This window comes from Podarcis bocagei, assembly GCF_964188305.1.
Source record: "Podarcis bocagei genome assembly, chromosome: 5".
Classification (NCBI taxonomy): Eukaryota; Metazoa; Chordata; class Lepidosauria; order Squamata; family Lacertidae; genus Podarcis; species Podarcis bocagei.
This window is the reverse complement of record NC_138129.1, coordinates 37,873,682-37,987,087: the sequence shown is the minus strand read 5'-3', so window position 1 is coordinate 37,987,087 and position 113,406 is coordinate 37,873,682. Positions and strand designations below refer to the sequence as shown.

At 43.2% G+C, this 113,406-nt stretch overlaps 3 protein-coding genes and 2 long non-coding RNA genes across 6 annotated transcripts; 3 read left to right on the top strand and 2 right to left on the bottom strand.

Annotated features, from left to right (window-relative positions):
• Positions 1 to 6,642: 6,642 nt before the first annotated feature.
• ST7L (suppression of tumorigenicity 7 like) lies at positions 6,643 to 49,139 on the bottom strand. Its single transcript, XM_081195189.1, has 15 exons — positions 48,846 to 49,139; positions 44,080 to 44,162; positions 41,959 to 42,124; positions 41,004 to 41,058; positions 40,606 to 40,721; positions 37,883 to 37,961; positions 35,792 to 35,946; positions 34,601 to 34,698; positions 33,188 to 33,302; positions 30,978 to 31,050; positions 30,634 to 30,736; positions 20,245 to 20,395; positions 19,265 to 19,357; positions 16,041 to 16,180; positions 6,643 to 7,052 (listed from the first exon to the last, which is right to left on the bottom strand). The coding sequence occupies exons 1-15, from the start codon at positions 49,057 to 49,059 to the stop codon at positions 6,957 to 6,959; spliced, it is 1,737 nt and encodes a 578-aa protein (XP_081051315.1). The 5' UTR covers positions 49,060 to 49,139; the 3' UTR covers positions 6,643 to 6,956.
• An 843-nt stretch (positions 49,140 to 49,982) lies between these two features.
• Positions 49,983 to 71,267, top strand: CAPZA1 (capping actin protein of muscle Z-line subunit alpha 1). The gene is made up of 10 exons (XM_081195204.1): positions 49,983 to 50,121; positions 55,278 to 55,341; positions 56,495 to 56,546; positions 56,853 to 56,916; positions 58,352 to 58,558; positions 61,575 to 61,654; positions 62,574 to 62,652; positions 63,264 to 63,335; positions 65,544 to 65,606; positions 70,201 to 71,267. The coding sequence occupies exons 1-10, from the start codon at positions 49,987 to 49,989 to the stop codon at positions 70,339 to 70,341; spliced, it is 957 nt and encodes a 318-aa protein (XP_081051330.1). The 5' UTR covers positions 49,983 to 49,986; the 3' UTR covers positions 70,342 to 71,267.
• On the bottom strand, positions 68,767 to 70,194 carry LOC308587560. Its single transcript, XR_014008451.1, has 2 exons — positions 69,748 to 70,194; positions 68,767 to 69,459 (listed from the first exon to the last, which is right to left on the bottom strand). It is a non-coding gene; the product is annotated as an uncharacterized lncRNA (long non-coding RNA).
• A 1,010-nt stretch (positions 71,268 to 72,277) lies between the features above and the next one.
• Positions 72,278 to 73,753, top strand: LOC308587238. The gene is made up of 2 exons (XR_014008302.1): positions 72,278 to 72,470; positions 73,634 to 73,753. It is a non-coding gene; the product is annotated as an uncharacterized lncRNA (long non-coding RNA).
• A 3,012-nt stretch (positions 73,754 to 76,765) lies between these two features.
• MOV10 (Mov10 RNA helicase) lies at positions 76,766 to 108,348 on the top strand. Of its 2 annotated transcripts, none has more exons than XM_081195170.1 (22): positions 76,766 to 77,182; positions 82,913 to 83,009; positions 84,066 to 84,190; positions 85,486 to 85,712; positions 87,189 to 87,429; positions 89,423 to 89,560; positions 89,867 to 90,026; positions 90,607 to 90,761; positions 92,765 to 92,941; positions 93,129 to 93,276; positions 95,166 to 95,327; positions 95,497 to 95,600; positions 96,749 to 96,846; positions 97,315 to 97,434; positions 100,153 to 100,255; positions 101,015 to 101,132; positions 101,208 to 101,402; positions 102,066 to 102,131; positions 102,848 to 102,973; positions 103,209 to 103,297; positions 106,680 to 106,801; positions 107,656 to 108,348. In XM_081195170.1, the coding sequence occupies exons 1-22, from the start codon at positions 77,049 to 77,051 to the stop codon at positions 107,718 to 107,720; spliced, it is 2,970 nt and encodes a 989-aa protein (XP_081051296.1). In that variant the 5' UTR covers positions 76,766 to 77,048; the 3' UTR covers positions 107,721 to 108,348. The 2 variants fall into 2 exon arrangements, with proteins under 2 accessions (XP_081051296.1, XP_081051297.1); XM_081195171.1 differs by lacking the exon at positions 76,766 to 77,182 and adding an exon at positions 81,429 to 81,521.
• Positions 108,349 to 113,406: the final 5,058 nt, after the last annotated feature.

Sequence of the window (113,406 nt, the reverse complement as noted above, 5' to 3'; positions counted from 1 at the left end):
TTCTCCTGTGCCATAAATTTAGCAATGAAGTGTTACCCGCCTGTTTAATCTGTGCCAGCAAAAAAGTTTAACCTACAAAAATTCTCTGTGCTAGAATGCTTGCAGAAGTACAGGATCAAATGGAAGAGAGGGATGAGAAATTCTCAGCAAAGTTTAAAGGCTCACACCTGGATATATTCAAGATTAAAATTACAAAAGGAGGAGGGGAATAAAATCCACGTTAAGAACATTTGATGCTGCTAATTTTTATTTCTCGTAGTAATTTACTGTAGCAATGACAAACTGCCATCCTTTTTTAGTTTTAAAACAGGAAGTTGTTTAGTGCCTTTGGCATCATGCAGTCCATTTAACTGTTTACAGCCATTCAACTTAGTGAGCTGTCAACATACAGTGTTTGAGGAATAGTCAGAAGTAGAAACTACAAAAAAAAGTTGCAGCATGGAGGGCTCTTGCCCATGGCTCTGACCAGCCATGCCTTCTAGGAATCTCCATTCCATTTGCCTATTCTTCCCCGATTTTTGCCTCCGCACTCCAGTCAGCATTCCATGGCCACTTATAAGCTCTGTCATTATTGGGCTAGACTTTTTTTGGGAGGGTGCCATCTTTTCCCACCCCGATTTTTTTATTTCTGCGAACCCTGGGGCTTTACCAATCACTTTGCTACCTCCCTTTTCTTTTTCAGTGTGCCTGTTTTAGCTACAATCCTGTTGGCGTTCACCCTCTGATTTAGTCACTATTAGAGGGAGACGGTGACTGTGTGTGTGTGTGTGTGTAGAGGGAATCTCTTGAGTAAAAATAAAACAATCCTACTGGAATTTTCTTAACATGTGTCCATTGCTACTGGAATGTGCACATAAGCCCTTGGGTCCTTGTTCAAATAATAATTTTAAAAAGTGACTAAAATAAGTCTCTGCCTTTGCGAGGGTTGCTACTACTAAATCACCACATCAGTGCGGTGTACATATTAACAGCCCGCTCTCTTAAGCATTTCTTAACAGCTTTCCACCCACAGCAGGAATTCTGCTTCGCACATGCTAATAGTTGCTAATTTTCCCCTTGAGGGGGGTTAGATCTGTGCAATGAAAAGGGATGGCTGCTGGTCCAGCCCCTTGGGGACAATTTATGGGACATTTGAACTAATATTTGTCTAACCTGCCATGACCTGTGTGGGAGAGGATTTTTTAGACACAGCCTTCAAGTGCATTATTACTGCACAGGAGACAGGCCAGACTGACCCAGCCAGCAGCAGCCAGGGGCGGTGACTGCTGTGGAAAGAGGGGGATGGAATTGTTGTCTTAAAATCTTGGCTGATGATTCAAGGCAGGGAAATGTGACAGTCCCCCAGTTGGCTGCAGCAAGACTGAAAGGGGGTGGGGGAAACAGTCAATGCAGACATCAAACCTGTAGACAGTAAACCAGCACTTAATTTGTTAATCAGCAATAGCTTCAGGTAAGCTAGCATGATTTTTTTTATATATGCAGTTAACTTGTATTCATTTATAAATAGCCTATGAGAGAAAACAGATTGCATAAGCAGAGTCTACAGATTCAGGAATTTCAATTTGGACACATCGGCTGGTGCTGGCAAATGCATGAGGATACTATTACACGCAGAAATATCCATGAGGCCTCTGTGTGAGAAACCTTTTGCATTCTCACGAAGAAATGCAAGAGAATACAGTATTGGTATCGACTATTTTTCAAAGGGCAGTACAGTACAATTCCTAGTGTGACTGGCAAGTCCCACAGAAGAATGTAAGTGGGAGAGTGTCCTCTAGAAGTTTTGAACGACAACTCCCATCAGTGGGTGTTTGTGAGGTAAATTAATGCTAGCTTGTTTCTTTCTTGAAGTACCGCTGGGCAAGGTAGTGGAATATTTTTTGAAAAAGAGAGCAGAGTATGAGAAAACTATTTCACCTCTTTAATTCAGGTTTGGTGCAATGGACAACTTACACCAGGGCCACTGCTGCCTGTGTTGAGAAATTGCCAGCAGCTGAATTCTTCCAAGGTGCTTTCTTGAGGCAAGCTGAGTTTTGGTGCTACTTTGAGAAAACGAGTAAAGCAGCAGGCCTAGTCCCACTATTATGCAGACTGAGGCAGCAGCTTCAGGTGGCAGTAGTGGGGAGCAGGAAGTGATAGCAAGGTGTTTGGAGGACAGAGCTGTATTTGCCATATGGCTCTGTTCTTCCAAGTTAGCCTGATACCTTCTGGTGCAGTGGAGGATGTGAGATTTCCAAATTGATCGCCTACCAACATTGATGCAAGGCCCACTGAGCACATGCCCAAGACTCTCACTCCATGTAGAACCTACAATGCAGGACCCATTGCAATACTGTTGTCATATTATGTGTACAGTGATACCTCTGGTTACAAACTTAATTCGTTCTGGAGGTCTGTTCTTAAGCTGAAACCATTCTTATCCTAATGGGGTCTCCCGCTGCACGTGAGGCCTCCACCGCGCAATTTCCGTTCGCATCCTGGGCCAAAGTTCGCAACCAGGAGCAGCTACTTCCAGGTTAGCAGAGCTCGTAACCTGAAGCATTTGTAACCAGAAGCGTTCGTAAGCAGAGGTACCACTGTTCTGCCTGATAGATGATGCTTCAGAAAACATACAGCTTACCTGCAGTGGGAACGTGCAAACCTGATGCTCACCCCTGTACTCCACTGTATGTACAGCATACAATGAAGCTCTGTGAACACAGTGGTTACAATTCTTTTTCTATCAGCAAATCACAGTCTACAACTCCTTGATTCCATCCCATCCTTGAAATGATGAGTAATGTTTATTGATAGTCATGAGAACCATGTAAATATCTCATCACTGGTGGGCACTCTACTAATTTGAGTTCTTCAGGCTTCCCAGCTAAAGGCCTGCTATCCTCCATATGAAAGGCGGACATGTAAAACACCCCTTCCAGCTTGCAATTCTGTGGATTCAACAATTGCTTCTTAAGTGAAGAATAACCTTCAGGCTCAGCACATATGTAATAAGCAGAGACAAATAAGTTCAGCTACCACCGCAGAATTACAACACTAGAGAACAATTTGCTGCATTCCTTCAAAGGCCTGTATGAACCCAATCTCCTAAATAAGTACCAGACACCAAGTGCTCCGTAAGCAAACAGAGCCCCCGAAGTGCATAAATGAAATAAGTAAAAAGCTTCACATTACATATAAACCAGCCGTTTGCACCTTGTTATTAATGGTCTTGACTGTGACCTCTGAACCCAGCCTTGCTTGGAGTCACGAATCCGCAAGTCTTGGCACCTTTGCAATAATTCCTAAATGCAGGAGAAGAATAAATAAAACTGTCCAACTTTAAATTAGATCCAATAAAACAGAATTTAGTTTCAAGCAAAACTGCATCATGAAGCTCTTTCATGGAGGAACTCCATCCAGAGATGACTGGCTGCCTGAAAACACTGCAAAAAAACAGGCCAGTTGGCTTGGATTATTTGGTTATCAATTTATTTTAAAAGAAAGAACATTCTTGGTATTATCTGAATTGGCCACTATACTGAGTGGGGTAAGGGAAGAATACTATGAGTTAAGAGTAATCAGCAGAGAACAACCTGATCCCCATTTTCCGATTGCTGTTCACGGTATGGGAGCTGCATGGCCCATTAGATCCTTTAGCAACCCTTTGTATCTTTGACCCTGAGTGTGCTGATAAAACCACCTGGCAGGCATTCAAATAGGGTTGCTGAGAACTAATGGCATCAGTGTTGTGGCATTAACCATGGTTCCCTATGATCTTCCAGGCATTATACAGGGTGCTGTTTTAAACTTACAAGTCCTAAACTTCTGAACCCTGCATACTTACAGGCTGCTTTACCCCCTTATATTTCTTAGCTACTTCCAGTGTCAACCCAAAGTATGCCTTTGCCTTTATGGTGTGCTAAGTCTGATTATCAAAGTGAAGCGGAGAGGCACTTTCAGAAGCTGTCCCGCAAAACAGTGGAACTCTTTTTCCTTACATATATTGCCAACTCAGAGCTTCAGCATCTTCACCAGAAGAACAACAAGAATCAAGGTAAACACTTGTACAGTAACACACATCACCAGGAAGTAAATCTTAAGCATGTGTGTTTATGTAGGTAGCATGTGCCACTTGAAACACATCATGGCAAAGCACCTTGCCAAATGCTAGAATTTACTGGTGAAGGTTAGGAGAAACTTACATATCAAAAAGCAAGGACTGCAAAATTAAGCAAAGACTTTTTTTAAAAAAGCCAATTCTACTCTCAGTGAGGAGCACAATGTGAATGCTATGCATACATTTCTAAGCTGCAATTGAAAGGCATTGCCAAAGCAACATGAAATGCTAGAAGGAACTAAAACTCCATTAAGAAGAAAAGTTACCATTCTGTGCACACTTAACTGGGGGCAAGTCACATCAAACTTTTGGGGGTTTAATTCCAAGTAAATATATGTAAGATCAAGCAGTTGAGAGCTAAAAGCTACCCCAGGGCACAGAGAATTGCATTGGAACTGGAATGCACACACTGGAATGCAGTTTTGGAACATTCATAAAGAAGGCTTACACATTGGTTAAAATGATCTCTGGCTTTTTAGCACCATTCTTTTTAGCTGGGCCAGTTGCTCCACATTTCAGTGTGCACAACTGAGTATGTCATGGAACAATGTGGATAAACATGGCAATGCGTTTTACCAGATAGCAGAAGAGTAACACACACACACACACACACACACACACACACACACACACACAATGTCTTATGGGAGCCACATAGGCTAAGAATTGCTGCCAGGACTACATTCACCACAAGCTCATCCTACTCTAGTACACTCATGTCAAAGAAGAGACAGTGAGAAAAACCAGCTCTAGGGAGTGATACATGGGAGGCTGTGCTTCATTTATAACCCCACACATATGCTGGAAAAGGTTCAACTTTAAAAAGCATTATATCGCTTACCTTATGGGCCCCTGTGGATGGTGAAGTGAAACTGCATGAGCACAACATGTCTATTAATCATCACAGCGATACCAGCGTGAGAAACAGCCCCTGTGGCTTACGTTCACTTGGAAGAAAACGTAGAGAGTTACCTCCTGGTAGCTGAATAGTTCCAGCAATTTGTATCTCTTGCTTTCCTGTGTTGTCATATATGAACGCAAGTATCAGTATAGATGGGGTGGTGGGTGATAAGGTTGCCATGTGCCTTCTATTGAAAATATATGTATCTCTAAAATGAGGGAAAGCACAAAATGTACCGTAACTGAGAATGGGCTCCCGGATTTTGAGCTGTTCCCGGCCTTTCAAAATTAATATATGGAATGGGGTGAGACCATAAGTGTTGGCAACATTTAAAATCAATGTCTCAACAGGCAGGGGACCCATGATCTATAAATCATCTGGGAAGTGGTACTATCTTATGCTTCAAGATCAACAGCCAACCTCTGTGCAAGGACTCACTGAAGACAGATATACATGTTTCTTTCTATTTTGGGGGCAATGCATCTTTTGCTGAAGCATTGTTCCCTCATTAGAATAGATGGGGGTGTCCTTTGACAATACCTCTAATTGCAAACTGAGAAACGCATGTGCCATCCAAAGTCACAGTGCCATCATTTAAAAGTTTAGGTTTCACAGTTTACCCCCACAAAGCTGCCATTTGGAACAAAGTCAGAACAGGGGGTTGGAATATCAGATCTGAGCTGTGTTAATGCTTCTGTATGATCATAGGTCAAGGCAAGCATCAATTTTGTCTGCTGCAATTAGAATAAATTCCTCCCAAGGTATCAGTCTCCATCAAGCACTACAAAGTTAAGCAATCCCAGAAACAGTTGAAAGCACAAGTGACAAAGCCCACTTGTTAAGCTCTGATTTATGACTCACTGAATGGTAAATGTGAAACAAAACAATTCAGCTAATTTAATCCCTTAGAAGAGGGAGGACCTGGACCAGTTGCTGGGGTGGACATGTTTGTAATAGAATATAATTTGGCTTGAAGGACATGTAAGTGACCACAGCAATGTGATGATCATGAATTTCTACCTTGCCCCATCTTGAAGGGTGAGGTAGCATCATGGGCCATGAATCCATGTACTCTGCAAGGTAGCTGTAAGCTCGTTAAAAATCAGTATCACAAGAATGTGGGGACCAATCTGAGAGGTCATATACTCAGGGTGTTTTAGATCAGGGGGCGGAACCCAGTAATTTGTTCCACCAGCACAGGGATTTCTACTTGTGGTACTGAACTCCCACTTTCCCTGTGCGTATCTTGTGCCCTCCTCCAATCTGCTCCAGAGGTTTGGGGAAAGCCTCAGAATAGATTTAGGGGGCAGACAGGAGGAGGAAAGCAGGGAGATTTTGTTGCATGAGCAGATATCCTCTGTGCTGCTATCCATTCACCTGCTTTCTTGCTTTGGGCCTAACCTGCACAGTTAGGGCAATAATAGGAGAATGACAAGGTGAATGGCTGCTCCTGTAATTTATCATTTGCTCAGGAGAGGACAGGTGAACAAGCAGCGACAGCAAGAAGCAGGAGCAGCAGAACTAGGATTCTCTGGCTGTTGTCTGTGGGCTACTTGGGTGTGGGCCTCAGCAAATGCCCAGTGATTCCAACACCACTCCTGCAGGTTTTATTTTTTGTTAAAAAACATTTACGCGCAGAAGGCAATTTCAACACACAGTCTATCAGATTTATTGCTTTCTGGAATTTCTGGAAAGAAAGCAGTAATCTCAAATTGTACAGCTAAAGTGAGCACAACACTCTTGCCCTCCCCGTCCCACCAAACATGGTGTTCTTAAATCGTTATAGATTCTAAGGCTTAAAAGGGGGTACAGCAATTTTAAGCACCAGTAACAGGATGCAAAACAAAACTAAGTCACAGAGTTTGTCTTCCTTGACACCCGCAGCTGCAGGTGCTTTTGTGCTAGAGAGGGTGTTGGTGGTGGAGTTCCTGAGAACACTGACCCAAGGACTGAGTTCACTCAGATTTGGGTCAGCTGATGCCAAAGACCAGTAGGCATGAGACGCTCAATCTTCTCCATCATGAAGCTCAAGGGTGACAAAAGAGTTCCAAAGAACTGAAAGAAAAGAAAAAGCTACAATTAAGCTTAATGCTAAAGTTAACACAGTCATTCAAGATGTATTTTGCTGACATATTTGACTGGCCTTCATTGAACATAAGTGGAATAATTTAGGAATCAAAACAGATTAGGCTTGGCAGGGAAAAAACAGGTGTACAATATAGTTCTTTTTATTGTTAAACTTTCTAAATAAATTTCTAAATGCTTTTTTTCTCAAAAGAAGAGAAACTCTGAACTTTAAATATGCAAAAAAGTATACATAGTGACAATGGGGGGGGGGGGGCGGAATCTGACTTCTCCAGAAAGAGGCAGATGCTTTAAAAATAAAAGATTGTGACGAGAAATTGCTGGATTCACCAAAATATGCCTAGAAGAAAAATTCAGCTGAGAAGCTGATGGGGGAAAGGTACACAAAGAAATACATTTCTATGAAACACTGGCTTGTTAAGAATGCTAGCATTTTTACCGTTTTGTCTTTAAACAGTTCAGTCAGTCTTAGGCATTCTGTACTTCAGGACTATGCTTATTAGAGATAGGCAAATTATGGAATAAGGCTTCAATGACAGCAAAAATAACTAACTTAAATATGGAAGCGAGGCAGAGCTAATGCAGAAACAAAGGTTTTCAAGCCATTAGCTATATTCACTTAATAGTGCCTTAATCTTTGCTTCGACTTTACAAGAAAAAAATTGTAGGCCCTGGTGACCCCGTCCAACCCTCTCATATTCAGCACAGATACTATTTTACACAATGGACCATCCTTTCCCCTAATTGCCTTCTATAATCCACTGGGACCTTTTGCCATTCTTCACATCAGAAAATACAGTCTAGAAAGTTGCCATTTGAAACAGTATTTTAGCTATGCAAATGGATTAATGTTGAGGGAGACAGCCATGCTATCTTCAATTGCCTTGACATAGAACAGTTTGACTCAGCTAACTCTAAAGTTAGCTCTCATTCCAAGTAACTTCACAGCTCCACTACTATATTAATGATACTTTTAATCAAAGGCTCATTCGTCATATCCAGGAATTACACACAGAAGCTAACCTGTAAATTACAAGTGTCGTCTCTCAAATTAATATTACAGATTAAGATGTAGGTTAGTAAGGCAAGAAAACAGTACCTTTCATCCCTGCACATCCAGCTTGTGGGAGACTATTTCACATAGTTCAAATGTAGGCTATTATTCATTACACATCTCCAAGCCATATACATTTTCTCACAGATAAGAAGAAGCTTCTAGTGTTTATAAATTTGAGATGCTCAGCAGCTGTGTATTAATTTAATTCTTGTGTAACTTAATGAGCCTTCCACAAAACAGTAAAGGGATTTATTCCTGTTACAAAAGCAGTTGTCATGCAATTATGTGAATTCATTTGTTGGAATTCAGAGGTCTAGCTGCCCCACCGGTATAGTCTCCAAATGAACCCAGTGCTTCAAAATAAATATGCAAGAACACATGGAGTAGCTGATGATAGGATGACAATTTGTTACACTGGTATTTTGTGATATGTGAATTAGAGCTGCCACCTAAGGTGATTGCTTTGTATTGTTTCATATCTAAGGATCTTTGTATTGTTACTTCAGATCTAAGGAAGTGCCATCAGCAAGACTCCATCATATGAACATTGGAGGGATGGAGACACAGATGGTACATTCCTCTTGCTTCCTGTTTATGTTGGCAGTGAAAAGGGGAACAGAAATGAGAATAGGGCACCCAATTCTACACAGGCTCTTTTCCTTGCATATTGCTAATGACCTCTTGTTTTTGCGAAAAAAATCTAAGATTGTCATTCAACTGGCTTCTATCTCTTCAGGTTAAGCAACCACATAAACAAGCTCAAATAATAGTAATCCTGTTTCTCACTGGGACATTCAAAGCTTCTGGAAAGCAGGCCCTGTAACCCATTCCAGCTGCTAACAAAAGCCAATCAAGATCACTGTGCCCCACTGGACCCAATGGAAAGCTTCCATTCACTTCAATTTAGCAGCTATGAGCCAATTTTGAGCTTTCGCTGTTGGCATATTCCTTTGTGTATACGATGCAGCTATTAAAAGACTGGCTGTGGTTTTTGGCCTCTCAACAATTTTTGTTGTAGCTTGGCAAGAGGCTTGTCTGGCGATTTGATTGTAGAGGAAACAAATGAAATATTATCCAGTGAAAATGCATAAGTCAATGTTATTCTGTTAAATAAAAGATATTAAGTTTTGTTCTTTTACAGAAGTACATAGCTGACAGAACAGATTAGACAGCTGAGCACATCCAATACCTCCTCTGTGAAATACACGGAAGAGTTGGGGGATATGAAGGAAGGCTGTATTTTAAAAGCATAAAAACTGCTCAGATATAACCTCACGTAGTCCAAATTTTAAACCTGAAAATAGGGAACAAATCTTATGTGCTTCTACCACCAGGTGTTATTACTGATCTACTTTCATAGCTAAAAAGAGCAAGAGCTTTGGTGGGGGCAGGGTTAAGGCCAAGGACTTACCAATTTGTTGCAGGACATGTTAATAATAAGATTTTTTTTAAAAAAAATCCTCTAACTTACTAGAGCATGAAGCTCTGTGTTTTATCTCGTAAATGTAGAAAATGAATTAGCTACACTCACTTTCTTGAAATCTGAATGCAATCTATTTAGTAAACAAGGCAAATAATGTAATCTAAATACAGTGGTACCTCGCAAGACGAATGCCTCGCAAGACGAAAAACGCGCAAGACGAAAGAGTTTTCCGTTTTTTGAGTCGTTCCGCAAGACGAATTTCCCTATGGGCTTGCTTCGCAAGACGAAACGTCTTGCGAGTTCTTGCAAGTTTGTTTCCTTTTTCTTAAAGCCGCTAAGCCGTTAATAGCCGCTAAGCCGTTAATAGCTGTGCTCCGCAAGACGAAAAAACCGCAAGACGAAGAGACTCACGGAAGAGGCACCACTGTAAAAGAGTCATTCAAATGAGAGCCTAAGTGCTGTTTTTTAACCTATAAAGTGCTTAGCTTGAGCCCTACATCCCTGAGACCAACTTCCTTTCTTTGTGCTGTCATAAGCATTAATTTCAATTGACCATGGCCTTCAAGGCTGTATAAATCCACATGCCAAGTTTACACTGCCACGACATAGAGAGGTGTTCCGTGGCTGTCCTCATAATTGAAGGTCTCACTTCACCTGGAGGTCTATCAAATTCAGAACCTGAATGTAAAACATTCAAAGCTTAAGGAAACGTAGGGTAATTATAATTTAGGAAAGACTGCACATATGTGCATGTTTTAATTGCTACCTGCCCCAAGTCCTCAGGAAAGAGAAGGATATAAATTTAAATAAATAACCAAATAGTCCAATAATTAATTTAGTAGGAGCAAACTGGCTACAGTAGTGAAAATGGGTTAAGGAATGAGTGACTCAGTGATTTGCGAATAAAGCTTACAGCTGTCAGCAGAAAAAAGGAACTCTCTCAATCTTCAGAAGGAATGTTGTATTATAACTTGGTATCAGTTGAGTCAAGAAGACACAGAAACATGACTATTAGCAAGAAACAAGTAGGACAAACAACAAGGCGTTGTAGTGCAGAGTGTTTGTTTACTGTTCCAATCATTCATCCTTTTTTGAAGGGCTCTTTAATTCCCACCCACTTGCTCCCCCCCCCAATATTCAGGGTTCCCCCAATATTTCCTGTGTGCTATTGTTGTTGTTTTGTGTGTGTCTAGTGTTTTGGCTATATACATAATATTCTGCAAGTCTGAACACTGAAAGAAGGAATGGTGATGGGCTCCAGGGTCATGTTTATGACAGAAGAATTCCGTATACTTTAAATAATTATGGTCCCAAAATTAGGGGGGGGGGGAGAACTGGAATAAAGCCAGGCTCTTTCAGCATTGTTCACGGGCAGTTCAAATGACCACTTTCTGTTAGATTTAATATTTATATCTTGTCTTCTGTTACAATAATACTAAAAGCAGATATTTGGTGGAGGCTTGTTAACTTTATTGGGTCACAGTGAAGTGGCAATTAAAATCACAGCCTCAGATTATACATGGCAGCAATCCTATGCCTGGAAGTAAGTCTCACTGAAATTAATGGGACTGAAAGGGCATGCACAGGATTGCACTGTTAGTATCATTGCTTTCATTAAGTTTGAAACCTTTCAAAATTTGCATTGAAAGAAAAAAACGTTGAGTTAACCATTAAAAATTAAGAACAAATGCATTATAGACATGTAACAAGAGGACTAAATGTAGGTATTCGTTTTTTACTATGATAGAATGATATTCTGGGTATATCAGCAAATTAGAAAATACAGGGATTACAATGTTTATCTTTTTAGATTTGTTCATATTGAAGCACATAATTGCTTCCAGATATAACATTTTACAAGACTAAGCATGTTTCAGATGCAATTCAAAGTAAATTTGTAATGTTTGTAAAGACCAAACTGAAATTTGGTCTCCAAATAAAATTGAGGCCAATGTTACTATGCAAGAAAATCCTGCACTAACAAGATTTTGTGCTATCACTATAGTGGACAAACAGTGGCGATGTTTGCAAGTCACATTAAACCATAGTTTTAAATGGTTTGTTTCCCAGCAGTATGGCAGCAGTAGCACCAGAGGAAAAGTGAAGTGTCTAAGACAGGCATGTCCAAAGTCTGTTGGGGGGGGGCTGCTGGTCAATTTAATCTGGCCTTCATTGCAGTATATGTCCTAGGGTAAAATCCTAAAAAAAGGTCAACAACCTTGGGTTAAATCCTAAGCTCACCAACCCTCATGCATGTTCACTTCATCAAATCTGGCCCTCTTTGAAAAAAGTTTGGGCACCCCGGTCTAGGATTTCAAATTAAGCCATTGTTTATTGTAACTATAGTTTGATGTGACATATGAACCAGTTCACTATAAAAAAAACACTGATTTGAACACTGTCAGCTTATTAAAAATTACTTTTAAGGAAACAAATCATTTTGGAAAAAGATAGTTTCTAACTTAGTATATGGCATGAACAAAAACCCTGCTATTCCCATTTAACTGCTCACTAAGGATGAAATGTTCAGTTACAGACCTGTCCTTGTTTAACTGGGCAGATTTAGTAAGTACTTACAAAAACAGTGAGGGGCAGGTATTTTAGAAGGGGGTTCTACCTTTTTCTCACACAGTGCCTCCAAGACTATGCCTGCTGAGACATGTATGAATATTATCTAAAAATAAAAAGTATTCACTTTGTTCATACGAGAAGATCTGCAGATTCCATCTATCAATGAAGACTTCCTTAACTGTGATAGAGATGCTCCATTCATAAAGTGTTTTCTAGTATTACAGAGCAAGATTCGCATCGTAGTAAAAGAATCAACAAGGCAATAGTTTGCGCATTAATGGAGGAACCATATTTCTTTATGGGCTTGCTGTTAGTGCATGAATGAAGGGTGGAGTGGGAACCCTGTCCTTCTTCCCAATAATTCAAGCACTGATGATCAACTTTACCGGAGAAGTCTTTTTTGATGTTCTGGAGTGGTACTCATCCAGACAAAATGACAAAGTCCAAAAGCATACACAAGTCAGTGCAAGCTCCCTCTGTTTAAGGAAACTCGTAAGAACAGAGCTAGTAATGACCATGTTGTTTGACATATTTGAAACTATATACAGTGGTACCTCGGGTTAAGTACTTAATTCGTTCCGGAGGTCCGTACTTAACCTGAAACTGTTCTTAACCTGAAGCACCACTTTAGCTAATGGGGCCTCTTGCTGCTGCCGTGCTGCCGGAGCACGATTTCTGTTCTCATCCTGAAGCAAAGTTCTTAACCTGAAGCACTATTTCTGGGTTAGCGGAGTCTGTAACCTGAAGAGTATGTAACCTGAAGCATATGTAACCTGAAGCGTATGTAACCCAAGGTACCACTGTACAGTACTTCCCATCAAGCATTATTTCAAAAGAAAGTTTTATATGTGTGCATGCTAGAACTGTTTTCAGGTTTAACACTGCAATTGTTCTATATGTAAATTAGGAAGCAACAATGAAGAAATTCAGCATAGAACTTCACTGAGCTATTCTTTGCTAGTGTAACATTTGACCTTGTATCTTGTTGGAAATCATACAATTTTGCTAGCGCAGTCCTTGAATTAATCAAGCAGATAGTTATATTCCATTCCTTAAAAGTTAGCCAATTATGAACCACACACAAAAGTGTTACTGGCATGTCCAGCAACATTTTCCCACATAATGAGTAACTAAATTTGGTAGAAATGAGGCCCCTGTTATCAGACCTACATATTTTGAACACTGCTTAATGAAAAGAAACTAGAATATGGATTTCATGCAACTTTGACATTCAAAAATTAGTAACTATGCTCTATTTCTGATCTCCGCTTGTTGTAATACACATATTCAGCACACACTCTCCATCCTAGGCTATACAATAGCAAAATCAATGATCTGGTGTATGCCCGGTTCAAAAGTTCAAGGGTAGGTACTCCGAATCACAGTACTAAACAATGTTTCATAGGAGCTAAAATTGAGGGCAATTTGGTATTTTACAGAGAGGTTGTTGCTGTTATCTTCTAATACCACAGTAGGTCAAACTACATAGATCAGCATTTTGTTTTGGGTAATACACACAATACAAAAGGGGGATTGGGGGTCATGTTGTCCTCATGACCCGATTTCTTAAAAGTCAATAATTAAGACCACTTTCAGCCTAGATCTGCACTACCTTAACCATAGAAGCTACAAGAGACATCTGAAACAGCTGCTCGTGTGAAGAAACTCCACCTCGTGGTACCACCAGGTGTTGTTGAACAGCAGCTCACATCATCCCTGCCCACTGGCCATGTTGTCTGGGGCTGATGGAAGACTCCCTACAAAATCTGGAGGGCTCCACACTGGCTGCCCCTGGACTAACATCAGGCTGCTCTGACAACTGTTTCCTGGCCAAGGTCATTTCTTCTGAGATATGCTGTGAGCTGGAGATCCAGAAGGACAGTAGCAACTGAAATACCTGAGGACTGGGAAAAACCTGTATACACATCCTGCACCTCCCTTGTAACTCTTGCCTATTTAAATATATTACAAGCATCTTCAAGATGTTTAGAATAGGTGGTATAAATACTCAAAGTAAGCAACTAAAATAAAATAGTGATGAAGTGGAAGACCCTTAACAGGCATGTAGTACATCAGAAAAGAAAACAAATGACAGTTCAGCAGATGGTACATGTGACATCATCTGTTTACATGTGTGGTTCAATGGACCTTCAAAACAATTCTGAAAAGAGGTAGGATGCTTGCTTCGAAAAGGAGGGTAAATTGAAGATCTACCAGACAATGCTGGTGCCCTGTGAATATGGAATGCATGGTGTATTTACTGTACAGTATTCATTAGGATCCTGGAAGCATCTTCCTACCCTTCTCTGGCCTTAGAAGTATGTTTTGTGCTGATGTGTTAGTTGTTTCAGTGCCAAGGACGGATATGTTTATTTGCTCATGCAATTTTAAGGGGTTGAGCGGAGTAGTAGTTAGTCTGCTTTGTGGTCTTAATAATGGTTTTAGTTGTTCCTGTTGTTTTAATGTATTTGAACCAAGTCTATGCAACATTTTGTGACACTGTATCTAAGTGTATGCATTTTAGCTGGTATCCTGCCCTGGAAGCCTTTGGGATGAATGATGGACAAGAAATAGCCAGTAAGTAAATAAATAACATTTGCATAATTCAGGCTATTAATCAAAGCAGTCAGCTTGAAGAAGAGTTCATTCAAACGTCTACCTGATCCCTTTTCAGAATACCAGTTTAGGTAACTAAAGCCCTCATGACTCAAGCTTCTAAACATATTAGAATGATTACTATCAAGAAAACATGTTGAATATTGAACTCTATCTCTACAAAATGTTAGCCAATCGTCCTGATCTTCTGATATAACCACTGAAAACTGGCCAAAGATAGCACTTTCTTTACCTTTACAACCCTCTTTAAGAATTCTTGTCAATGAGAGCATTTGTTATTGAAGTTGTATTTGTAATGGGTCCCATTTTGCCACTCCCATGTGACATATCTCAAATTATTTTTATTTTACCATATAATTTTATTCTGCAGTTTGAACAATGCTACTTGTACTTCTTGTTGTTATAAAGTCCACTTATCTCTTTGATAATTGTGTTTGCCTTGTGCTATCAATACAAAGAGCAAATCACATAGTGAAAATTGACCGCCTTCCTGCCAGAGTAAGCTATCTACATAATCAAAAAAGCTTACAGAAACATAGTGTTTTAAAAGCATAAAGTAAAATCCTTTTAGGCTCCAGAGACTTAACTTGCCATATTTACCATACATGGAATGGAAACTAAACAGTATTAGGGTAAATAGACAAGCAATGCTTCTATTCAGACCATATAAAAGAAGTTTTCTTTGGTTAGCCACTAGCTCCCAATTAGCTCCCAGGGTACAGAAAGAAAGAATGCAACCGTTTGTTTATTATTTATTATTTGTATATGTACTTAATATGTAACAGGATACTGGGAGATAGTCTCAATATTTTCATGCTAATAATTCAAACGCTGTAAGTTAGGGTTGCCATATTTCAAACAGTGAAAATCTGGACAAAAAATTTTCCAGCTTTTTTTGGCAAAGGTTTTTTGCCCAAAGTAGTTGAGATTTTTGGGCAAAAAACAGTATTCCGGAAGTATGGCAACCCTACTGTAATTATTAGCAAATCCTTACAGTCAAAGAAAAACTGCATGTGGTTTGAAATGGCTTAAGAGCCCCCATGTCCTGCTTTAAAACTGGAAATTGTGGTACATCAGATGTTTCCCCATAATGAGATACAGTCCAGCTGCCGAAAGAAAACCAAGATCGTCATGTATCACCTCTGAAAAATCCCCTCTTGAAAAAAGAGGAACACTGAGCTATGCTGAATCAGGTTTTTAGATGCCCATTGTTCTGAATTAGTTTATAATGTTCCAGAGATGGTTTCTGCATGTCATATAAATATATTAAGTAAGTTGAGTCAATACTTACAGCTTTAGCAAAAATGACCATAAGTTCCGGGAACTGGTGTGTGAGGAGCGCTAACATTGCTGTGAAAGAGCACAGCCCTGCAGTAAAGTGGATGAAAAAAGGAAGTTCCTTCTGCGGGTACACAGACACATCATGAAATGCTGGAAGGAAGGGGGGAAATGGCAATAGTTATTTGATATTCCAGATATTTTAGGGATGGTTAGATAAAGGTCGTGATTTTGCAAAGAAGAAAGACCTATCTGAGATGAACTATGATCTAACTTTAAATAGAGGGGAGGAATCTGCAACACTGATTCAATTAAGAATTATTTTAAAATACACCCTTTGCAGTTAAGATATACATCAGTGAAAGCCTCAATGGAGTAAAACGTTCTTCCCTTTTAAGAATTGACCAAAGCAACAGAATTTTTAAAATTTGAAACCTGCTGGGGAGTAGCAGCATAAAAAGCGTTAAGATGATTTTATTTATGGATAGTTTTGTATTTAAAAACTTAACAGGAATGCGTGAGTGATTGTGCTGAAATGTCTTCATGCACTGGAGTTTAATTATACCGGGAAGCCGATGGCTTAGGGTTCGTCACTAGCAGAGGCATTCCTTGAGCAATATCCTGCATGAGTGAGAAATGAGTAATTTAGAGCAGTCTGGGGGCAGATTTTAATTAGTTTTTAAACAGAGCTTTTCAAGATTTAATTTTTTTATTGAATTGCAAAAATATGCAAGTGCACTTGTGGCAGATGTGCCCCTTGGCTGCTTTAGTTATAAGTATGCCATATACTTTATAAAACAAAGTTCTCCCAAGATGGAGAAGTTAACACTTATCAGAATCTCACCAGCACCTAGCATGAAACAAAACCCTCATTATAAAATAAAGGGGCACCAAAATTCTCGCACTTAGCAACTGAGAAGTATATTTTCAAATCACTTTACAAAGGATCGTTCATGGGCTACTATCAAGAGCCTAACTCAAGGTTAGAATTTACCAGTGTGGCAAAGAACCTCTATTTTTGCATAGATTCTAGTACAAGTCAACTACATGTGATTAGGAAACTCTAGTGGTTAGGAAGCTCTATGGCTGTCTGGTATGAGTAAGGCAGGTTTGCCATTTTATAAGGGCTGGTTGCTGGTTAAGTGTTTTGACCACTTTCTGGTTAAATCAATTGTGACAGCCATGCCTCCTAAGGGTTTGACATTCAGAAGGCCAAAACAACCTCACTTTTATTAGGGCTTTATACCAAAGTATTTCAAAACTCATGTTTTTTAATTGCAATTGTTTATCATACCAGACTTGAAACGTCTTAGCAATCCTTTGAAGACCATGCACATTTCTTGTAGGAAGTGCTTATGCATGAAAAAATAATTTTTGAAAAGGGGGGATCACCACAAGCAAGAGTTGCACATGGATCTATTTCACTCCCCATTCTGTAATATTCCTATAGAACAATCTATGTCATTAACATATTTTTTCCCTACAGAAAATATTGAACATATGAAACATTCCTGATCTGACTACAGGATTCGGTTGTTTAAGTGAATGGCACCCTTCCTAGCACGCCAGGAATTTCTCTGTGAGTGTAACTCATTTTTACCTATCTAACAGAACATAGTTTCGAGTAAGGTTTTTCATTGCCTAACTTTCATGTTCACCTATCTTTAAAATTCAGTTTGAGCAACTCTCGCAACATACAGAAAAATACAAAAGTACACAGCATGCCAAGCTATGTGCTTGTGTCATGGCAATAGATGTGCTTAAAACAGCCATACTAGCTGGAATCTTTAGGTATGGCACATTTCCAGCATGGGTCTGTGCTGAACCAGTTGACCTTGGGCCAGTTTCTCTCCTCATTTGAGTATAGCCATTTAGATGCCAGAAAGAAAATAGCCTTTTTTTATTTAAAACATTGAGTTAAAGCTCCAAAGTGTTATCTGAAACTGCAGGTTAAGCAAATGTATGCAAGTCTAATTATTAAATATTTATATCATGCCTTTTTATAGTACAGTCTCCAAGGTGACCAACATAAATATACAAGACAATTCAGATAAAGACCTCTATACCACCCACAAATGTAGGTCTTCAATCAAGCCGTGCAGGTTGCTTACTGAAGGAGTGCAGCAGTTTCTCGCTGATGTGATGATGTCTAAAATGGCACGATGACCATTCTGAAACCTAGATATTGAGCATTTTCTTCACAGTGGAAATGTCCACAAAAGTACTGATCAAACTGACGTTCCCACAAGGGAAGCACTCATTCAATATATTTTCCCACCAGAGAGAAATTGTCATTCTGGCCTGGGGTGTGTGGAGGAGAACACAGGCCATTTAAAATGCTCTTCCCTTTTGATAGAACTAACCTAGAGTGCAGAGAATGCTGCTGCAGTCAAACAAGTAGAGAAAGAAACTCAACAACCACAAAGCCGAGAGGCAGTATTGTCAAGTAACAGAGACTGGCTAAAGACACAAAAGGGGACAATGATATTTTAACGTCACTCCTTTTGGAAACATTCCCCTCCTCAGGTTATCTTCATAGCACAGAACTCACCACAGCACAACTCCATTCCATACCAGTCATCTTTATGATTATTTCGTATTATTTTTATGGTATTTTGTGTTCTATTGTATCTATATATATATTGCTGTATACAGCAAGGTATTTTATATGTGTGTGTGTGTGTGTGTGTGTAATAAATACGAATGCCATAGGAACAAGCCACAGCTCTTCCCCACACCAGTGTCTCACCTCCTGGCCACCAGAGGCAATTCTGCTGTGGGGAGAAGTCATACTGAGGTGGTCTCTCCCAAAGTGTGAGGTGTTGACATTTCCTTTGCAGAATGGGAAGGAGTTGGACCACAATCCCTCCACCACTTCAAATATAAGCTACAAAAGGGGGCCCCCACCGTGGCTCCCGGTTGGATGGCCACCGAGGGGGCGTGAGCGCCAGCCAGGTGAGTGGGCAGCAGGGGGCCACGCCCCCTGCTAGCCGGAGCTCGAGCCCCGACCACAACCCCTCCCCTCCCCTTCGGGGAGGAGAGTCTTTGTTGGATAGCTGCTTCATTTATTTAAAAGCTAACTGCATTCAGTGTACAAGTGTATGGAATATTTATTGTATGCATGTATAGACACACAGGTATTCCAGTTGAGCACAATGCCACACAGAAAGAGAACAGACTTTTGTGATTAACTGTAGATGGAAAAAATAAAATGTGAGAAATGGAACATTTTCTTACTTGGTAATAACTCTCTGTCTGCTGTCTCTGTGCAGCTGGGATAAGGATAAAATAGATGGCCCTTTTCTAATGGATATGGGATCATTCTAAAGGCTGAGGAAGTAAAAAAAAATCATCAACATCAGACCCATGCAAAATTCACTTTACTAGAGTCGCCTGGAAACAAAGTCATATCTGTGTTCTTTATACCACTTGTGATCATTTTCCTTTTATTAAATTAGTACCATTCTAGCTACCCTCAGACTCACTGACAATCACCTCCCAAGCCATCCAGTCTTCTTTCACAAATCAAATAGGATAGGAATTCAATATTCACATGGCATGTTGCATACATCTTGTTGGCATCAAAGAACAAGACGAGATGATCCATAGAGTCCCTTCCAACTCTATGATTCTAAGACAATATGAATACGATCCAAGATACTTCTTGACATTTTTAGTTTGAAACACCCCATCTACCTTAGAAAACTGGCAAAGTGGTGCAACAGTGGTTTCTTTCATAAGAGTGGAATATTAGCACCACATGCTCTTCTACATATCAGCTATTTTGTTTTTTTAGTGAAGTACTCTGGCTCTGCATTCAGTTACACTGAAGTAACTCCATGAACTGGCTTTTGGAAGGAAGAGGTGGGGTGGACAAGGAAAAGAAATATGCATGCACAATAGATCTTTTAGTGTTCACACTGCAGAAGAGAACACCTACATGCATGCATTTTTAAAACCTTGGAGCAGAAAGAGAGCACAAGCTGAACACCTGTGTCATCTTAATTGCACCTTAAATGTGACTGAAATCTGGACAAGAACTAATACCAAAACTAACTAAAGTGCAGAGGGAACCTCAATAATGAGTCAGGACAGCCTCACAGTTGAGCTCCAGGTGCACATTTAAAAATAATGTTCCAAAAGAGAGAGAGAGAGAGAGAGAGAGAGAGAGAGAGAGAGAGAAATATTAGCTCATGCCACTAGCAAAGAATACTTACTGCCTTCCCATGTGCAGTGCAACAGATTAAGCGCCCCTTCAATTCGCTTCCAGTGCTGAAGATGGAAGAAAGCATATGCCACTGCTTCACTGTCTCCACGTTTCAGGATATGCTCCGGAGGCAAAATTAAGCTTTTCATTTCTAGTAAGTACTGGAAGAAAACGTGTGAAGTGACGTGAAGCTACACAGACTATTGAGGCTAGTTTTTCATATACACAGACTTTCAGATATTTCGAAATTACTTTCAGCTTGATCTATATATTACATTAGAAATAAAAGTTGCTGACTGGAACAAAATGTGGATTATTTGGCAAATGCAAATTTGAGAAGCGCCTTATGTACAGGCATATACAGACACCACTCAATGGGGAAAGACTAAATCAGATAAGTGTCAATATTTTACAAACACATTCAGACTTCAGATTGCAGTACGCAAAGTGGTTCCAGGAACATACATGTAATTGCCTTTGTAGACAGACTAGGAGACAGAATATCAGTGAAAATCTTCAGTCCACGTGATGCAATCATTATATTAGGTGCTAATACTAATCCCCAGTTCTTGGAGAATTTATCAAACAGAAGACACCCTTCAGCAACAGACAGCACTGGCTGAACACAAATCATAATGAAAACTGAAGTGGTAGCCAGGGATTAGGCAACTCCGCAGTCCAGTAAAAGCCATTAAAAGCACCATGTGTACTCCAAAGCCCCCTTCCCAACCCCTTCAATCACAGGCACTCTTTTCTCCATTGAAGAAGGCCCACTATCTAGATGCAGACAATGAATCTGGAAAAGCAACATGCTACTACTAACATGGGTGGTTTTTGTTTGCTGCTTTCTTCAAAAATGCAACTTAGTTTGCATTGCTAAATGTGCCAAAGGGGGGGGGGGGAATAGTGCGTGTTCCTTTTACATAGCAATGCACTTCCACATTTACATGCAAGAACAACAAGATTAGGACAGCAGAAACAAGTAACCACAATCAACGCGATTTATAAGGAAATGACTCCCAAGAAGTAGAAGAGGATACAACAGTAAATTATAGAAGTAATAAGGGTGGTGATATGCTCAACTGCCAGCAGGGCCTGTTGAAAACAAAATTTTGAGGAGCCCAGGGAGTTTGTCTTTGTTAGGGTTTCACACTGATAGGTAGGTCCCAAACAGCGACACACAAGAAACTCCATTAATAGGTCTCTTAAAATAAATAAATAAGTCTGGCAATTGTTACGGTATAGCTCTGGTTCAGTACTCTGCCTTCACTGCTTTGTTTCCCAAAGGGGATGGAGGCTATTCGCCTTACCAAATTGACTTGTGTCCTCAAGCAGACAGAGAACTGTATTCACGTGCCATTCACAAAGCAATCTACTGAGTCTATTCCATACCAGTGATGGGATGATGATAATAATTTTATTTATACTCCGCCCATCTGGCTGGGTTTCCCCAGCCACTCTGGGCGGCTTACAGCATGTATAAAACATAGTAAGACATCAAACATTACAAACTTCCCAATACAAGGCTGCCTTCAGATGTCTTCTAAAAGTTATGTAGTTCTTTATCTCCTTGACATCTGAAGGCAGGGCATTCCACAGGGATAGGTGTGGCTCTCAAGTTGCTATTGGAGTATACTCCCATCATCCATGATCCTTGGCCATGCTGGCAGGGGCTTATGTGAGTTGGGTTCTACGGAATCTGGAGAGCCACAGGTTCACCATTCCTGTTCTACAGGTATACTCTTCCACAAAATGCAAATGGTTACTTTAAATGCTCTTGCTAGTGTATAATTACTTGAGTACCCCCCCCCTTTTAGAAATTCTTTTTGAAAAAGAGAAATATTTTCAGAGTAAAGTACTAACAATTGCAGGTTTAAAATTTCATTGAGGAAAACAAATCGGAGAACGTTTAGAGAACATTAAATGAATGACTTTGATGAAGTCACTTATGAACTGGCCTGATCCACACAATAATGGCCAAAGCTAATCACATCCTTGATCACTGCAGTCAATAACACTGTCAGTTCTCCCCAAAACTGTAAGAATGCAGTGAACTTAATGATTTTTCAGCAGATGCCACAAACCATGAGATTATTTACTAATCCAGTTTAGAGGACTTAACTTTTCCCATTCAGATTCTTGAAGGAATGTAGCCAAGGTTGTGCCCTGGTCAAATACAGTGCATTTACTGCTTCACTAGGTTCTTCATTTTGTGTCTTGGGGCTACTTCTGGGAGGGTAATATTCTTACTAATCCCATTTAATCCTCTTTGACAATTTTTTTTTAACACAGTAAGGGATCACTTCTGGAGAGCCATTGTGGGAAAATGGTCTCAAATATCTGACCTCTGACATGACCCCTGATGGTCTTCAGTAACTAGTTTGGTGTTGAGATAGATTTCTTAAATAAGGCAGGGGGAAAGTTGCAACAATGGTCAAGCTTCAACTATATTAGCCTCTCAATCACTAATTGTGAACTCTCCAGCTCAGGGGGTTAAATCTGCCTGTCTTTCTACATTATGCCATGCAGACGCATAAGATAAATAAGTGGAAACTGCAGAAAAATAGCTAGTTCTAAAGCACTTGTTTAGCTATTTGCTTTCGTATGGGGGGGAGGGGGAGATGGCATGCTGAAAGTATTTTAGTTGCAAATTTGGCATGCAGAACCTGTTTCTCTCTCTCTCTCTCTCTCTCTCTCACACACACACACACACAGAGAGAGAGAGAGAGAGAGAGAGAGAGAGAGAGAGAGAGAGAGTTGTGTTGCTGTCATTTCCAAAAAAAGACACCCATTTCCCCAAAAAAACAAGTGTACTTGGGTGCCAGTTTGGAGGGTTTGTACTGCCAGAGAAACTGAACAGTGATCGTGCTGGTGTACCACCTACTGCTCAACAGCCTTTCTGTCAAAGATGGTTGAGGTAATCTTAAGTGTGGTAGATGCCTCCTTGTAGCAGGGAGTGTTCCTTGTCATATTGAATGGAAGGGGTACATCATCACACCTAGATCATGAGGATCTAAACCACTACTCAGTCACTAACATCCCTTTCTGAGCAAGATGCTCAAGAGACTTGTGGCCATGCAATTTCAGACATACTAAAAGGAAAAGCAATTATCTCGTCCCATTTAATTCAGCACCAGGGCTGAATCTAGACACATCGAAAAAGTGTTTCAGTCAAACTTGTTGTAAACTTCATACAAGGGAATCCCATTGGCGAAAGACAGGACTCCACATTGCCATCTGGTGTCACAGTGTTATAATGCATATAAAGTGCTTTATCTTTACAAATGTAGCTGAGTCCCAGGTCTGGTTTTGGCACAGAGACGGCTGTGGCTGATAACTTGCTTTAGGAGAGAAATGGAAGTGTTACCCTGTTGCTTCTCCTTGAACTCTTAGTGGATTTTGATACCATCAACCATGTTATACTCCTGGAGTAACTTGGTGGGTTGGGATCACAGTGTTACAGTGATCCCAGACCTACCTATAGGGCTGCTTCCAAAGAGCTGAGTTTGGCTTAGCCCCAAGTTCTGCAATCCTTATTTTTGTTCCCAATGCTATTTAAATATCTATATGAAGTCATTAGGTCACATCAACAGAGAGTTTGGAACTCAGTGCCATCAACATGCAGATGACATTCAGCAATGTATTTCAGTACTGTCTAAACTAGATATAGCCATGTCTGTGCTGAACCAGTGTCTGAAGGTAGTAATTAGCTGGATGAAGGCCAATAAACTGAACCCTGACGTCGTGAAAACACTGTTGGTGGGTGGTCCTTGTGCTGGGAAAATGTGTATTTTGCCTCTTCTAGATTCCTGGATCAAAATATCCCAGCTAGTTTTACATGTTCTAGTAATCTCCCAGTTGGATTACTGTAATACACTCTACATACAGCTGCATCTAAAGTTTTAACAGGTGCTCCAAGGCTTATTACACCTATTCTGCAGGAGCTTCACTGGCTACTACAATTTAAAGTGTTATTAGTATGTTAAAGCCCTGAATGACTTGAAGTGCCTCTCTCCATATTAACCAGCTTGGGCTCCAAAATCAGTTGAGAGTGCCTTATTTGCAGTCCCACCTATGAGTCTTGTGGGCCTTCTCTGTGATTGTACCTTGACTCTGAAACCTTGCTCAACGGTATGGACAGAATAATCACTTACGGTTTTCCACTGTACAGTTCAAACTTGCACCTCTCCCAAATCTTTGGAATTTTACAACACTCTAGTGTTGTAATATTTGCTTTGCTTTAATTGTATTTCATTTTAATAACTGTAGCTTTCAGTACTGTTGGAAAACACTTTGAGAGCGTCTGGTGAAAAGTGCTATACAAATTTTATAAGGCAACTAAGGTTTGATAAAAGAAGTTTTGGAATTCCAGAAGATCCATTTGAATCAATGAGATTTATTTATGAGTAGATATGCACAGGACCACTCATCTTGAAACTTTAGTTTTGACCAAGAAAAAATGCACATCTAAAACAAGCATTTGTTATTTCAGATTCATGCTTAACTATAAGATTGAAAATACATTCCCTGGAAACTCAGGTAGCAGGGGTGGGAATGCACACACACACACACACACACACACACACACACACACAAACCAAGCAGTCAAGCAAGCCTGTTATTGCTTAAATTGAAAACCATAGACACAATATATTCCAGAACTTGACTCTTCCTTAATCTAAAGAAGCTGTGCCTGTATCTAACACTGCTGGCACACCATTCTCCCCAGCTCCTTGTCAGCTGGAAGTTGCACCAATACAAATAATGAAATCTGAAAGAAAGCATGACCAGAAAGGAAGATAGAATTATGGATAACACGAAGCGCTAATTTTCTTGACAACACACAGAGCTAGTCAGGACAACACAAAAAGATGGTACAGACATATTAAACTCCTTAAGGATACAGCAGTTCTGAGGCAATTGAAGAGACACCTAACTCTTAGATAATGATAAGACATCATAATCTTCTCCCCCTAAAGGCAGAGGATGAAGCAAAATCTGTCTGAGACTGTCTGAAATGAACTTGCTGTGCTCTTGATCAGTCATGCAGGCAAGCAGCAAATTCTCTCAGCAATTAGCTCTCTCAGTGCACATTCTATCAGACTGGACAGGCAGACAGAAGACTGGATGGATAAATTCAGACCTTCAAGGAAAGAACCATTTGGACGTCCCGATTATCAGAGGAGGATTAGGTCTGGGGATAAGCCATCCTTCCACTATCAAGACTGCAAGGGCCATATATCATCAGTGTCAGGAATGTATAGAGCTGGTTGAAATTCCAACTGTATACACTCATTTAGGAGAAAGTTGGGCCGGGGGGGGGGAGTCTCCCATCTAGGCTCATCCCATTGGGTGATATACACTTTACGAGTGTGGTAGGAAGGCTTTAATTGTTCCATATGACACGAAAATAAAATGCTTTTAAAATCTGTCTTGGAAACAGAATTTGGTCGGGATAAGAAATTAGTCAATTACATCAGCTTAAACATTTATGTTTCAGGTTATCTGAATTAACCTCATGGATGTTTTAATTTTCTTTTTAAGTCACTATTTTACCTAGCACTTGTGTAGCTACACAAGCAAATTAAACATAATCATTGTAAGTTTCTAATATTAGAAATATTAGACAACATAGCTAAGAGATAATATTTATGTAGCGACTTCCAGATGCTGTGAACTAGAACTCTCATCATTGCTAACCACCGGTCATATTGGCTGTGAGTGATGGGAGGTGGAGTACAATATATGGAGGGGACCATGCTGGTCATCCCAGTCTCAGATATTGAGAACACTTAAAATTTGTTATAATGAACAGTTCAATTGAAATAAACAAATTGCACTATCTAGAACAGTGAAGCATTTGTACAATATTATATTAAAGTTTATATTTTGCCAGCAGAACAAATTCAAAGCATAATCCCTTAACACTGATCAGCACCAATGTGCCCAGTAAGCCACATGTTCTGCAAAAGAATATGTTCATAAATGTCATGTATATTGTCTGCAAAAAGACTAAGGGCAAAAATCAGTCCTCAGTGTTGCATGAAGAGGCACTTATGGAAGCTCAGAAAGGCATGACAAAAAGCTCTTTTTCAGTTTATGAGGTTCAATTTTGCTGTCAGGATTTACAATTATCCTGCCAAGTTTACAGTAAAATGAGCTGGTAGTGAGCTGGTAGTGCATGCAACTGTAAGACAGTCTTACATTTCATTAACAGTACAGTAAGCACTACGTTCCAGGGCACTCATGTGAGAACTACATTCTACACAGCACATACACAAAATCGCACACAGAGAAAAAGCTGCCTGCTGGAAGTGGGGGAAATCCTGTGCAGAAGACCCTGCACTGGCTCCCTAGGCTGCAAGAAAGGTGGGGGGAAGCTTGGTTCCTTCAGATGCGAAAAGGGAGAGAAAAGCAGACAGGGAGAGAGGCAGGCAGAAATGTGGCTCAGTTCCAATTTTAGGGGTTTGTTTTGCCTGCAGCTCTGTCAGCCTCTCTCTGTCCAGCCAGCAGCTCAACATTTCTTCTTCTTCTTCTCCCATCTGCCTCTACAGCTTCCCCACTCATTTCACTCATTTTGGAGCTGTCACCTCTGCTGCAACCATGGTTGGGAAGGCTGCTGCTTCCTCAAAAGCCAAGAGTGCATAATTGAATTTGCGCAAGTAAAATGTGTGTGTGCCGCAACTGCACTATACAAAGTCCAGACCACATGGGAAAATAGTTCCACTCTTTGCTAGTCCGGTCAAATCTGGAGTAGTGGGTTCAGTTCTGGGTGCCACATTTAAGAAGGACTGGTGAATGTCCAGCCAGCATGGTGAGGCGGTCTGAAAACCAAGCTCTATGAAGAGCAGTTGAAAGATCTGAATACTAAAAGTGAGATGTAATAAAAGTCTGGAAACTGCTGGGAAGCGCATTTCAGCAAAACATTAGAAGAAGCTTCCTAACTGTTACGAGCCATTTGACAGTGGAATAGGCTGTCTGGGGAGCTGGTAGGCACTAGCTTCACTGGAGGCATCTGGTCAGAAGCTGGTCAACCATCTGTCAAGAGAAGCTGTAATTCAGGAGTGAGAACAACTTTGGCTCAGCAGGCCAGATTCTAAAGTGGCCACCCCTTTGTGGGCCACTTTTGACAGGAGGGTGGATCCCCAGGGATGTGTGAGGAGCAAGGTTCGGGGATGAAAACAAGGTATCTGGAGGAGCAGCAAGATATCCTTCCAGTCTCCTCCAATTAGTTTGCACAAGACCAAAGAAATGCCTTCCATAGGAACAGTTTCAAGCCCCAATAGGCCCTGCTTCTAAGAAAAAATGGTCCCCATTAAAGGACAACATCTTTCTTCAAAGCAGAAACCATCCTTATCCTATGGGTATTCCTGCATGGGAAAGCACTATATTCAAACGGAGAAGGATCAAACCCACTGTATGTAGAATGGTTTACAGGTTCATTTAGAGCTAGCAATAGTCACAAACAAAAGGATGGAACTAAAACACTTACTCAAATATCTTTCTGAGAACCCATCTGTTTCTTATTGTCTCACTTATCTGATACATCTAGTTTTCAACTGGACAAAATCCTAAATTTCAGCCATTTAGAAAAAGCTTTCACTTCCTATTAGACAAAGAAAGTGGTCCATTAACAATTGACTCTTTGGAAAAAACAAATAAAAGCATGCAAAAAACACGTTCTTCCCTAGAGGAGTTATTTTTAACTTAGTTCTAGTACAATATGCTATAGTTCTGACTGTCTACAGATGAAATTGTCCCAAAAAATCCTGATATGATCATTATTTCCTGAATAGTTGTTCTGTTCCCATGGTTCTCAAAGTGGTAGGTGAATCTCCCTAAGGAGGCTTGCAATCTCTGGGATTATTTGTGGTCCTGTTTACCCTACACTTTCATCGATTTTCTTCTTATTTTTACTAATCTATAAGGTGTCAACTTGTGCAATGTTTGCTTGGAAATCAAAGTAATAGGGATATATATTAACACATTTGTATGGGCTGTGTGAATTCAAGAATAAACAGAGGGGTCCACTGTGTTCTATTTTTCTGGAATCCATATCTAAACAGGGACCTTAAATGACCCTTTGAGCTCATATTAAATCATGCCTTGACAACAAGCGGCACCAACTCATTGCTTTTTCTTAGTTATGTTTAAACAAGCTCAAACATTGTCTCTTATCTTAGGACAGAGGTAGCCAACATGGTGCTTCTTAGATGTTTTTGAACTACAACTCCCATCAGCCCCAGCCAGCATGGTCAATTGTCTGGAATGATGAGAGTTGTAGTCCAACAATATATGGAGGGCACCACATTCACTACCCTACTTAGAAGGGAATTATATTAGGTTGGAAATTTAGTCAACATGCTTCTACCAATCAGAAAACAAAATCATGCTCTAGGACAGCATACTATTTCATGGTCTTTGAATGTTTCATTAAGGTAAACAAGTGCCCACCCTAAGGAGGTTAAAATATATTATCTCCCTCTGTATGGAAAATTATGGCTGGGGAAGCAAGTAGAGTCTGTTTAGCAGGAGATCCTAAGGACTACCTTGATCAGCCAACATATTTATCAACTCAGGAGCTCAAAAGCAGCCAGCAGAAACACAGAGGTGAATGCTTGGTATTACAGAAGCTGAAATGGTTTATATATTTCTATTTAGATTTATGGTACCTTTCAAAACAGAACACAAAGTGGTTTTACAAACAGAACAATTAAATCAGATAACAATTTCCATACATCTTTAAAACAAATAAAATTGAAAATAAATAATAGCAGGGGGGTGAAAAGACACTGAACTAGAAAGACAGTGAGCTCAGAACCGTGAAATCCTTTTTTAAAAGGGCTAGAGGAAAACATGAGATTCCTAGTCTCCCTAGATCAGAGGTGGTGAACTTTATTTTCAATCTGAGGGCCATACTGCCTCAGCACGGTCAAAACCAAATCAGGCATAGCTATCCCACACTCACTCTTTCTTGTACATACACCTAGCTCAGCCACACATCCTTAACTCAAGACAACTCTACAGAAACACACATACCACACTTTACACACCATTGTTTATCTCTTTGCCAGCAGTGCAATACAACTGCTCCCTCTTCTGTTACCCCCTTCTCTGATTCCCCCACTCTCCCTGCCAGTCTTGTGACATTACACCCTCCCCATGTGTTCTTCCTAACCCTACCATCCCCAAGGGCTCCATGATTCACTTCAGGACAGACTGATTAGGATCCTCCTGCTAGTATTAACAGCATTTGCAGAACTTTACCAGCAACTGTGATTTCAGAAAATCAACAAGAACAGCTGAGATCTGAACACACAAGTCAAGAAGTGCAGTGTGAGTGAGGCCGAGGACCTCAGAAGTGCTATGAGAGACCAATAAAAAACAGAGTCCTTCTCAGTGATGGCTAAAGTAAAGAATTCATTGAATGGTGAAGGAAGGATTAGGACAGGCATAGGCAAACTCGGCCCTCCAGATGTTTTGGGACTACAACTCCCATCATCCCTACCTAACAGGACCAGTGGTCAGGGATGTAGTCTCAAAACATCTGGAGGGCCGAGTTTGCCTATGCCTGGATTAGGAAATAAGTCTGCTTTTGTCAAATATAAACAAATAATCCAAATGGGATGGCTCTAGTTAGGAGACACATAGGAGAGGGAGAATATTGTGGCAGGCTGGAGGTTGCAGTGCCTATCTTAAAACAAAAACAGGCAATAGAGAGCATTTGACAGCACCAGAACCACCAATGAATGGAAAATGCACTGTTCCTATTTGAAGATAACAATCAAATAGTAGCACCAGGAACAACAAATTTGCCAACAAACATACAAACTACATAATCTCTCAGCATGAAACCAATTATAAGGACACTAATCTCTCTGAAACTCTGTCATGCAAAAATGCTTTTGGGCTGCAAGCATTTGAGATTAACAATTATGAATTGTTAGGTGTTGCAGAAAACATGGTGTCAATGTGTGACAGAACTCTGAAGAGCTAAAAACAACAACCCTGTACTTCTGTCTTATGATATTTTAGCAAATGTATGCTCTCAAACCTATGTGTGCCCGAGAAAATGTGAATGCTAGAGATGCGGGTGGAAATCAGTGCAGGAAGTGCCTCCATGAAGACACTCCCACTCCAGAGATCACTATTCTCCCAACTGAGTTTACCCCTTGTTTCAGAGCCCATGTGTTTAAAAGTGATTTTACCCAAGTGCCTGCTATATCTGCCTCATAAGACAGAATGCTGGTCATACTGTGTAGTTCTACACTGAATATGGTGTATGTAGAGAAGTTCTTAAAATAATCACCTGTTTTAGTTGGCTTGCCTTTTGCTTTGTGTGTGTGTGTGTGTGTGTGTGTGTGTGTGTGTGTATGCATGCACGCGGACAAACACTTACCTTTGGAACATGAGGATTAAATTCAACTGCTCTGTGAATTGCCTCTACAGCATTAATCTCTGCTGTACTAAGTCCTCTTCTAGAGGCTGTTTCTGGAGAGAATCTGCAGCAACATTCAAAAGTTTGTCAAGTTACTCAAACTGAGGCAAAGGATAATCTAGCTTTTTTTTTAAGCTGTGCTGATTGAAAATAAAAATTTTAAGCAAAAGCTCAAATTAGCTGGGCCAGAGCTTAATCCAGCAAAGCAAAAGCACTACTTGCAGTTGCCAGATGCAAAATTATTTGCTTGCAGGAAGAATGAAGAGTTTATCACTTTACATCTGAATCTGAAATATTTCACTTACCTATCTGAAACTGCTCTGGCCTTTAAGAGTGCTGCTGTGTAACATATCGCTGCTGATTTTGGAAGGCTGATGTCTATGAAACAATAAATTGTTGTATTTACATTCTAAAGTGAGAAACATTTCAAAACCACACCCTTCAAGAAGAGGGAGGTACTTTAAAGCTACCACAAAGGAAAAGGCAATGTTTCAGACTAAGTTTACTTGCCTTGTGTGAGAGCTCAGGGGAGGAAACTACAGAGAAAGACACGGCTATGCATCTTACTCTCTTGTACATGTGTCAAATGTCTGCTGCTTTGGATCATGGCTCCAAAGTGTCTGTAGCTTCTTATTTCTGAGAATTCCAAGATGACTAAAGGACCATGGCCATTGATGTGGCTCATAAAAACATATGCCCCCAACACCCATGTGCCCACAGCAACAGAATGTGGGATAACCTCTTCTGTTCCATATATTCTCTGTCACTCATCTTTCTTTCCTGTACAATCTCAACCCTAGGTCCCATTCCTTCCTCTTTTCTCCTAATCACCTCTTTCCTTACTGTCATCACCACAAATTCCCACGAAGTTACTCTTCCTAGCTACTACTTCTCTTCCTCCTTTTCCCAAATGAGAGGATCAAAATTTTGGGCTGGTTGCCACACAGCAATGTTCAGAATCATGTATTGTTTCTGGCAAGTCTTCAACATCACTAATGTCATAAAACCAGGTTAAAGCAATCTATTAACACATTCTAAAATGCCTCCCGCCACCTTCAAATCCCCCGCCCCCCAATTCCATGTTAATGGGCAGTTTTAGCCACTATCTACTTTTTAACTTTTTAAAAAATACTTAGCTATCAAGTGTAAGAATCTGCAATATATTCTGAGTTAAAGCAATGGCTCCATCTAGCTCCAGCATTGCATCTGAATCACAGCAGCTTTTCAGCATCTTGAATCTTGAACACCCATTGCTGGAGGGGACAAGGAGTGAATCTGACACCCACTGAACTGTGTTCCCACCCTTAACTTCATCAGAAACATGATAATTAGTTTTAATATCACTGTTCAGAGTTTACATGAAACTCTTCTTACATTTTATGTATGTGTTCCATGGTATGCTGAAAAGCAACTAAGCACTATGCAGTCCTAGAGGAAGAACTGTTAGGAAAAACTCCTTTAGAGCACCTCTCACAGAAAATGTGGCAAATCTGGCACTGAAGTTGAAGGGCATTATAGTTTTTTGACCTGAAATCCTTTGCAGAGAGATGCACCACAGAAAAAGTGGTGTAGCTTTGAGAACATAAAGAAGTAATTAGTCTCTTCTGCTAACTGATATATATATATATAAACATCAATATAACATACTAGTGACAGGATATATTACTCAATTATAATGTAAAAAGTTAACATAAAAAGGTAAAGGTAAAGGGACCCCTGACCATTAGGTCCAGTCACGGACGACTCTGGGGTTGCGGCGCTCATCTCGCTTTATTGGGAGCCGAGGGAGCCGGGGTACAGCTTCCAGGTCATGTGGCCAACATGGCTAAACCACTTCTGGCAAACCAGAGCAGTGCACAGAAATGCCGTTTACCTTCCCACCAGAGCGGTACCTATTTATCTACTTGCACTTTGACGTGCTTTCGAACTGCTAGGTTGGCAGGAGCAGGGACTGAGCAATGGGAGCTCACCCCATCTTGGGGATTCGAACCGCTGACCTTCTGATCAGCAAGCCCTAGGCTCTCTGGAGTGAAAAGAGCAACTAGAAAAAAATAATATGTCTTGCTTAAATGATATCTTCTTTAAATATTTGGGGAAGTGTTACTATTTTTTAAATGAATTATATAGATAAATAGCCTTTCACCAGCTGGATTACAACCTAACTAGCATAATAAAATCCAAACAACGCAATAAGTTAAAAAAAATAGTATTTTGCAAACACCCCTGGGATTTTGATTGGATAAATGGCAATTTAAAAGTTTAACAAATAAAATAATTTCATCCAATTTATATCAACTGCCCAAGGTCCAAGATAAGATACAAATCAAGGTGAGCAGATGTCTGTGTTGATTTTCAGGCACCACCCATCTACTCTGCTGAGTTATTTGAAAAATGACTGCTAATCATGGGAGGCCTTGGACCCCAAGAGGGAAGGGGCCTAGTGATTCATGAATATTTTATTCAAGCACACACTGCAACATGCATCTAGCACACAGTGACATTTATATATTCTTACCATCATACTTTGCTAGAACTGCCTGGACATCAGCATAAGCCTGTAGTTCCAGAAGTGATTCTAGGAGGTTTTCATGTATATTCAATACACTTAGGAGAGGAAACTCTTTCATTAACTGTAAATAGGAGCCGGGAGGAGAGAATAAATTAGGCTACACAAGTTTCTACCTTGCAGCCAAGTCTTATGCATGTTTACTCCACTAAGTAAAAATGCATTAAATTTGACTTTACGAATTAAAATGAATTACACACACTAACCCAATGAACTCATTGAGATCTAAAAAGGTAAAGGTAAAGAACCCCTAACAGTTAAGTCCAGTCGCAGACGACTCTGGGGTTGCGGCGCTCATCTCACTTTACAGGCTGAGGGAGCAAGCATTTGTCCGCAGACAGTTTTTCTGGGTCATGTGGCCAGCATGACCAAGCCGCTTCTGGCGAAACCAGAGCAGCACATGGAAACACCATTTACCTTCCCGCCAGAGCTGTACCTATTTATCTACTTGCACTTTTTGGTGTGCTTTCGAACTGCTAGGCTGGCAGGAGCTGGGACCGAGAAACGGGAACTCACCCCGTCGTGGGGGTTCGAACCACCGACCTTCCGATTGGCAAGCCCAAGAGGCTCAGTGGTTTAGACCACAGCGCCACCTGCGTCCCTCAATGAGATCTACCACCAAGTAAATGTACCTAAGTTTACAATCTAGGTTAACAGACTTGGTAGTAAACTCATGGTTTCCAAAACCAAACACAAAGGATTGTACATTCCACTCATATCTTGAAATCACAGGTGCTGCTTTTCCTATACAAAGTGAAACTGACCCATTTTTCCTTTGCAGCACAGATTGAACTCAAGCCATTCTGCAAAGGAATTGCTAAGTTGACCCAAACAGCCAAAGAGCACTGATTTCAAACCTCACTTTGAAAAGAGTTTAGCTCCATTCAGTAGCTTCCAAGTGGAACCAATCCCAGTGGGACTTTCATCTGGTGCCAAATTTAACAGGCACTGAAAACAAGTCATGGGACAATCAGCACCCCTTTTAAGACTCCTGATCATTCCTGCTCTGGACCTGACATCATAAATGATATGCGGGGGGGGGGGGGCAGATGGCATGACATGTTCCTCATCACTGCTATACACATCTACTCAGAAGTAAGTGCTGTTGACTTAAATTCAGCCACTAGCCATGATGAGCTACAACTGGAAGCAGCAATACTGATTCTGAGTACTAGCTACTGGAAACTACAGGATGAGAGAATGCTCTTGTGCTCAAATCCTGCCTGCCAGTTTCCCAGAGGCATCTGGCTGGCCACTGTGAGAAGAAGTTACTGGACTAGTTGGGCCATTGGCCTGATCCAGCAAGTTCTTCTTATGTCCTCCCAGGTAAGTGGGTATAGGATTGAAGTCTGGATAACTTACATCTCTCATCATTTTTACTGCTTCTTTAATTCTTCCAAGCTTCCTTGCACACATAGCTAGTCTCCTTTTCACATAAACCAGTACATTGGTGTCTCTTCCTAGGGAAAAAGAGAGACTACATCAAATACGTAAAAACTAAATTATCACACATTTTCTAACCCAGGCATTCATTTCTGCATATGTTGTAGGAGATCCGTCCTGCTCTCCCTGTCCACAAATATATTGAGAAGGTTGAGGGTTAAACCACAGAACACACCCATAAAATCACAAAGTGACTTTTTTTGAAAACACACATGAGTCAATCAACATTTATCCATCTGAGTCTGCAAAATGGAGGGAACATTATATCCTGAGAAAATAGAAAGGGAGGGGCACAGACAATGTGATGTGCCAAACACTGACTTAATATGAAGCACAAGGAATCCAACTATTTCCTCAAGCCACCACATCCAAGGATGTGGGACAAGAAACCCTCTAACACCCTTTCATCCAAACAACATATTCATAGCTTCAGCACATATTTGCTGTTCCATTGTAATAATAAACTGAAGTTTGACAACTTGTTTGTGGCCTCAAAATTAAGACACCACATTCCATGGCACAAGGCAGCAAGAGAGAGAAATATAAAGAGAGAGAATGATATTGTAACCTTGAGCTATTGACAGAGACTTGCTAGAAAAAGCAAAAAGGATGAGCTGTTGGTAGAAGGATGAACCCACCAAAGGTAAAATACCAAAGGTAAAACATTATTTCCCACAGCCCTGCTAACTTCAATGTAGTTAATATAGAACTGTATCGTGTTGCTGATCTGTGAATAGAATGACCTCTTTCCTAGAGTGCAAATCTCCTTCTGTGACCAGAATATTTAAAAATATTCTCATAATATTTTAAAATAAGGCTAAAGCCTTATCCTTTACACACTTAACTGAAAGTGAGTCCCATTGTATTCAGTTCAGCTTACTTCTGTTTAGACACATATAGAATTGCAGTGCAAAACATTCAGCACTTTCTGAAATTAAAATGTAGCTTGTACAACTGCTGCCTGTACTTACAGTATGTGTACTTTTAATTTTTGTGTTCATGTAGATTTTAATCCTGCAGCATTAAAGTTTTCTAGTGCTTCTGTAGATTCATGCATGACCAAGCACAGCACTAGTGACCATTTTGAATGATTTGTGAAAGGATACTTACTAAACTGTGCTTCATGCTGTGGGCTCTGGGAACTGCAGTGTTGAGACTTTCTATAAATGGTTTCTCCTGCTTTCAGAGCCTGCTTAAAATATTTCTCAGCATCCACAATAGTAGTTGCTTCTTCCTCGGCCAAAAGAACATATGCTGTGGCACAACTGAGAAAGAGAAAAAATGAAACCAGGTATTCAAAAGATGTATGTTGACACAGTGACATGATTAACAATGTATACAGTAGCTGAACATACTTGCATATAAACTCCGATCAAAGATGTGGAAGAAAACTATTTTCATCCAAACAATACATGTAAAATGTTTCAATACACATTAAAAGGAAAACAGGCTCTGTGAGACTGACCCCAGGCAGGAGAGGGACTACTAATTTTCATTGAGGGTGGCTATTTTACGATCAAGATGACTACAAAATGCACTAAGTAAAAGGTAAATTTCAATATCTGTTAAACTACAAAAATGAAGTTTTTTTAAAAAAGGACTGCAGTTCATTCTATGTAGAAGCTCAAAATATTGGGTGGAATTTAATGGTGTGTTATTATGAACTACTCATCTGTGTGAGCATTACAGCTTGCCACATGGAATGATGTCCCCCGCCCCACATTGTTCTTGGGATTGTCCCAACCCCAAGCTCATTTTGAGGGGCACATGAGGAGAGTAGAAGGAGGGAAAGCTCCATTGCACAAGCGGATGTCCTTGTGAAGGGCTTCTGCTGACGGGGAGTATTAGGTGCATCCCACCCATTACTTTTGACCTTGAAATTAATAAACTGGGGGAGCAGGGGCTTAAAATGGAAATACTGGTAGTTTCATAAACAACAACTGTGCTCAAATATTCTGAATTTCTATAAAGTAGTGGTTCAGATATCCATGATGAGTCATATAAAAATACCTGCCCCCACATATAAAAGTGCACTTGGATAGTCAAATGTACAAAATAGATTTGCAAAGTGGTGTATAGTTTAAAAAGGTATGGAAACTTTTGCTCTGCTTTCTCTCTCTTAACTGGAACATTTTGTGAGATACAGAAGGGAAAAATGTTAGAAAAGAAAAAGAAAAAGAGAAAATTCCCAGAACATTTTTTTAATGACTTAACTATGAAGATTTTTATAACAATTGTGTTTATTTTGAGCTGAAAAATACCCCTGCCACTTGAAGATCTCATTTTCTAAAAGTTGCATGCTAATTTTGGACACAACTGAGCCAAACATAAGAATTTTGAATCATATTAAAATGAATCCTTAATTCAGTTGCACTGAAAAAGATGAGATTCTTTACTTCATTCCTATGGTTCGGCATCAATTCAAACTTGTGTGAAGTATCCACTTCAGACTGCAGGTTGGAAAAATTGTAACATCTCAATGTCCAACAATTACAAAAATGTCTTACATGTTAGCTTTATATGTCAAGGGTTAAAAACTTAATATGGGATAGTGTTACAGCCCACCAAAGGTCACATCACTTGAACGTGTTAATCATATTGTTACAAAAACCCAGTGCTCGCCCCTCTTTTCGCCAAGCAGTGGCACAGGCACACACACACAGGGTCTGGGTCCCTTTGGAGAACAGAAGAAACATCGGAGACTGTCATGCTTTGAGAAATAGGGTTTATTCGCCTATTTACACATTCAGTTTGCATGGAGGAAGTCCAGATCTTACAGCTTGGCCCAAACCATTGCAGGCAACCTTTCCTTCTCCCCCACCAAGATGTATCTCAGCCTTATTTTCTTCTTCTTCTACCCAGAAACCCTTGCTTCAAACCTCCCTTTTCCTGTCCCCTCAAACACAGTTGCCCTGGGCAAGCTTAGTGACATCTGACTCTCCAGGCCAAAGGATCCTTCTATGGCCCATCAGCACCTTTTTGTAATGCTAACAGATCTGCTCTCCCCGCCCCAGCCAGTCAGAAATTCTTTTGCAGCTTGTATCTCCGACCCCCAAATAATCACAATCCTAGAATTTATTAATTTCTATGTTTATCCTAAGTCTACAACAGTATGAATAGGCTCTAAGAAATTACTTAACAATGCTGTATAGCTTTAATTTTAGTTCATAAAATTAGGGTGAGACTTGTTACCAAACTTACTCATTATTTAATTCTAAAGCTTGATATGCTGCTTTTATTCGGGCCTGAGGGTTCCTCTCCCGCCATGCCTTCTGCATAACTGTTGGGGGAAAATAGGATTTATTTACAGGCAAGTCATGACTGTAAGTATTCATGGAGAAACAAACAAACATCTCTCTTTCTAAGAATAAAGCCACTACCAAACTGACCACCAGCCCCTATCACAGGGGTTGGCAACCTAAGGCCCATGGGCCACAAGCGACCCATGGGGGTCATTTAATTGACCCATGAGCTGCCCCCAAACTGAGCCGCCTGCTCGCGAGTCCCCATGCGCTGTGATAAACCGGCGCAGCACAGCACAAGGACTCATTTCCGCGGCACCAGAAATCACGTCTGCACAGACGCTGGAAATCGCGCGTGCGCATGATCTGACCCACGGAGGGATCTCTGCTGGAGTGAACCGGCCCAGGCAAGTTAATCCTTGCCAACCCCTACCTTATCATAAATGTATGTTGTCAGGGGCTCAGGAACAGAGGCACAGGGGAGAGAGGAAATGGAGAGCGAAGGGGAAGAATCTGAGGGCAGCGTAGGGGAGTATGGCAGTGACCCGAGAGATTCCATGAGCTTCTCCAGCGAATCAGAAGATTCCCAGAAGGAGGCGCCGATGGTCAGGGCGAGGGGGGTCCCAGGGGGGACACACCAGAAACAAAGGGCCAGCGGGGACTCCCAAAGCAGCAGCTGGAAATCAGGACCAGCTTCCCCACCAGAGCGGAGTGGGGGGGAAGAGTCCCAGGTGTCAGGGCCAGCGTCTCATCCAGCAGGGAGAGAAGATGAGTCAGGGCTGACCACGCCTCTGTCGGAGAGTGGGGGAACGGAGGGGAGGTCAGGTCCAGCTAGCCTCCCCGAAGGGGGAAGCAGTGACAGGAGCAGTGTAACGGTCAGGAGGAAGGTGGGCGGCTGGGCGCGCGCGCCAAGTTCAAATGTACAGGCGCGTGGGACAGCAGAAAACCCGGATTGGGAACCAGGTCCTAAAGCCCGCCGGAGGCAGGGGGAAGACTCAGGGGACTCAGCGTCAGAAGAGTCTAGGAAGGGCGAGACCCCAGCTGACAGGCGGAGCCAGAGGAGGAAAGAGCAAAGGAAGAGGTGGAGCAAGGCTAGAGTCTTAAACTGGTGTCTGGGGGGAGGAGATTCAGACGGAGCTTCAGCGGTCTAGAGTTTCAGACGTAGAGCTGCACGCTGCGGCTATGTAATTGAAACTGAACTTCAATAAAGACTTTTGTATATAACGACGGACTGGCGTTGGTCCTTTGTGAGCTGGGACCTCGGGCAGCTCTGACATATGTTATTGTTCATCTTTATTTTTAAAAGAGAGAAAAATTCATAAGGTGACCGACAGAAGTGGGGGGGGGGGGGGGCAGAGCTTGTGGCAATTGGCCCCAGGCGGCTCATGAAAAGTTTGTTGTTTTCCCTCCTGCTGGCTGCAAGGTAGGTTTGGTCACTGATAGTCTCTGGGTGGAATGAGTGTGGCTACATGGAGAACAGTGCCAAAGCTGGTGGGATTGGCCTGGCTGTTGCTTCCTCCTCTTCTGTCTGGCTGTTGCTTCCTCCTCTTCTGCCAGATGCTATTCATTTTAAGTGAATAAAATTCTCATCATTGGCACTCACTTGGCTGGGTTCAATTTTTTGGAAATGAAACCTTAATCCCGACAAAGGTTAAAAAGTGAACATTCATGAACTGATTGCACAATCCTATTCATTTCTACTCAGAAGTAAGTCCAACTGATTTCAGTTGAGCTTACTCCCAGGTGAGGAAGTACAGGATTGCAGTTTGAATATATCTGATGGTCCTCAGTTTTCATAAGAAAGGGAGAGAACCTATATATGTTTCTTTTGGAACTAAACCTGCAACTGTCCAGCAAGAATAATGTGGAAAATGTTGGAGCATTTTTCTGAAAACATAATGTTAGTTTTGGCTCTGATAATGAAACAATATACGATGTTTATAAAACAAAAACTACAGTTCTCATATCATTAAACATCTTATCAGATTAATGTGTAGACAGCTAACTCTTGCCGATTTAGATGAACTAGTAAGAATTAACACATAAGCTGACAAAGGCCAGATATGACAAATGCCATTGCTTTAAAGATAGAATAGACAATATGTAACCCTCCATACAATTTGGTGCAATCAAAAGCAAAGAAATATAATAATCTCGGGGCATGGCGGGGTTTTTTTTTTGTAGTAATTCAATATTCAGAAGTACATAACATTTGCAAGTCTTACTATTGAGAGTAACAAAATCAAGAGGGGTAGCTGTATCTATCTGGCTGTAGCAAGAACAGTGAGGGTCTTGAACTGTCACAAAAATTCTCCTGAATGCATCCGGTGAGGTCCATGAACACATATGGCATGGTAAACATTTTAGTCTTTAAGGTGCCACAATACACCTTTCTTTCCTACTATGTAGACTTGGACAGGACTCTCAGGTGAGCAGAGGACATAATGTAAAAATGTTATCACAGACATGCAAAGTTCTGGCAATAATAATGACTTAAGGTTTGTTTTTCTCATCCTGGCTTCTCTATCCCAAGAGATCAGAAAAATTAGGAAAAATGGCATAAATTATCCATCAAATATAAAAGAGACTTAGAAAAGACATTTAGAACAAGCATTTCCAACATTAAAAATTATTCATGGCCAGCCATCTTTCTATCTTTCACACAAGAGATACGGTTGATACCTGCATCTGAAGGTCGAACTGAGTCCGTTTCACATGTGAAAAAGGTCTGGTGATCCTGAGCAGATAAGTTCATGTCATAATATGTAAGTGGCTCCTTTCCTGTCACCCATGTATATCTTTAAAAAAAGAAAGAGAAAGAAAAGAGGCTCCATTAACAGCCCAATTCTTTGCATATGTACTCAAAAGAAAGCCAGTGGGATACGCTCCCATTTAAGTATCTACATGCCAACCTAAAGGATGCATTTAGAAATGAATCATCTATCCAAACAGATTCATCTTTGTCTTTATACATGGAATTTACAGGAAAGAGTAAGATTGCAACATTCTGACAAACCAGAAGCTCGTGTTCTATTTTAATTTATTTTACAAAAATGGCTATATCACAAAGATAAAAATACCTGCTATATTCTGCTCCTCTAAAGAGATTGAGGGGATTTCGCCATACTTTGCACTCTGTAAAAAGAAACAGTTTAATCTCAAAATTAAGCAAGAACTGTAGATTTCTAACCTATATGCTTTGTGTGTTGAGGCCTGGTTCACCATAAGAATCTTGGTTCAATAAATATGAAACCATTACTTCTGAACTGGCCCAAATATTTAAAAAAAAATGAGAATCCACAGAATCAGAAATAATAATGGGCTCACATTCTGGTTTCTCCCTTTTCTGGTCTGCAGCAGCCGTAATTTACCATGACATGCAAATCTGAAATGATGGCTAGCACTTGCTTTCAAAACTAGATTCATAAACAATCGTTTGAAGCAGGCATGGCAAGCCCTAACCATAGTATTAAAATGTGGATGGCATGTTAATGGTGTTAAACAGAAAATTTAAAAAGGGAAAGCCCCAAGTAAGAAGAGAGGAGACAGAGGAAACCCTGGTTTGTTTCTGACAAATTACAGTTTGTTTCTAGCCCAAATTACAGTTTGGATGAATGTCTAAATTGAGATACCACTTCAAGAAAACAGTTTTTCTATCACATGTAGGTGCAAAGCAAGCAATTTTCCAAAAAACAAAAACAAAAGCCACTTGTCACATTGATCTATATAGCAAAATATATAAAGGCAAAATATCTATTATAAAAAAACTAAAAATCATATTGATTTGGAAATTGCAAGGGGTTGTGGAAAATAAAATACTAAACTCAACAACTCACCTGCCCCCACTAAAAAAGGCTTTGCCCAATCTGATTTACTTTGTTATTTCCCTTGTTTTTCCTAAGCAAGACAAAGGGATTACCTGATGCAAAGCTAAGCCCATTTACAAAAATAAACATAAATTTTATTTACAGGCTTTGGCCAAGGCCAACTATCATGAAGTACATTTTCACAAAGCCAGATGTTAGAAGCAATCACCTGACAAACTCTGCCTGCTTGTCTCATTTTCTCCACTAGTGGCAGAGAAAGTTGCCTGTGGAGAATTAGTATTCTCTGCTCCTCCAATAAGTGGTCGTAAATGGCTCACGGATACCTGCTCAATGAAAGATGTGCCGTATTTCCTGAAATACCACCATTCAAATATCTGCAGTGAGAAACAGTAAAACATACAATAAACCATTGGGTCAAGAATCTCAAGTCACGTCACTTGCTCACAAAACAATAGGCTGCCCACAATTATATTTATGGTTCCTTTCAGCAAAGGTTGACAGTTTGCCCACAGATAATATGACAGAAAAGAATTGTTTCTAAACAAAGCCCTTTTAGGGCACAGGCACCAGCAAAGTAGTAAGCAATGCTCCCAAATTTCAGCCACTTCCTGTTTCTCTGTAAACAAAAGTGTAATGGAGATATAAGATAGCCCAAGAAATCTATTGGTTCTTACCACAGGGCTACTCCCCCCCTTCCAATGGAAAATATTGGCTTAAAAATAGTATCCTACGTTTTTCAGATTAAAACTAATGCAGGGAAGCAGACTTAACCGTCTTTCTTCTAATGCTATGCACTTGATTTTGGTCATTTTACTACCCTGTGATAGCGCACCCCTCCTACAACCACTTGTGTACATTTATTTGTGGCACTGCATGAGGGTTAGGAATAGATAGACAGGTTTCATCTTACCTTTTGAGCACAGTGCTACACAGGGGACTCAGAACTGGCATGTCCTATGTCAGAGATTTGGCCCCAACAAGTAGGATCCAGACAAAAACTAAATGCTACTCTGGGCAATTCTGGTAAAACATGGGGTGCCTTAAATCATATGCTGGTGGACTCAAGATGAACAAGAACTGCCTGAAGGCAAATGATAATATTTTCATCATCTTTTTGGTTTGTACACTGCTCCTAATATGCATATTTTCTGTTCAATGGAATGGCATTATAGTGCAACTATGGCTACGCATAAGGCCCCCTCATACAGCCATGATAATGAGGCAATGCAGGTAGAGTTCCACAAATGACTTGGCAGCCTAAGCAATGTGCTTCAGAATACAGCCAGAGAAGGCTCAACACTATTGTCACATTTGCCCCTTACAATGCTATAAACCATTTCATTTTTTACTTGGAAGGCTGTGGTTACCAGCAAGGAATCACATCAAAATGAATAAAAATGTTGGTTTCTTTTTCTGTATAGGAGCGCCACCTAGAGTTCAGCTGGCATATAAAAGGTACCGGTAACTTTCATCTTCAGACTGGCACAGTTTACAAAAGTCTAATTTTAAAAATTAATCTGTAACACTGTAAACACAGATGCATCACATTTCACAACAACTATTCCTCATCTTCCAAAAATCCCAAAAAGGTACTGTGGATGCAGACATGACCTATTCTTAGTTGCTGTAGATACTTTCCTGGACATTTTAAAAACAGTCTTAAAAGCAGGCCAAAATTTAGGGTCGAGTATGCATTAATCTCTTACTTCTTTGTCCTAAGCAGCAGAAGGGACTAAATAGCCATCTCAGCAATTAAAAAATATATATTTTAATCTTCTAAACATCTAAAATCTGAAGAGTTCTATACAATACTTGTGTGCAGCATTTTAAATACTAGCCTATGTAGTAGTATAAGTTCACTTTTACCCTACAGTGCAATTGCATCCTAATGTGTGAAATTTTAACCTTGTGTAGTTGAAAGCTGGCCAGCTGAAATCCCACAAATTAATTGCATGCAAAGCAGAGCCTAAAAGCTCCTTTTGCACTTGGTTTTCCTGGTGTGGAAAGCACTTTTAAGCTCTCAGACTTGCTTACCTTTGGGAGGCTCTTGTTAGATACTGCAAGGAACTTGAGTGGCCACATGAAATATCATGAGAGCCTCCCAGAGCCTGGTAAGCAAGATGGAGAGCTTAATAGGTCTCTGCCTTGCTTGGAAGGTCAGGATGGCCCTGTGAGGGTGGTTCGAAGGGGGTGGTTCAAGTATATGCATTTTTGCATGCATGTGCCATCCCTGGAATGCAATCCCTGCACAAGACACAATCATACTATATTTCTGGTTCTGTAGGATCAACAAAAATTCCAGCATGAGTAAATAGAGAAAATTACTTACAAATATCAGACCGGATATCAGAGAAGATGTCCCAGTAAGTGCAACATAGAATTTTGGAGTCAATGTGCTCAAGAAAATGGTCACTGTCAAAGAAAAAGGGAAGCTTTGTCAATCAATACATTTGCCTCTCAGTGTCTGAGATGACATTACTTAAGCAACGCACACACACACCCCTACACACACACCCCTACACACACAGTGTCAATTCCTCCGTTGGTTGTGGATACTTTTTGGAAAGTCTGAATCCGGAAATGATGTAGCTCAGGTAAGCTATGCTTTGAATGTTAGGAGAACCATTAATGTTAAAGTAGACTTTTTAGCTAAAAGTGCTGGACAGGACTCAAACACAACAACACTCTTCCCACCTGTGATTCCCAGAAACTGCTATTCAAAGACATACTGTACTGCTTCCAACAGTAGAGCTAGAACCTAGCTACTGTGGCTTGTCCACTGAAAGCCATCCAACATGGTAGAGAATACCATAATTACACTACGTGCTGTGTTAAGTACTTTTTGTTTGTTTCTTTGTTCAATGTTTAGCTTCATAAGAAGTCCATGAGTTTGAGTTCAAACAGCTAACCCTAAATGTTTTAACTGCTATTTTAGCTTCCTCTTAACCTAGATACAAACACAAGGATCCAAAACAGCAAACCACAGTTTTAACACAAGTTTAATAGCTTTAACTTAAATCTGTAAAGAGTAAAATATGGGGAATTATGGATATTTGATCAATTTTAAATACTTCTGAAAACACATATTGGTGTGTTGTACCTTGCCTTGTGACCATATGGTGAAGAGCAGTATAGATATATTTAAATAAGGACCGAGATTACTACAATGCATTATATGTGGGGCAGCCTCTGAAAACAGGAAACTTCAACTGGTGCAGAAGTCAGCGGTCAGGTTGCTCATCGGAGCAAGAAAGTTTGAGCATATAATGCCAATCCTGGTCTAACTGTAATGGCTGCCAATCAATTCCTGAGACAAATTCAAAGTGCTGGTTTTTACCCATAAAGCCTTAAACAGTTCAGGACCGCAATACCTCAAGGATTGTCTGTTCCTATATGAACAGACTCAGAACCTGTGATCATCATCTGAGCCACTTCTTTGTGTACCCACTGCATGAGAGGTCCAGAAGATGGCAACACAAGAATGGGCTTTTTTTGCAGTGGCTCCCCATTTGTGGAATGCTCTCCATAGGGAGGCTTGCCTGGCACCTTCATTACATATATTTAGGCACCAGGTGAAAACGTTCCTTTTCTCGTAAGCCTTTGGCTAATTAAGCCATCTGCAGCCTTTAAAACTGTGAGGGAGGGTAACTGTTTGTGTTTGTTACTATGTTATCCATTTTTGTGTTCTTACATTGTAAACTGCCCTGTGATTCTAGGATGAAGGGTGGTGTAGAAATTTAATAAACAACATTAGACACTAGTTTCATTATTTTTATTAGAATGGGCACAAGCATTTCTTTTAGCATGGAGCAAAGAATGTGCTGCTTGTAACAAGGGTTCAACGTATTCAAAATAATTAAGCCGTAATCTTCCAAGAAGTGTCAACACTTAAGGGTTCCTTGTAATTGTGAGAAATTTGAATACAGATCATTGCAAACATTATTTCCATGTAGGAACAACATATCTGAAGCAGCTCAAAGGTAAACTAACACTGCTGCATGCTAACAGGAAGTAAATCTCATTGTACTCTTTAAGATTTACTTTTGAATATGAATGTTTAGGACTGATTCATAAAATCCAGACAGATACTACCTGAGGCATTTTATTAACCAACCTACAACACTGAATCTTGTTTGTGGGTTAGGCCTACTGATTGTTATTTAGCAAGAGATTAGTAGATAAAAAGTGTAAAGAAAATGAATATGGTATGTTGACGATGAGAAATTGACAGCTCTTATATTAGTGTCAGTCTCACAATTTAACCAGTATAGCTAGTTTTGTCTGAACAAGTCTACCTTCCTGGGCTTTTGAAACCACAGCATGCAAGAGACAAAATCTTAAACACACAAAATAAGACCAAGTTAAAAGCAGGGCATGTACATTAAGCCCTGAGGGGGATCGTAAGGTAAAAGTCAAGGTTACTCCATTACTTACTTGATGTAGTGCTTCATGTGTAGAGTATGGCAAAACTCAGTAGGCCCACCAGGCAAATAAATAAGCAGACTCTCCTTCATTCCCTAGCAACTTTAACCCATGAACACATTGTTCTAAAGTTATGCATGTATTGAGGACACGGGTGGCGCTGTGGTCTAAACCACTGAGCCTAGGGCTTGCTGATCAGAAGGTCGGCGGTTCGAATCCCCGTGACGGGGTGAGCTCCCGTTGTTCAGTCCCAGCTCCTGCCCATCTAGCAGTTTGAAAGCATGTCAAAGTGCAAGTAGTTACCGTATTTTTCGCACTATAGGACGCACTTTTTCCCCTCCAAAAATGAAGGGGAAATGTGTGTGTGTCCTATGGTGCGAATGCAGGCTTTTGCTGAAGCCTGGAGAGCGAGAGGGGTCCGTGCGCACAGACCCCTCTCGCTCTCCAGGCTTCAGGAAGCTATCCCAAGTCTTGCAAGCCCGGCGGGATGTCCCGCGGGCTCGCAAGGCTTGCGGGCAGCAGCCTGCACCCAAAAGCTGGGGACAGCGGGGAGGCGCAGAGCCGCCATCCCGCTATTCCCCGACCTGATCTGGAGGCTGGGGGTGGGAGAAGCAAGCCTGCTTCTCCCCCCCCATCCCCACAACCTCCAGATCAGGTCGGGGAATAGCGGGATGGCAGCGCTCCGCCATCCCGCTATTCCCCGACCTGATCTGGAGGCTGGGGGTGGGAGAAGCAAGCATGCTTCTCCCCCCCCCACCAGCCCCACAACCTCCAGATCAGGTCGGGGAATAGCGGGATGGCGGCGCTCCTGCTTCTCCCCCCCACCAGCCCCACAACCTCCAGGCTTCAGCGCGCCCTTCCCGCTGTCCCCTGACTTGGTTAGAAGGCTGGGGGGGGGGAGCCTGCTCCTCCCCGTCGCCAGCCCCGCAAACTCGGGAGACAGCAGGAGAGGCGCAGCGCGCCTTTGCCGCTGTCCCCCGACTTGGCTAGAAGGCTGGCGGGGGGAGAAGCCTGCTCCTCCCCGTCGCCAGCCCCGCAAACTCGGGAGACAGCGGCAGGGGCGCAGCGCGCCCTTCCCGCTGTCCCCCGACTTGGTTAGAAGGCTGGCCCAGCCCCGCAAACTCGGGGGACAGCGGGAGAGGCGCAGCGCGCCATCCCGCTGTCTCCCGACATGGTTTGGAGGCTGGCGGAAGGCTTCCTCCTCCCCCAGCCCCGCAAGCTCCCAGAGCGATGCCAAAGCTGCACGCAGCTTCGGCATGGCTCTGGGTCCCGTTCTGGGGGAGGGGGAAGCTCGGGCTTCCTCGCCCCAGCCCCGCACCTGGCGGGGGGGGGGATAATTTTTTTTTGCCTTTATTCCCCCCCCCCCAAATCTAGGTGCGTCCTATGGACCGGTGCGTCCAATAGTCCGAAAAATACGGTAAATAGGTACTGCTCCGGCAGGACGGTAAACGGCGTTTCCGTGTGCTGTTCTGGTTTCGCCAGAAGTGGCTTAGTCATGCTGGCCACATGACCCGGAAGCTGTCTGCAGACAAACGCCGGCTCCCTCGGCCAGTAAAGCGAGATGAGCGCGCAACCCGAGTCATCTGCGACTGGACTTAACGGCCCAGGGTCCCTTTACCTTTCACTTTACCTATGCATGTATCATCATGCTTTGGAATGTTTTATTAAAATACCTGATACTAAGGATGTAACCATATGACATAAGTCCCATTGAATATAATGGCACTTACTTTTAAATAAACATGGGACAGGTTTGAGCTGTAAGTCATGCTGTATGCTGGCCTGCAGACTTAAGAGTGTGTTTTTAACTCCCCAACCATTAACTTTAGACCAACAAAATATTATGAGACTTAGCATCTATGCAAGGCCTGCAATTTAAAAAGCAACAAAAGGGGAGTATGGAGCTCACTGCTCTAATAAAAGAATAGTGACTGTGTGTAAATTGCAGCATTCAAACAACAGGTCTAGTTTCTTTCTGTTTTGATGACACAGAGGATCTGACAGCTGGTAGTATAGATGCTGTCATCATTCAGGGCTTGCAGACAGCAACAGATGATAGAAAGCTTTTTTTAAAAAAAAAAGCTGACAAAGGGAAGACATCACGGACTACAGACTGCCTTGCAATCTTTAAAATAAACAGACACAAAGAAAAAGATTTAAAACCAACTTGGCTTACAAATAACCTGACAAAAAATAACGAGGCCCCTAAAGGACAGAAGCACTTAAATACACACCAAAACACAAAGGAGAACAGAGCCCAGGAGCCCTGCAAGAACCAATCCTTTCTGATAACACCCTGTATTTGTATGCAACCAACCCCAAGGTAAGCACACCCCAGATTTTAGTGTGAGGCAAAGTCATAGCTCTAGAGAAGCGTTTTCACCAGCAGGGCTCAGCCCAGAAAAAAATGGCGTAAAGCCAGTTTCACGGAGCACGTGCAGAGTTCTTTCCACAAACGGCACCTCAAGCACCTGAGATTAGGGCTGAAGAGCTGTGGGGCAGCGAGTAGCCCAAACAGCCCCCTAACCGGCCGCCCCAAAGCCCCCCACCCCTCACGTCCATAGCAGCGGAGGGAGAGGAGGCGGGCCAGCCCGCGCCCCTCCCCGGCGGCGGAGTCCCCTCAGCGCCCACAGAGCTGCTCTCCCCTCCCGCTCCCCCCGAGCAGCCCCTCACCTGCCGCCAAGTTATCCCGCAGCCGGAGCGGGCCTCGCAAGAAATAAAGGAGCCCGAGCGCAGCCAGCAGGGCCAGCGTCCGCGCCCAGGGTCCTCCCGCCAGTCTCAGCCTCTCCCACCGCCGAGGGCAGTGGCTGGGCAGCTGGGAGGAAGAGGAGGAGGAGGAGGAAGGCGCCGCATCCCCATCCACAGAAGGAGGACCACTCTCCGCCATGACTCCCGCCCTTCGCTCGCTCAGGCCTGGCTGGCTGGAGGAACGGAGGGAGGGAGGGACCAGCCGGGCGCGCCGCCGCCGCCTGACTCTGAGAGAAGCGGGAGCGCGCCCGCTGCTCCGTCTCTTGTCCTCCGCGCACGTGTCTGTTAGCCGCCTTAGAGGGAACCCCTCGGAGATACACCCCCACCACCGGCCTGTTTTAAAAGGGGCGCTTTTGTTCTTTCCCTTTTTTTTAGGGCTGCCATCCCGTGCAGTTTTTTTCGTTAATAGGGACGCGGCTCCGATTTGTGATTCCCACCCCCGCGGGAATTGTTTTTTTTATTTTATTATTGCTTTTCCGCTTGGAATTGTAAAGTGGTCTTTAAGGGGTGTTTTTTTTAACAAACGGGATATACATTTTTAATAACTAAGAGCGCTCCACTGAATGCATGCTGTACATGTGAGATGCACAGCACGCAGATACAAGAAAGTAGCCTGACATTCCCTGTTTTTAACCATTAGGAATTTGGGCGAATGGCGTTCTCCCACATTCCTTTCTTTGCAGGATGATGGGTGTTTTGGGGGGGCAGACAGAGAGACAATTTTTAGCACGCCTTGCGAAATCCACATGCTGTTCGGCTAACAGAACTAGGCTGCTGAAAGTATTGCGGTGCGCTGTGTCCGCCTCCGATATAATCTGAGCGCTGGGCAGGGTTGCGCCTTGGGGCATTAAATGGGCGTGGCCGGACGACTCCTTCCACGTTAGAGTAGCTCTGCCCTTATCCATCATGGCGAGCGTAAACGTCACCCAGCTGTGCACAGCGAGTAGCGGCCGCCTAGTTGCATTGCTTTGCCTTAAAAGGGCAGGCTTGCCCATACCTAAGATGGCGCCTGTCCGCTTCAATAAGATCCCCTGAAAAGCAAAGAAGCGCATCGCTCACCATTGACATGTGGGCTGGGTGGTGCCTCGCCTCCAGCCACGCCCCCATTCCCAGCGCGCTTTGCGCGGGGCTGACAGGTGGGGCTGGGTTTAGAGAACCCAAAATGGCGGACTTTGAGGATCGGGTGTCGGATGAAGAGAAGGTAATAAGTTGTCCGGGGAAGAGCAGAGGGCTGTTTCTGTGTTCTTCGGGCACAAAACGATTATTTTGTGCACATAGCGAAGCAGTATCCTCCTCCTCGGTTCTTCTTGCTGGTGTTTCTAAGGCTCCTGAAAGTGTGAAGCCTCGTGAGCTGAAGGTTCCTTTTACTTCCTCGATTTCGAGAGACTCGTTTTCTCTGCTTTCCCCCCCCACCCGCCGTGTCTCTTTTAATAAGTTCAACTGCAAGAACATTCTCCAGTGCCTCTTTCGACTTGTGGGGGACTAAATTGTATGACAGGCTGTCCCCGATTGCCCGTTTTATTGACATCTTCCTTTGCTTTATGGGAAAATGCATACGCTCATCTACGATGCCGCTCTGATCGCCTGATATTTAGTTACCGGTTTATTTGTTTTACCGGTCCGGTATTTATTTACTACATCTTAATCTTGACTTTTATCGTCACGACAACCTGTGGCGGGGATTGTGCTGTTCCTGTGAAGTGACAACCATTATGAACGTTATTTTGCGCTTCTGCTGTTGTAGTGCCCCTTGAAGGAATTCCCCAGTGTAGGAGAAATGCCAACATTGTTAGCCTAACAAAATAACATTCCTTGCTAAGAAATGTAGTATTGAACCCACAGTACTCATTTTGTTCTCTCAAGGGCACAGGTGAGCGATTTTTGTGGAGAGCTGAGGAGCAGTTTGAAAGGATTGTTATCCCCTATGTATAAATTTCATCGTTGATCCTGGAGAAACAGGTTTTACACGTTTCAAAGCAATTCGCCAGTGTCGGCATTGGGGCAGAAGAAATGTGTGTGCCATATAGGAAGCTATATTTCTCAATCACTTTCAGCTATCCTATTGCCTGTCCAGTCTACAAACACGTCTCTTGATCTTTAATGGAATATGCTTTTGACTCAGGGAATTTTTTCTTATGCATTTCTGCTATGCCATCAGAGCACCTCTTGCATGGGAAGGAATACAAAGGAGTGCTACATCCAGGCTATGGAATTTGTTTGATCAAATAATAGTAGGTGTGCTTATACATGAATTATAAAAATGTAAGGAAATAATTGGCCTGTGCTTGAGGCAGGATGTGGAAGCAGTTGAGTGACAGGAACAGTGTCATACAGTTCAGTGTAGTTACGTTAGTTTTTTCGCCTTACCTGTGGCTCCTAGACACTTTCTGAGGAAATACAACCATCAAACCTTCTAGTGTTCTAATAAAGGTACTGTAATCTTATTTGCTTTCCACCAAAATGTTTAGCTAGTGACTTGGAAGCAAATGTTTGTTTGATCTGCAACATAGCTGAGAGAACCATGCCAGGGAAAGAATGGCATGGGTGTATGTGTGTGAGAGCGCATACATATTACTGCAGCTAATACAGGGCATATACCTACCTTTCTGTTTCTAATCAGTTTTCTTCTAACTAAGCCACTTGCAAGGAAGTGGAAATGCAAAGTGCTGATCACTTTACAGATAGATTTGATGGACTCTTTTGCTCCTGGAGCTTTTGCTCCTGGAGCTGATCACTTTACAGATAGATTTGATGGACTCTTTTGCTCCTATAGTGTTCAATTTGAGGGGGGTGGAATATCCATGATTATGACATCTTGACAGCAGGATATGAGAAACAAGGTGTGTGAATACTTGTCTGAGATCAAATATGGTAACTAGGCAGTTTCTTGTCTCTTATTTTCAGTTGCACATAAGCAAATCATCTAAGTATGCACATCATTTTTGTAGCTCTTCTCTGGTCATGGGCAAGCATCTTAAAGCTAGTCAGAAAGATAGGGAAACAGACATCCACTCCATTCAGTGATTGCTGCTAATCTGCAGAAGTTGCATTTTTGCGTACTTTAGCTTACTTTGGCTACTATGGAAATGAGACCTTGTTTTTATACTGTAGGCCCAGTCTTGGCATTTAATGACCTATAGAGTTCTGCTAATTTCTCCACTGTCCAAATGCTATTCCTTTCAGTTTATACTACTTAATTTAAATCTGAGTGAAAACAGTTCACAAAGTGCACAGCAAAGAGTTCTTTATGCAAAATTACGGTATTCGGAGAGTAAGGTAAAGCGACCCTTATAGGTCCAGTTGTGGACGACTCTGGGGTTGCAGCACTCATCTCGCTTTACTGGCCAAGGGAGCCGGCGTACAGCTTCCGGGTCATGTGGCCAACATGACTAAGGCACTTCTCGCGAACCAGAGCAGCGCACAGAAACGCTGTTTACCTTCCTGCCGGAGCGGTACCTATTTATCTACTTGCACTTTGACGTGCTTTTGAACTGCTAGGTTAGCCAGAGCAGGGACTGAGCAACGGGAGCTCACCCTGTCGCAGTGATTCCGCCGACCTTCTGATCGGCAAGCCCTAGGCTCTGTGGTTTAGACCACAGCGCCACCCACGTCTCTTATTCGCATAGTAAAGAGATGCAAAAAAAATTGGGCTAAGGGCACCATGAAACCTAGAATCTGTATAGTAAGAAGTTACAAGGAAGTGTTGATTTGGATACATTGCATAGTTTAAAACCTGCAGGTTATGTATTGGGAATTTCAGCTTTAAATTTAGTAAGATTGCTGTAGGACATGGCAATGAATTGCTAATTCAGCAAAGGCTAGAATTACTGTAGTCACAATATTCGATTGCAGTCTGTCTGAATATGTAGAGTCTGCATGTACCCATGACAACCCAAATACAGTAACCTTTATTTTGGTGCATTTTCTGCTCCAGAGAAGGGAAATCAATTTCTTCCAGCTTTGTTTTCATGTGAAATTGAAGCAGATGGGGACCTTTCTGCATTAGTAAGCTAAGAAAACAGAAGTCAAAATTGCAAGTTGTTGATAAGTTTGAAAATAGTGCTTACCATACCAAATAACTAGAACTTTGCTCAGTTTAACAAAGGCAAATGCATTATTTTTTAGCTTAGCCATAGCTGCTATGCCTTTATTTTTCTAAAGAAATAATATAAGGCTGTGTGATTTAATGTATATGTTTGTTTTTCCCTTGCTGCTTGGACACATTCATTGCTTGATATAGGTATCTTGTCAGAGAGAATGGAAATGAAAATAGATTTCAGCACACTGATGAACACACACTTTTTGATTAGTTGAGTTTGGATCTGAAATCTGAAAACAATCAAAAAAGTTTTAGTACCCGTGATGAATTTGATAGGACTGTGTCCACAATAGATTTGTGTTTTAATAAGTTGCTATTAGTTGGATTATAAAAGACTGCAAAAGGGTTGTATTCCTCCTCCTCCCACCCTGCTTTCAGTTTCTCACTTTGTCTGCTTGTTATTTTTTGGGTACCCCTGAGAGATAATTGTAGGTGAAGATGGTCAAATGAGGGGAAATGGATCCGATACTCTCCATTGAAATGAATCCTGGTGCTTGTTAGACAAAGTAATATGTTCTTTGAGCACAGTATTTGTAGGAGTGCTTTAATGCAACCAGAGCGTCATGCTTACTGCTTACAGATGCACTTTCTAATAAAAGCACATGCTATAGTTTGAAGGAGACTTTCAGCCATCTAGGGCAGTGCTCGGGAAAGTCTTGGGGGAAATTATTTCTAGACGTTGCTTTTCAGTAATTTTCACCAGGGAATTATTAATGCCCCCCCCCCCCAATTGACAGCAGTGGCAGCTTGGTAGTGGTGGGAGGATATACTCCATTCCTTGTTCTTCTTTTATACAGATTCATGTTTCAGAATCAAAATATAGCAGTCCCTTTTCTTCCTTGGCATTATGATATGATAGACACTGTGTTCCAGTTCTGTTACGTACACCAAAAGGCGGAGGAGGCTTTGTTCCCAGCTATGTGCCTCTCAGGGCTACATCTATGTGGGTGGAGTTTGGGGGGGGGGAGGAGGATAGGAGCAGGTTTCTTTTGGATAATATGGTGCTGCAGTATGTATTAGGCCAACTTGTGTAGTGCTCTTAGAATCATGACAGTACAGCTGTGCATCTGTTTCAGGTCCAATGATGCTTACATGGGGGGTTGGGAGAGGGGAAGTACCTCTAGTGGGGGGACACGTTATGCTCCTTCTGGGGGTAGTCTTTCCACCTTTGGTCCCAGCCCTGCACTCAGCTCTCAGCTAGAAGCTGTCAGCATGAGACAGCGGCCACATTCCAAGAAACAGCTTCAAATGGCCGGCCAAACCAGGTGAGGGTGTACTCATTTCTAGTCTAGATATCCCTAATATCTCTTTAGATTGCTATCCTTTGTACTTTAGGAGGAATTTGAAGTCCCTCAGTCACCTCATAACTGTTCTGATTTAATGCTGACCTGGAGCATTTGCTTTCCTAACCAGGCATTCTCAGCAAATGAATTGCATCACAGGCAACTGGTGACTGTGGGAGATATGCAGTAAGCACATAGATGTCTGAATCCCATTAAAAAAAAACAAAAACCTTTGAGGCAATCTGACAGAACTTCAGATATTCCTGAAGTCAACAGGAGAGTATTATTATTACTTCTGCCAAAGTCTGTCATCTTATGATCAATAGTAAAAGAACTATTACTTGAAAATATTTTTTTTCACTTTGAGTGCCATTTGACTCGATTTACTTGGATGTTCATTTGATGTGAAAACTAGGCCTGTTGATATAAAATGTGGACCTTAGGATCTCGATCACAAATTTTGCGGATGTTAAATTTATACATTGTGTGCATTTATATGGAAGAGAGGACATGGCAACAGATAGTAGATCATAAGAAATTTGTTTTATTACCAGAAGGGACAATCTCTTCTTTAGGGTATCTATACCAGTAGCAGTTGTGTTGATGAGGAAGTTTCAACATCATAATCCTGCATAAAATGGAAAATCTGAACCTTGTGTACATGACTGGGAAAGGTACAGAAGCTCTAACTTAGATTGTACCATGTGGTACAATCTTTCAGTGACCCATTTTATGCATATTGCAGTTTGCTGTTGCCCACCCCCAAAAGAGGAACATAATTAATTAGTTCGGGGTTTCTCAAATGGGATAACCAGGGACTTTCAAGGGCACCAGTTTGCACTGTTAACTGGATTGCAATATGACTCTACTGTGGCTGCACCTGTTGTAACCATGCATGTTGTGTGGCTTCAACTGCAGCCACTGCTAAATATCTGTTTAAGAGCACAGACTGAAGCCCATCTGATTTATTTGCAGGTGCGTATAGCTGCAAAATTCATCACTCATGCACCTCCTGGGGAATTCAATGAAGTGTTTAATGGTAAGTTAAAAAAACAAAATGATTCATATAAGTTCTCCATTTTATCAGTTAACAAAATAATCATTGAATGCCTATGAGGCGATATTTAAGACCAAAGTTCTTGCTGTTGGGGTTACTGTCATTCAGAAATAGGGAATTTGGTGCTTTTAATAAATAAACTCGCCTTTAAAATGTCTTCTGTACCAAAAATTGCGGATTGCTTGTGAGTGTCTTGGCTTTTGGTGGTCTTGCATTTTATATACGTAGGTCTGTCCCCAACATCTTATTTTTTGTGTGACAGGGCAATTGGGGCTATGCAAACAAATAGCTGCTATGCTGCTGCCTGATTCAAGTAGCTGGGAAGGAAGATAAAACAACATATGCTGCTTCCTGCTGAGTGAACATGAATGCTTTTGTGGTGCCAATATACATGTAAAGTGGGAACTTCAGTTGTTACTTATTATTTACTAAATTTTTATACCGCACTTCACCCATAGATCTCAGGGCAGTTCACAGCATAAAGTTACCTCCGGTAGTTCATAAAGAAAAGGTGTTCAGGAGCAGCACTTGAACTGTCCAAGTAGCACTTGTATTTTTGTCAACTGCCTCCTTAGTAACTTTCAAGATTATGGGTCTTCTCTGGAGCCATTCATAGAAATGCAAAATTTCGCACACAAAACTTATCTGTCCTCCAGTGTGCTCCTTTTTAGTATCCAGTATCATTGTAGTAGAGAATTCCAGCCTGGTTTTTGTTTAAGAAATAAAGGGGGTGGGGTTGTGATTCCCACCCAGCCAGTCAGCTGTTTGCTTAGGCTCCATCTAAAAATGGGTGTATAATTGATTTCCCTCCACTCCAGTCTGAATAGTTCTTTAACTCTTTGAAACCTAATCCTTTGACATATACTATACTAAGAAAAATACTGCCTCAAAAGGAAATACCTTTCAGAAGTACTCACTATATCAGAGGATATTCTAAATGCAACACACTTTCTTCATTTTTCTGTTAGAAGCTCTCACATTCCTAAAAAATGAGAACTATCTTTTGTGAACAATTTTTTTGGTATCCAATCCAAACAATTTGTTGTTCAAACATTTATCAGTGTGCTAGTAAACATTATATTGAAGCAGTGCAATTGTTGCTCATCTGTATGAATGTTTTCTTCTTCTTTTTTAGATGTCCGGTTGCTGCTTAACAATGACAATCTTCTTAGGGAAGGGGCAGCCCAGTAAGTACTCCTTATTTTATGTTAGGATCTGTGTTAGCCCAAGCTATGCAATTTGTTCATAAACCACTTCAGTAAAGCTTGAAATAGGAAGGATGGAGGGATTGTTGTATATAATTGTTTTCAATACTGATGTGAGTTTGTTCACTATAAACCTGCCAACTATAGAAATTGTATGCTTTCTGCAGTGGTGAAATATTAATAGAGGGCCATAATTTGCAAATATGTTTGAACACAGCAGGGCTATGTGTGTTTCTTTCTGCAGAGTCAGGATCTAATATTTTCTTACTTGTTTTCTGTCTCTTACAGTGCATTTGCCCAGTACAACATGGATCAGTTCACTCCTGTGAAGATAGAAGGATATGATGATCAGGTAAATTATTCTCCTTTCGATTCTCCATGGTGTTTGGATATTGAACTTCATGGGTAACTAGATATTAAGACCTCTTCTGTGCCTGGTCTCCCCCACCCCCCTTTATGCTTCCAAAATGCTTGTTCTTGTGGGAATGATTAAAGGTTGGAGATCTTGGGATGTCATTCAGGTTGCATATATTGGCACTGGACATCACGTGTGTTGAAAGAAAGAGAGAATTTTGAGCATGCCTGTATTTCAATGCACTATAAAAAAGTGTAGTTTTTAATATGTGGCGCAGTACTGCTTTAAAGTATTGAATCTGGTGAGAAGCTGGAAAGATTATGGCTGGCTTCACTGCTTGCTGCCCAAAACCTCCTCCAACTCCCCCTGCAGGAACAGGAAGTTCTATAGCCTCAGGATGTGTGGAATAGGGTGAAGGCAAGACTACACCCCAGCTAAGGGGAGTGTGACTTCTGGCTACATGTTGGGGAAAGCAAGCCGGTGATCCTTCATGTGCACAAGCTTTCCTTAAATGTGCTTCAACCATATGTTCCCTCCCCCCCACCATACCTCTTGCCATCTCTTTACTCCCCCAGAGGATTGAATCGTCAAGCAGCAACTAAGCATGGCTGGCTTTAATGCCTTTAAGGCAGTATCATCTTGAACAAACTGTAGGTATCCAGCACAGCCTCGAAACTACTTCAGGTTTGAAGGTGGACTTGATACCAGCAAGGTAGTGAAGCAAGAAGAGGGCAGCTGGAGCAAAGGGAGAAAATGCTTCATCAAGGGCATTGAGGTGGGGTGACAATGATGGGAGGGGGAGAGCTTACCAAGTTTTATGAAGAATATACTAATTAATGTTGAGTTTGAAAAGAGATATAAGGCTTCCTGTTCAGCAAAGCTGTTGAGTAGTCTCTTCCTTGAGGAAGATGCTTGCCTCATAGGGGTTTTCCACCTTCCCAGGAAGCTAGTGGTGGTGCAGGGTTATACATCAGCCACCGATATGATCCAGTTTTGTGCTTCTGCCTTTTCTTAACTTGGCCCTTTCAGAATTGGGTTACTTAATATTTCTCAAGGGTCCCTCTTGCAAACAGAGAAGGATCTGTTTTGTTTTGTTTTTTTAATGTACAGTGGTACCTCGGTTTAAGAACAGCCCTGTTTACGAACTCTGCAAAACCGGAAATAGTGTCCCAGTTTGCGAACTTTACCTTGGTCTAAGAATGGAATCCAAACAGTGGAAGGGCACCGGTGGCGGGAGGCCTCATTAGGGAAAGTGTGCCTCAGTTTAAGAATGATTTCGGTTTAAGAATGGATTTCCGGAATGGATTAGGTTCGTAAACTGAGATGCCACTGTACCTGAAACAAGAGCCAAGGAAGCCTGTAAGAAGGTGCACTCACAATTGCTTGCCAGTGTTCTAACTATAATAGTTTTTTGTTGTTGTTGTTTTTTAAGGTTTTAATTACGGAACATGGTGATCTTGGTAATGGTCGATTTCTAGACCCAAGGAACAAGCTTTCCTTTAAATTTGATCATTTAAGGAAAGAAGCAAGTGATCCCCAGCCAGAGGACACAGATGCAGCGCTTAAGACCTGGAGGGATGCCTGTGATGGTGCACTAAGGGCCTATGTGAAAGATCACTATCCACATGGCTTCTGTACTGTTAAGTATCCAATGTTCTTCTCTGGGGACTCATTGTTCTTATGTTGACTAATGTAAATACAGTGGTACCTCGCAAGACGAATGCCTCGCAAGACGAAAAACGTGCAAGATGAAAGAGTTTTCCGTTTTTTGTCATTCCGCAAGACGAATTTCCCTGTGGGCTTGCTTCGCAAGACGAAACGTCTTGCGAGTTCTTGCGAGTTTGTTTCCTTTTTCTTAAAGCCGCTAAGCCGTTAATAGCCGCTAAGCCGCTAATAGCCGTGCTTCGCAAGACGAAAAAACCGCAAGACGAAGAGACTCGCGGAATGGATTAATTTTGTCTTGCGACTTCCGGGTTGGCGCCATCGCCGAATGGCGGACTCCCTCCGAGCTCCAGAGGGAGTCTGCTCGGCAGGGACTGGGTCCTACCGCGCCGGCGACGCGGGGACCCTCAAAAACCACGGGCACGGAGCCCGTGGACATGGTGACTCGGCTGGCACCGATAGCGCCCTCCCGACCCGTGAAGGAGCCTTTTTAAAGGCTTCCGATCGGGTGCCGGGGACTGGCGTGGTGCTTTGAGTCCTCCGCTTCCCCTGCCGAGCGCAGCCGCATTCCATTCGACGGAGAGCGCTGGCTTCTTCCATTGGAAATTCGGACTTTTAACAACAACCCGTGAGTAATTGGGAAACCGGGTACAAAAGGAGAAAAAAAGAAATTTTTTTCGGATTCGGCACGAGCGGGGGCGATCTAAAAAGGAAGTCAGTCCCCCCCTGATTGTAAACATGCTAAAACAAGGACTGGGTAACCAAGATCGATCCAGAAGTTTACTGCTGACAAAAATTATAAATTCCACGATGGGAAACTACAAGAATTGTGCTGGAGGAGAGGGTGAGAGGGAAAAGGCAACCCCCCCTGGGAACCGGGGCGATTCGTAGAACCTGGCGAAGAGAGACAGCTGTCAAAGTAGCTGTCAAATCTTGAGAATATAAAGAGGACTTTGTTATAAGTATTTTGCTGGTTAATTCTGTTATAATTTGATATAATATGGATACAAACTGTCGGGGGGGAAAAGAAACAACTATTTGACTTTTGGATTAGAGGATACAAAGTTACTGCAATCCCCCTAGAGGGGTTTCGGGACATTACAAGTGGTCGTATGTGGAAAATTACTCTGGGATGTGTACAGGTCTTATCCTCTGGGAAAGCTGCAAAACTGAAACAGTATTTTGTCTACAGAGGTGTTTACATTAAAAGGAGACAATAGAATTTTCTATTGAAGAAAGGAAGGGACTGGACGCAAGTTTTTGTTCCTGAATAACAAACCTCTGTAGAGATACCAGATCTCAGAATAAGAACGTTTTAGCAGCCGAACAAGACAAGAAACCTGAGAAAGTAAGGAATAAAAAGAACAAAGGACCAACTATGACACTGAAAGAACAATGGGAGGAGTAACAAAGACCAAGGAAACTAAAGGCCTCTATTAGACTGGATTTTTGAAGGTAAACATCATTAAAACAAACAAATTAAAAGAAAAAAGAAAAAAATTCCTTCCAGTAGCACCTTAAAGACCAACTAAGTGTGCATGCACACGAAAGCTCATACCAAGAACTAACTTAGTTGGTCTTTAAGGTGCTACTGGAAGGAATTTTTTTATTTTGACTATGGCAGACCAACACGGCTACCTATCTACTAAATTAAAAGAAAACCGGCAAGGTGGAATGGGAAAATTTTGGCTATGGACTTGAGACCTCCAGGCTAACAACATACAGACTGATGGACATGGGGAATTCAAACCGGGGAAGGAAGGGGGAATCTTGGAATCCAAAGGCTATGTAACCAACTTTTTGAATCTTCTTATATCTTTTGTCTTCTATTTCTTTATATAACTTTTGTATTTTGATTTAACATGGTTTTTTTTAAAAAAGGGGAACTCGTGGAAGGAAATTGGGGCAGATCTTGGGGGGAAAATCTTTTTACTTTCTCTGTTAAAGATGAGGAGTGATGGTAAGATTGTATAAATTTTGGTTAATGGGTTAAGCATATTGGTTTTAAATTGGGAATGAGAGCTTGTGGAACCAACTTAAGGAAAGGGGAATACAGTTGGGAGGGGAAGGAGGGAGTCCTAGAAAGAAGGATATGAAAGTAAGGATTTAAACTTCTCTTTCTTTTTCTTTCTTTCTCTATCTTTTCTATCTTTCTTATTCTGTTATTATTGGAAATTTTAATAAATATGATTATAAAAATAAAAAATTCGTCTTGCAAGGCACCACTGTAACAGAAAAAGTTTGACTCTACCAGTGACATAGATGTCGTTAGCTAACATTATTAGCACTTTGTTTTTTCTGTGTTGCAATGGGAGGTTAAAAAAGTGTGTGTGCTACTTACACATGGCCTAGAAATATGAAAGCTGAATTAAATAACTTTGAAATGTATTTTATAGGCTTCAACCAACTCCAGCATCTTCCCTATTCTGGCTACAAAATGGAACCAAAATATTCCCTCCCTTTCCCCCTTGACGGAAGGACAAGTGTAAAATGGTGTTGTGCTTAAATGACATACAGTGTATGTCTGACATTTAAACAAAATGGAAGAGAAATCCATTTGGATATGCAGGCAAAAAGGGAGTATGGGATAACAAATTAGCACCCAAGTAACACATCCTTAGTCAGGAAGGCAGGCTGTTGTGTTTCAGCCTGATGCTCTTTAGAACTGGTGTTCCCAAGAAATTGGGTGCCCTTTGGACGTTACAGCTGTTGCATGGGAGCTGTTTTTCCATGGGTTTATTACATGGTATTGATGCACTATTTACAAGTCTGCCAGCACATGGACAGGACCATTTACATAACTCTTGGTGCACAATTGTCATCTGACTGAAATTGAGATGACAGTTGGGTGGCAATTTGTCTGCTGCTCGTGGTGGGCCATGTCTGGAATAAACCTACAGAAAAGTGTATCCCACTCTGCTGCTATAATATCTAAAGCCAGGTGAGTGTGAAGTTTTTGTGTTCTCTTATGTAAGTTTCTCTTCTGGAAATAGGTTTACAGTAAGACAATAGATGGGCAGCCAACAGTCATTGCTTGCATTGAGAGTCACCAGTTTCAGCCCAAAAACTTCTGGTAAGCATGCCTCTGATACATAATCTTTATTCAGCACAAATTAATCCACACTGGTCCATCTTATCCTTCATGGCTTGAAAAAGGGAACTATCTGCTGTCACTTAATGGACCACCTTCTCTGGAAGTTTAAATTCCTCAGGGCCAGACCTGCTCTTCTTTGGACCAAACTATGTGGACATTAAAAATGCAAATAACATCAGGTGGGGGCTGATAATCTTAATCGTAGCAGGTGTAGAGGGGGTATTTAACCCTTCCATCCTTTGAAGATGCCATTTGCATTTGTGTGAAATCACCCATTGGCATTAATAGGGGATTTCCACCCAGAGCAAGTCTCACCTTAAAAGGAAGGATTTTCCTCAAAACCAAAGCACATGATGAAAAGCTTTCTTTGTCGCCTGTGATCCTGATAATCAGGTCCCATCTATGGACTCAGATTTATTTTTTTTAAACCAACCTGCATGTGAAATACAAGGAGGCATTTAATATCTAATTTAGCTGAATCAGAAGAGAGGCAGTAGCCTGCCTTGTTTCAAAGCCCAAAGGCCTTAACTTAACTGTTGCTTTAATCTACTGTCAGAATAAATTACCACAGGCAAATCATTTGTGTTTTGGACTAAGAGCACACTCCTAGTGCTCTTTTGAATACCTCAATTTTGCCTATTTTGTTATAATTAATAAAAACAGTAGTTCAATAGAAGCTCTGCTTTCAGAATGTGGATAGAGTTCATCTGTGAAGTAGTGTTCATCTGCATAGGAGTTGTCAGCTATATAAATTCCAAGCAAATCTGCCTGAACAAGTGAGACCAGTAAACAATTAGCCTGCTTCGATAAACCTGTGGTGGAGGGAGGACTTGTCCAGTTCACTTTTGCTCTAAGGAGCTGTTTGGTCACTGCAAGTGTCTGCTCTGTTTCTGTGTAGGAATGGGCGCTGGAGGTCAGAATGGAAGTTTACCATCACACCACCTACAGCTCAGGTGGTTGCAGTGCTCAAGATCCAGGTCAGTTATTACAGAAGCAATGCCAGCAAATGCAATGAGCCTTCCTTCAGCAGTTTCTACATGTCTTGGCTTAAAGAAAACCTTTCGGTTTAGTCTAGAATGATGAAATTAGTGCTTTGTTGGTTGGTACCTTCCCAGAGTAGAACTTTCGAAGCTATAAGTTAACATGCCTGACTGCATAAAAAGGCTCTCACTGATTTGCATAGCCAAGATGAAATGTGCTGGAGCATGATGCAGCCCCACTTTGATGTTTAAGGCAACAAAGCCCTGTATTCTGCTTTATCTACAATACAATTGAAATTGAGACTAACTGAGCCTTTTTAAAAGCTTATCGGCGGCAAAGTCTTCGTCTAGTTGGCCATTGTGATTCTTCATGATACAATGGCTGTTCAAAAAGAAAGATATTAGTTGGATCATTTTTTAAAAGACTTTTGGGAAATGATGTGTATTATGAGAAGAAGCTAAACTGCTGTTGAGATGTTTAGCTTTGGGGTTGGGAGGTGGAGCTTTCCCTTCTTCTTGTACAGTACTTAGCACAACATAGTCCCCCAGGCAGTGTTAGAGGCTTAAATACTACTTAAAACTATAGGTGTTTTTTTTTTTTAATCTAGGTGCATTACTATGAAGATGGTAATGTGCAGCTGGTGAGTCACAAAGACATACAGGATTCTGTAGCAGTGTCGGTGAGTGCAGCAAGTTTCCATTGTACTACATATAATTTTGCTTTCAAACCTGCGGGGGAAGAGAGGGAAGGCTTTTACTGAAGTGAGTACCATTCTCAAGTAGAAAAGGAGTACCATGAACTGCTTATTTAGAAGGAGCTGATGGGACGTTTTCCTTCTGCACATTCTTTCCTCACTCACCCTAGAATGTTTAGTTCACATTGAGTTCATGGAACATCGTACCCTGACCTGTTCTTAATGCATGGCTGATCACATCTACGGAATGTGATAGTTATGTTCTTTTAAGTCTTGCTATATCAATCACTAGTAATTGTTTAATAAGGAGGTTTTCACGCCTGTCCAATTCTGTGTTCCCTTTCCCAACCTTTAATCTATTGATGATTAATGCCTATATACAACCCTTGCATTGTATTTGTGTTAACCAATCAGCAACAAGCACATATGTGGCAATGCTGTAATATTCAATAAAAGGGACTCCCCGAGACATGCTCGAGAGATGCCTCGCATATGACACTTGTCATTCGTCCGTCGTTTATTTCAACCCAACAAGGAGCAATGCAGGAAGGCATGCTCTATAGATGAATTCCTATGTCCAAAACCACTCTATGCTTGAGGGGGTGTTTCTCTGAGGGAGCTCTGCCATTAAGGGGCTGCAGGACTATGCTGCTTTCTCTGGTCTCATCCCTGGCATCTGCAGGGGGGAGCCTACATGTGTATGCTTTCTTAGGACGACATTTTCAGTTCCCTTAGAAATTTACATGCATAGCCCCCGCAGATATTCATGCCTAACACATGGATATTGGGGAGAACTGTGTGACCTTGGGAGTGGGACTGTTTCTATCACTAAGGCCAAACTCAAATATCCAAGCTGATGAATGTTTGTGGGCAGCAGGGCATTTGTAAGAAACACTCCAGGCTTCAGGAAGTATTCTTTCTCCAGGCTTAATGTCAGGAACAACAGCTTTATCTATATGCTGTACCACATGCATACAGTGGTGCCCCGCAAGACGAATGCCTCGCAAGACGGAAAACCCGCTAGACGAAAGGGTTTTCCGTTTTTGAGCTGCTTCGCAAGACGAGTTTCCCTATGGGCTTGCTTTGCAAGACGAAAACGTCTTGCGAGTGTTCCGCTTTTTTCCACTCCCCCCCCCCTTTTCTAAGCCGCTAATAGCCTTTTAGCCGCTAATCCGCTAAGCCTTTAATAGCCGCTAAGCCTTTAATAGCCGCTAAGCCTTTAATAGCGCTAAGCCGCTAATAGGGTTGCTTCGCAAGATGAAAAAACCGCTAGACGAAGAGACTCACGGAACGGATTAATTTCGTCTTGCGAGGCACCACTGTACTTTCCCTCAATATATTTTATCACAATCCCAGAATTGCAAAGAAACCATGTTTTTATTGGAACAGTGCTGACGCATACTTGTCCAATTTGCACAATAATTTCCAGAATACATTAAAAAATAAAAAAAATGTCCAGCAGCACCTTAGAGACCAAGTTTGTTCTTGGTATAAGCTTTCGTGTGCATGCACCCTTCTTCAGATACACTGAAACAGAAGTCATCAGACCATTATATATAGTGGGAGGGTGGGGTGGGGTTTTTCTCAGAAGGGTCGTAGGAGATGGGTGATCTGATATAATGGTCTGGTGACTTCTGTTTCAGTGTTTCTGAAGTACATGCACACGAAAGCTTATACCCAGAACAAACTTAGTTAGTCTCTAAGGTGCTACTGGACAATTTTTTTATTTATTTAGACTTTGTCAGACCAACACAGCTACCTACCTGAATCTAGTTCCAGATTACATATCATCGTTCCCTGTTCCCAAAATTTTAATCTTCAGTGTATTGCTGGGGGAGGTGGAGAGAGAGATCAGGTCACATGTTTGATCTCTTAAGTTGTGTTTTCCTACAAAGGACAGCAGTCTCTGCCTAAAACTTGCTGATTTTTTAAACTATGTAGCAAAGGAATTTTAAAACATTCACTGTAGTGGTTTTCAAAACACTAACAGGTACACTAACCAATTCCATTAGCCAGTAATCCGTTTAAAAATAAATCAAAATATAATGTCTATAATTGACTATATCTTGAGGGATTGGGAGCTGTGGTACTCATGTTCACTCCAAAGCTTGGGTGGGAATGTGAGTTCCCCATGGAACTTTAAGATGTTGACCATGTGTTGATATGCTAATTGTTGCCTGTTCATCTTTATAGAATGATGTCCAAACAGCCAAGGAGTTTATTAAAATCATTGAGCATGCAGAAAATGAGTACCAGGTAAGAGTATTGCTCTTTATCAATATTTATTTTAAATTAACACCTTTAGATTACAGGAAGAACATTTTCTATCCTAAGCTGCATCCATTTATTGCATTTATATCCCAACTTTGTTCTGTAATAGAATTCAATAGCGGCTTTCATTGGATTCCCATGCAGTCTGTCGTCCAGGCACTGCCTGGACCTGCCAAACTTCAGCAAGGTTCCCATGTTCAATGCCCTTCATGCAATGCCCTCTGATAATCTGTGTATTATCTCCCCATTTATGTATTTATTTAGTTACTGGATGCACCATAACTGACAAGGAATGTACCGTATTTTTCGCCCCATAAGACGCACTTTTTCCCCTCCAAAAATGAAGGGGAAATGTGCCTGCGTCTTATGGGGCGAATGCAGGCTTTCGCTGAAGCCTGGAGAGCGAGGGGGGTCGGTGCGCACCGACCCCTCTCGCTCTCCAGGCTTCAGGAAGCTCTGCGCAACCCTCGGGAGACCGGCTCCGAGGGTTGTGCAGAGCTGCCTGCAATCCCGGGTCTACGCCGCCATCCCGAGCGGTGCGCTAAGTCCTGCCCCGCTCGGGATGGCGGGGCAGAGCTGCCTGCCGTCGCGGGACTGCAGGCGGGTCTACGCCGCCATCCCGAGCGGTGCGCTAAGTCCTGCCCCGCTCGGGATGGCGGCACAGAGCTGCCTGCCGTCGCGGGACTGCAGGCGGGTCTACACCGCCATCCCGAGCGGTGCGCTAAGTCCCGCCCCGCTCGGGATGGCGGCACAGAGCTGCCTGCCGTCGCGGAACTGCAGGCGGGTCTACGCCGCCATCCCGAGCGGTGCGCTAAGTCCTGCCCCGCTCGGGATGGCGGCACAGAGCTGCCTGCCCTCCCGGGACTGCAGGCGGGTCTACGCCGCCATCCCGAGCGGTGCGCTAAGTCCTGCCCCGCTCGGGATGGCGGCACAGAGCTGCCTGCCGTCGCGGGACTGCAGGCGGGTCTAAACCGCCATCCCGAGCGGTGCGCTAAGTCCCGCCCCGCTCGGGATGGCGGCACAGAGCTGCCTGCCGTCGCGGGACTGCAGGCGGGTCTACGCCGCCATCCCGAGCGGTGCGCTATGTCCTGCCCCGCTCGGGATGGCGGCACAGGGCTGCCTGCCCTCCCGGGACTGCAGGCGGGTCTACGCCGCCATCCCGAGCGGTGCGCTAAGTCCTGCCCCGCTCGGGAAGGCGGCACAGAGCTGCCTGCCTTCGCGGGACTGCAGGCGGGTCTACGCCGCCATCCCGAGCGGTGCGCTAAGTCCTGCCCCGCTCGGGATGGCGGCACAGAGCTGCCTGCCTTCGCGGGACTGCAGGCGGGTCTACGCCGCCATCCCGAGCGGTGCGCTAAGTCCTGCCCCGCTCGGGATGGCGGCACAGAGCTGCCTGCCTTCGCGGGACTGCAGGCGGGTCTACGCCGCCATCCCGAGCGGTGCGCTAAGTCCTGCCCCGCTCGGGATGGCGGCACAGAGCTGCCTGCCTTCGCGGGACTGCAGGCGGGTCTACGCCGCCATCCCGAGCGGTGCGCTAAGTCCTGCCCCGCTCGGGATGGCGGGGCAGAGCTGCCTGCCCTCCCGGGACTGCAGGCGGGTCTACGCCGCCATCCCGAGCGGTGCGCTAAGTCCTGCCCCGCTCGGGATGGCAGGGCAGAGCTGCCTGCCCTCCCGGGACTGGTGCACTTCTCCCCATCGCCAGCCCCACAAGCTCGGGGGACAGCGGGGAGGCAGAGCGTGCCTTCCCTCTGTTCCCCGACCTGGTTTTTCCAGCCCCGCACCTGGGGGGGGGGGAAATAAAATTTTTTTTCTTTATTTCCCCCCCAAAAAACTAGGTGCGTCTTATGGGCCGGAGCGTCTTATGGGGCGCAAAATACGGTAGTTTTTCTTCTCTATACAGTCATACATGTGGCTGGTGCCCATTGGGTCTAGTAGGACAAAGGCAAAGAAGCCAACAGGAGGTGGAGCCAGAGGCAATGACAGGCAGAGCCAACTGATCTTAGTTTTGTTCCCCATCCACCTCCTTGCTAAGTTCTGCAAAGGCAACACTGAGACTGAGTGGTAAGAAGCCAACAGCTTCTGGACTGGTTGTAAGATGGGAGGGGGGTGGCTAAGGAGGAAATGTTAGTTAGTTGGACAGTGCCTCAATTGTCCTAATGGACCAGCCTCCACTGCAAGCATAATTACAGGGCTTATATAATTATACAAATTGCCTAATAAAGAAAGATCTGCGGCAGGATTTAAAAGTGAATATAATGATAGAATAGAACTATAAAGAGTAGACTTGAGAACAGAAACTCATGAGCAACAATTCTTTTCCCCATTCCCATCCTTAATTATTTGACTCATAACTCCAGGAAATGGATACTTTCCCCATCATGGTACTGTACACTAGGGGCCTGGTTTCTGACCTGGCTCCCTCCCCACCCCCAATGAAGTAGACAGTAGGGCATGACTATGTTGGTAAGTTATTTCAGAATAATGCACAATTGCAAATGTCTATATTTCCAGAACATAAGCCCGTAGGCTAGGCACTGGGAACCTCCAGCCTGCCAGGCTTCTAAATCTTGCCCCTAGTGCTCGCACTATACCGCACCTTCTATATATAGTGGTACAAATTCAGACACTTACCTTACATGTCTACTGGATACATCTATAATTTCCAGGGGCATCATACAGTTGTAAGTGTATTTATATCATGATCAAGAAAGTTATAAGCTACTTATCTCTGGTTTGCAGAGAAACACAGATTTGGAGAGCCAGCTTTCAGCTGTTACAATGGGCAGCGAAACTTCTTCCTGTGGACTTTGTGCCCATGTCTGCAGTCATGAGCAGTGTGAGCTATAGGAATTTCAGTGATCTCATATATGACATTCAAAGGTTGCTGCATTGGTGCAGTCAGCGTTTCATATGCAGGAGGAGAAGGGGAAAGTATCATAGCAGAACTGGAGGAAACAATACACTTGTCATTCAGAATTAGAGTGGCTCCAAATACACAGTAGAGTGTTGAAGCCCTGTCCAGATCAGTATGTGGCAATAGTATTGACAGTCTTTAGACCGTGTTAAGTAGGGTGTGGCAGCAGATCCGTTGTGTAGGAAGAGGCTATTTCTTGCTTTTGAAATCCAATCACTCCCATCCTTTTTTCCCCTACATGATTGCAACAAGTCTGGATTTAAGCACATGGATCTTCTGTTACCACTAGTCTGGCTCTTGGTTGTCATTGTTAACCATGCCGCTCACCCTAAGGTTCCAGGTGGATTGCAACACTTTAAACTACAACATGAAAAACAGTTTTAAAATTTACAATTACAAAAATTACCATCGTAAGAAATAGTGTGGGTCCTGAAAATATACGTTTCATGTGGGGTTCTTTTTAAAGGAACAAAGGAAGCTGCCTTGTACAGAGTCAAATCATTGGTTCATCTAACTCTGCACTGTCTATACTGACTAGCAGGGTTTCAGGCAGGATACTTTCCCAGCCCTACCTTGAAGTGCTTGACATTGAACCTGAAACCTGTATGCAGATACACTACTAATGCAGTGTGGCCTTTCCCCAAAGAAAGGAGTCCTAATGTTTCTTTCTTTGATGTAAGGTAAAGGTAAAGGTAAAGGGACCCCTGACCATTAGGTCCAGTCGTGACCGACTCTGGGGTTGCGGCGCTCATCTCGCTTTATTGGCCAAGGGAGCTGGCGTACAGCTTCCGGGTCATGTGGCCAGCACGACTAAGCCGCTTCTGGCGAACCAGAGCAGCGCACGGAAACGCCGTTTACCTTCCCGCCGGAGCGGTACCTATTTATCTACTTGCACTTTGACGTGCTTTCAAACTGCACTTTGACGTGCTTTCAAACTGCTAGGTGTACAGTGTACAGTGGTGCCCCGCAAGACGAAAAACTCGCTAGACGAAAGAGTTTTCCGTTTTTTGAGTTGTTCCGCAAGACGAATTTCCCTATGGGCTTGCTTCGCAAGACGAAACGTCTTGCGAGTTCTTGCGAGTTTGTTTCCTTTTTCTTAAAGCCGCTAAGCCGTTAATAGCCGCTAAGCCGCTAATAGCCATGCTTCGCAAGATGAAAAAACCGCAAGACGAAGAGACTCGCGGAACGGATTATTTTTGTCTTGCGAGGCACCACTGTACTAATTTCATGGGTAAGCCTTCACTCAGAAGCTTGCATTGAGGTGACATAGAAAGGCTATACTGTACAGTCGTACCTTCTCCTGAATGCCTTGGGAGTTGAACATGTCAGCTCCCAAACGATTGAAAACCGGAAGTAAGTGTTCTGGTTTTCGAACGTTCTTTCAAAAGCCGAACATCCAATGGAGCTTCCACAGCTTCCAATTGGCTGCAGGAGCTTTGTATCAATCAGAAGCTGCGTATTGGAAGTCGAATATTTCAGAAGTGGAACAGACTTCCAGAACAGATTCTGTTCGACTTCCAAGGTACGACTGTACTTCTACCATTTGTTTGGCCATGTTGGCTGAGTGTACCAAGGGGTAGCTAAAACATGTCAAGAGATAACCAGTCTTAAGGGAACTTGTTTATGTCGCATCAAGCTCTAACCTCTAGCTCACTAACTTGTTTACAGACAGCAATCAGTGAAAATTATCAGACAATGTCAGATACCACGTTCAAAGCCTTACGTCGCCAACTGCCTGTCACCCGCACCAAGATTGACTGGAACAAAATCCTCAGCTACAAGATCGGCAAGGAAATGCAGAATGCTTAAGGACGGAGCAGAGGTGGTGTAGGCAATGTTAGCATGCAAAGAAAGCAAAGCAAAGGTGGTCCTATGCCAAGTAGGTGGGTTCTCTAGTATGTTGGCACTTGTCTAGGGCTTTCAGACTTAACAGGTTTTCTAGCCTTATGGAGGACTGTCAACACATAGCATTGTCTTGTTTTCCGTTTCCCTGCCATGTAAACCTAAATTTCTTTTGTAAAAGTAATCATGCATTTCCTAGTAGGATTTCTTCATTTGGTCACTTTGGGATCAGCACGATCTGTCCTTATATTGGTTGGTAAACTTCTTTGCTGAGGAAGTCCTTCTAGAAATGCAGGCTGGGTAGTGCTGGAAATATTGTTTCCTTGCCACCAGTCCAGGTATTGTATTCCGCTTAATGGGACTGCTGGCACCTTTAAGGTGTTGCCCTGCACCAGATACAACTTGTCATGACCTTTCCCTCCCCCCCCAAAAAAAAAATACTGCCAATCACCACCTAGCAATATCCTCTAGGCTTAGCTTTTCATGTTTGCAGGTTGTTTACAAGATTTCTCCCAGAAATCCCAAGAAGGCCAGGTCCTCTGGAAAGGTGTTTTTTGGGAGGAGTTGTTTTTGTTTTTTAAATCCAAAGACTTGAGCCACATTCTCTTCAAGTGAACTACTTTTTCGTTGTTCTTTCCTGGAAGTACGGTTAATTTAGACGCTTGCATTTTTACAGGATCGGTTCTCCATTTTCCTTTTTTAATACTTGTCTGATTGCTGCAGAGATGTTTTGTTTAGATGGAGGAAGAAATTACAGAAATGAAAAACTGTAAATGTTTAATGAACTTGGGGTTTCTTGTGCTTTAATGCTTTGTGGCAAGTTCATTGCATTTGTACCAGAGATGTATGAATGGACGTGTCTAAATGGTCAATAAAAGATTTGCACCAATGCATTTCTTCGTGTCACCATTCTTTTGACATGCTCAGAAAACACTGCTTGGTTAACTATTTGTTGAGATTTTAAATCCTTAAAAACTTTGGAGATACTGGGAATTGAAAATGTTTGCTAAATTGGACCAAAGGCCATTTAGTCCTGAATGCCAATTCTGATGCCGGATCTCCAACCATCCTTTGTTTTATTCCCAACACATTTTCTCTGATTGCAGTATTTGTCAGGGGTAATCATTATTGCTGAATCTTTATAGCAAGCTTTCTACGAAGATCCCATTATTTATATCCTGGGTCACTAAAAACAAATTAGGCCCTGTCATTCCACATAGTATATTTCTGAAAACTTTTTTTTTCTTTATTAATTTTTGTTCATCACTGCTTGCAGGAGGGGGAGCAGGAATCCTGTACAGTTCATGGCAGTGAACAGTATAAAATAAAATACAATGCATCAGTAGATCAGAATCAGTAGATCAGATGGCTATATCAACATAGCAAGATGACCCTCTGGGTGAAAAGGTACATTTTAAGCAGGCACCTAAATACCAATACTGTGGTGTCTGCCTGTTTTTCATTGGAATCACATTCAAAAGTGCAAGACTAACAATTTTGATATTGGCAGACATAAGACTAACCTCAGGAGTCTATACTAAGAATGTGTATCCTGATGTGGGAAAACCGCACCTGAGGTCAGTTGTCCAGCCCAGTCCTTTACTCATTAACTGTGATGAGTGACGCCCAAGAATTATCTAAAAGCAAAACCTTTATTTCTTGCTTGAGCAGGAAAGGTTATAGCAGTGATCAGGAAATTAATCAGAGGATGAACCCTGATCTGTTTACACAACAGTTTTTATGGTCATATAGGTTGCACATTCGAGACATCCTGAAATAGTCTTACTGCCAGCTTGACCACAAAGACAGAAGTTTCCACTAGCTATGTAGTTCCTGTTTATACCCTTGTTTTAAATGTCATGCCCTTGCACACTCTTAAACCTTTAATTTACACACACACACCCTTATGGTTTGCACTTTCTCTGTTCCTCTTTTAAGTTTGCATTTCAGCGTGATCACAGTGCGAATACATGATTATGTTGTAAGCCTGCAACAAGCTGGCATTTGTCTTGCTTCAATTATGACGAAGATGGAGGTGGTCTTGCTTCAGTTGCAACGCTCCCAAAGATCAAAATGACAAGGCAATGGTATACAAAGTAAGGCATTCCTGGAAGTAACCTGGTCCCAACTTATTCTGGCCAGTACAGTATATGCCAACAGCAAGACAATAAACTTGGCCTGGTAGCATATTGGCAACCAATGCAGCAGCAATTTCAGCACAGGTATTATATGCTGTTACTAGAGCATCGCCTACAGTCTTTCTGGAGCATTCTACAACAGCTGCAGCTTCCGAGTAGACCTTGGGGCACATAGAGTGCATTGCAGTGATATAATCTGGAGGTTATTGATGTCTGGACTATTGCAGTTAAGTTATCCTATCCAGGCAAGGCTGCAGCTATTGCACAAGCCAAATATGGCCACCTTCAACTCCAATGACAGATGGATTTGAGGGCAGCTCAAGGCTACACACTGAATTTTCTGATTGAAGGAAATGTGCTACCGTAAGCCCAGACTTGACCAGTGATGCCACTTGGACCAAATACCAAGTTGAGGGTATGCCTCACTCTGTGCATTTGGCTGACAATTTGGGACAACCCCATGGTTATCATGGAGGCCATGAAATCTCAAGCTGGCCTCCCTGTGAATGTTGAAGTCTCCTGGGTTCTTCCAACAACTCATTGGAAGCCATCTGCACCAGCTGTGTTGGAGAAGCTGCTGGTTAGTGAAATGAGCAATGTACCACTAACAATCTGCAACCTGTCTCTATGGCCCAACTCTAGATCAAGATCCTCAAGCCCATTTCCAAGCCACCATGTTTTCCTGATAATGGAGATAGACATCCTATGAATATAGCAACACACACGGTCACATGCTCCCCCTATCTAACCTTCCCCCAGTTTAGATAATCCACTAGAGCAATACGTACCAAAATCAGTCCGGAATCTAAATTGGAATGGAACCATATAATCAGTTTCATCTAAAACCTCTGGAGTGTCATTGCTACAACTTGCTCATGTACCCTGTCCATTCTCACTTTTGAAGATCCCCTTTATTCAGTTTGAAATGTTTCACATAATTCAACGTGGCATTTTACCTTCTCAAATAATCTGGTGACTGCAACTGGCTACCTTGACGTTCACCCGATTCCCAAACTTTCATGCCTAAATTAATAGCAATGCCAATATTGATACAATAGTACTTCCAACTGTCATGAAAAATGTGCATTAATTATTATTCTCTGATGCCTGTTTTCAACCAGCTACCATCTTGTTACCAATCATGGGATAAATGAAGGCACTTCACTGGAAAATGATGATCTGGCCACAGCTTTTCATAGTTCATTATGTCTACTTAGTTTGAATGAAGTTGCTAAAGACTGCCTTTAAGTAACTGTCTTTGGTTTGGGCTACTTGGTGTTCTAAGGTTTTCTGGGCTAAAGCTAGGCTATTTTCCCTGTATTTTAGTCAGTTACTTAAAAGATTTATATTTTGCCTTTTGGATTCAGGAGCCTCTGAGGAATATCACATTTAATTGAAATTGTTAGAATGCTGGGGTATGGTGTGTCACCCCCCCCCCCAAAGTTATTACTTGCTGTAAATATTAACATACCATATGATGTGGGTGAAAGCACATCCGAGGTTCAGACATGGCTGAGTCACTTTGTCCCAGCAATGATGAGAGTGTCCAGGAAGTGCTTCTTTCAAACAGGCAGAATCAGATTTTATTTCAAGCTACAGGCAAGAAAGGTAACAGCTTGACAAGCAAACAGCAAAGCTTGTTCAGAGCTGGAAAACCTCAGATGGGTTTCCAAATCCTTTTATACATACAAGTAAATGAGATAATATTTCCACAATAGGTAACCACCAGAAATTCTCTGTATATGTCTACTTAACCACATCCTACAGAATTAGGGCTGTGTGGACAGTTTCCCCCCGCAGGGCACCAAACCTCCTCACAACACCATATTATGAAACACATGCAACAGCAATCTGGGTTCATGCCTTTTTTGCAAGGATTTTTAAAGTACATGTGGCCCACTCAAATTGTGTCCAAGAATTGACAGACGCAATGGAGAAAAAGAAAGTGGTATTTTATTGCTGAGCAATAATGACCCAGTGGAATGATTTCCAAAACTGGGCGCCACCGAAGCTCTAGCGCCCTAAGGCTTTATACCTGAGTACATACATCATAAAACATGACATAATCGTATATAATCGCATATGGCAGCAAAAATCAAACCAATGAGCGCATGCATAAACCTTGCCCCTGACCATGTAAAGAATTCTCCCCAACTTCTGCTTTCCTCAGACGGTACATCAGCCTGACCTTTCCCCTGATTTATAGTAAGAAAGGAGAAAAGAAACTTATTTGCCCATTACAATGTTGGTAACCCTCCTACACACCATCTGTTATAAACAGGGACACGGTGGTTAGCGTTTTCCTGTTTTTAGCCGCTGAGGAGCTTGCCTGGACGGAGGAAAGTACCAGCACATCAGATTTATTGCTTCCTACTATGTTGGCGAACCATTGAGTGCATTAGAAGAACGGGGGGGGGGGGGAGAAATGGGGCAGAGGTCATTTTGGATTTCTAAAATCTAAGCATTTAGCTCTGCAGAAGCCTTCATGATTCAAACACCCTTCGTATACATGGATATATAGAAATCATCATAAAGATATATGGTTATATATGGATATATGATTATATAGAAATCATAAGGGTAAAATTCATCCAGGTAGTCCTGCTTCACCTTAAGCTTTTGATGCTAGCAAGCATAACTGAGATGGAGATGGCTACACAAGATGGAATCGGTCTTGCTCACGCATATAAAAATGGATCTTGCATTGGCCCATCTCACATATATGCAGCCTTTTCAATAATTATAAAAATGTAGGTATAAAGTTTAAGATTAAAATAGCTTACACATAAGTTTAAAAATCTGCAATGAAGTACATAATAAAAAGTCTGCTATCCACTTGATTTTAAGTTCATCTGAGAAATCAAGAAAATCCATGCTTCCTAACTGATGGTGGATGGGGAGAGAAATGGGAAAATGGCATGGGAGTGTATGTTGGAAGAGGTCTTACTTTTTTTTTTTACAGGTCTTGCTTTTAAGATTAAACAATGCAGTTTTGAGATCTAAAGCAAATGCCAAAGTCTGTATCAGTATATTGGCATGCCTCAATCACAATGGAGATAATTTTGGAAGGATATTTGACTTTGGAGAAATGCTGATAAGGAGGAATTGTCCGACTACGTATTTGTTTAGCTACTGCTGATCATCCTCTGAGACACAGGAACAAAACTTTCTTAATTATCAAGGGAGGGTCTGCATAAACTGACAAAGCCATCTAAAAGGACTCAGGTTACTGAATCAACATTAGATACACTTTGGACCTACTAGTGTCTGTTCTAAACCTGGTTTTGAGAACACTTGTGGGCCACCCTGAGTTATTGGGCATATTTAATGAAAATTCAACTCTACCCCTATTTACTGGCGCTGTGGGTTAAACCAGAGCCTAGGACTTGCTGATCAGAAGGTTGGCGGTTCGAATCCCCGTGACGGGGTGAGCTCCCGTTGCTTGGTCCCTGCTCCTGCCAACCTAGCAGTTCGAAAGCACGTCAAAGTGCAAGTAGATAAATAGGTACCGCTCTGGCGGGATGGTAAACGGCGTTTTCGTGCGCTGCTCTGGTTCGCCAGAAGCGGCTTAGTCATGCTGGCCACGTGACCCGGAAGCTGTACGCCGGCTCCCTCGGCCAATAAAGCAAGATGAGCACCGCAACCTCAGAGTCGGCCACAACTGAACCTAATGGTCAGGGGTCTCTTTACCTTTTACCTTTTAACCTGCATTGAAATACATGAGGCTTACTTGTGAGTAGAAATGCACAGAATTGCAATGTAATGCACTTTTAATCTGAAAATGCACCCATCTGTGAGCTAAGTCGCTATTGTATGGATAAATTTCTAAAATGGGAGTTGGTGAAAGTCAGCTTGCTGAGAGAGCCAAACTTTCTGCCTCCAAGTTAGAGAATGCCCCAAGGCATTTTGATACCTGAGGCAGAAATTTAAAATCTGCCTCCTCTGATGGCAGTGAAAAATATATTAAAATAACTGAATGTTTGGTGCCTTTTAATAGTACCTAAAATCTGCTGCTTCGCAGTGCAATCCTATCCTTACTTACTCAAGCCCCACTGAATGAATAGAGGTTTGCAGCCGTAGCCTGCCTAACAAGAGGAACAGTCATAATCCTCGTTATTAAAGACTTAGCAAAAGTTATTTTGTACATACTCACAGTTCTTACTTATTTCTTCACCTGTTTGACATCTAAGCGTTCGACTATTGAGCTCAGGTTATAGAATTGTGCTTTCCTCTCCTTCCTTATTTCTTTCCCCACCCATGGGTGGACTGATTTTTTAAAAAAGGAAAACCATCAGCAAGCCTGAATCCTTGGATTGGCAGGGGAAGAGGCGATTGGTGTGTCTCCACCCTTCCCAGGCCGACAAACAGCCTGAGTCAGCCTGGCCATTAGCTTTCAGTTTCGTTTCTTCCGGTTCAGAGCCGATAGTCTTGCAAGCAGATAAGCTGCAGGCTGGATCATTTCACAAGCGGAGGGAAGCCGGGCAGGCGGATTTGCTGGAGCTTGTTGGTGGGAGCGGAGGCGAGGAAACGACCACCATGCCTAAACGCACCGTAAGGGAGAATAAGGAGATCGGAGAGCGGTTCCTGCAGTTCCTAAAGGAATCTGGCAAGGAAAAAGTGAGCAACAAAAAAGAGCTGGCGGCAATCTACAATCAGGAGTTTCGGTACAGGTTAGTAGACGAGAGCGATGAGGGGCGGGAGAGGTTCAAGGATGGCGGAGCGGCCAGCATCTCTGCAGCGCAGGAGGCTTTTCCTCTCGGCTTCCTGGCTTTGGAATGAAGGGGAAAGCGCTGGAATCCCTACTGAGCAGCAAGCCCAGGCTTGCCCAGAGTGGGATCCCCCCCCCCGGGCCTCTCGCTTCATTCAAACTCGCCTCTGGGTCTCCTCGGTGGAGCGGAACTTCGCGCGCCCCGACGCCTTTCCTTTTTGAGTTTGGCAAGCATCAGCGGCTGCGTTCTCGGCGCAGCGCAAAGGCGCATCCGTGGCGCAAAATGCGGCACGTCGGTGTACTACAGACGGCCGTGTTCGAGGGGAGGGAAAAGGCTGGGGTGGCTTCTCTCAGTTCAGCCTTACCTATTAGCGCTCGAGAAGGAGGGTCTGAGGAGAAACACAAGAAAAATGGAGCAAGGATGTGGGGTCGAAGGGAGGGAGTCAGACAGTGCTCAGAGGAAGGGTAGTAGGCGAAGGAAAGGAAGGGCCCGGAGGAGAAGATTGGATGGGTTGGCCTCCAGGATAAGTAGACCGGTTTCAGAATGGTTTGGTTGAAACATGCAAGTTGGACGGCGAGCTTTTCCTGTTGATCTTTAAACATCGCCTTCTCTGGTGGGTTCAGAGCAGCCTACAGCCATGTTTTCTGTAAAGTACCAGACCTTCAAAGCACATTCCCTTCCCCACCCAAAATAATAAAAAAGGGAACTATGGGAACTGTAGTTTGCCCATCCCAGGCCTGTAATTCACAACACCTTAAACGACAGTTCCCAGGATTCTCATGGTCTGACGTGGCTACGGTTGGGTAGGTTGAGGTTAGGAAGGTGGGTAAAATAAATTCTTCCCATATTCCCAAAATAAAGCTCTCAATACATAGCTTTGTTCTGTTCACCTCAGTCTCCCAGTTCTCAGGCTCTAAATTACGCAACTGAAATGAACACAAGTGCTCAAACAAACCCGGCAACACCCAGGACTCCCTATGAAAATTGTGCATTTGTGGTTTAGCGGTGCAGTCTAGCTGGTGGAGTTATTGGACACTTGCAGATAGTCACTTTTTGGGGATGGGAGCCAATAAAGTACTTGCAAATTCAGGCTTTGACACTTGCGTGTGACCAGAGTCCTTACCCCACCAAAACAGGACATTTTGCAATGAGGAAACTGACAGGAAAATGCACTGGAAAGTGTGGGGTTAACAATTTTCTGATGCAACAGCCCGATTCATTGGCATCATCTAACCTCCCCACAAACTTTATTCAAAGAAATTGGGGTAAATTCTCAATAAATAGGCCATCGGGAAATGACCAAAATAGGAAGTGGAAATGGCAACACAAGAGTTATCTGTAACAATGAGGCCCAGTCTCGGATGGTGAAAAGGCAGAAGACGCTAAAGGTTGTTCAAAGATTTTATAGATGAGTTAGGTGGGATGGGGAAGCTGCATAGTTTGGCTCATTGGATACAAGCCAATTTCTTCCTCTTTGAAGCTGCTTACAGTGACTGTTGTGTAGATATGCATCAGATAGAAGTGGACTATTGCTCATAGGCTGACAACTGCTTTAAAAAAAGCAATTTCCCCTCTTTGGGACAATTTTCTTAAATGACCATTTTGGATGTTGGAAAGGAATTTCTCTACTGCGCTCACATTTGTAATTTTGAAAAAAAAAATGGAATGAGAAGAATGCTTTAAAAGATAGTGTAGGCATCCCCTGAGAGGGTGTTTTTAAGAATCTGGGAGCACAAGAATGTGGCTGGAGAATTAGAGTTTGGTTTGGAAATTGGAGAACTTGTTGGAGGAGAACCAAAGGGTCACTTTCAGATGTTGTAATTTCTAAAAGGTGGAATTTATTGTAGAAAAAGAGCAAAAGGGACCAAGCTGTGCCATGCCTTAAAAAGATTAATGATTAGTGTTCCTCAGAACAGAACCCTATCTGTGCAAATAACATTGTTTGTCTTACTGGTAGGAAGGCTGTTATAAATGGTCAAGGTTTAAGCTGCTAAAAGTATGTGACCATTCTAGTCTGAGGTAACTGGGCCTAGGACAGCAATGTTATTGTGACCTCCCTTCTCCTTTTCAGCAATGTGGAAATGAAAAGGAGTGGGGTATCCACAGACAAGATAGGTGTTTCTGTATGTTTGGAGGGCTCTTCATGGGGGGATGGGACGACTTACATTGAGCATTGTGTATGCGCAAAATCCTCCCCTATAAGCAGAGCATTAGAAAAATCGAAAGTAAATCTCCAGAGCAACAACCTAGTTCTAAGGTAAGAAGAGAAAAGCTAGACAGCCTGCTCACCACCTCCAGCTGAGGTAGCCTTTTAATCCCCAAACTGCCATCACAGGCTAGTGAAAAGCCATTTTACCCTGAAGAGAGGACAGAGAAACCTGTCAGTTAACCTGATTGAAGAGAGCAGCGTGAAAATATCAGGTAACAACAAGGAACCAAGCTGCTGCTTAGCAAACAGTTTATTGTTTGTTCTGTTTATTGTATGCTCACAGTGGAAAGGTGTGAGGGCAAATTTTCTCTTCCTCCCAAGAGCTTTCCCAGGCAGCACATGGAGGAGATGCTCTGCAAGGAGTTTCTTGCTCTATTTCGTGGGCTGTCCCAGAAATATTTCTCGTCTGTAGCTTTCTGATGTCAAGGAAATACCGTAAACAACTATCTGGCTTTTAGAAGACATCTGAAGGCAGCCCTGTTTAGGGAAGTTTTTAATATTTGAAGTTTTATTCTGTTTTGAATGTTCTGTTGAAAGCCGCCTGGAGTGGCTGGGGTAGAAATAATCTATTATTTATTTATTTATTTATTTATTTGCTGTCTGCACAACCTGCACCTCACTTTTGAATACAGAGTGCATGTTAATCTTCCCTCCCTGCACTCTTTCACTCAAGATGGGGACCAGCTGGCTCACCAAGCCCTGAAATCTCCCCCCTTCCCACCTCAGTGTTACAGGTACTTTAGCACTCAAATTCAGGGCTGGTGATGTAGCATGGGAAGCGGAGCTTCTAAGAAACAACAACAAAATTTTCTCATACTGTACTGCTCAGGTTGAGGACTACAGCTACCAGGGCCGCCTTACCCATAGGCGCTAGGGGTGTGGGGTGCTGGGCTCTCAAGGGCGCCAGGCTGAGAGTCTGGGGTCCGAGAGTTGAGTCCGAGGAAGAGCCCGCCCATTGGTTGGAGCGCCGCGGCAGGCTCTTCTGCTGCGGACGGCTCTGCGTCACGAGTTTGGGGGCGACTGAGCCAGCAAGACACTGAGGCGGGCGGGCGGCTCCTCCCTCCTGCATGCCTGGGACTGGGCAATGGGGGGGCGCCAGTTGGATCTTTGCACCCCGGCGACGCATATGCTTCAGACAGCCCTGACAGCCACTGAGCTAGCCTTCCCCATATATTTTAATGGCTTGAAGCAGCTTCTCCTAATTTACCTGAACTGTTCTGTGCCAAATGAAATACACTTCAAAGAAACACAGTGGACGCTCGGGTTGCGAATGTGCTCCGTGCGGGTTGCGATTCAGCGCTTCTGCGCATGCGCGACCGCCGAAACCCGGAAGTAACCCGTTCCGGTACTTCTGGGCTTCGGCGGTCCGTAACTTGAAAAAACGCAACCTGAAGCATCTGTAACCCCAGGTATGACTGTACTTTGGTTAGCTCCTGGCAAGACTTGTATGCACAGGATTTTCAGTGAGTAGCTAAGTTCAGATTCCTGGAATGTTAAAAAAAAGTGGGGGGGGGGTAGGGAGTCGCAGCACAGTAAAGGAATCACATAATGGCACAAGATTGCTTTTTTGTTTTGGCTGCTCCTTTGGAATTTTTCTGATAGGAAAAGGCTCGTTTTTCAAGGTCATTTGCAAGGGAGTTCTGTCTAGGCTCAGTGAACAAGGAGAGGGAAAAGTCACATTGAACTTTCCCAGGTTTTTATTCTGAGGAGCCTGGGAAGCGACTCTTACATTTCTGAACATTTGCCTGATTTGTTTGGTTCATGTTCTCCAGGCCTGTTAGCTCCTCTCTTCCCACCCTGTCTTTTAAAAAAGAAATCCTAACTTTTTTAATTATCCAAAATGTAACAGTACAACAAAATCGGCATTCTAAAACCGTTGGTTAATCCTGTCTTTCTTTCCCAGGAAGGCCCAAGTATGTAAGACACAATTGTCTAAATTTACAAGTAGGACATGAGGCAAAGGAGATGAGTAAACAAAACAATAATGGTTCTCTTCTACCCTCAGTTTATATGAAAACTGCCCAAGCTGCTGCTACGAACTTTTAAGTGGTTATTGAAATCCTAATGGAGAGCAGAAAGTAGTTTAACCAGGTATATGTAGACAGTCATCCCAGAAAATATAAACTGTATACCAGGATGCATATGCTGTTTACCAATTTGTGGTTTTAGTTCATTGATTTGAATGTCATGCATTTAATGTATAAACTTCTCAACCAAACAGGATAAATAAACAGATTCAGAGAATAAGCCAAATACTGTACTCAGAAGTTGCACAGAAACTCAACAATTGCACAATGATTTCTGCAACAATTTAGCTGTGGAGAAATTGTTTCTGGAAGTGTGGAGCTTCCCTGGAACTTTTACAATTCATTTAAGCTTCTTGATGTACATTATATTTTAATGTACAGTACATATAATATAATGGAGTAGGGGGTTAATGCATGTAGGGTATTTACTAATTTCTGCCCCCTCTTTGTTCTGTACCTTTTGGGGGGAATGCACTTCCTCCTTTTTATGTCTGTATAATATTTTCATGTAGATCTCCAAAGACTGTAGGCAATTAAGGCATTCACAAATCAGTTGTATTTACCATATTTTTCCATGTATAAGACTAGGTTTCCTCCCCTAAAAATGTCAAAAATTAGGGAACATCTTATACACAGATACATCTCCCTCTTTTTCTTAAATCTGACTCCCCAAAAATAGGGGGCATCTTACATTGGGGGACCCCTGCTTACAATAGGGGGCATCTTACATAAAGGGACCCCTGCTTACATTGGGGCGTCTTATAAATGGAAAAATATGGTATACAGATCTACATATACTTCACTCTTTTGAGCTGTTAGAACAGAATTGGGGAAGGATTGTAGCGTCAATTGAGTCTAGGATTGCTGAGAAAAGATGGCTACTCAGGGGCCACTTCTCTGATAAATTCCAGAGGGGTAGCTGTGTTGGTCTCTTCGGCAAAATTACAGACATACAAAGAGGAACATATTTATGATCCCATTAATTGTGGATTAGAGTCCCCTTCATCAGGAAAGTTCACAAAAGCTTACTCTACAAAAAAATTAGCTGGACTTTTAGTTTACCACAGTACTCTCTCTGCTTCGATAACAAAGGAACTTTATTAAGAGGAACTTTAAAAGGGGACAAAAAGCAGTTGGATGAACCCTGAAAGACAAACAGTTTCGCACAGAAATACACAGCAGATGTATTTGGCCAGCAGATTTGTGTCTGCCTGCACATTCAGGGCAAGGCAAGGCTCTTGTGCCTTTAAAATACAATGAAGGCAGAAGATTTGTAGTTTATTCCTGCTGCAGTGATGCAAGAACTTACTAGGAAAAAAATTCCTTCTATCAACTGTGTTGGAAAAGGGGAGTCCCTATGTGTACTGAATTAGCTGTTAATCCATCAGAATGGTCCTGCTCAATTTAGCTTCCTTTGTTGAATAACGGTCTTCTTTCTGTTTCTTGTGTTGGCAGACATGATGTTAAAGGACCTAACTTCTCAGCTGTTCTCTATGCACTCTGGCGCTTTGGCCTTGCCGGGTACCGTGGGGACTCTGTGATGTTTGGAAGGGTGAGAGATGATTATCTTATTGATTTTTGACTCCTCATCTGATACATTGTGTTGAGCAGCTACGAGTCCTGATGGAGACTAAAACATATGTCTCTTGAGGCCTGTTAAAGTGGGAGGTGGTATGGAGGCCCAGTACTGTATATCTTTAGGGTCTACCCTCTCCCACTCTCTCTTTTGCTTTGCACATTTTTAAAAATGTAAATCTTTCTCAGTTTACTTGAACAATAACAGTGGTGTCCCCATATATTATTAATTCACCCATTTCAGCTCTTTAGACAGCAAAATCAACTTGTTTGACTGTACCATGTCAAAAAATTATGGTTCCTTTTTGCATTCTTGGGAAGGAAGAAACCAAGCCACCCTTGTACCCAGATTTTCTGTGAGAGGGAAGCCTCAGAAGCCACAAGCCCACAAAAACTAAGGGAACACAGAATTCACGCAGTTAATTTACTGGCACCTGTCATTGACACATTTCATGGCTGTTAATTGGAAAGAGCCTCTGATTGAGACTCCATGAAGCAGCTACCAAATAGTGTAGACAGGGCTGAGTCGAATGCACTGTTGTTCTCACTTGGCATCCGGCAATTCCTTCTATACAGGACACAGGCTGGCTGGCCCAACAACTTTTTCCATTCTCGAGTCTGCTTCTCCCTTAATTGCTGTGCTAAACTCTTTTCCATTGAGCAAGAAGCTGCCAAAAGCAGAACAAAGAAAATATATGCAAATCAGTAATTTATACAAGTAGCTGTACTTAGATTATTTGACACGGAATCAGAGTTAATCTTGCTGCAAGTCTTGGATTTGTTCTTGTTTGTTTTAAACCAGAGAGGATACACAGCCCTGAACACAAGTTTCCATCTAGTATGTAGAGATGGGTTCTACTGAAAATATCCCCCAATTGTGGGGCACTTTGAGAAGGCTCCTTCTGAAGTTGGATTGTATTGAATCCAAAGTATGTTTTTTGACCCATTGTGAACTCCCTGCTTCCTGCTATGAACTTTATTCTCAGAGTCTTCCAGTTGTTCATGGTCACTACACTTTGTTCCTCTTGTGTAGGTAAAGAAAAAAGTAAAGTTTACTGATCAGTACTGGAGACCAAGCTATGATGCTGGAGATCAGCCTAACCAGGACCAAAGCCCAGGTGCTGCCCCACCTCCTCGCAGGTCACGTGCTAAGGACAGGTAACGAAGGAGATGATGAAGACTTAAAAGACTGGGATTGTGTGTGAGCACAACTTTCTAGTACTCTGCATTTCAGAGATAGGTCTTTGCATTCCCCAGTCCCCAGTCCTACCACATAACTGAAAATCGGGCTGGGGTTGGCCCTTGTTTTCAGAAACTTTGGAATCTTCATCGTTATTTAATAAAAAGTTTTCGGACCTCTTTGCTGTGGAAATAAACTTGAAAACATAAACTGTGAGCTCACTCTGACTAGCTCACTAGGGGTAGATAATCAGAATCCATTTAGCCCCTTATTCCTCGCTTATGGCTAGAGCAAGTGCAATAAATTATGGGAAATGCAAATGTCCTTAATTTACATAATGCAGGGTAAGTTGTTTATATTTGCACGGAATTTGGATTTGTGTATGTGTGTCATAGTATACATGCAGCCTTGGGGATGTGGAAAAAGAATTCTGGTCTTTACCTTAACTCTCACAAAAGCTGGGCAGAGCAGGGAGCTCAATACAGTCTTACAAGAAAATAAAATTTGAAAGCAACATTTTAAATCCAAGATTCTCAAGAAGCCAGTGACATTGCCAATAGCAGGGACATTTCCAGGGGCCCCTCAGCTGAAGGTCTTCTGAAGACAGAAGGGTCTTCACAAGTATCCTGTCCTAAACTTCCAAGGCCTTTGAATGTAAAAAGCCAATAATGACTCAGTACTTCAAATTGGATCCACTGTGCTGTAGAGGCAAAATATGATAATAATATCCAGTCCCGCTTAGTGCTGGATGAAGTTGTTAGATTACTAACTGTACTTTCGAGCAGCCTTCAGAGACATGCACAACACTCTACCATAGTCTAACCTGGAGAAAACTTTGGCATGGATAAGTGATGTCAGACTATCTGCTGCTATTTATTTATTTGTTTGTTTGTTTATTATATTTTTATCCCACTCTTCCCGCAAGGAGCTCAAGGTGGTATACATAGTGCTCTTCCCCATTTTGTCCTCACAACAATCTTGTGAGGGTCGCTAAGGCTGAGAGCCAGTGACTGGCCTGAGGTCACTCAGTGAGCTTCAGGGCTGAGTTCAGATTTGGTTGGCATTAAAAAGTGTTGCTGTAATGCGTTCAGTTCCTCTTTTTGATACTGGGTCATTATACCTACTTCCTGCTGTACAATAATGTTAGAATATCATTGATACCCTCTGAATAACTCCACATCAGAACATGGGGCATTATCTCGGAGCAATTGCAGATGTGTATATAGGATAGAATATTTTAGGAGCTTGTTACTCTGCTGTTTCAATTCCCTAGAGCCGAATTGGTCTCCAAGAAGCATGGAGTGGACATTGTTTCGAGTTGTGATGGGGAGAATGGTAAAATCAGTTTGCATGTGTCTCAAAATGAAGTAAAGAATATTGTAATAGAGGTACAAAATAATGGAGAAAATGAAGTGACGCTGTCGAGTTTCAGAAAACTACGTGGACATCGTGAATTTACCTTTGAAATTACAGCCAGGCTACCTGTGAAATTACAGCCAGGTAACTTATGTGCTTATTTGTTGAAATGTATTGGTTAACCCATTGAAGGGGATTAAATTGGGTAACCATGAGATATGTAAAATATCTCACTACCATCCAATTAAATAGTTGCAAAAATATTGTTGAAACCCCTTAAAACCCCAAAAGTCAGCTCAAAAAGTTTTTCCATTCATGTGGAATATGCTCAAACTTGGACTTTAGTGAGCCTCCAAGAGAAAGTAGTGCCAGTGCAGAGACAACCAACTTACAAATTATTCAAGCAACTTCTCACCCAAACTGAAAGGACTGTGAAAGGACTTCTCTAGCGCAAAAAGCATATAAGCCTTTTATATTTATTATTTTACTAGAAATCCGGAATTGTCATTGATATATATTAACAGTATTGTTGTTGATATATATTTCCTTGGAAATTTGAGAGTATGTCACTAAATGGGTGCTGGTGGGTGTGGGGCAGTGTCTGAAATGTCATTGAAGATGAATTGAGGGTCAGTTTGAGTTAGACCCTGATTCAGTTTGCTCTGGTCTGTGGTTTGGCTTGGGGTCCAAGGCAAAATCTACTTCAGAAAAACTAAGCTTAATTCTTCCCCCTTTTCACTATATGGATTTCACCCTTTTTTACCTTTTGACAGAAGTGGATGAAATTTGCAGGCATAGTAACCCTTCTGAGTGGATAAAGCCTACCAGATAATAGAGATATAGATTATGGGGGTTTTGTGCTGGGCATATTTTAAAATTTATATATTTTTCTCCCTCCTGAGGGGATGAATCCTGCCAAATTACAGAAGGATAAGGGCAGCCTTTACTGTTTGGAAGAGTTACTCTCTCCTAACATTATTTGGGCAGTTGTTATGAAAATTAACAGATATGAGAGGTATCCCTAGGTAAGAAACCTGCCAAATTGCAGCCAAATAGGTTGAAGGTTTTTGCTATGCACTTTTTAAAGTTGGTGGGGGGGTGCTTTTTTAAAATTGGTGGGGAAAACAAAAAGGATCCTGTTCTTTTTTGGAAACAATTTTCTCCTCAGTTTCATGGAATTGAAACCACCATGGTAGTGAAAAGGAAAATCTGATCAAAACTACGTGGAGAAACCCTATTGGCTGCCCCTCATCCTCCTCCAGATTTTTTTTTTAAATTAAATTGTTTCCTATCACTACCTTTAAGATGACAAATAAAAGCACACACAAAAAATTCCTAGCATGTTTTGTGTGTGTTCAAGAAGCAAATATTTTATATTCTGCTAGATGAAATATAAAATAAGTTACCACAAACCATTAACATTTTATGTTTACTTGATACATTTTTAAACCAGATGATCTGTTAACAGTTAATAAATTGCATTACATATTCTGGAGGGGCATGTATCTCAGTCCCCTGATTTCAGATATTGTTGTTAGGAATTACACTAGAAAGACTGAGAAACAGGCACCCTCCTCCCTCCTCATAGCTTGTACTGTTAAGAGGCTTTGTTACTTTCAGGAGAAACGTATAGGATCCGAGTGCGCTGTGAGACAAAGGACTACGGATACTTTCCTGTCACCATGATGTTTGATTTTGATAGTGCGCAGACTGGACGCTTCACCATTGGACGTTTCATGTCTGCTGTTGCTCACAGTAAATTAGAAGAAGAGCTGGCTCCCTCAGCACCTTACAAGCCATACCAAGCCAAACTGCACAAGCCACAGGAAGTTGAGATAGTGGAAGGCATTGCACCAAAAAAGTACGTGGGGATTCTCTGTTAGTGTTATGTTCTCTCTTGCTTCCTTCTTTGTCAAACCACTTCTCAAATTTATACTCTTTAAGAACTCTGTCCTTAACCAGTCTTGCTGTCTCCTAGCTGTTTTTCTCCTGCCATCCAACTCTTCCTTCCTTCCTTCCTTCCTTCCTTCCTTCCTTCCTTCCTTCCTTTGAATTACTCAGTCTCTTAAGTGTTTTCCTTTCTGATGTCTTTCCCAGCTGATGTAGATACTTAAAACTCTCAACTTGACGCTGCACAGCACCTAGCTTTCTATCAGTGCTAAATAAATACACTGGAAGTCGAACAGAATCCGTTCTGGAAGTCTGTCTGACTTCCAAAACATTCGGAAACCAAAGTGCAGCTTCTGATTGACTACAGGAAGCTCCTGCAGCCAATCAGAAGCCGCATCAGACCTTTGGGTTCCAAAGAACGTTCACAAACCGGAACACTCAATTCTGGGTTTGGGAGCCAAAACGTATGAGTACCAAGGCATTCAGGAGCCAAAGTATGACTGTAATAGGCAACATCTGAGTTGTTGCGTGGAGCTGGACTTCAGATAGCGTTAGACCTCTTGCTTGTTTATGTCCTTCCATAAGCATTCCGAAGTCTTCACCTCATTCTTCCTCCTAAATCTTCTTTGAGATAAGTCATTCATGAACTATCTAGGTGGGGGATTGATTGATTGATTGATTGATTCATGCATGTGTATGTAGCTCAGAGCTTTCCAAACTTTTCATGTTGGTGACACAATTTTTAGACATGCATCATTCGCGATACAGTAATTCAGTTTTACTAGCAAACCAGAGGTTAAACTAACTTCTTTCCAGCCCCGGGAGGAGTGCAGGGAGTGTTCACGTGACACACCTACACACTGCAGCCGACACATTAATGTGCTGCAACACAGAGTTTGGAAAGCTCTGCCTCAGCCACTTCTCATCCAGTGAGACTCAAACATGTAGATGGCATCCGCAGAAAGGGATAATATTGTGTCTGAAGTGTCAGGTGAAATTTTAACTTGTGTATTGATACATTTTTTTTACCAATATTTGCTCTCAAAGCAGCTTACAATAAAAATGCACAGAAAGGTACATTTATAATACAGATAAATTTTTATGGCTATCTCTTCTAGTCTCTGTCAGTTGATGGCATTGTCCATATTCCAGGCTCTTCCTACAATGGGAGGGAGTCGAAGGAGCTGCTGCTTGTAAATATACCACCTCACATCCAATTATCTGCATCACTGCATATCAAAGCACTGTCTGTAGTGTTTGATCTATGGTTATTGTTCCACAAATGCTAGGAACCACTTGGTATAATCATCAAGAGGTTGACATGCTTCTGTGAATTTGGCCATCCATGTAGAGCTTTGAGAGTTTCCTGGATCTTCCTTGCAATTGCCCATTCTGGGAATTTGTGGGGCATTGTTGAACTTGCAAGTAAAGGATGCAGACTGCCTACAGGGAGACTGTGCAGAACCTAATGTTCTATACCAGGGATCAGCAACCTTTGGGGCCCCGTGAGCACATCTGCAAATTGAGGAAACTGTCACAGCCGCTGCTCATGCCACAAGCACTGCAGCTGCACACATGTACTTACTGGTTGCTCTAGCAGTCAGGAGACTCCTGAGGAGTAGACAAGTACAAACGGATGCAATTAATTGACTTGCCTCCCAGCCCACAGACTAGATAAGAGGGCTTCTGCAGGACAGCAGGCCAAACATATAAGGGTCAACACCAAAGGGAGGTGGTGGGTCACCAGAGGGTGAGAGTGCCACGCCCTTTGACTTTGTATCGTTGAATTAATTCTCCTGTGAGAGAAAGTGAAGTATTGCCCGGGGGTAACTGGAATTGTTTTCTTGCTGCTGGAATTGTATAGCTTACATGCTATACGGGACTTAGCATTGCTACAACTGGGGGTTGTCCTGTTACACGTGACAGTAATCAATAAACCCTTGCACTGCTTTTTACCCCTCTAGCACTTTGAACTATGACCTTAAGCAAAACAAACCTCTGCAGCACTACAACTACCCACGAGACCTGAAGTATCAGGTAGAATGCATGAATAAAGGTCACGCACCCAAAGATGGCACCCATGAGAAGGTTGCACAGCTCCGGTAAGACCGCCCCCCCCCCCAATGTTTCTTCCCTTATTAAGCGCATCTTGCTATATTTTTACAAACTGTTAAGCAGTGGAACAAACTCCCTTGGAAGGTGGTGGACTCACCTTCCTTAGAGGTTTATAAGCAGAAGTTGGATGGCTACCTGTTGGGAGTTCAGTGCATTTCCTGGTTTGGGATGCTGCTACAGTAGTTGATTTCCTGTATTGACAGGAAGTTGGACCAGGTAACCGGTGAGGTTCCTTCCAACTTCATGAATTGAGAAGGTTAAATTTGATTTGATACTATGATTCATTTCCATAGGAGCGACCTGAAAGCTGCCTTGCAGTTTGACAACTACAGTAAGAAGTTTCATCTGCTCCTTTACCTAGAGGAGATCCAGATGGAGGTGGACATTCATCGATACGACCAGTCCGATGTTTGCATGGAAGCAGTCAAGAATAGTCAGTTTCTTGTCCTGACGGTAAGCAGCAGACAAAGAGTTCTCTTTGAGAAGAGAGTTTCTCATATTGTGTGAATCATATGTAGCAGTTAGATCAGGGATGTGGATTGAGCTTTGGGTTGCATGTAGTGTGGGTTGGGGCACTTGCTGGCAGGCCTGGGCTCCCCTCTCCTGCCATCTACACAAAAACACACACAACCTTCCCCCTCCCAGCACATTAAGATCCCAGCGCCTCTCCTATGCTCCTTTGCTGATGGATACTAGGAGCAACTGAGGAATACCCTAATGTGCACTCCTCAGCTGTTTCCAGTATCTGGGGAGGTGAGAGGAGATCTCAAGGACTTCATAGTGCCCCTTTCCTTTGGTGCTGAGGAGGAACATGCCAATTCAGTGCTGAGCAGTGAAGAGAGTGGTGGAGGTGAACCAGTTGGAGAGCAGGAAGGGGGCAAGCAAGTCAATGTAGAAGTCAGCTGAGGAGGCACCAATGGAAAGGACCAGATTGTGTGCAAGATGCCGCCTTCCCCTCTTCAGGTAGTTATTCAGAGCATGAAGTTAAAAGGGCATGGTTGCCTCTCAGACTGGGTTCTGTTTTCTGCTCTAGGCACCTGGTGTGGCCGAGAACCGCCCATCAGTCCTGAGAGGTGATCATATTTTAGTAACATTGGCTGAAGAGCGCGATCGGCACCCGATTGTCCAATACAAGGGCTATGTCCATGCTGTGGAATGGGATAAACTCAAGCTGGGCTTCTCTGAAAGGTGAGTCCTCCAGCCTGAGGCTTTGTTTAGACCTCCTTCCATTGAAAATGGAATTAAGATTTCCAACTCAGGTGTGGTTACTTGTAATTTTATGTTTGTGGACATGTAGCAGATGTAATTCACAACATTGCAGAACCTGCTCTGCCTTTCTTCATCACTTGGCTGTTAAAAGCAAAGGGATATCCTTTGGGTCAGGAGCTGTCAAACCTAGATTTTCACTTGCTAGAGACACCATCAGATGGACAAAACTCACGAGATGCAATATTGTAGGCAGGCAAAAGAAAGAAGGGGAAGCAAAGTCCAGGAGGTTGGTAGACAGTATTGGAAAGCAAATTACCATATTTTTCGCTCTATAACATGCAGATTTTTTCTCCTGAAAAGGAAGGGGAAATGTCTGTGCGTGTTATGGAGCGAATGTGTGGTCCCTGGAGCCGAAAAATCAGACAAAAATCAAATCGGGCTTCACGATTGCTGAAACGGAACAAAGAGCAGGGAAAGCCCCTCCCCTCCAGGCAAGCAGAGGGGAAAAGAGGAAGTGGCTGCTTTCCTGCATTCTGCCTCAGGGTCTTACTGCCCACCCTTTTCTGTTTCGTTGCTGTGTTTGCTGAAACGGAACAAAGAGCAGGGAAAGCCCCTCCCCTCCAGGCAAGCAGAGTGTCTGCTTTCCTCTCTGTGCTCCGGAGGGAACAATGTTTGTGAAGGGAAGAGAGATTACAGGTTCAGCTTAAAATTCTGATTTGACTTCCTGCTTTTTGTTTTTGGGGACACACAGCATTCAAATATGCTTTCTTCAATTTAAAAGGATGAAATCCTTAAACAGTGTTTTGCCTGTAAATTCATGCGATCTGGAAGATTACAGTGTCTGTACCCCTTAAGGGATGGCAAAGCTTAGGTTTCGCTGCTAAATAGTTCTTAATGCAGTTAAAATGCTTTCTTCTGTCAAGGCAATTTAAAAAAATAAATATCAGGCAGCCGGAAAACATGCAGATGGGAGGGAGAGAGAGAGAGAGAGAGAGCACGCTGGCTGGCTTGTGTGGGTGGGTGGGTGGGAACTTTTGCCTTCCTTTCCTCACATTATAGCCCTCTCCTGCATTCTTAGCCTTCTGTGTTTTTCCTTCCCTCCCCACTTAAAATGTGGTTACAAAGCATGGATCCACATGGATCCTCAGGATCTTTGCATTGGGTCACCCCAAATTCACCATCAGAGCACACAGCATGTCCATGCCCCCCCAAAATCACGCACCCACTGTTGCCTGGGGCTGCAATGGTGCAAAAACGTGGTTACAAAGCATGGATCCACATGGATCCTCAGGATCTTTGCATTGGGTCAGCCAAAATTCACCATCAGAGCACATAGCATGTCCATGGCTACAGCCTGCCCCCCAAAAATCATGCACCCACTGTTGCCTGGGGCTGCAGTGGTGCAAAAACGTGGTTACAAAGCATGGATCCACAGGGATTCTCAGGATCTTTGCATTGGGTCACCCCAAATTCACCATCAGATCACATGTCTGTGGCCACAGCATGAAGCACAAAAATGATACGTCCACTGTTTCATTCAGAATATTTTTTCCCTTGTTTTCCTCTAAAAACGATGTGTGTGTTATGGTCAGGTGCGTGTTATAGAGCGAAAAATACGGTAATTAGTTCCAGCAGGTCAGGTGGGACCAGCAGATGAAGTGGAGCAGTTTTGGTCTGTGGCCTTTTGAAGAATGGCTGAAGCGGGTTGGGGGTGGGATTGCCCTGAAGGTTAAGGGGGAAATGGAAGTAGTTGAAAGGGAAAGAGAAGCAGTGTAGTTGGATAGTTTGACTTTATGATTGGCCTGAATTGGCAGCAGGTGGCTCTCAAGCAGATGGATTCAGCAGGTGGTATTGTGTGGGGGAAGGGTATGCAAGTTGGAGCTAGAAAGGTTGGTGGAAATTGGTAGCCTGCGTAAGTGACCTGAGATCAGCGATGCCCAGAGCTTGTTGGTAATTTATTCAGCACCCTTTCCTTTTCCCAGGTTGACATCTCGCTTCATCAATAAAATGAAGTTTGATGTGAACTTCACCTTCTGTCGTCTGCCATTACGAGTCCAGCATCGTGCCGTTGACCTTGCCCAAGAGAGGAAACTTCAGAACCTGCTATTCCCATCTTTCTCACTGGGATATTCTCTACTCACTGTCGGTCAGCTGCTCAGGTGAGTGTATGGAAAGGAAGCAGGGAGAGATTGGAAGTGGACAAAGGTCCCTTTCTGCCATGGAAATGCCCTAACTGTATGGAGGTCTTAGAGCTGAGGGTTCATATGAGTATGTGGTATGAACGTGCCATTTTACTTTCTCTTTGGTACCACCTCTTCTTTCTCACTCACTCTTCCCACCTTTCAGATTACATGACCGGAATCTGGAGAGCAACCAAGAGCAGGTGAAAGCTGTCCATCAGGTGGTAGCAGGCATTTCCAGACCAGCCCCGTACCTTATATTTGGGCCACCAGGTACGGGCAAGACAGTCACTATGGTGGAAGCCATTAAGCAGGTGAGGAGAGAACTTGATCACTGTGATTAGATCAGGGGTGTCAAACTCAAAATCATCGGGGGCCGCATCAGCAGTTTGGCCACCCTCAAAGGGCTGGTTCGAGTTCGAGTGTCTTCAAAGCCCATGACACCTTTAACAGCTGGATTAAGTAATGCAGAGCTTCTGGCTCATGGAACACTACACCTTGATTTCATTTGAATACATATATGAATATAAAAATTGTTTCCTGTTTGGCTTGGTGTTTAAGTTACACAAGATGTGCAGGTTTTAATTTTTCTCATTCCCCAAATTTTAATTGAGCATTTGTTTGGATTTTTTCCCCTTTGCTACCTACCCTAAACCTTTGAGGAGGGTGGGAACTGATGGCCGGACCCTGTAATAACATTGAGGAAAAAATTGCATGATGTGTAAATACCCTAAAAAATAAACCAATTCCTTATCAGCTTTTTTCCCATATATAATTTTTTGCAACGCGCACCCTGCGGAAGCCGCGCCTGATGTTATTTACAAAACATGCACTTGCGTATCGAATTTGCTTTTGAATCATGAATCCCTAGAGGCGGAGGGTGCTGTTCATTGGGCAGCGCGGAAACGCGCCTAAAGAAATAAATAAAGAAAAGCAAAGCAAAAGCACGCCGCCCCGAGTATTCACAGGGCGCGCTCCCGAAACACAAGCGCACTCTCGGTCTCCCTCTCTCCAACACGTGCGAAGCTGGCTCTGCCCTTCTCCGCGTTCCACCTCGCGCAGGTGCGCTGCGCTCCCCCCGGGACTTATTTCACCCCGGTGAGCCCGAAAAGAAGTTGAGAGCAGCAGCAGCGGCCTCCCATATCCAACCCCACCCTCGCCGTGTCAAATAAGTCTCGGCTAGGTAGCTGGAGGAGGGGGAGGCCTGCGCCTGCGCAGAAGGGACCTGAGGCGCCCTGCGCGCATGCCACAGCCCAAGCTTCCCTCACAGATATATATAGACCAGACTACACGGGCCACATGACGAGGTCTGGCGGGCCGGATTCGGCCTGCGGGCCTTGTGTTTGACACACATGGATTAAATTATTATTGAGTATACAGTGGTACCTCGGGTTACAGATGCTTCAGGTTACAGACTCCGCTAACCCAGAAATAGTACCTTGGGTTAAGAACTTTCCTTCAGGATGAGAACAGAAATCATGCTCCGGCAGCGTGGCAGCAGCAGGAGGCCCCATTAGCTAAAGTGGTGCTTCAAGTTAAGAACAGTTTCAGGTTAAGAACGGACCTCCAGAATGAATTAAGTACTTAACCCGAGGTAAAGGGTAAAGGTACCCCTGCCCGAAGGCCAGTCTTGCCAGACTCTAGGGTTGTGCGCTCATCTCACTCTAGAGGCCAGGAGCCGGCGCCGTCCGCAGACACTTCTGGGTCACGTGGCCAGTGTGACATTGCTGCTCTGGCGAGCCTGCACCAGAGCAGCACACGGAACACCGTTTACTTTCCCGCTATAAAGCGGTACCTGTTTATCTACTTGCACTTTTAAGGGTGCTTTCGAACTGCTAGGTGGGCAGGAGCTGGGCCCGAAGACGGGAGCTCACCCCGCCGCGGGGATTCGAACCGCCGACCATACGATCGGCAAGTCCTATGCACTGTGGTTTTACCCACAGCGCCACCCGCGTCCCTAACCCGAGGTACCACTGTACTATTAAATGCGGGAGAGAAATAGACTTGATTAAGAGTATTGAAATGATGGAACCAGGATACTCACCTAACTGGTTTGTTATCCTCCACATCTTGCATCCTGTAAGTCTGGACCAGTCTCAGGGTAACTCTTGAGCCCTCTGAATGCTACCGTTCCTTATAAGCCTGGAAGTGTTTTCTTTGGCTGGTCACCAGTCCCCCAGTATTATTTCCCTATTCTACTCAGGTACTAAAGCATGTTGAGGGTTCCCACGTGCTTGCCTGCGCCCCCTCCAACAGTGCCTCTGACCTGCTCTGTCAGCTCCTCCTGAAACATGTGGACAGCAGGAAGATCTACAGGATGAATGCTAGCAGCAGGGATTACCGCACCATCCCTGAGGATATCAAGGTATATACTAGTTCCATGTGTCCAAGCTAAATGTTCTGTCCTACCTAGGGTTCTTTATTCACACCTCTCAGGGTAGTAAGCTTGTAGTACCCTCTTCCTCCTTGGATACAAGGTGAACAAGGATGTTCCTAGAGCCCAGTTTATGTCTAATACCTGTTTTTGCTTCTAGCATGTCTGTAACTGGGACAAGAAACTGGATTCTCCTGTCTTTCCTAGCAGGGAGATTCTAGAAAACTACGGAGTGATCATCACCACCCTGATAACAGCAGGAAGGTAAGAAAGCTCAGATATCATTCAAAAATGACAAATGAGAATAGGTGAGAAGTGAAAAACTATGTGTATTTGCATATGTAGTGGGGAAGACATAATATGTTTAGATGGAAAACTGTTTTGTTACCATTGTTGCCACAAAATTTTAAATAAACCCTTTCACATTCTCTTTGCCAGTCACCACTGAAGGAGATGGAATACATAAACAAAATGCATCATTTTATCTGTGTTCTGCCTTTCCTTAGTTAAAACCATGCTTAAGGCCGCGTACAACATAAAAAAGTTACATAATTACAAGCATAAAGTAGTCCTAAGCAATAAATAAAACATTGAAAAATACACAACCACGTTTCCACATGAATCATAATAAGATCTAAAATAATGATAGAAAAAATAATCAATAGCAGCCCTCAGATATTGCAGCTGGTGTAAGTCAGGACTTTGCCCTCCCAGGCCAGGTGGAAATGGTCTGCAAGGAAGGGAGCAGGTATTCCAGGACTCTCAGCCAAGATGGTCTTTATTAGCTATTTTTGAGAGAAAATGTTTTAGTTGTCAGTTGATGCAATTCACCAAGACACCAATCTGAAGCACAGTCCTTTCTTCTGGGCATGTTACATTGCTATCTGTGAAACCTAAAACAAGAGTTAAGACCTTAGTGACACAGCTGCTACTGAAGGCCCTGGTTTAGTACTCAGGACGCCATATAACTGCTGTTTGCCACCATGTGAATGGAATCCAGACCAAAACAGAAATGGCGTTTTTGGTGGCAGCCATGTTACATAGAATCACAGACTTGGAAGGGGCACCAAGGGTCATCTAGTCCGCCCTGCAGTGCAGGGATCACAGCTAAAGAATCGGTGGCAGATGGCCATCCAACCTCTTCTTAACAACCTCCAATGAAGGAGAGTCCACTTTCCAAGGCAATCCATTCCACTGGCTCCTGCCATCAGAAAGTTCTTCCTAATGTTTATTCGGAATCTCCTTTCAATTTGAATCCACTGATTCTGTTCCTACCCTCTGGGACATCAGAAAACAAGCTTCTTCCTCCATCTTTCATGTGACTCCTCTGTTAAATGGCCACTTGATGTGGTTGTCCTCTAGCTGGGTAGTCAGATATCCTCCCTGTGCTCACTTTTGTTTCTCCTGGCTAGGGTGGTCCATGCTCAGTTCCCTCCGGGACACTTTACTCACGTCTTCATCGATGAGAGTGGTCATGCGGAGGAACCTCAGAGCCTGATTGCCATTGCAGGTGCATTTTCTACCCTGGAAAGGATTGTCATTTCTGTGGGAAACGTTTTTTTTTTTTTTTTAACATGCTGGTTTTTAATAGAACAGAATGCAAACTTTCATTTTATTCACTAAACTGGCAGGGTTCATTGTGGGGCAGTTGCCTTGTCATGTATGCTCTCGCTAGCATGTTTCACTATGTTCAGCCCCCAGAGTTCCGGAAGGCCCTGAATCGAAATGTTTCTCCCTAAAACGTCCTTCACTCATTTTAAACAGTATTTAGCTTATCTTGTTTGCTTTCTGTATTTGCTTCCGCTGTTGATGATCAGGCTGCCTTTCCCAAAACACATTCCAGGTCTAGTCAGTTCTGTAGTTCTAAGCTTTATTCTGCTTTAGGGGAAAGCAGATTAAAGTTCAAGCCCCAGGACTCTGCTTATGGACCAGACTGAGCAACTGGCTAGAGCCCTGTCTTTTTCTCCTCTTCCTTTAGGCATCCTAGCCATGATGGACCCAAGGACTAATGCTAAAGGAGGTCAGCTGGTTTTGGCAGGTGATCCCCAGCAACTGGGACCAATCCTGAGGTCTCCTCTGGCTAAGGATCATGGCTTAGGTGAGTAAGGAGCAGGTAGCAATTTTTTAAAAACCCACTGATATGTACAGTGGTGCCTCGCAAGACGAAATTAATTCGTTCCGCAAGTCTCTTCGTCTTGCGGTTTTTTCGTCTTGCGATGCACGGTTTCCCATAGGAATGCATTGAAAATCAATTAATGCGTTCCTAGGGAAACCGCCTTCGGACCAGGTCCGGGGACAGTTTGCCCCCGGACCTCTTCTGAAGGCTGGGGGTGGGAAGAAAAGCCCTTGTCCCCCCCCCAGCCTTCAGAAGAGGTCCGGGGGCAGACTGTCCCCGGACCTGGTCCGAAGGCGGTTTCCCTAGGAACGCATTAAAAAACCCTGGGACAACGGAGGACTTCTCCGCTGTCCGGGGCGATTTAAAAGCCCCTGGGAAGGCAGGCAGGGGGGACAAAGACTTTCGCCCCCTGCCCGCCTTCAGAAGGTGTTCCCGCCCCCCGCCCCACTTCGGAACAGCTTTCCGAAGTGGGGCGGCTGGGGCAGGTGTCCCCACCCCCCTCCCCACTTCGGAACAGCTTTCCGAAGTGGGGCGGCGGGGGCAGGTGTCCCCGCCCCCCCTCCCCACTTCGGAACAGCTTTCCGAAGTGGGGCGGCGGGGGCAGGTGTCCCCGCCCCCCCTCCCCACTTCGGAACAGCTTTCCGAAGTGGGGCGGCGGGGGCAGGTGTCCCCACCCCCCCTTCGGAACAGCATTTTAAAATCTCCCCGTGTCCCGGGAAGATTTTAAAATGCTGGGGGTCGGGCTGCCGACCCCCAGCATTTTAAAACCTTCCCGGGACACGGGGAGATTTTAAAATGCTGGGGGTCGGCAGCGCTTCGCTCCCGACCCCCAGCATTTTAAAACCTTCCCGGGACACGGGGAGATTTTAAAATGCTGGGGGTCGGCAGCTAACGCTTCGCTCCCGACCCCCAGCATTTTAAAATCTCCCCGGGACAGAGACTTCTCTGCTGTCCCTTGGAGATTTTAAAATGCTGGTGGTCGGCAGCGAACGCTTCGCTCCCGCCCGCCAGCATTTTAAGATCGCCCGGGGCAGGCGGGGGGGAAGGCAGGACACGGGGAGATTTTAAAATGCTGGGGGTCGGCAGCGCTTCGCTCCCGACCCCCAGCATTTTAAAACCTTCCCGGGACAGGGGGAGATTTTAAAATGCTGGGGGTTGGCAGCGCTTCGCTCCCGACCCCCAGCATTTTAAAATCTCCCCGGGACAGGGGGAGATTTTAAAATGCTGGGGGTCGGCAGCTAACACTTCGCTCCCGACCCCCAGCATTTTAAAATCTCCCCGGGACAGATACTTCTCTGCTGTCCCTTGGAGATTTTAAAATGCTGGGGGTCGGCAGCGAACGCTTCGCTCCCGCCCGCCAGCATTTTAAGATCGCCCGGGGCAGGCGGGGGGGGGGGAAGGCAGGCGGGGGGGAGCAAAGACTTTTGCCCCCCGCCGGCCTTCAGAAGAGGTCCTCTTCTGAAGGCCGGCTGTGTGCGAAAGTCTTTGCTCCCGACCGCCAGCATTTCCCTATGGGCTTTCGTCTTGCGATGCAAGCCCATAGGGAAATTCGTCTTGCGAAGCGCCTCCAAAACAGAAAACCCTTTCGTCTTGCGGGTTTTCCGTCTTGCGAGGCATTCGTCTTGCGGGGTACCACTGTATTTTATTTTGCTTTGCATGGCATTTCATGCAAGTTGAGGTATCTGTTCTTAAGGTTGGGAGGAGGAGGAGGAGCATAAATCATTTGAGCTCTGTGCTGAAATCTTCCTAGTGGGTTTTTAAGTGGGCAATGGTTGATTCGACCAAAGGAGTCTCTGTGCGGACTCCTCCCTTGTTGAACAGTCTGCTTCTAGGCTCGATTCATGAAATGCCAGCACTACAGTTGTTGCAGCGGATGCAACCCATGTGGCAAGTTGAGGAAGAACTAATAATAATAATAATAATAATAATAATAATAATAATAATAATTTATTATTTGTTCCCCGCCCATCTGGCTGGGTTTCCCCAGCCACTCTGGGCGGCTTCCACAGAGACCAAAAATACACTAAAATGTCACACATTAAAAACTTCCTTGCCTTAAGATGTCTTCTGAATGTCAGGTAGTTGTTTATCGCTTTGACATCTGGTGGGAGGGCGTTCCACAGGGAGGGCGCCACTACCGAGAAGGCTCTTTGCCTGGTTCCCTGTAGCTTTGCTTCTCGCAATGAAGGAACCACCAACGCTGGTGATAAGAGAATGTGGGTTGCCTGCAGAAGGTCCCAGGTTCAATCCTTGGCATCTCCAGATTAGGGCTGGGAAAGACGCTTGCCTGAAATGTGGGAGAGCTGCTGCCAATCAGTGTAGACGGTGCTGAGCTACATGGATCCTTGGTCCAGGCTCAGGATGAAGCAGCTTCCTCGATGCTTCTTGAGCTGTTTCTGCAAAACGGCACCATACAGCTAGCAATTATGTTAAGTGCATGAACAAAACACTCTGGAAACGAGAGATTTTAGCAAGTTGACTCAAATTATGTGAGCGTGCTTCACACAAATGGCTTGCCCCTCTTGAGGTTGCACCCGCATCGTTTTTGTTCTTAGCAGCAACTGTGCTACAGGACAGGCGCATGAATTGGGCCTTAGTGCTGTTCTGAAAAAGGGTTTAGAAAAAGATAGATAAGAGAGTTCCCAGCCCCAATCCCTTGCATTCATTTGGAAGCTCTGAGCAGCATCTCGGCTCTTATAGGACTTTCCCTGCTGGAGCGGCTGATGCATCAAAACTCACTGTACGCAAAGAAGGATGGGAGCTACGATCCACAGTTTGTCACTAAGCTGCTGCGCAACTACAGGTACATTCACTGCTCTGCCTCAGGATTCCAGCAGGTGGCGCACAAGTGTTCCTGTATGGATCTTGCCTGTGGTATTCCTGGGTTCTGTCTTCCCAATTCAGGTTGATAAGTGGACTGGGCCAGCTTCTTAAGAGACTATATCAGAAGTGGGGGCCAGCCAATGTTTTATACTAATGCAGGAAGATTGCCAGTTACTGTTAAACAACTATCTTCTTGCCCTAAAACACAGACAAAATGTTTATTTTACTTGAGGGTAAGATATCAGAAGAGTGACTTGAACTAGGGACTGGAATGAGAGATTCAGGTCTGGATCCCAGAGGGTTATAGACCCATTTCATGGAAGGAAGCCACTGCCTTCAAAGAATAACGACATCTAACACATTTTTACAAATTGCAGTCTGTAAACATCGTGTTTTACAACTACTACTACCCTTTCCTTTTCAGAGTGATGGCCTTCACACACAGGCAAGTTTTGCCTCTCCCACAGCCTCTTGGCCCATTTCCTAAAAAGAAAAGCACTCGCTTACCTTCGCACACTCAGCTCCTGCCAACTTGTGAAAGTTATTTACAAATGCCATGGCATGGAGGCCGCCCATTTACCATTTGTATCTAAGTGAAAAGGATCGAACGCTGCTACAGCATCAGTGGGCCCGTTTTGTGTAATGCGGCATTGCATTATTATGAGCATAAGAGGAAAGCGACTTGCCGCAGTCCAGAGGATCTTGTTTGTGCTAAAGTATGGTCTTCCTTGCCCCCCAGGTCCCATGCTGCCATCCTCAAGTTCCCCAATGATAAGTTCTATGATGGGGAGCTGCAGAAGCATGGCGACCCCCTCATCACTGAGTCCTACTGCAAATGGAAGGAGCTGGTGAAGCAGGTGAGGAGCGGTAGGCACCTGGGAATTCTGCCATAGGCATGAGCACAGCTGAGTCTGCGTGCTTTCTCCTTGCAGGGGTTTCCCATCATCTTTCACGGAGTCTGCGGGGAAGACCAGCGTGAAGGGAACAGCCCTTCGTTTTTCAACACAGCCGAGGTTAAAGTGCTGACTGACTACCTCAAAAAACTGCTCCTGGAGGAGCAGGGCAAGAAAGGCATGTATCGCATTTCAGCCAAAGACATTGGAGTCATCACTCCATACAGGAAGCAGGTGAGATATTCTGCTGGTCCCAGCTCACTGAACAAGATTCCCTTCCAGGAGTCATGGAAACTTGGAGCCTCTTCATTGGCCAAGTTGTCCTCCAACGTAGGTGGTTGCAACTAGTTATATGCATGCATGTGGTCAGTGGAAGGATGCACTCTGCTGTAGACAGATGCCATGGCTGTTACGGTTGGAGTAGCTAAAAATGTGGTGTGGCAGTCATATAACTTGCTTTTGGGTGGTTGCAGCTAGTCATGTGTGGCCAAGGCTATGTCTTGCATTCTCCATGTGGATGCTGTGAATAGTTGTGCTGTGTAACCTCAAGGCTCCATCATGTCCTGGATTTCTGCTAAAGGTAGCAGTGACTGCAGGGCCATTATAGTATAGCCTTTGCCCAGGATCTGAATCCTTCCTGCACCACTCCCATCATCTCTACCAGGAATATCAGACCAGTTACTCCCACTGCATCAACAGAGAATGAAAGGCTACTCTGCCCATTTACAGCAGGGAAGATTTCTGAAGCCACCATCCCTATTTAGTGGCCCAAAGGAATTCATCCATTTGTTAAGGGCATTAGACAGCAGACGTGCAGCATTCTTGCCTGCTAGAAACTGAATCGGACAATAAGAATGAGGGGGTGCACGAATAACTGGTTTTGCTTTCCTCTCCCAGGTGGAGAAGATAAGAAAAGCCATTGGTCTGGAACTAAAGGGTGTGAACGATATCAAGGATCTAAAGGTGAGACTTCAGTTTTCCTGCCAGTCGTGCCAAGGGAGAAATGGTTTGGATATATATCCACATCAGAAGTGGTGCATCTTAAATAAGAATAGCTTTGTTGCACCCAACCAAAAATCCATCTGTTCTGCCACTTGTGTGCCCAGCAGCGGCTAATCATATGGTCCAAAAAAGTTCCCAAGTGAGGTTTTGTATGATGAAGTATGCTATGCCTTCTTGCATCTCAGTGCTGTGGGAACAGAGTAAGCACTGCATCAAGGACAGAAACACAATAACTTGCTTTATATGGAATCTGACTATGGGTTCATCTAACTCAGTATTGTTTACACCAGGGCCTTCCAAATTTGGCTCTCCAGCTGTTATTGGACTACATCCCTAGCTAGCAGGACCAGTGGTCAGGGATGATGGAAATTGTAGTCCAAAAGCAGCTAGAGACTCAAGATTGGAATACCCTGGTCTACACTGATTGGCTTTCAGGCAGGAGTTTTCCTCAGCCTTCCTGAAGATGCCCTCCAGATGACTTACAACTACAGCATTGTCAATTATCTACGTTGATGGGAGCGGTTGTCCTGCAACGTCTGGAGGGCAGCAGGATCAAGCATCTCAGTACCAGGAGGAAGAAGGCCCCCAGCTAAGCTGCTTGTCTTTCCTGAGTTTGGGATTTGAAGATTTATTTTCCTAATCCTTGTTATCTGGCTATTCTTCTTCTCTCCCTCCAGGTTGGCTGTGTTGAAGAGTTCCAGGGCCAGGAGAGGCGTGTGGTGCTCATCTCAACAGTGCGCAGCAGCAGCAATTACTTCAATATAGATGAGGAGTTCAGTATAGGCTTCCTTCAGAACCCCAAGGTACAAATCAGGGCACATCATCCTATAATCTTCAGAAAGGCCCTTGTCACCTTTCCTTTGAGACCCAGGGCAGGTCCAGAACACACTACACCTGTGTTCCTCCCCTCCAGAGATTGCGAGAGAAGCAGTACCATTTGTGGCTTGGCTTGGTCATAGTGTGTTTCTGAATGGCATCTTCACTTACTGTCAGGCCAGGTGGATTAATTTTTCTTCTTTTTACTCTCTCCACTTTCAGCGCTTCAATGTGGCCATTACAAGAGCCAAGGCACTCTTGATAATTGTAGGAAATCCGGCTACTCTCATGAAGGATCAATGCTGGAGCGAGTAAGTGTTGCCTTCCAGTTCCTACACCCTCTTATAATAATAATAAAAATATTTATACCCTGCCCTTCCCAGTTCAAAAACTGGGCTCAGGGCAGATAACAACAAATTTAAAACACTTAATTGTAAAAGCAGCATAAAATACAATATAAAAACATGAATAACAATAAAATTCAAAATTCAGAAATCAATTTAGGGGAAATAAGCATTAGATGATGCGAGTGGTGCTGTGGGTTAAACCACAGAGCCTAGGACTTGCTGATCGGAAGGTCGGCGGTTCAAATCCCCAGGACAGGGTGAGCTCCCATTACTCGATGCCTGCTCCTGCCAACCCAGCAGTTCGAAAGCATGTCAAAGTGAAAGTAGGTAAATAGGTACCGCTCTGGCAGGAAGGTAAACTGTGTTTCCGTGCGCTGCTCTGGTTCGCCAGAAGCAGCTTAATCATGCTGGCCACATGCTGTACGCCGGCTCCCTCAGCCAATAAAGCAAGATTAGCGTCGCAACCCCAGAGTCAGCCACGACTGGACCTAATGGTCAGGGGTCCCTTTACCTTTTAAGCATTAGATAATCCCCAGGGCTGAATTGGTCCTACTTGGGCCAGTGAGGAAGCCAGCTGAGAATTAGTTGTGGGGTCTCAGAGCAGGTAATCTTCATAAAAGGAGAGGGAGAGGGAAGAGAAGGGAAATAAAAGATCAGGCTGAGTTCAAATTAAAGGCCAGGTGGAATAGCTCTGTCTTAAAGGCCCGACGGAAGGAGGTTAAATCCTGAAGGGCCCTAGTCTCATGGGACAGAGCTTTCCACCAGGTCGGAGCCATCACTGAAAAGGCCCTCGCCCTGGTGGAGGATAGTCTGACTTCCTTAGGGCCCGGGACCTCTAAACTACGCTTATTCATGGACCTTAAGGTCCTCTGTGGGGCATACCAGGAGAGGCGGTCCATCGTCCCCCCTTAGCCATTTCAGCCCAGTCTTCCCTCCCTTTGTTCCTTTATTGGTTTGAGCAAGCAGGGCTAAGGATTCCCTGATGATTCCGTGAGAGTTTGTGTTGATTGGCCTGCATGTGGTGCTCCATCTGTGCCGCTATTGACCCGTTCATTTATGACCATTCTTGGACCAAAACCCTGCCAGCGGTAGCAACGAATTCACCCCATAGCCTTGATGTTTCTCCATAATGTGTGGGCCATGCAGCAGTGCTTAATTCAGCAGCTATTGTGTAATGTTGTATTGTGTGGCTTGGCTAACTGAAGTGAGTTACCCGGAGCCACTGGTTCTGCCAGCACCTCCCTCTCACCTTCTAACAGTGGTGCATTGTGATCCAGACTGCAGAGAGTTGTGCAGAGAGTTGTGAATGGATCATTCTGCCCCTGTCAAGATGTTGCATTTATATAGACCTTTGGTTATTTATGAACATGAATGTGCCATATCTTGAATCAGACTGTTGGTTCATATAGCCTGGTGTTGTCTACTCTGACAGGCTTACCAAGTAAAATCTTTTCCAGCCCAGGTATTTGAAATGCCAGGAACTAAACATGGGATCTTGTGGTTGCAAAGTAGGCGCTTTCCTCTGTGGCTCCCTGTCCTGGGGACATGCGATTCTAATCACAGCACACCCTTAAGCAAGAACTGATGTTGAAATATACTTCATAGCCAGTGGTTACTTGAGAATTAGGACTTGAGCCATTTCAGGCAGCAGAGCTACGTCCGAACAAGAATCCCCTTGGCTATTCTGGTTTAGCGCAAATATATCCTTTTAAAATTATTCTGATTTCCTCTAAAGCTCATGGGTCAGGCTGGTGGCATTAACACTACTATTTTATTTTATCTTAATAAAATTTTTATTGAATTTTCAAAGTTTACACACACACAAACAATACACAACACAAACATACAAACACAAATACAAACACATATAATTTCAAATCCCTAATTTCTTAACCACTTTCCTGGACTTCCCCACACCTCCCCCTCCTGCATTCCAACTTCAATAGTTTACTCAGCAAGTTCTTATCTCCCTCCTTTACCTTATTAATATTTTACTTGATTCTTCTTAGTTAACCAAATTTAACTTATAAACCTCAGTTTAAACCAAAATACCCATCCTTTACATACTTTTCTAAGGACGACCCCATTTCCCTTCCACAGATTTCCCAATTTTTATATTATTTACAAAACAAAATAACAGAAAACAGCATATAATTATACACCCTTTGGATTCCCAAACTCTCGCCCCCCCCCCTTTCCCGGTCTCGATCCTCAACAAGTATCCATCAATCTGTCAACTCTCAGCCCGGATCCCTCACGTCCGAGGCCCTTAAGTCTCTTTCAGTCCCTCTCTGCCGGTTTTGTTGGTAGTCTTTTATAGTAGACATCGAATCTCGGAGAAGCTCTGTCCCAATGGGATTTATATTCCTTCCAACCAGACCTCCGTATTCAAAAGTGGAGCCCAAATCATGTTTCTTGTTCCTTTTAAATCCAAATGTCCCAAAAGCTCCAATTTTCACCTTAATCAAATTTATAATCCATAGGTCTTCCGATCTCCCCGTGGGGAGATTCCTCCAATCTTCATTCTCAAGTTCAAACCAAATTTTCGTCATCCAGGTCTTGTTTTCTTTGTAATCCATTTTTACAGGCCACTGGTTGTCCTTTTTCACCTGCAACATTTCAGCTCCTCCTTCCCACTCCTCTGAGTCTGCACATATCTCTTTTTGTTCGACTGCAGAATTTTCTTGAGTCAAGTCCTTGGGACCATCAACAAGATTATTTACTTTCAATTTCAAAGTCAAAACATCTGTAGCCATAGCTGCACTCTGGTCTTGTAATTTTCCCACGAGAAAGAACATTCTTTCCAGCTCAGCCTGTAATTTTCCATCTGCAGCCATTGTAATGTCTCAGAACCCCCTCTAGAGGGGTTCTGGTTACTTAATATTCTTTCTCCAACAGTCTGATTACTTTGTTCTTATTTTTTCTTTATTTTCAACCGTTTCAAGTTAAAATGTATCAAAAATAACCAGCAGAAATAACAGAAGGCAAATTCTTGTAACTTTGACAGCTCGTTTGACAGCTGTCAAACTCTTTATACCTCCTTAGCAGGCTCTCTCGCGGATCACTCCCGGATCCCGGGGGGTTGCGCCTCAGCTCCTTAAAATTAGCTCTTATCCTCCAGCAAAACACTTATAGTGCCAAATCGTGGAATTAATAACTTTTATCTCACAAAGAGAGAAATGGTCTCTCGACCTTAGTTATCCAATTCTTGCTTTAAATTGTCTACAAAACGGGGGGCGGACTTCCTTTTAACGCATCCCCCGGTCGTGCCGAATTTAAAAGAAAAATTTAAAGCTCATGGGTCAGGCTGGTGGCATTAACACTACTATTTTATTGGCGCCCCTAGGTTTCTCAAGTATTGCAAGGATAATAATGCATGCCGAGGATATTGGTATGAAGCAGATGAGAATGAAGAGGATGACGTGCTGGTAGAACTCGCTTCTCTCTCCTTGAATACGCAGCCAGAAGGTAAGAGGCTAAAGTGACCTAAATTGGACTCGTGTTATTTCTTGGATGTATAGTAATCCTAAATGCATAGCAACTAACCTGAAAAGTCTTTTCAGAGTTGGAGCAGTCCAAGGAGGCTGCTCAGTTGACAGTTCCAGTAATTCTCTGCTGGGTTCTGTCTGTGACTTGGAGAGTGGATGAGCAGTTACCAAAATAAGTGCAACCATCTGAATCTTGATGAAATACTTCCATTGCTGTATTTTTTTCAATTCCTGTGTGCTGTACAATGGATAGGGTTGCAGAAGCCACCCTTTCTACCTCCCAGTTTTATTTAAAAAGAGAAAGATCAGCATTTTTTTCAGCCACAAACCCATTTGACGAAAGCCAATGTTCAATTTTATTTTATTTTTGCACATTTTCTGCAAGGGCTCAACATCAATTTTGATCCAAATTGGGGTGGGGGGTAGATTGTTTAGAAATCCTGCTTTCTAAGCACACACACACAAATGTGGACTTTCACTGCAACTCACTTCATACATTTTGAGGAATAAGGATTGCAAAACAACAAAGCATAAATGATTTTTGTTGGACAAAGTCCTGTGTATTTATTTTAAAGAAGTACCCCTGAAGGCTGCCTTGTCAGTGCAAGGGGCTGCACATTGTCAAGGTGATGGGTGCTTGAGCGCAGAGGAAAGTCCTGGCAGCTGGAGCTTGGCAAGTGCTCACAATGCAGCACAGGTCCTTCTGCTATAACATATTCCCCACCAATAAACGGGCAGCACTGGAGCATGTCAGATCAATTTGGAAGCAAGGGCAAACTAAGGATGCACTTTCTTTTGCTCTTCACCTCTTCATCTGGTTTTCCTTCTCTGCAGGCAACAATTCTGGTGAGAGTCACACCCAGCAGCAAATGCACCCAGAATGGTCACGTGAGCGCTGAGGACCTCTACTGTCTTAAATCTTGGTACTGCTACTGCAGCCTGCATTCTTGAATAAGTTATTTCTCCTGTTTACATACTGAAAAAGCAGATGATGGCCCAACTATAAATGAATCATGTTTGAGCTCCCTATTACTATTTATCTCGGGGGGTTAAAGCCAGAATTTTATAAAGAAATCCTAATTGTGCAAGAGGGAATGCAGTGTGCAGTTACCTGCATCCACCTAATGCAGTGTAAATTCACTTTCTTGTTGTGCAAGACTTCTTTGCATTCCTTCCTTTTGTGTCCAGCGGTGTATGAGAAAAGACTGGTATTCGTTTGAAACGCAGATGTGCTGGATTATAAAGCAATCAGAAATAAGAAGAGACTTGGGAATGGCACTGAGTGCAGAGGCTTAACCTCTCCTTTTGAAACTGGCAGGAGGAAACCCCCCCTCCCTTTTTGCGGTTCAGAGACTGACAGCTAGATTTCTATTTCGAGCTGCATTTAAAGTTTATCATGAAATTGTTTTGGGGGACCTGGGGGAAGATGAACCTTAACTCTTAAACCCTTCCCATTTCCAAGACTGTATCAGATTTTATCAGGTGTTTTTTCTACTGGATTGTCATTAAAGCTTCTAGAATTTACAACGTGTATTATGTTATTGAATGAGACACTGCCTTGCTTTCCCTTTCCACCCACCTTCCTGTTGTAGTACTGATGGAAAAAAGAGAGAACAGGGGCAGAAAGAGAGTAGGTCAAGTACACATTATTCTAAGTTTCAAAATACAAAACAAAAAACTTGTTGTGGCTCTGTCTGGATCAGAGTCACAACAGTGTATGCAAGGAATTCAGTTTAGCCTGCACCTGTGTTATGCACTTTTCCTAACTTCTGCCTCTGATGCAGCCTGCTGGAATCTGGAATCTCCAGCAACTAAGGTATTGGATTACCCCATGTTTGAGTATTGAGAGGGAAATAAAACTTAACCCCTTGGAGAAATAACTTTCCTGCAGCAACATGTATTGTAGAAGGATGCTAATGCTGTAATTTACACAAACAGAGGTCCGTTTCTTGCAGGAGTTGGAAAACGTGCTTTTTTCTTTCTCACCCCATGGATAAGTAAAAGCTAATCTCAAAACACTGCTCAGCTAAAGTGACATTCTTCCTCCCCTGGGGCAAGATTCTGCTTTATTCGCCATTGTGTCATTTTTTTATTTCTGCCTGCTGAGGAGATGACGCTGTGAATGGTACAAATAGCAACTATTATTCACAAAGCCTTTGGAGATCTGCATGTTAAGGGAGCAGCTGGTACAGTTCGCAGATTGGAGCAGCAATGTTTGGCTCTTTGCCTGCCTCTGAAGTAAACAGAAGAGTAAGAACGTTGGTTTCTTCTGCAGTTCCTGGCACAACTGTGGCCATAAATACTGACAATGAATTTGCAACTAGGGGATAATCAAAGTGGTGCAGCTCTGTGGAGAGCTGTAAACTCTCAGAAGTCCTACTTGAGAAAGAATTCCCTAAAGGTTGTGGCTGTTTTCTTTCATTCTAGTGTAGTCTTACTGCTGTTGGTGCTGGCGGCACATATGCAGTTCCTTTCCTTGGATCGTGAACTGCTGCCATAATTGGTGATTTCAAAGTACAAAAGTAGAATCAAGTTTACATCTGGAACAGCTGTGACCCATTACAAACCAGTAGCACGGTCAGGGCTGCTAGTGGTACTCCAGCAAGCATCTCGAGGCCCACGGCTTCCCACCCATGACATTTTCCTCTCCAAGCCTTCTCTATGCACCAAAGTGAGAGGATCCTGCTCGCAGAGCTCCATCTTACAGTAGCAAAATGCAAGGAACTTGGTCTTATCTGTTGCCTCACCTTGCCTAAAGAGGCCAGCCAAACTGGCTGAAGCTGCAATCCTAAGAATGTCTACTCAGAAGTAACGCCTACTGAATTCAGTGGGGCTTACTCAGATAAACGTTTAGGGCTGCAGCCTTAGTTTCACTGTGGTCTAAACCACTGAGCCTCTTGGGCTTGCTGATCAGAAGGTCGGTTGTTTGAATGCCCGCAATTGAGTGAGCTCCCGTTGCTCTGTCCCAGCTCCTGCCAACCTAGCAGTTCGAAAGCACACCAGTGCAAATAAAAAAATAAGTACCGCTGTGGCAGGAAGGTAAACGGTGTTTCCATGCGCTCTGGTTTCCATCATGGCGTCCCGTTGCACCAGAAGTGGTTTAGTCATGCTGGCCACATGACCCAGAAAGCTGTCTGTGGACAAACACTGGCTCCCTCGGCCTGAAAGCGAGATGAGCGCCACAACCCCATAGTCACCTTTGACTGAACTTAACCGTCCAGGGGTCCTTTACCTTTATAGACAACCCAGCTCATTTCTTCAGGGAGCTCAAGGCAAGGCACATAGTTCTCTCTATCTCCATTTTATCCTCCCAGCAAACCTGTGCGACAAGTTAGACTGAGAGATAGCAACTGGCCTAAAGGGGAGCTTTGTGGCTGAGTGGATGTTGGGACTCTGATGCTGAGACCACCATTGCTGTACTGACTCTTGCTAGGAATGTTGCAAGCTAAAAAAAATGGTTTATGGGAAGCTATGTTTGGCAAGTTTCAAGTCTATTAAATTAAACACGAGTGATCTGTAGCACTTGGGAGTACAGCAGTGTGCAAAGCAAGGAAGAGTTACAATAGATTGTTTTCTACTTTTAAAATTACATATTGTTGCATTAATGCCCATAGAGGCAGATAACTTGGTTTATCTTCTGTAAACATAGGCAAGGCATTTTAAAAGGCAGTAATGCATTGTTTGTTCCACAGCAATGGATTTTGGAAGCCTATTGTATTACAGCAAGAGAACCCATGAGGAGTTTTCAGTTAGTTAGGAAAATCGTATTTTAAAAATATAAAGTCCTAGTGCCGTCTCTCTCTGATCAGGATTTAAAAACAAGAGAATGCCACTCAAGCAACACAAAATTCATCCACCAGATGGCACCATCTACAGTTACATGCTCAATAGTACCGTGTTTTTCGCTCGATAACACGCACCTGACCATAACACGAACATAGTTTTTAGAGGAGGAAAACAAGAAAAAAAATTCTGTATGAAACAGTGGATGTATCATTTTTGTGCTTGATGCTGTGGCCACAGACATGTGATTTGATGGTGAGTTTGGGGTAGCCCAATGCAAAAATCCTGAGAATCCATGTGGATCCGTGCTTTGTAACCACGTTTTTGTACCATTGCAGCCCCAGGCAACAGTGGGTGCGTGATTTTTTTTGGTGCAGGCTGTAGCCATGGATATGCTATGTGATCTAATGGTGAATTTGGGGTGACCCAATGCAAAGATCCTGAGGATCCATGTGGATCCATGCTTTGTAACCATGTTTTAAGTGGGGAGGGAAGGAAAAACATAGAAGGGACAAGGAGCACCGACTGAGAGGGGTGTGCGGAGAAGCAGCTGGCTAAGAATGCAGGAGAGGGGGAGGAAAGGAAAGGAAGGGAAAAGTTCCCCCACCCACGCACCCAAGCCAGCCAGCTCTCTCTCTCCCTCTCCCCCACCTGCATGTTGCCTGCGAGTCCCTAGACGCAGCAGCAGTAGCACCGCAGCAGCAGTAGCACCGGAGCACGGAGAGGAATTACGGTAGAAGGAAGGACGCTCTGCTTTCCCCTCTGCTTGCCTGGAGGGGAGGGGTTTCCTCTGCTCTTTGTTCCGTTTGAGCAAACACAGTAACGAAACAGAAGAGGGTGGGCAGTAAGACCCTGAGGCAGAATGCAGGAAAGCAACAGCTTTCTCTCTCGGGAGGCTCGAACGCACGTGTGGCTGCCTACAATCAGTTTACCACACCAAGAATGAAGATAAACTGGTAAAATAAGGGGGCTGGGTTAAAGCTAAAGGGAAAACCTCAAAGATCCCTCAAGAACAAGGCAGGGGTTCAGGGCTCCCAAAGCCGAGCTGCAACCTTAGAAGGGAAAAATGGGGCTTTCGGAGGTGGTTTTTACTGCCCCGCTGCTTCCAATTTTTTAAAAGGCAAATTGCAGGAGAAGATGCAGCAGTCAGTCACTCACTCACTCCCTCCAAGCACCCACGCTAGCAAACACACACACAGGCAACCACACACTCACAAAGCACACACACTAGCAAACAGTCGCGCTGCAGAGTTGCCAAACCTCCTAGCAAGCACTTCCCTGGCTTCTGCTGACCGCAACGAAGATGACCCTCTCGAAGAAAATGTGTGATGCACTCGGGCCAGTCAGCTCCAGGGACCACACATTCGCTCAATAACATGCATAGACATTTCCCCTTACTTTTTAGGAGAAAAAATTCTGCGTGTTATAGAGGGGGAAATACGGTATTTGAGGGTTGCTAATGAAGGGGGTTCCTGTCCCATGACAAGAGGTATAAAATGCACTTGAGTTGACGTGTATAAAATCAATCGTTTCTCCCACATCTTCTCCTCAGAGCCTGCTTTTTCTATCTGCAAAAAGAATCTGGCCACTGTTTTATTTAGCAGTAGGGGTTAGGAGGCCAGGGGGACAAAGCTGTTAAAGTAGGATAACCCTGCCAACTTTCTCACCTTTTGTGCTGGGGGGGGGGGAAGCATTTCCATGTTCCCACCAATGCTTCATTCTTATTGCTATGTGCTCCTTGCTCCTCCCTTCTTACCTGTGAACCACAGAATCACTCACTCTGAAAGGAATGCACAAGGTCAGGCTACATGAGAAACAGCAGTTGTAGTGAGGTGATAAGAGAGTTGTCCGCCCGCCACTATCAGAAGAGGCTGCCCCATGGTGTCACATCGCAGGACTGATCGCTTTTAATTTTTAAAAAAGTCTTTACATGTTTAGAAAGTGTAGTAAGTTTCTAGCCTCCCTTTTTCCCCCAATGGAAGGTGGTACACATGGGATTACTGGGCAATCTCCTATCCAGTGTTTGAAACTCCCATTGTTCTAGGCGCATTTTGCGACAGGGAACTTCATTAGTGTGAGCAGTTTCTGAGCTCTGGGCTCAAAGATTTCAGATTAAAACTGCAGAGTGGAAGGAAAGGAGGACCCTTTTCTGCCTCCCCACTACTCTATGAAAGACTGGAGAAGAGACCCTCTTAAGAATATTAGGGGGGTGGGAAACACAAGGACTAGACATGTGAAAAATGAACATTTTAGCTGCAGTTCATTCACTTTCAGCTTTGTATTCTTGTTACTAAAAAAGCGTGCCTAGACATTCTGTTGTTGCGCCTATAACCTCTGTTTAAGGTGCCATTTAGCTCCTACCTTTCATACCAGTTTGTAACACAGCACTGGGAAAAGAGCTTAAATGGAACACCTTCCCCCTGCTCTGCTAGCTTTCCACCTACTTTTTTAAAAAATAGTCCAACTATCTGGACTCTGAAGCGAAGCAGGTCATCATTCTATGACCTTGGGATTCCAAATATCCACCAATAAAGGTAAAAGGCCCCCTGACCATTAGGTCCAGCCGCGGACGACTGGGGTTGCGGCACTCATCTTGCTTTATTGGCCGAGGGAGCTGGTGTACAGTTTCCGGGTCATGTGGCCTGCATGACTAAGCCACTTCTGGCGAACCAGAGCAGCGCACGGAAATGCCATTTACCTTCCTGCTGGAGCAGTACCTATTTATCTACTTGCACTTTGACATGCTTTTGAACTGCTAGGTTGGCAGGAGCAGGGACCAAGCAATGGGAGCTCACCCTGTCA

Coding starts and splice junctions, on each gene's coding strand:
- ST7L (XM_081195189.1), bottom strand. CDS start 49,059: ATGGCGGAGAGTGGTCCTCCTTCTGTGGATGGGGATGCGGCGCCTTCC. Junction 42,125..44,079: donor TGATATCCGGTCTGATATTT/GTAAGTAATTTT, acceptor TTCTCACTGCAG/ATATTTGAATGGTGGTATTT. Junction 31,051..33,187: donor AGTTCTAGCAAAGTATGATG/GTAAGAATATAT, acceptor ATTGTTTCATAG/ACATCAGCCTTCCAAAATCA.
- CAPZA1 (XM_081195204.1), top strand. CDS start 49,987: ATGTGGGCTGGGTGGTGCCTCGCCTCCAGCCACGCCCCCATTCCCAGC. Junction 56,547..56,852: donor CTTAGGGAAGGGGCAGCCCA/GTAAGTACTCCT, acceptor TGTCTCTTACAG/TGCATTTGCCCAGTACAACA. Junction 61,655..62,573: donor TTTCAGCCCAAAAACTTCTG/GTAAGCATGCCT, acceptor GTTTCTGTGTAG/GAATGGGCGCTGGAGGTCAG.
- MOV10 (XM_081195170.1), top strand. CDS start 77,049: ATGCCTAAACGCACCGTAAGGGAGAATAAGGAGATCGGAGAGCGGTTC. Junction 93,277..95,165: donor TGGTGGAAGCCATTAAGCAG/GTGAGGAGAGAA, acceptor TATTCTACTCAG/GTACTAAAGCATGTTGAGGG. Junction 101,403..102,065: donor TCACTCCATACAGGAAGCAG/GTGAGATATTCT, acceptor TTCCTCTCCCAG/GTGGAGAAGATAAGAAAAGC.